At 43.1% G+C, this 144,179-nt stretch overlaps 3 protein-coding genes across 3 annotated transcripts in view; 2 read left to right on the top strand and 1 right to left on the bottom strand.

Annotated features, from left to right (window-relative positions):
• Window positions 1–1,082: 1,082 nt before the first annotated feature.
• On the top strand, window positions 1,083–7,794 carry LITAFD (LITAF domain containing). The gene is made up of 4 exons (XM_054391270.1): window positions 1,083–1,188; window positions 3,321–3,386; window positions 6,787–6,946; window positions 7,686–7,794. The coding sequence occupies exons 1-4, from the start codon at window positions 1,083–1,085 to the stop codon at window positions 7,792–7,794; spliced, it is 441 nt and encodes a 146-aa protein (XP_054247245.1).
• A 6,904-nt stretch (window positions 7,795–14,698) lies between these two features.
• USP7 (ubiquitin specific peptidase 7) lies at window positions 14,699–87,377 on the bottom strand. Its single transcript, XM_054391215.1, has 31 exons — window positions 87,283–87,377; window positions 53,687–53,791; window positions 49,351–49,549; window positions 48,273–48,411; window positions 47,494–47,582; window positions 46,734–46,842; window positions 42,288–42,418; window positions 39,438–39,492; window positions 38,128–38,208; window positions 37,943–38,033; window positions 37,118–37,200; window positions 35,498–35,607; window positions 34,518–34,674; window positions 33,330–33,474; window positions 32,259–32,389; window positions 31,054–31,188; window positions 30,758–30,859; window positions 29,381–29,486; window positions 28,944–29,036; window positions 28,032–28,099; window positions 26,942–27,042; window positions 25,427–25,580; window positions 23,940–24,007; window positions 22,654–22,762; window positions 22,481–22,558; window positions 22,004–22,104; window positions 21,161–21,260; window positions 20,197–20,316; window positions 19,170–19,241; window positions 18,177–18,267; window positions 14,699–15,252 (listed from the first exon to the last, which is right to left on the bottom strand). The coding sequence occupies exons 1-31, from the start codon at window positions 87,359–87,361 to the stop codon at window positions 15,146–15,148; spliced, it is 3,309 nt and encodes a 1,102-aa protein (XP_054247190.1). The 5' UTR covers window positions 87,362–87,377; the 3' UTR covers window positions 14,699–15,145.
• A 50,897-nt stretch (window positions 87,378–138,274) lies between these two features.
• The window catches only part of HAPSTR1 (HUWE1 associated protein modifying stress responses), a 15,934-nt gene continuing 10,029 nt past the window's right edge, over window positions 138,275–144,179 (top strand). The window contains exons 1-3 of the mRNA XM_054390965.1: window positions 138,275–138,494; window positions 139,432–139,512; window positions 143,424–143,699. Coding sequence (XP_054246940.1) covers window positions 138,275–138,494; window positions 139,432–139,512; window positions 143,424–143,699 — 577 coding nt within the window. The remainder of the gene's footprint in view (window positions 138,495–139,431; window positions 139,513–143,423; window positions 143,700–144,179) is intronic.

Genomic DNA, 144,179 nt, shown 5'->3' on the forward strand with positions numbered 1-144,179 from the left:
ATGGCACATTTCTGTCTCTATTTGCCTGTCTAAGTGTCTCTTCACCATGTAACCCTCACTTCTGTGTCACTGGTGAGTAGGTGAGACAGGCACAGCCCTAGGGAAGGTGTCTGCACAGCGACTCTGGACGTTTAGCTGGAGCTATGTGGAGTTACCCAAGCAGGTAGTAAACACACATCAGACTCAGGTAGCAGTTCCTCACAGCAAATGTCTTTGCTCCTTTTTGCCCCCAAATGGCCCTTCCTTGCAGATCTGAAAGGCTACGACTTTCTTCTGCAAAGGACTCCTAGACTTGGTGGGAAACCAATCAGTTAATACTGGTTCAAGGGACAGCTAGGAATAATTACCACCATTCCATTGACAGTAATATAAACACCCATCTCCAGCAGTGTCCTCTTCCTCCCACTCTCTTTATTGTGAGGAACAGTTCCTGGTAACACCTTCAAAATGCATATTTTGTGGCCTGATCTTGTTCAGAGCCTCGGGCAGTGCAGTCATTTCTAATCAAGCTCTTGCCCAACAAAGCCCTGTCACACTGGTGATGAGACAACAGTTTCACAGTACAAGGCTGGTCACAGTAATGATGGTGAGAAGGTTGCACAGATGACCCAACCAAAGACAGGTCTGAATTGCCACAGGTTGCACTGTTGCAGGCTGTGACTTACCCACACGTGAAGGTTTTTCACAGGTACTCCAAAGTCTGCTCTTCCCCTCCTTGGTCATTTTGACAAACCACAGGGAAACAAACAAACAAAAACAAACAGGAGGCTAACTTTTCTGCAAAGGTAACACTTCCATGAACATACACACTTTGGATAGTTTCTTTTCTGGGGGAACATTTTTAGCTTTCCAGACAAAAGGAACATGTAAGGATGGTATTTTCTGCTCTGCTTCCCATCTTCCTCAACACAAAGTGTAACAGGAACTGACTGCACTTCAGTCTCTAAAACCAGCAGAACATGAGAACTGCTAATTTCCCTCTGAGCAAAATCTGTGAGAACTAGGAATTACAGCAGCAGGCACTGACAAGTGGCTCACAGTAGTTTTTATTTTGCACTGCCTTTGGCAGGTGAAGCGTGGAGATGGCCAGTGAGAAGGGATGTGTGGAAATCCCCATGGTTATGTATGAACCACACCATGAAGCCTACAGGCAAGAGCCCTCTGCACCGGAGTACTGTGGCCAAGACGGTAAGCGGGCTTCACTGGAGGCTCCTGGGGACAGCACCCTCTTGGGGGTTGTGTGGCAAGTACAGAGTTGGTTTCCAGAGTGTAACTGAGCCAGCTCATGAGGGGACCAGCTTTACCAGGGCATAATGGATCTAGAAAGAATGTAACCCCCAGAGCTGGGGTAGGCAAGCTGGTAGGGTCTCTGCAGGGAAGCATCACTGAACAGGTTGGCAGTTTAGTTAATAATATTTCACCCAACACATTTTATTGGGAAAGGAACTGCAGCTGTCTCTCTGCAATGACTTCATATTCCTAATGAGAAAATGTTCAGCCAGCAAGCTTTGGACATGGGTGGCCTATGTCTTGCTTAAGCTGATATCTAGTTTTCCAGATGATTTGGCCTTATCCCAAAAGCTCCTGCTGCCCAGAGCTCACCTCCCTAGATGAGTCAGTTCTGTAGTCAGGGTCTGTAAGGACAAACAACCTCTCCCCATTGCTGTCTCATGAAGAAACATCATGACTGAAGTGCTGACAATTCCACTCAACAGCTGCAAGTGGGCACCAGCAGGTGCTGCTCTGCTGAGCTGGCCTCTTAAACTAGGCATTGCTCTGACACCTACACAAGTATCTCACAACACTCCTTTGTCTTCTGCCTGTTCAAGCCCACACTCGTTGAAAGACACACTCAGATATCAGTGATTTTACCTTTGTCACCTTCCTGCTGTTGAGGAAATTTCCGTTCACCAGATAGAACCAGAGCAAAAAACCAGAATGGGAGTCAGAAGCTGACTAATAAGGCTAGATGGGTCAGTCCTGGGCCTCTCAACTTGATCATCTCTCTCGGTGTTTTTGTCTTCAAAGACCTCTCCAGTCTCTTTCTCAACTCAGAAGAGCTTGTAAGAGGTTGGGGAGAAAAAGTCTCACTGGTGAGCTCCTCACCCAAGTGAGAGGCACTCAGCACATGTAAGGTTGGGCTGCAGTGCCTTGTGCTCACACAGGAAGCAGGCCTGCCCTCCACCAAAAGTCATCAATGATAACTCACTTGTACTAAGAACGTCCCTCTGCTAGCAGGGAAGGAACTTCTGCACTTTTAAATCTTTTACAAAATTGCTTTCCCACAAGTAATTCTCCCTCTACAACAAAACCAGCCCCCAAAACAAACACACCACCACCAAACCCACACCTCATTGCCCACCTCTACCACCTCTGTGAACATTGCCAACGTTGTTTCAATTTTGCCGTTGTATTTTGTCTCCCTTTGGGAAATTCCAGTTTTGTACCCCATATGGTATCTCTGTGACCTTATTCCCCTGTTTCCTGACTCACATTGTTTCTGAAAGGCATAACAGCACAGGTTGGACTCCCACAACAGGGCTGCTCTGCCTGGGGGTGAGGACTTCTCTCACCCTGTGCTGTCTTGACCAAACAACACTCCTCTGATAAGAGGCTGTCCTGTTGCAGACCAGTCTGGTGGTTTGATAGCACACCCATGCTAGCTGGCTGCAAAAGTTTATTCAGGAACTTATTTTGAATGCATTCATGAATGTGTTTTTTTTATACATTCATCTGCTTCACACTCAGGTAGGTTGATTGCACTCTCAATTTATGAGATTAATAGTAGAACTAAAAAAGGATGAGGTCTCTTAGTCACCACTTGCCCTTCTCTTTCTGTTTTTTCTAGAACAAAGGGTATGATGAAATTACTTGGCCAGAAGCTGAGGGAAGATAAAATTCAAACTGGAATTAAAAAATGTCTCTAAATATTAATAGTAAAGGTAGCAATCTGAAACTAGTTAGAGATATTGGGACTCCTTCATCAATAGAGTTCTTACATGAAGACCAAGTATCATTGCAATATTATGCCAGAATACTGCAGTTACTGCCTTTGTGTTGGAAAAAATGATTTGGTTTCTTGGCTTACATGTGAGATTTATGTTAGAAAGTGAGACTAGATAGTCACTGTGGGATCTTTTGGCTTAAAAAAAAAAAAATCTATTAATCAGCTCAGCATTTTTCTTTGTCCTATATTTTACAGAGCCGTATTAGGGCTTCCCTGTGAAGCACCTCCCCCTGCCTATCAGACTCCAAACAGGGCTTTCAGGAGCAATAAGCTGTATGTATTTTTACTTTTTGCTCTGTTTCTCTTTGCATAGGGGGTTATGAGTATCCTTCTCCTCCACCTTACTCCTATCGAGAAACCACCACCATCGAGCAACCAGGTAAGTGCCAGGGGACTGTGCTTGTGACAATGTTTGTTGTTCTACATTATAACAAAACTAAATATTTTTAGTTTTAAATTCAGCAAAGAATATAGCATTTGCTGACCCTATCACAGTCTAAGAGGCTGGAAATTTTCCCTAGAAATGCTGGGAGATGAGAGACTCAGACTCATTCGTTCCAGCATTAGCCAATCTGCACAAGCAATCGCTTTTTAAAGTGCTTTCAGAACAAATCATTCTAAGTCCAGTGTATTTCACTGTTCCTGCAATAAGGGCAAGGAGAAGGGCCCTCCAAGCCAGCAATTAAAACACATGTACACAGCCAAGAACAAAACAACCCAAAACTTAATTGCTGAACAAATGACAAAGTGAAAGAATTATCACATCGAACAAATGATAAAGTTGTGTTTTCACAAGGAAGAACACAGTCTTGGCTGGCAGAGGTTGTTCTTCTTGTCCTGTAAGGAGAAGAACAAAAACTCAGCCCCTTGTCAGAGCAGAGTTAAAATGAGAGGACAATTCAATGAGTATAGATTCTGCATTCCTTGTCATGGGCATCAGTGGCTGCCCAGGCACACGTACTCAGACAGTTTGGAGTTTTCAGTGAGTCTTTGAAAAATGAACCCACTGCCCACCCCCAGGCTCACTTAGTGGGGATGTGGCTTATGCTAATTTATCCCCAGTGTGAGGAGATGGTAGCAGCGATTTTCTGTTCCCCAAATCCTTACGTGGTCCCTTTCACATCTTCATTAACAACTCCCAATTAGGAACAGAAAGGCCACCCATCAACTCTTTGGGTATCCTCTTACCGATGTCCTTTCTCCAGAGCTGACACCCGCGTCCTGAGAACTTTTCATGGGGGTTGGTAACCCTCCCTCCCAATTCTGCTATAACTGCAGACTGACATTTGAAGTTTCCCACCAAGATCCTCGCACAGCTACAGCCGATTAACTCTTGGGCAGCCCCCACCCCGTCGAGAGGAATCCGGCCCCAGAGGTGCTGCAGAGAAACCTCCCTCCCTCCGTCCCTGGAGGCGAAGGCTTCTCTCAGGCTCCGTGCCGCTGCTGAGGGTGCGGCCCGCAGGCGGTGCTCGCTTTGCAGGGTACACGATTGCAGAGTCAGAGAGGCCTCTCAGCGCTTTGGGGAGGGCTGCTGTGGAATCAGCACCAGCTGAAGGCAAGCTGCCCTCTTGCCGGCCAATTGGTCTGAACCCCAAGTGGGAATGGCCATCGGCCCCCTTCTTTCCAAGGGGTCCAGCCCTCCAGCCTAAGTCAGAGACCAGGCTGCACTCCCATCCTCCACAGTTTCCTACTACCAAGACCCCAATACCCCTGAGCCTGACCACATGCAAGCTTCACCCTGTCTGCCCTGGTGAGAGGGAACCCCCACACACTCAGTCTCAGCCTCCCAAGGGAGCTGCTGTATTTCTCTTGTAATTTTGCCAATTTCACTACAGGGCATCCCTGTAGCCACGACCTCCATCACGTCCTCATTATTCCCATCACACTGGAACTCAGTTTTAATAAGTGGAGTTATCTCCCTGCTCAGGTTTTCCTTCTTCCATTCCAGCCCAGGGATAATGACCAGCCACTTCCCAAACAGCGAAGCCATGCTCTTTAGCCATAACATTCAGTCCACAATCACCTTCAAGGTCCCTCTGCCACAGCTCAGCCAGTTCTAGCTGCAGCTCTCATTCCCCAACCAAAGCACCTCTCAGCTGGCTCTGCAGGCCATCTGCAACCATCTCGACTAGCAGCTGCTCTATACACTCAGTTTCAAGCTTTGCCTGCAAGTCCTCAATCAGTTCCTGTAACACCCTCTTCTTCTTTCACTCTGCTTGATCTACAACACATTCTAGCTGCCCTCAGCACTGCCCCTAAAACAGATCACTGTCATCACCATTTCTAACAGGAGGGAGCAGTTAAAATCTAACTGAACCTGGGCAATCATGATCAACTGTCAGGGAACTCATGCTCAGATGATTAAAGTCCCTCCCTTTCTCTAGCCCCCAGGGCAGAGCTGAAAACTGCTGATCCCCACTCTGTGGGGTCACAAAAGAAAGTTGCTGATCCCCAGTTTGTGGGATTGCAAACCAAAGCTGCTGAACCCCCTCTGTGGAGGCTGCAAGCCAAAACTGCTGAACCCCAGTCAGTGGGGTCACAAACAAGACAAAAAGGTGCAGGGGACTCTTTCCCTTCTCCTCCAGTATAATTCTTCCCTGAAAAAAAACCTCAGAGGCCTAGTCTCAACAGCCACTTTACTCGAGTGAGGGAATCATGACAATTATCCTGAGCCAGCCCTGGGCAATGGGAGGTTGTGCTAAAATTCAAAAATTCCCTTGGAGTAAATTAAAGAAAACAGACACCAAAGGGATGATGACTTGGGTTTATTAGAGCCAGTAAAACCTCTCAATAATGGACCAGAGCAGTGGCAAAATGGAAAGAAAAGGAGAGGATAAGAGAAAGAGAGAGAAAAAGAGAAGGGTTAAGATGTCCGAGAAAAAGAAAGATTTCACCACTCCTTGGATCTAGTGATGCTTTCACAGGCAGAGGCCAAGTCTTTCAGTGGCAGGTGTACATCCCAGCAGGGTCTTCTGTGGCAGATGCAACACCTGAACCCCAGAAGCTGTGGTCCCTTTTCCAGAGGTTGTGTATACCCTTTTGCTTGGTGTGAGGCTCGGTCTCTCCAGCTCACAAAGGGAGGTGTGTGCTCGAGTGAGGTGTGCACTCCACTGCGACGTCTCCATTTCAGTGGCTCTGTTGCAGTGGTTTTAAAGAGGGAAATTCCTCCTGAGCAGGAATTCTCTCTTCATTGTTAAGCCAGCTCTCAAGGCCATCACCCTGTCTAGTCAGGACAAAGTATGTCACACCTAGTTTGAGACAATAGAGTCATTAGAGGCTATCAGCCCTGCCCTGCCACACATATTGTTTTGAGACAATAGAGGATTGGGCTATCACACCTTTGTATGTTGCAATAACTGCTTTGATTAATTTCTTCTAAATAGGGAAAAATTGATCCAAGTCTATCCTTCAAATCTCTTCTTTAGGGATGACTTGCCTTTTCATGTTAAAAAAGTATCAGAAGATAGAATTCTCAGTGACTGAGTACTGCTGTCAGTAGGTGGTAGAGACTGACTGTGGGGATCATCCCATGGGCAATTAATTCCCCGTGTATGTCCTTATCCACATAAATACTGGCTGCTGGTAGAAGCAACCTGTTGGGATACACAGAACAAGCAGCACAGAGGTTCTTCTGGATATACTTGAAATCAATAATAGCAACATAGAAGCCTCCTGATCAGCCATGTTAAGAACCTACATTCACCAATTAAGACTTTATAACTCGTGAAAGATTTGCTGTGCTTCTAATTTTGCTGCTTCTCATTTCCTCTTGAAATCAGTTTATTTGGTGTCTCAGCCTCCAATCATCGTAGCAGGAATCTTCTCAAGCAAACCAACATCCACAATATGCCCTTCCTGCCGCCAGCACATCACCACAAAGGTCATCTACAGACTGGGCAAACTCTCCTACCTTCTGTGCACTAGCTTGTGTATGGTTGGGTAAGCTTTTATGTACATGCTGAAGATTCTTCCTAGCAGAAGGTTAAAAAAGAGGAATTAAAAACTAGGAGTTCTAGCTAGTGCTTATATAGACAGTTTGCCCTTCTCCACTTAATAAGAAGTCATTCTGCCCATTCTAGATTGTCATCATAGGGACTTTTCACAAGGGCTTATAGCGACGACATGCAGTGGCTTGAAGCTTGAGGGGGGAGATTTAGACTGGAGATTAGGAAGAAATTCTTTCCAGTGAGAGTGTTGAGACACTGGAACAGGTTCCCCAAGGAGGTTGTGAATGCCCCCTTCCTGGAGGTGTTCAAGGCCAGACTGGATGAGGCCTTGAGCATTCTGATCTAGTGGAAGGTGTCCCTGCCCATGGTGGTGGAACTAAGTGATCTTTAAAGTCCCTTCCAACCCAAACCATTCTATCAATCATGGCTACAGAGATCACAGTCTTGCTAAATTTAATCAAGTATGCTACAACTTTTTTTTTAAGACAAGCAAAAATTAGTTCAACATTGTCTACCTCCCTACTCTAATTTGGAATCAGCTGTAGAATCAGAGTAATGCATAAGATTTTACAAGTGATAGTGATTCCTTTTTTGGAAATATACTTTAAATGTTGAGTTGGGAAAGATGTGCATTCATGCAGTGAAAAGGCAGAGAAAAAGCACAGATGTAGTCAGCAGAAACAAAAGTCAGTACCTCATTCCACACACGTCCTTCTCCTCTTTGGCTGTAGGTGCTGTTTTGGATGCTGCTTCGTACCTTTGTTCCTAAGGATCTTCAAGGATGCAGACCACTACTGCCCATACTGTCAATTTCATATTTACAGATACAAAAGACTATAGACAAAGTTTATGCAAGCAGATGATGCCCAGTGTCAGTTTTCTAATGGCATAAGATTCTACACATAAAACCACTGCTAGAAACACATAGGAGTAGGCTTAGGTTCTGCAGCTCCCTTGATGGTGAGTCCATCTGGGGTTTACCATCATGTGGTTGGACTGACTTTAAAAGAAAAAGCCTTGCAGGCTAATTTGCAGTGTCACCTGGATTTATGCTGGTTTTGAATCGCTATCCTGAGCTATGAAGTGACCAGCTAATGAGTATTTCAGCACTACTACTATTCCTCTCAAATCTCCAACCCAGCTGGGACACAGACTCTTCTGGACTTTGCAACTCACCAGTAACCAAGAGGTTTGGACATGCACATGTTAGAGAAGCACTCACCTTCTATGCACTGCAACTGACTGGTCGGGATTTCATTTCTCTCTGCTCTTCTTCACATGGGACCTACCCCTGCAGGGCTGTGGGTGGTGCAGCTCATTATTTATTAATGAAACATTAAGTTATGAGATTGTCTTTACTGAGATAAGAAAATAAACCTGTTATTGTTAACAATACTGGCAGAACACATCCTGTCTACATTGCTTCCATGACCCTTTGCAGCCAGAGGGAAGATGCAGGTCAGACTGGGGCACACCCTTTAATTTAACAAACCAAGTAGAAGGTAGGCATACAAAAATCAGCATGGGCAGCTTGAAAAGTCGCTGAAACCAGAGTGCCCTCATTTTACCTCTGTGCATTCCCACTGCTGTGCATCATCTCCTAAACAAGGACTTACAGGACTTTACAGAGAACTTTCACAGCTCTCACCCAAAGTCACTTCTCTTCTAAAATCAAATCTCTGTAACCACTTGCACAGAGGGTGCCCAGACCTTGCTCGGCGCTGGCAGCAGCTGCAGCTGTTTATCGCTGGCTGGAAAAACAAACAGGAGAAGAAACTTCTGCATTTCAGTGTTTTCACATCCTAAGTATTTTCACGTTAGCACCTGCCCTGTGGGCCTCTGGCACACAGCACTTGGGCTGTGCCCCTGCCAGCACATTTGAGTGCGACTGAGGCAGCTGCTCCTGCTCTGAAGGATCTGTAGATACTGCGTGGCTAAAAGAAGTTGAACATGGACCATTTGACCTCACACTAAGTTTGATCAAACTCAGTGTCAGCTATGTGCTGACAGTGATTCCAGAACGCTGCGTGTGCTCTTGAGACCAGGTTTGCTGGTTCCGTGAATCACGCATCTGCTGCCGCAGGTACACACGAGGTCCTTCCTCACCCACCAGAGACCCGGACAAGCTCCATCGGAGGCCGATGCCGGCGGAGGGCTGCACTGGGCACGGACCCGGGGAGACGCCGTCCAGCTGTGGCCGGCTCCCAGCCCTGACTCGGGCCGAGCACTCCGACGCCTCCGGCTCCTGAGGGGGCGAGGCCGGCGGAGCGCGCCCCCTGGCGGACATCACGTGCGCTCCCTGTCCGTCCGCCCAGCCGCCAAGGGCCCCGCCGCTCTGCGGGGGGCGAGGAACGGCTATGGAAGGCTGTGGGGTTTCAAACGCGGAGCTCCAGGAGGGGCATTCCCCGCTATCAGGTCAGTTTCAATGACTTGGCGCTGGTCTGCTGAGCTAGGAGCACATTTTCCAGTAGCCTGGCTGAACTAGGCCAGAGGTGTGAACAGGCTTCCAGCTTGGTAGACACCGTGATCTGAACAAAACATCCTGCCCTGCCGAGGAACAGCAAAGCCATGAGATAACTGGTGAAGAAAGCTGTTTGCAGAGCAAGCACAGTGTGATTCACCATTTCATCCATCTTCAGCTAGAAACCCCAAACTGATGCTGACCAGCATCCCTTAGCCTGAAATGGGACTAGGTACCAAAACCTCAAGGCCTGAGCATGGCAGGTGGCCAAAGCAAGGACACTTGGAAACAAACTATCCATTAACTGTATTTAAATTACTTTTTTTTTTTTTTCCATACACTTAAAACCTTACAGCCTCCAAAAGGAGGTATTTTTATGATGAAGCTTTTATGATGATACTCCACAGCACTACATGAAGCCCAGAGCCCACATGTCCGAATCTTCTCAACTGCAGGGCGCAACAAAAGCAGTTTTGAGAGCAAGCTGCCTTGGCTTTCACTCAGCACCAAGAGCAGTCACTATCCTCTGGTGACCTAACCTACTCTGACCTAGTGGGAAATACCATCACAAGGATCAAATCCAGAAGCAGCAGACATCAACCCACCAAGTTCTGCACACTTTCACGTTTTAAAAAACGTTCAAGTTTTTTCTCCATTTAAAATCTGGTTGTGGAGCTGCCAGCTCTGCTGCTGAGGAGGAGAACGAGGACAACACCAGCAAGGCTGCAGACAGCACTAAATTGAGTGGCACTGAAGGTAGGAAGGCACTGCAGAAAGACCTGGACAAGTCAAATCAGCAGGCTGAAATCAACAGAATGAGGCTTAAAAAGACCAAGTGTTGGGTCCTGCATGTTGGTCACAACCCCCACAACCAATGCTACAAGCTTGGGGCAGAGTGGCTGGAAAGCAGCCTGGTGGAAAAGAGTTTGTCGGTGCTAGTGGACAGCCAGCTGAACATGAGCCAGCAGCGTGCCCAGGGGGCCATGGCCTGGTTTTGTGCATCCAGCAGGAGTAGTGAAGTGACTCAGCCCCGGTGAGGCCACAGCTTGAGCACTGGGTTCAATTCTGGGAGCCACAGGATAGGAAAGACATTGAGATCACAGAGCATGTCCAGAGAAGAGGAACAATGCTGGTGAGGGTTTGGAGGGTGTCCTATGAGGAGCAGCTGAGGGAGCTGGGGTGGTTTAGTTTGGAGAAGGCAAATGGGAGATCTCTGTGCTCTCTACAACTACCTGAAAGGAGGTTGGAGTGAGGCTGGTGTTGGTCTCCTCTCCCAAGTAACCAGTGATAGGATGAGAGGAACTGGGTTTAAGTTGTGCTAGGAGAGGTTTAGATTGGACATTAAGAAAAACTTCTCCAGTGAGAGTGGTGAGGCATTGGAACAGGCTGCCCAGGGAGTCACCATCGCTGGAGGTGTTCAAGAAGCTGTAGATGTGGTGCTTCAGGACATGGTTTAGTGGTCATGGTAGTTGGGTTATGGGTGGACTTGATGATCTTCAAAGTCTTTTCCAGCTTTAATGGCTCTGATTCAATGAAATAACAGCCATCCAGTCACATTTATGAGGAAAATGCACACACAGAGAACAAAGAAATCATGTATCTGATTCAGATGTGCAAGAAGCATTTAACAGAAATAGAACAGTTTTTACACAGGTATTTAATAAAACAATAAAGGCTCCCAGCTACAGCCTAGTACTTAGCAAATTTAATTTCCTGCCATGCTTCCTCAGCTAACTTCAACATCACCTGGGACAGAAGGAAGTTGAGCACAGATTGGAAGCTAGATTCAGGCACATCACATGAACATTTCCCCCTTTTTCTGACACTAAAGACCAGGCTGGTTTAAAAGCCAACAACCCATGGCACAGCACACTGCTCTCACCCCACACCAACACTTTCCACCTCAACATCCAAATACTCGTTTAGCTCCCCTGAGGAAAAAAAGTAAGAGTTCTAAACCCGGGAACTTGCAGAGAAGTCAGTATCTACCTTCTGGCCAGGTCTCCCTGCACACAAATGTCATTCCTGACACACAATTTGCCTGAATTTGCAGCGTTTCTGTCTTTGATCACAGCAAAACGAGCCTGACTTGAGCCACCCCTCACCTCGGCTTTGGCTCCCACTGTTCTCCAAATGAAGGGACAAGAGGCAGCTGCAGGGTTTCTGCTGTCTATTTTATTTACAAAATGTACAGTTCCTACAGAAAACGATTTCTCACAACGGGTATTTATTAAATGGCAAACCCACGGCATAGCTGAGACCTGGGCACTGACACCTGCAGCCAGCAGAGCCCGCAGGACAGGCTGGTCCAAGCTGCAGTGGGAAGCTGGGGGCCAGCTCCGGAGGGGCAGCAGCTGAGGTAGATCCAGTGGCGGGAGGCACCGCACGCTCTGCCTGTCCTGCAGCATCGGCCCGAGCCCCCCGACGCGGTGTGGCTTCGTCCTGGCGCTGCTCAGCAAGCACAGGGAGGGCTGGGAGGCTGTCACTCTATGTCACTGGTGTGATCTGCCTAGCTTTCACAGAATGCTTTGGACTCCTTTTAGGATAAAAGGCACTAAGTACATCTACAGGAACCATGCTTGGTGTTTCGGTAGGGAGAGCTCAGATGGGCCATTAACACCATGTTGCTCCGATGCTCTGTACCATGAAATTACATCCTTATTGCTTAACACTTTGATTCTCATTAACCTAATTTGATGTGGTCACTCTCTGTTATCCAGATCATTCAAAATCTGAGTAAGGAATGGAAACTGAAGTAATTCTGAAGACTGCATTCTTCTATCTTTTTTTAAATGAACTAGACCAATGCTGCACCTGATAAAACCTTCTGTCTTCCTCTTCTCTTCACAGGTCTGTCTTTCCACATTTGAGTAACAAGTTACTTGCGCTTAAAAAAAAAAATCCTAACAACCCTAAGTTCCTAAAAGCTGCATTCGGAATGCCTTAATGCATCCTCTCTTCAAAACTAGTGTGGGGACAGCACAAATAGTGAAGCACAAGAAAACAAGTCATCTAAAAATCACAAGGCACCCAACATTTCCTTTGTTCTTGGATCTTTTCTCCTGAAGCAGGAAGTATTGTGATTTCTTAAGAAGTTCCCTAAAGGCTGCCAACATCCCATAAATTCATGTGAAAACTTGGTGACATTCAGGTAACAAGCTTAGTTTGATATCACTCTACCATAACATTAAATTCACAAAATAGAATTAGAATAGAATGCTACTGCTAGCCAGAGACTCTTGATTTTACAGAAACGTTTTGACTACAAATCCTGACACTTACTGAAAGCCTGTAGAGACAATCCAAGTACCAGTAAAAACACCACTTCCATGGTGCTGGAATTCTCACCAGTTCAATGCAAATACAAATCAAAGGAAAACTTGATCCACTTAAGGCATTGCCATTTAACCACTTCCTTCTACCTGTAACCTACACACTCAGGTGCCCAAAAAAAGAAATTGAAGGAGTAGCTTCCCTTGACTGGAAATAAAAGACAGTTAAAAGCACTCTACAAGATACAAATTAAAAAGAAATCCAAACATAGCTAACACTTGAGTGATTAATTGATTTTAAAGCTAAAAGAATGGGGACTAGATCTCAACATTTAATTTAAAAATATTTGCAGGAGTTTTCAGGAATCACCAGAATCCATCTCAGGAGAAGGCATAAAGGTCACCACATGTACACAACCCCTACTAAAAGTTTATTGTTAGGTCTGAGAAAGGGAAGCTTCTAAGCACTTTCTGGTTTGGTTATGAACACAGAGAACACAGGACAGTGGGCATCTATTACTCTAGTAGGAGAGCTTACCTTCAGAGACTCCAGATTTCATTTTACACCATTTATAATATTAAACTTGAGAATCTGGACCACAAAATTTCGTACAGGCAGGTAGAGTCAACTCTACCACAAAGAGTCTACTACAAGCTTTACAAACAAACTAGTAAAATAACTTTTTTTTTTTTGCTTTCATCTTATTTGTACATGGCTCCTTCCTGGAAACCCTTTTACTTGTTAAGCTCAAATGTGACTAGTTAGGAGGTAAAAAGGAAAGGAAGGGAAAAAAAAAAAAAGAATCCAAAGCAATAACAAAAAGGAAAACAATCAAAGAAAAAACCAAAACCAACCAAAAAAAAAAAAAAAACAAACAAAAAACAACAAACAACCAAAAACCACCAAACCGAAACAACAAAAAACCCAAACCAAAGAAAAACCTTCAAACTCCCAAACAATTAAATAGAAAGCCTCACAATTTTTCCCCCAAACAACCAAAGTTATACAATTGTCAACACTTAAAGAAAAAAAAACACCACAACTTCAGCAAAACCTCATGACTGAATACATTTCCCCAAGCTCTGTTTCCGAGGAGAGGAGAAAAATCTTCTTCCATTCCATCAACTCACCGAAAAAAAAAAAATTTTATAGAAAATTTTATTCAACATACAACATTTTCCAGCAAAAAAAGGCAATATACAGGAAGAGTTGTTGTACACTGCGGCTACAGAAACAAAATAAAATACTGGAAAAGAATGTCAAATTAAAGTGTGAATTGCTGATTCTATCTTTACTGCACTCAAAACTAGACACGCGGCTGGCATTAGCTCCGAAAGGAAGAAGGAAGCCGTCTGGGGACTGAAATAAAAACTACACACAATGAATATCAACATCAGTGAAATTCACTTGCAGACTCACCCAACAAAATTAACCTCCAAGTGTTAAATTGTACATGTTCAGTCATTAAATATACAATTGGTTTTCTTATTTTTTTTTTTCTTTTTTCTTTTTCCCCTCCTTTTTTTTTTTTTTTTTTATACAAAGTCAACAGCTTACTAAACGCTAGTGAGCATGCCCTCTGTGCTAAAAGGCCTAGTTCTTCTGTTTTCCCCATCTCTTCCCATGGGAACTAATGAGATTGATCAGCTTTTTCGCTTGCTTTTTGCCAACTTTTGAGTGTCGTGCCATTTGCAGGAAGATGGCATTAAGAAATCACAAAGGTGGTTGAGAATTCATTAAAAAGACCCAAATCTCTCTCTTTTTTTTTTTTTTTTTTTTAGGACTCGGGGCATCCACTTGGCAAAACAGGATGCAAAGTAGTGACTAAATTAAAAGGCAAACTAGATTATCAAAAAAAGAGATTCTATGCAGCTGGAGGAGACAAAAATCCCGAATAAGTGCCAACAATGTACACAATGAAGTAGAGATTGCTATTTATTGATGATGTGAGTTTTCTTTTTTCTTTTTTTTTTTTTTTTGCATTTACAAATGCACAAAAATGTCATTTTAAAGTATAACTGAAGGAAATAAATCTGATGTGAGTCTAAACATAAGACTTACTAGCTGCAGTGATGGTGAACACCACACTGGGAAGGGCAGCCAGCCAGCTTATGCCATCTATAAACGTACTACAGACAAATATTCTGCCAATGTCAACTGTTCTACGAAACTCTTCCCTCATTATGCTGACAATTGCCTTGCATTACGTTTACCATAAAATAACTCTCATTGGCATCCAAGCTTTATAAAAACACCTTCATTTTGCTCAAAAAGGGCAGTCAATAGATACAGAGAAGCCAAACTGAACAGCCTCAACAAAATAAAATTAACATCAGCAGCAAATCCTCTTGCTGAAGACTTCAGATATAGTGCACGTGTACCAAAGTTCTACAGTTGTTAAAAAGGTGCACACACACACTGCTTTTGTCCCTTGCCTTGACACTCTGGTTAAGTAAGTCAGTTATGGATTTTAATAGCTTTTTCAAGGTAAGTGTAGCGACTTCTCTTTGGGGCTTTATTGAAATGGTCAAGCCCTAGCCATGGCCTTGGATGAGACATATTGCCTGGAAAAGAAAAAGAGAAAAAACAAGAATCAAGTTTTGAGACTAAATTGGGAAGTTTCCTTTACACAAACTACTCCTCTGTGCCCTGTTCACAGTCTGCTACTGACCACGGGGTATGGAAGAGGACTGCAGAGCAGTTCCACAGTCCACAGGGCAGCTTTCCTGACTGCTGCTTTCCTTCCACTAACACATTTCACAGCTGTTTCTGGATCAGGTAGCTGGGTTTTTCTCCACTTCATTCACTTACAGGAGTTTACAGCAGTGCAGTTGGACTAGATGACCTTTGGAGGTCCCTTCCAACCCAGACCATTCTATGATTCTATGAAAAGCAGCACTGTTGTACTTTATGGCCACAGGCAGGCAGAAGGACCAGCTCTCACCAAAGTACTGAGCCTGTTTGAAACAGAAAGGCATCCATCGTCTAACTATGACAACCTGGAGCATTTGTCATGTTAGAAGTGTTCTCTGCTGTATTGTCACCTGGTTTAAGTGAGAATATTTGTTAGATTATCAGCAAATACAAATAATCAGTTGGTTAAGAAATATGTAACTGACCTCCTTCTGATTTTCTGAGAAAAAAAAAATTAGTCACATATAGATTGTAAAGAAAACACAGGGATTTTTTTTTTTTTTTTTTACTTATTCAACCCAATGTGGTTTTATCAAAACCACTGTCCACATACTACTTGTAGATGGGAGAAATTCTCTTTTAAGATGTCCTCAATGCAAAGCATCAAATGTTCTTTGAAGTGGTAAAAGCAGAAACTAAACAGCCCCTCAGCAAGAGAAGCACACTGCTGCATTCAAAGCCATCAACTGCAACCATTAAAGCTTAAAACACTTGACCTTTTCAGTTGCCTGCATCTGCATTTTTGGAAATAAATTCTTCAGTCAAAATTATTTGTCTTTTTGTTTGACATCATGGTCACTGCCAAACATCAGAAAGAACTGCCAGTCTTGCTGAGATCACTTCAAAGAAAGAGATGAAGTCCTACACCATTAGGGCCAGCACAAGATCTTTGTCAAAGCAGAGTGACACTGCTGACAGCTCTGTCAATCAAATTAGACAACACCAAAGCTTTGGGTCAATCAGTCCAGCAGGTGCTAAAATGGCTGTCTGTAGAAATGTGAGAGCTCCACACCTTGAAATACTACTTAGATAAGAAGGCTTTAGAGCCTTTTCTAGAGCCCATAGGAGAATTCTGCAGGGGAAAGAAGGACAACTTCCCATGAACTTTGAAATGAAAACTCCCTAATCTCACACTCCCTACAACTCCTACAAACAGTTCAAGTTCTCCCTTTTCCAGTTTCTGCCATGTTCTGGACTTCTGAGTGTTTCTCCTTACCTTCCTGCATTGTTTTTCTCTGCTTAGCTCAGAAAGTCCAACTCTGAGGAGTCCAGCCCTCTCCTGCTGTCCAAAACCTCTGGAAACTTCTGTTTACAACTGGACTTTAGTTCCAAACATTCCCTTTCAGACTATTACTTTCCCCCTCCCACCCTGAGAAAGGTGACTTCAGAATAAAATCAGGACTCTGCCTGCTCTGAGTACACAAGAGAGGTTTTTGTCCATGTTCAAGTTCATCATCCAGTGACCCCTCAGGACTAGTGCAGGAAAGAGGTCTCTTGAGCGTCACACACCTTGGCTCATGGATGCCTTGTGCATGCAGATGCAGGCATTCAAAGTTTTGGCAAGTCCCCTCACATTCCCAGCCATGAGCCTGTGGCTGTGCACCACATCTCAACGAGGAGGAGTTTTTGCTAGCTTCCTGCAAAGTACTCAACAGTATAGGTCTAACTCATTGTGGGTTTCCAAACAAATGGACAGTTACAAGATTTCTGTACAACTGTTGCATAAACCCAGAACACAGCCTGAAAATAGAAAAAAATAACAGAGAAAAGTTTGGCCCTAGCACAACCTGCCAACAAAAAAAAAAAAAAAAAAAAAAAAAAAAAAAAAAAAAAAAAAAAAAAAAAATCAGGCTCATAACTGTCAGAAAAACACAACTGCAGAGAGCAAGTTGTCCTTAATCTCATTTCTACCAGACAGAGCAGACCAAAAAAGGAACACTCAGAAAAGCTATGGGAAAGTGCCCCTGATGAATTCAAGGCTTTCAACAGGGTCCTTACTGAAGATTCAAAGGTACCATTCCTAACTGGAGCTCTCAAAAGATGACTGTGGTGGGACTCCTGAAGGATTAACCTGGTTTCTCCTATGTGTAAATTCTTCAGAGAAGAGTACTTTAAATACCAGCCAAGCAAACAAGATGGTATATCATCCACAGACAAATTCAGAGCAGAGCTGCATTTGTAGCTTGGCGAATCACCTCTTAAGAAAAAACCAGAACAAAACTAAGTAGGATCCTATTCACAAATGCAATGCTGCTGTTAGATTCTTCAGCTTCATTGAAGATATCAGGAATGCACAAGGAGTATCTTCAGTGAATATGAAAATGCAAGTACCTCTCTGCAGCACACTTCAGAATCTAAGGAGAATACATCTTAGTATTTTTTATTTTTTTTTTTTTTTTTAGGAATAACACCAGCACATACTGCAACAGCAATGTGAAAAATCTACACAGGAGCAGATGGACAATACCAGACAAGGTGCAACTGATGTGACGCTCATGAAGTGGCTTCTACTGATACCTGACCCATTTTGTCATTCAAATGCAAAATTAACTCACAAGGAAAGGAATTGTTTAATATTTGCATGCCTTTAAAATACATATTCCCAAACTAACACAGCCACTTAACACTGGTAAGTGTGCACACAAGTGGATACAACTACTTGCTTGGTTACTACGTAGAATGCATTTCATGGCCAAACAAAGCCTGCATTTTGAATTGAGGATAATCACATTAAAACAACTGGCAGAGCAACTTCAGCAGATCAAAAGAACAGTCACGTTGTCTAACAACTCACCAGGTTGGGGCTCAAAATCTTTCAAGTTCACTTCATACTCATCTTCATTGAGATACTGGTGTCGGCCCATCATTACAATCGCAAATTTAAACTAAGAAAGAAAGGAAGAAAAACCCCACAACTGATAAGGAACCTCATTCAGATTGAGCCTTCAGGTCTAACTTCATCATCTAATTGGTATCCTTCAGGGGCTAATTAAGGCCAATCCCATGTAAAATCTTCAACAACTTGGACAATGGAATAAAATGACCGTTCAGGAAATTATGGAGTGCTGCGTTCAGGTTCAAGCCCTCCAAGGAAAGGGAACTGGAACAAACTGCAGAATTCCAGCACCAGTCCAGTGAGACAGGATGCTGGAGCCCAGGGCATACAGAAGCTAAGGGAAATGGCTTTGCTTAGGCCAGAGAAAAGGCTAACAGGGGCACCCAGTCTTGCACCCACTGAGGGTGTTAGACAGAAGCAGACTCTTCTCCAAGAGCTGTGTAGCAAAAGGACAAGTGGCAACCATCACAAACTGCAAAATGAAAAATTCTGATTACAGATGAGTGAAAAAAAAAAACAAACAAACAAAAAAGCCTTCACAGTGATACTGGTACTGCTCTAAAATACAGTGTCGAGAAGGAGGGAGAATTCCTACCTTTGGGAATTTTTAAATTGCAATTAGGTAAAATCCTGAGCAACCTTACAGCTTTAAGCCAGTTCTGCCCTAAGCAGGAACCTGAAGTGGGTGGCCTCTAGAAGTCCTGCAGCACCTAAACTTTCCTAGGTTAATGTTTTGCTGAGTATCTCTTGTAATGCAAGACAGAAATATTACTCCTACACATCCCACCCCTACACATCCCACCTAATTATTCTCAAAAAAAAAAGCATTCAAACAACTGTTCTCTTGATCAAAATCTACACTTCACCCAAATCTGCAGTGTTGTAACTTCTTCAAATAAACTCATTTAGAGTCTATAATCGGCAATCAAAACTCTCTCAACTTGCCATTACCTTTTCAAATTCTTTTTCTTGTATGTCCAGCATTGTCTGAATCCGCTTCATAACCTCTCTGAAGTGTTCACCCTAATAATTACAACAAGATTTTTGATGTTAAACAAATCTAGGAGAAAAAGAGGTGCTGTTAATATTTCCTGCTTGAAGCTTCATTGAAATACATTGCCTTAATCTCTCAGCTATTACAAAACTAGACAAGTGTCAACATCATCTGCTTCAATACAGAACATCATCACACAACTTCCTAGAAATTTAGCTACTTCGAGTCTTAATGATTCATCATTATGCAAGCTATCCCCTAAATCAACCAAGCACTACTACTGATATGTGCAGGTCAGGGTAAAGTTAGAAAACTAGCAGAAAAATAGGAATTTGGAACTATTGTACATATCCTTTTTAAGCACAGGACTGTTTAAAGCCTCTGCACCTCACTTAGTAACTTTTTGCATGCTGTGCATGTAAACTGACACAAAATAAACTGACACAAATTAAGCTTTCAAACTCAGCTTTCACTCTTGTATTAACTTCCAGCCATGGAAGAGAAAGCAGATCAAAGTACAGATGTTATGGAATGCAAAGTCATCTTACAAATGTTGAAGTAAGCAAACTGTTTTTTCACAAGTTTGCATCTCTGTAAGAAGCCAAACAACCAGGGCCCAGCTGCTTTTGCCAGTGAGCTGGCATCACAATTCCTGGAGCAGTACTGGAAAGAGGACTCTAGATTTGCTGGGGGAAGGTTCTGCAGAGGGTTGGGGAGGGTGTAGTGCTGCTTTGATAGCATTTCAAGCCCTTGCCTGATGCTGTCTGTCAGCTTTCTAGATACTGCTCAGGGTCACTGAAACACTACCCAAGCAGTGTGTGCAGGAAGAGACAACTGAGATGGGAAATGACTTAACTATAAAAAGGCATAAGGAGGGTAGAATCTTTTAGACAATTTGTGTAAACTAACCAATTTCTTTGAAAGTGCCTTAAGACAACATAATCAATATAATCCCATGGGGAGAAAGAAAGAGGCATACTGTACCTGGTGTATCCTCAGCAAGAATGGAATTCCAAATGTCCCAAAAACCTCTTTGTGGAAATGTGCCACTGTGATTAGCATCTCATTTTCTTTATCTATATCTACCTGGTCCAGAGGAATTTCCTAGATCCAGACAAAATTATGACTGCAATCAGATAAAACTTCTCCAAAACCTCACATGTTAAGTAACTAAAAGCGTAACTGATGTACTGGTACTGATGTGAACCAAGTCTGTTTAAAAACAACTAGAAGAACCACACTGTTTGATGGAGTCTTTTCACAAGAGTCATTCGTCTCTGCCACAAGAGCATTTTAGCTTTCCCTACCTAGTAAATACTCTCCTAGCTTCCCTGAATGGCGTTTTTGACCTGAAAACTTCTATCATCTGTAATAGTAGTCAACAGCAACACCACAGATCTTGTCATTTCCTCATTAGGGTTTAAATTAGAATCTTTCTTTTTTTATATTTCTGATCTTTGAGACAAGATAACATCATTTGAATGATGAAACGTGTAGAAAAATCACATTATTTTCAAAATTTGTCTCAAGAAGCTCAAACTTAACAGAAAAGGAAACACAACCTTCTAGAATTACTTACATATGAAAGCGAGTTCTAAGAATAAACATTGTATGATGAGTCCTCAAAACAACCCTGGAAGTCCTCAAAACAACCCTGGAAGTACTGCTAAAGAGCAAATGCCCTACGGACAAACTCTTGCCAGGTCTTCAGAGATTGTTATGATGAAGATACATAAAAAATTAAAAACTGAAGGCATTAGAGCGAAGCAGACAGAAAGGAAAAAATGTTAGAAGGATTATCTTTAAAAACACCTACAAATCATCACCTAATCCAGCTTGCTGCAGGTACCAGGGAATTTGAAAATCAGAGTCCAGAAAAAGGCAATCACCACCTGAGAGTTCCTTCTCTCAAAGCCAAGGGTTGAAGTTTAAGGAAGTGGTTACTTACCTCTATTCGAAACGTTCGACTTGTTGCAGGTGACAAACACTCTAACAGCTCATCTTCCTGATGGACACCAATTATTTTGTAACTTACAATTTCTAGCAGCCTAAAAAAGAAACAAACAGGAAAAGCATTAATAAAATTAAATACTACTAAAAAAAAAAATAAATTGATGTTTTTTCAAGCCTTGGAAGCATTAATCAGGATGTAAAGAGATGCTACTAGTGTAGTTTGACTGGAGCTCAGGAGGAAGTCCTTCAGTACAAGGGTGGTGGGACTTTGGAAGAGGCTGGCCAGGAAGGTTGTGGGTGTCTCCTCCCTGGGGGTGTTCAAGGCCAGGTTGGATGAGGCCTCGAGAAGCTGAGTCTAGTTGAGAGGCATCCCTGGCCATGGCAGGGAGGTTGGAGTAGATGATCTCTGAGGCCCCTTCCAACCTGAGCCATTCTAGAATTCTATGATTCATAAAACTTTAAATTCAGTTTTTAGTAAAAATTAAGCTGCAAAGTTCCAGAACTTAACCTACTTCTGGCTCATAGCCACAAAAAAAAAAAAAAGGACAGTTTATGCCATTATAAGACAATAGCTTTGAATTTATTTTATTTTTTTTAAACTCTCTTTAAATGACCTCACTTTAAACTCCTGAGAAGTGAACAGCATGGAACACTTGAATTGGAAACAGTTATTAAATTGTAAGTTAGTAAATGCAACTCCAAATGCATCTCAGGGAGATAACTTTATGAAATACAAGTAATAGTTATTTTTTTCCACAACGGTTTAAGTTTTACAGATACTTTTCTGCCTAAAATCCACATGATCATGTAAAAGTCATGAAAAATCTCCCAGCCTTACCTTAATTTCCCTGAACCTTTTTCAGAGAGTTCTACAACTTTTTTACATTCTTCTAACAGGTCCCGCACACACCCATGCTTATCTGGATATACTGTTATTTCCTGGGGGATTTGAAACAGAACAATAATTAGAAAAGCTGAAACTGCAATGATATGAAAGCAGAGAGCACACACTGCATTCTTCAACTCATTAAAAATTCACCTTTAAAAGATAACTATTGCTAAAGTGAATAGCCAGTTTATAGCCAAAACTTTAAAGAACTGATGTATAATTATTTTAAAATTTACTTTTAATGGTTTGGGAGGAATGTTGGGGTGGGGTTTTTTGTTGTTGTTTGCTTGGGTTATTTTACATAAGGTACAACTTTGGTCTAGTTTTGTGTTATTTGGAGCTAACACTGTGTGAGAAGCATCAAACCAGCTACAGCAGCTTTGACAGAGAAATGAGAGCAAGTGTGTAAGAGCCAGCCTCACTCACCTCTTCCCTAAACTGGCTATTTAGCCATATGCATTTAAAACTTCTTCTGTTTTCAAAATCAGTTATTTTCATTTTGAGCTTAAGGAAGAAAAGAAAAAACGCTTTAGGCACGCTTTGTATAAGGCAGATTTATTTTTTTTTAATTCACACAAATGAAACCGAAAGAGTCTTACCTGTTGATAGTAAAGTTTTTTAGGTTGCCTAGGTTTGAAGAACTGCAGAAGATCTCTTAAAGTACCTTCATAATTATGTCTAAGAGGGTTACCAGGGCCATCCCTATAACTACAGAAGAAAAAAGAAAAACACAAATATATCTTTCAAATCTATCACTGCTCAGTAAATCAAAGTACTGGGTACATTTTCATTCTTGGCTTTCAGTTTGCTAGCACAGCCTCATGTATTGATTAAGAGCACATAGGAACAGACATACCAAGCACATGGGAACAGAAATACCATTCACTGTGTCTGTAACTCTCTTGGATGTTTCTGTGCTCACCTTGAATGCTGCAGCATGGCAGACCTACATTCCTCTGAAACTACCAGTACAGAAACACATGCTTCAGACTGTGAAAGGTTAATTTGTGGATCCATGACACAGCAAATTCCAGCCCTATAAACTGTAAAGAGCTACTCAAATTACAAGTTTCACTGCTGCTGAAGGGAGATACCTATGGGTACAGCAAGCTGTATTTACATGAATAGAAAAAGATGCTGGAGTTTGTGTGCTTTATTCCTACAGCACATACACCAATATCAATATGGTACTTTCTGCTCCAGTTTCATAGAGATTCAAATCCAATTTTACACAACTGTGCCCAAGAATACCACTTTAGCCAGAAACATCCCTTTTAGTAGTTCTGAACTTGTTAGGCCATTGTCATCTTCATACACACTATTTTGCAGACTTTTAGGGGAGGAAAGGGGAAAAATAAACAAACGAAAAACCTCCCCAAACAAAAAAAAAAACCCACAAACAAAAAACCCCCAACAAACCAAAACCTAACCAACAGTAAAGTAACTCCTGCATTTAAACCTGTAAAATCAGAATAAATTCTGCTTTTAAGTTCACTTGTTTCTGCTCTCCTCCATTCTGGAAATCTGCATTCACTGAAACAGCACTTGCACAAGCTTAAAAATTTGTTCCATACAGTAAGGCTTTGAACTAATTAATGACTTTAGAAATTTAAACAATGATCCTTTACAAATACATATTTTTTTTTCAATGACAATTACTAAAACTCTTCTAAAATGTGTGAATCTTTGAGGCTCTGGAGCCTGCCACAGTAATACTTAAAACTGTCTAGGCAACTTGCTGTGCATGCCAGAAGGCTGACATCTTACTGGTAAAGAACTAGTGAACAACCTGGGAAAAGCTACAAAGTAACTGCTACCCTATCTACATTTGGGCTAAACAGTTTAAAGAATAGTTCTGACAACACACTAAGGAAATTCATCTTACCCTTGAGACTTGAAAAACTGTAATAGCATCGGATCCGTGTTAAGCCTTTGTGCAACTGTCTTTGCAACCTGCAAAGAAATGGTTTGTAAGTTCTGGATGATGTTTGAGTTACATTAGAGTGGTGCAGTCACTCATCACACATCTAGAACATCATGCCACTGAAATTTTGAAAGGCCCACTGTGTCTACTTCCCCAAGGCAAAAGAAACTCCTATCTTTAGTATCTAAACAGCTGATAGAGAATAAGATATACTAAGAAAAAATAAAACCACGAGTGAGGAAGCTGTTTTATTAACAAATCACTGTCACCAAAAGGCCACAAAATCCACAACGAAAGCTCAATTCTTCTTTTGGGCTGCATTGTCAGCAAGTTTGCTGATGACAAAACTGGGAAGAGTGGCTGACACACCTGAATGCTGTGCTGCCATTCAGCAGGACCTAGACAGGCTGGTGAGTTGGGCAGGAAGAAACTGAATGAAATACAAGGACAAGTGTAGAGCCTTACATCTGGGAAAGAACAACCCCGTGGACCAGTATAGGCTGGGGGCTGACCTGCTGGAGAGCAGCTCTGGGGAAAAGGATTTGGGAGTCCTGGTGGACAAAAGGATGACCATGAGCCAGCAATGTGCCCTTGTGACCAAGAAGGCCAATGGCATCCTGGGATGTATTAGAAGGGCTGTGGTTAGTGGGTTGAGATAGGTTCTCCTTCCCCTCTCCTCTGCCCTGGTAAGGCAGATTCTAGAATATTCTGTGCAGTAACTGAGGCACCCAGAAGAGAAGGGCCTCAAAGAGTCCAGTGCAGAGCCACAAAGATGCTGATGGCAGTGGAACATCTTCCTTCCGAGGAAAGGCTGAGGGAGTTGGGGTTTTTTATCTTGGAGAAGAGGAGATTGATGGATGACCTCATTCATGTTTATAAAGATTTAAAGGGTGAGCGTTGGGAGGACAGAGGCAGGCTCTGCTCAGTGATATCCAGCGATAAGACAAGGGGCAGTGGGTGCAAGCTGAAGCAAAGGAGGTTCCACATAAACATGAGGAAAATCTTTTTCACTGTGAGGGTGACAGAACCCTGGAGCAGGCTGCCCAGAGAGATTGTGGAGTGTTCTCTGGAGACAATCCAAACATGCACAGACACGTTCCTGTGTGACCTACTCTAGGTGATCCTGCTCTGGCAGAGGGGTTGGACTGGATGATCTTTCTAAGTCCCTTCCAGCCCCTAACATTCTGTGATTTCATTGACATGATATGGCATATCAAGAATGAATCCTATTGTTAAATAATTCATTATTAATAAAACTAGGAAGTTTCAGAGTATTTTCTTTTCACAAGCATTAGTTACTTCCTTACATTTTTCATTACCACAGTGCTAAAAGCCCACAAGAACAAAATATACTCTTTTCTAGAAGTGTGTATAACACACTTGTGAACTTGTGCAAAAGTTACTTTCAGAATAAAGAAACAAAAGCAAAGAAAAAGTTGGACACGTGCCTGAAAGTAATTCATCCTATTGGATAAAGTAACAACAAAGCCTGGGTCATTTGGGATGGTTTTATCACAGAAAATGACATCCACACGATGATAGAGGTCTCGGAAGTATTCTTTAGCTGTTGGTAGCTCAGTGTTGTCATTTTCTGGGTCATCCCTACAAGAGCAAACAAATGATAACACCATTACATATCACACTGTTACACAGACAAGCAGTTGGGGCTTTTAAGTACATGGTCTACAGTAAGTCACAACAGTGGAGAGATCAAGAAATCAGGTCTAGAAGCCTTTTTAAAGAGCCACCACTTGTAGGCAGTAGAACTCAACAGTCAGGGGTGACCCACACCCCTGTGTAGTGCAAGGGCCACGGCAGCCCCTGGCTGTGCTCCCTCACTTGACAACCTGGCAATGCGGAGCCCTGTCGCTCCACAGCAGCATTCTGGCAGGAGCCTTCCCTCCCTCCCACCCTGGCATGTTGCTGTGTGTCTGTACCAACGCTGCCACAGCTTTCCATGTACTCCTGTACGAATTGTTCTGCACACAGGCCAGATGTACAACAGCACTCCTTGAACCACAGAAACAAATCAGTGGGCACAGGTGGCGGTTTGCATCACTACTGACTGGTACCCCTAACTTCTCAGTGGAGAAACAGCACCAGGGTACAAGCTGTGCACTTACCCAGGAGTCAGCAGCCAGCCAAAGGTGCATAACACCAACTGGGTCAACAGGGAATGCGAGTTCCAAGGCATGACATGAGAAATACATTCATCTCACATAATCTGGGGTAAGAGTGCTGAAGATAGACTAGCTGGCTTCCACCCACTGTCAGCCCATGGAGAGAAACAGAGCAACACAGTTGGGTGTGACTATCAGGAGTGAGAGCATAGAAATGCTGATTCATAGCCCTGGCAAGCTTATGAAAGATCCCTTTAACGGATACAAGATGCAGGAGTTCTCCTTTTGTCTTGGAGAAAACTCCAGTTGAAGCACCAGTACACCTGAGTCACATATGCTCATGCAAATTGGAAGCAGCTCATCATCACCTAAGACCAGTAAAGAACTTACTGTGAGCATGAGTAAAAGGAGAAAAAGGGAAAGCAGCTTACTTTAGTTGTAGGCTGAAAGGATCTCCAAGCCAAGAGCCCTGTACAGTGGTAATGGTATTGAGCCTGAGATCTGCAGTGCTGGTAGGCTCTTCAGTGTCTAAGTTACAGCAGCTTGGAAGAAAGCTGCAGAACTCAGATGCATTGCTGAGCTATGTCCTTTGGCAATATTAAGATCTGGTTTAGGTTGGTTCTGTAAACTAAGATGAAGTCTTCTTTTCCTTCCATAATGTGGATGTGATAACTAAAATACTAACAATATTTTTAATTTGCCCTTCAGATAAACAAACAAAAACTTCCAAGTGCATGTCTAGTGTTGGAAAAATCATACTTTGCTCTTGTTAAAAATGCTAAAATAAAACGGAAGTGAACCAGGTCATTGAGTTGCATTAAGCTGACCCTTTAAGATACATACTTCTGAAACACAATGATGTCGCCATCCATGAGTTCGTCAAGAGCTTTATCAAGAGATACATCATAGTCTTGAATCCTTTCTGTTAAATTGGGTTTAACTTCCTGCAATAAAGAACAACAATTGTTAATCACAGGATAAACAAAAGGCAAAAATTCAGATCACAATAATGAAGAAATCATCAGTTAACTGAAACAAATGGGCAGACCTACACAAGCATATTAGGTGTAACCTCAGCTAGGGTCCAGATATACCTAACTGCTATTGATAAAGCTGGCTGCTCATTTTTACCTTTGGACTCTCATTCAAGTTATTTTAATTTTCAGAAGTATTTTCTCATTCAGCATTGTCTTGTTAAAACTGAAAACTTCCAAAATTCAGGGATTCTTTCAGAGATTGTGGGAAGCTTGGTGCACACCGACTGTGCTCACTTATTTTAATAGTGCAGAACTTTTGTGCAACAATTCACTTCTTTTAGGAGTGCCTGACTGCCATGGAACAACCAGAGAGATCAGCATGACTGCTAACAAAGATTGCAATGAAAACCCCAATTCCTTGTTCCTACTATAGCAAGAACTTTGTCTTGGCAGAATCTGCATCTTCAGCGCTCAATAAATACAGCAGTTATAAAGATGTACTATTTCTGTATCTGGGCAGAAACATTTTAGCAGAGCAAGGATTTTGTTTGCTGACTTCTCATGTAGGAAAGGAAGAAGATGCAACATTTTCTCAACTCTGCTAAGCTGGGCACTAAAAACAACAGCCAGTAACAGCAGCATTAGCTCCTCTAACACAGCAAGTCAGAGGACATGCACAGATTTAGCACAGCAAAGCTTCTCATGCAGGACTTCACAGAGATCTGGTTGTTAACAAGCCTCGAGCTTCAAGTTGTTGAACTTCAAAACAGTTTTAAAATTAACTACCTGCTGTGATTCTATTCTCTTGCTGCACTGTAGACTTCAAAGCTACAGGTTACAGAGAGCTTAGAATTTATAAATTACCATTATAAGGAGCAACCTTTTTCTGTGGCAAATAAAGCTTCTTTTTCTCTAGTTATAGCATGTAAAAGACAAAAAAGTGTATCAGTCCAAACCTCATAGAGGATAAGGTTAGTTTCTCGTGGAAATCCTGCTCTGTCACACATAACTGGAAGCAAGTCACCTATTAGAGAAGAAAAGGAATGTGAAATGGCACTTCAACAGTTAGTGAGATCTCCTGCAACAAGAAGAGAACCTGCTTTTCTACCCTGGATAATTGTTTGAAAATGCCTAAGAAAGAGAGTCTTCCAGGTTAGAGCTTCCCTTACTGACACGTTCAACCCAGAGACAGACTTTATGGTTGCCTTCTACTTCATCTCAACAAGAGTAAAATGTGCAAGGTCACTGAAGATCAGAGATGAAATAACATTGCTCTTTCCTGAGAAAAAAAATTAGCCAGTTGAAAAAAACCCAAACACACACAAACATAATAAACCCCAAGAAAGACAGCTAAAATACAAAATTAGATTGCATGTAGAAGTCAACAAAATGAGACATTCAAGATAACAGTCAAACTATTTTTACTCAGTGGACAGTTGCTGAATTCTTCAAATGGACCCCCACAAAAAACAACGCTCACACCCAGTTCCATCTAAGCAGCTGCTCTCAGGCTACCAGAGTGAAAAGTTGTAGAAGAGAACTTGAAATCCAAGGATAAAGCCAATCTGGAGAGCCTTACAGAAAGTCCAAAACAGTTGTTTACATTCAGGAACACCTGGGGAATGCAGCAAACCTGTAACAAAAATTTAACTGGCAGCCAATGGTGTAATTAAAGGCAAGTTCCTCAGCCTCACAGAAAGTTTTTTTCTCTGTATTGTGCCAGTAAAACCGTCAGGGGTTGGGAGAAATCAGAACTTCTTTCTGTGGCCTACCTTTGCTTTCAGTGCTAAAACTAATTTTAAAAGTAAAAACAGTAAGGCAATGCCATCTGTCGTCTTCATAATAATGTAAAGGAATGCTAAACTCACGTATTTTACAGGATATAGGTGTGTAGATATGTCCACAATAATTCAAACTCCGACTCTTCGGGTCATACATCTTCAGAAACAACATCACATCATCTACAAATCAAGAAACCAGAGTTAATTTCAGAAAGTTGCTTGGGCTATGTTGAGAGATACTGCCCACTAACAAAGATATGTGTCTTTGATTTATTAATGTGATAAATGCCCTTAGAATATTCTTAAATGGTGAATGGTAAGTCAGCTTTACGTAAAAATTTATTTATTTAGTGATTCTAACAACATGTGAAACATCTTCCACTTGAAGAGAGAATGATGAAAGGAGGGAAAAACTGCACGAGAAAAAAATAATGTCAGCAGTGGTACAATGTCAGCATTGACAATGTTTGCTGAGACACATCCTAAAAACAAGCATTTTTTAATAATTTAGGATATAAGCTTACGATCTTTATCAAACTTGGGTAATGTTGCTCCAGTAGCAGCCATCTCTGGATCTACTGTTTCCAAAAATATTGTCCATGGATTTTCATTGTCACTGAGCTCAATCATCTATGTAAAAAAACACATAAGGAAAAAAAAAGTCTCTGGAGAAAGTAATACAAGCTGATATCTGCATTTTCATCAGATACAGGACCTTTATGACATTCTATTACTGGGAGAGTTTTTTAAGTTGTGTTAATGGCAGGAAGTTGATGTTTATTAAGAAAAACTACAACAGGTCTTAACACCAACACAGTATTTTAATGTGCCCAGTTCTGGTGGACATAAGGAGGACAGAGAGATGTTGGAGTCCAAAGGAGAGCCATAAAGATGATCCAAGGGCTGGAACACCTCTGCTATGAAAATAGGCTGAGGAAGCTGGAGTTGTTCAGCCAGGAGAAGACAAGACTCAGGACAGGGACCTTAGAGCTGCCTTCCAGTAACCTGAAGGGATCCTACAGGAAGGCTGGAGGACTTTTCATACGGGTGCCTAGCAATAAGACAAGAGGGAATGGTTTGAAGCTGAGGAATAATAAGCTTCAGTCCAAACCTAGGAAGAATTCTTCAGTATGAGGATGGTGAGAGTCTGGAATAGTTTGCCCAGGGAGGCTGTGAATGCCTCCTCCCTGTTGGTATTCAAGGCCAGGCTGACAGGCATCCCTTCCCATGGCAGGGAAGTTGAAGTAGATGACCTCTGAGGTCCCTTCCAACCTAAGCCATTCTTTGATTCTAGATTTTATTTTAAATGGACTTGTTTCCTTTTTACTTAGAAACTATCTCTACAGTACCTACAAGCAAGAAAATTACTTCACTTGAGAAGCAGCAAGACAATATAACCAATCAGTGTTTTCTGTGATATATAGATGCAATGTTTTACATTTTAAGCAACAGGTTTCATTAAATACAGGGTTTGCTCAAAAAAGGAGGATGCACACAGACATAGCTTTTGGTTGTGGAGTTCCCTTCTCTGGAGACTTCCAAAACCCATCTGGATGCATTCCTGTGCAGACTACCCTAGGTGATCATGCTTTGGCAGGGGGATTGGAGCTGATGATCTCCTTGAGGTCCCTTCCAGCCTCTGATATACTGTGATACTGTGAAATCTAACATAAAACTCCTGATGATGCTTTTTTCCATGGAAGGTAAATCATGCATCAAACTCCTCCTTCCTCTTCAAATCAGTCCACTAAATCTGAGGTCTTCTCAGTAAGACACTTTACCAGATTTAGGTTAAATTAAAATCCTGATAAATCTGATGTCCCAAACTTTCAGATTTGCCAAGAAAAGTACAAATCATGGGTGATGTACAGAAATAATGTCCCCTGGCAGTGAGTATTTACCGTTTTATTGCCATCTGCTTCATTATCTAGCATTGCAGGTCTTTTTGTTCCATTACTTCTAGCTTGCATTGGCCATAATCTGATTTGATCCTGGGGAAATCCCTAAAACAAATACAAATTGTGTCAGGAGACAACAAAACAAAAGGCTAAGATACTTTTATTAAACTCAAACAGATCTTCGCTTTTCCAAGGTCTAAATTACAGCTGCTGACAATACCTGGAGAAGATAAAGAACAAAAAGTAGCTATAATATAGTAAAATAAATGCACCCAGCTCCCCAGCTCCAGAACACTTACCATGGTTTGAGAGAGATTTTGAACAAATTCCGTAAGTGTGGAGTTTTTTAATACTTTGAAAATGGTGTATTTCACTTTTTCTTCGTCATACATGTCATTGCCTTGGTGACCACAGAACTGATCCTCTGCTACTATCTGAAAAAACACATTTAAAGATTACTCATATATTAGGATCATGTTAACTCAGCTGCACAATGCTGCTTTGCTATGCAACATCACTGCCTGCCTGAATAGTGGCACACTAACACCATTGGTGTTCTCATGAAGAAAATTTGCAAGTACACAGATTATAATGGAATGTTGAAATTGTGATTGATAGTCAAATCAGTGCAATTAAAATACACTAATACTTACAAATCCTGAACCATTAAAGACCAGTCACACTTAGATCTCAATCTTGGAAACATGTTCTAGGCAATCTTGGCACTTCAATAAAGGCTACATAATTATTTTACTGGTATGATGCAAGGAGGTTGGCCTAAAATGTTTCATGTATCTCCCACAGCGCTCATCCTCTCTTTGGTAATGAAGACAAATGGTGCAACTCTGCCAGCCTCTCCACTGAAAGCAGCTCTAGTGTAAATGCAGTATAGAACAAACTAAAGTTCACTGCTATCTCTACTTGGGAACACCAGAAAGGAAATGCAAGGAAACTCAGAGGCAAATGGGTTCTATTTTCTTGTGCCAGATGGGCTCTGGAAGAAGCCATAAACAGGGTTCCTTAAGGCGATTCATAACAATCTAGTCCATCTGGCTTTTCCAAAAAGATAATTGCAAATATAAGCACTCTCTCCTTCTGCTTCCACTTGATGAGCTCAGCTTGGCAGTAGTCCAGGCTTGCAGCCTATGGCTAGATACATTCTAATTTTAGAAAATAATTCCTGAAGGAGATAAAAGTACAGTGGCATGGCAGCCATTTGAAATAACTTGGTCCCCTTCCTTTCACCTGAACTCACCAATTTTACTTACAAGCACAGAACTCTACAGTAAACAGAAGTCCCCATAACATAGAGTACTGTTTGTTTCATTAGGGTTTACTACATATGTAAATATACTTACAAGCACTAAAACCCATAATTTCACTTCAAACACTACTTCCAAACACAAATTTAAAAGACATTAAAATCAAGGTTTGTCTTGGGTGGCTTAACGTTCTGAGTTTTAATGACACGGTTGTTCCAACTTTATCCATTTCAAAAGCTGACCTGCACTTGCATATAGAGGTGAGCTTCTTGCCTCTCCTTCCTCTTCTGGGCTTCTATCCTCTTCTCTTCTTGTAGCCTTTCTACAAGTTGCTGAGGAATATCATGGTCTGTGACAGGCTGCAAAACTTCACCTACAAAGCAGATTTTGTGATGTCATTCCAAGATTTACATCAAACAGGGTTTTCTTCATATGCAGTTGAATTTTCTCTGATTTGAAGTCAAAACTAGGCTTTTTCATGTCTTAATTAGAAACATGGTTTGATATCATCATGTTTTGGCAAAAGAAGCATTTTCTATCCTGAGCCAAAATGTACTGCTTCCATGAAATATGTATCAGCCTTCTGAATTAAATATTCATTCCAGGATTAAAAAAATATTTACCACCACTCAACAGAGCTACATAGAATCACAGAATGTTAGGGGTTGGAAGGGACATCAAAGGATCATCTAGTCCAACCCCACTGCCAAAGCAGGAACACCTAGGAGAGGCTGCACAGGAACACATCCAGGCAGATTTTGAAAGTCTCCAGAGAAGGAGACTCTATCATCTCTTTGGGCAGCCTGTTCCAGGGCTCTATCACCCTCACTATGAAGAAACATCTCCTCATGCTGAGGTGGATCTTCCTGCATTCTAGCTCTTATCTGTTGTTCCTTATCCTATCCCTGGGCACCACTGAAGAGCCTGGCACCTTCATCCAGACACCCCCCATCAGGTATTTCTAGACATTAATAACCTCCCCCACTCAGCCTTCTCAAGACTAAACACGTAGAGCTACATATTTATAATCAATTGCATTCAGTTTCCTTCACTGTAGTTCACTGATTTCTCCATCCCATAAAGCACTTTGCAGACACACAGTCCTGCCTCACTGTGCTAAGGCACACCACCACGAGGTTAAGCACATACCTGAAGAGTGAAAGGCTGGCTGATCCCATGGAACCTATAATCAATTCTAACTATAACTAAGGAAGCCTCTTTGTGTAGGAAGACTGTCAACAATTCAGAAGTAAAACACAGCCCTCAAGCCCTGTAATTCTATCTAACTTGGAACACAGGCAGAGCATACATACTCAGTTTTGACTCCCTGATGTAAACCAACATGTAGGCATTCGTACAGTGCCGTACAGATAAGTCATCGTCGTGACCTCCGTAGTTGTGTTCAATCGCTTCCTCCTTCGTGCATCTCGATACAACATCGTCATCAAACTTACACCACTGGAGGGAAAACGTTACAGCATTTTACACACAAAAACATGGTCTTGAATGATAAATTAAGCCTATTTCTGGCATGCCTTTCAGCTCTTTGAAGTAACTAAAATCGCTCTTCAAGCAGCATGCATCTAAAAAAAGCCCTAGTTCAGAATGATTTGTGCTACCTGCTACTTATGATCAGCATAAGGAAAGCCATAAATACCAAACCTTTACTGAAATAGTTGACTATTTTACACTGAATACCAAATCCCCATAATTATTCAAAGACCTTTTTCTTAAAACCATTATTCAAGTATCTAATATTCCTATATATATTGGACAATTGACCTTATTTATTGCAAACTAAAATAAAAAGCAGGGATGCATATCTGGTAATTGTACATTTCATTTACAGCAACTTGTAAATAGAAACAATAAAGCAAATTAAGAATGATAGACAAATTCCAATACAAATCTGACTTCTTACTCCTGTACACACAAAACCAGTCAACTCAAGGGAAGAGACACCTGACCTACAAATGTCCAATCCAATTAAGTCACCTAAACCTGTCACAGTGGGACATGCAAAGATGCCTCAGTGACTCAGAAGTTCAGTATTTGCCCATATTTTCTTCAGCATGAAGTCAGCCTACAGAAAACACTGGATAAGATCTCAACACATACAACATGGCACAACTGAAAGGATTCCCTCAGTTAGATGCCTTTTGCCAAAAGCCAACAGCAAAGATGAAGCTGCTCTTAAGACAAGGGATTCTTTAATGCCTCTAAGCACAAGCTCCTCCCAAGGAGCAAATGCTAGACGTGAGGGCTGTTGAGTTTTCTTTTTGTAAATACAAAGTAAGTTTCCCAAATGTGTCAGAATAGGCACCAAATGAAAGAGTATCAAGCCAAGAACTACATGGAAAAGTCAAATCCCTGTGTGATGAAGTGAGTGTGCCAGTACGCTCTTCTGCGAGGGAACAAACATTCCCAAGATTTGCCCATGATGAACACTGTGTATAGATAGTGCAAACCACAAATATGTTAAGGTGCTTTTCAATACTCACTTTGCCATCTCCCTTTGGATTCAAGTAAACAACGTAATGACCCCCATGGTTATCTCCACTGTGGACTAGAACTGCATGAAGAATGTAATTCGCAGGATCTTTAGGATCTGTTTTTTGCAAAAATTCATCTAGTGGCAACTGTTCAGGAAACTCAAACCTAGTTTTGAAAAGAATGAAGACAGCTGTAGTATTTGTAGCTAAGAAGCAGCATGCTATTATGCAGGGCATCTCTACTCATTCCTAAAGAAAGTTATAAATGAGATAGTTGTCACAACGCCATTTCTATCCAGGACATACTGCAGACAATGGTTAAGATTTTACAGTGTTTGAATACAGAGCAAGACTAATCTTCATAAGCACCTTTGAAAAAATATGGCCTCAGTAACAAGGGTAAGAGTACTTTAACTATTGAAATAGTGCTGGTTTGGATTCACTGTGGCAAGGGAACAGTTCAAAACCTGCTGTTTTCTAGTACCCAAATACAGCTTTTTCTAGCACTGGACTGAAATGTCTTCAAGCACTGCAGTCTCACCTTGGCAAGACTGAAATCACTGAGATACAGATTTAGGTTACAACCAACAACTTAACTCCTTGAGAAAATATCAGCCTTTACTTGAAATGAGTGGGCAATTGATGAAGAGAAAGCAGAGGACTACTTATTTGTCCTACTTACTCTCATGGTAGCCTGTGGGTATGTACCAACATTCACACATAATGTTCCATAAAGCATTAAAAGATGCTTTCGCTTGTTTCACATTAAAAAAATAAGTAAAAATCTATGAATACCTATTTGAGTACTCAATTTGTCATTCAGAAACTTAACATTCAGTTGGAGCACGTTTGAGGACCTCCACCATAAGTGACTGTACACAGCCTCCTCTTGGAGTTGAAGCAAAAATGGGATTCTGGCAAATTATTTAGGTAAAATATATTAATGGGTCCAAATTGTACAATGACTAAAAGAACCCCAAACAACTTACCTATCATTTATCTTGATGTTTTGGTCAGTCTGAGGATCATACATAAATCTCATGAGCTGTAAGTGTAATACTGGTGGCAATGTCAAGAACTTCACACCCTTCTCTGCCTCCTGGTCAGTTTGAAGGAAATAGAAGGTTTAAATTGCAGGAGTTGTAGCAATTCAAAATACTTATTTGCTGCAGAGACGTTTCCTATGGACTTTTGTTTTATAGGTTTGACAACACAAGGTGCACAAAGAATGATTTGAAACGTGGGTGGAACTTAACTATCTTAGGGCTGCACCAACCTTCCCATGAGCTGCTCCAGTAACATGTTCAAGAACTCAGTTCATTTAAATTTAGGTCGTTCATACAAAGACGTGTGAATGCCTCACTGCACTAAGAGCAAGTTACCTGTATAAATAAAATTGAAAGGGAATATGGAGGCAAACTACTGGTTTTTGATCAATTAAGAAATTGGTGGTCATCATATCCTGCCAGCAAGTTTTTGGCTGCCATGCTGTACCTTCTTAAGAGCAACTAAAGAACATGTGGAACACTGCTGACAAAACCTGATATATAGACACTGCAAAAGTAAGCTTCACAGAATCCTAGAATGGCTTAGGTTGGAAGAGACATTAGACATGGTCTACTCCAACCTCCCTGCCATGGGCAGGGAGGCCTCTTAATTAGACTCAACTGCTCAAGGCCGACCAGGTTCTTACACAGTGGGTGCAACAAAAAGTGCAGCTGAATAGCTCACAAATGTGCACTCAAATGTTTAAAATTCCAAAGGTTCATTTGGCATTCTTGTTTATGATACAGAAATGCTCTCTCTAAAGTTACTTTTAGAGCTATGCCACTTTTTTGTGAGACACATAGGAGAGCAGACCATCTTAAGAAGGACACACAGCTGTTGGAGTGAGTCCACAGGAAGCACACAAAGATGATCCAAGGGCTGAAGCACCTCTGCTATGAGGATAGGCTGAGGGAGTTGGGGTGGTTCAGCCTACAGAAGACCATCGGGGGACCTTAGAGCTGCCTTCCACTATCTGAAGGGATCCTACAGGAAGGCTGGAGGGGGACTTTTCATAAGGGTATCCAGCAATAAGAGAAGGGGGAATGGTTTCAAGATGAGGGAGCATAGACTGGAGCTTCAGAAGAAGATCCTCAGTACAAGGGTGGTAAGGGTCCAGAAGGCTGCTCAAGGAGGTTGTGGATGCCTCCTCCCTGGGAGTGTTCTAGGCCAGATTAGATGAGGCCTTGAGCAGCCAAGCCTAATTGAGACGTGTCCCTGCCCATGGTAGGGAGGTTGGAACACATGATCTCTGAAGTCCCTTCCAACCTAAGCCATTCTATGGTTCTTAGGCCTGAGATCAGTAGAGATGTTAACTACTCGAGTCCCTAAAACACTTACTGGTATAAAACTCACTGCTCCTTAGATTGCTTTAAAATCCAACCTCCATTTTAAGAAACCTAACAGCAATTAAGAGGAGCTTAATTGCTTGCCTAAGGGGGAAAAAAAAAAATCACTACATTCCATTGATACAACCTAGAATGGGGTTTGTATCACTTTTTGACTACCAAAACTTTGTAAAGTCATTTTATGAGGGATACAGAAATGAAATCAAATAAAAATACCTGCAAACCATGTTCTCCTGCATCATATTTGTTATCACCATCCAACTGTTCCACTGCAACGTAGTCAATGAAGGACTCAAAAACTAAATGAAAAGAAGGTTTGTGAATTGTAGAGAAGGTTCACTCTAGCCTGGTTGCTTAACAATGTATTAATCAAATAAATTAGCAAGACATGAGACTATGTTTGAATACTTCTGTCTTCACTCTAAAAAGCCTCTCTATTGTTTAGGAATGTCAAGAAAAGCATCAGATCATAAGGGCATACATAACAACAGCAATAGATTTTAAAACCACACAGGTTCAACTGTCTGCCAAATCTCCTGGTCTCACTTTGCATCTGTTAAGTATCAAGCTAAATGACTTTGCCTGCTGGACTCTTACGTGTCCTTTTTAGAGTGTCATATGCCAAGCACTTGGTAAAGTGATAAAAGACCACTCTGATTAGTTCTTAATGCTATTTGCTTATTACTAAGGTCAGGTCTGAACGAGAATCTATTTCCTCCAAGTTCACCCTCATACGTAAATTATAACCTACTGTTACTACCATGGCATGCTATGCACTTTTATGACACCTGAAAAACTCCTAACATTATGTCATAAGAGTCTTATGAAAAGAGATCAGTGAGAATTAAACAGGAAGGAGCAGGGAAGGAAAATGAGAGGAAAAAAAGTAACATAAGCAAAACCATTTTCTACAGAAGATGTTTTTGAAGGGGTGTCTTACAGCAGGGACACTGCAAAGTGCTGAGCACCAACAAACCCACTTGAAATCAACAGGCCAGCATGCTGAACTGCTTGATTGGTGCATCATAATGTATCACTTACTATTTTTCTTTCCCTTTATACTTAGCTGGATGTCATAATAATCTTCTATTCGTTCAGATCGATAGTCTACATGTTTGCATTGGATATAAGACTGTAAAGGAAAAAAAAAAAAAACAAACCCACAGAATTTCAATGTGTTCAAGAAACAGAGTTAATTTTTTTTTTAAAGTCTATTAAATACATACCACCATCTTCCCTCTGAACAATTTAGGAATAGTGCCTTCTACACATGTGCCTTTCATTTTATTTTCCACGTTATCAAGCAGCTGAAAGAGAAACAAGCTTTTACATTGGCCAAACTTGCAGGGTTGGAATTTATTCATCACACAGATAACTACTTCACTGATTAAACTCCTAAGTCACTTGCATTAAAGTGAAATGTTAGCTTATTCATACTGGCATTTTACTAGTCCTTTAAATATTCCTCTTCCTCCTGAAAACTGCACTGAGGACTACTCCAGCTTCCATTTGAGTCCCAAAAGAACCTGACAAATGTAACAATCTATTTGCATCTTCAAACCTGCATTTCTCCCCATGGATATACAAGGGCCACTAGCATACAGAATGTTAGGAGTTGGAAGTGCCAAAGCAAGATCACCTAGAGCAGGCCTCACAGGAACACATCCAGGAGGGTTTTGAAAGTCTCCAGAGAAGGAGACTCCCACAACCTCTCTGGGCAGCCTGCTCCACTGCTTCATCACCCTCACTGTAACAAAGTGTCCCCTCGTGTTGAGGTGGAACCTCCTGTGCTCCAGCTGGTACACATTGTTCCTTGTCCTATCACTGGGCACCACCAAAACAAGACATGCTGCCGCTCACCCCTCTGATATTTATAGACATTAAGCAGATCCCTTTCCAGCCTTCTCTTCTCAAGACGAAACAGCCCCGGGTCTTTCAGTCTCCGTTCACAGGAGAGATGTTTCAGTCCCTTCATCATTCTCATAGCTCTCCACTGGACTTTCTCCAGCAGATCCCAGTCTCTCTTGAGCTGGGGAGCCCAAAACCGCACGTAGTACTCTAGGTGTGGTCTCACCAGGGCAGAATAGAGGAGAACCCCCCCCCCGCCCCTCCTCCCCAGACCTACTGGACACACTTTTCTTGATGCACCCCAGGATACCATTGGCCCTCTTGGCCACAAGGGCACATTGCTGGCCCATGGATAGCTTGCTGTCTGCTAGGACTCCAAGGTCCTTCTCCATGGAGCTGCTTTCCAGCAGGACAACATTTAGTCTGTACTGGTACCTGGTGTTACTCCTCCCCATTTATTTTCAGCACCTTCCCTATGCTTGACAGATTCTTCACCCACAAAAGATCACAATCAATCCCATTCTTAAAATAAAGATAAATAAACCAAGGTAAAAACTCTGTCTTACAGAGCTAATTTAAACTAATCAGTTCCAGTATCACCGGACTGTTAGTAAATTACATTATATAGACACAGTAACAAGAGACAACACTAAGCATCAGAGCTCAGTAAGAAAAAGCAAAAACATACCACTCGACACAGCTCCTGGACATCATGTTGCATGAAGCTGTCTAAAGTCTCCCACCTTGGTAAGGCAAATGAATACAAAAATTAATGTATTAAGAAGACAACTTCCACCTCAAAACACATTTTTGTGGTTTCTTTGCAGGTCAAGAAGTTAATACATAGCAAGATGTAACAACTCTGAGATTTAGTACTGGGCGATGCACAGGGAGATTTCATTCTGTAGCCTTTACTTGGCAGGAAGAAGGGAAGGTGAACTTGGGGCACATTTTGGCAGCTGTTCAGTGCCCGCCTGCCTTCTTCCTCTCTAAATCTGGAGAGAGGGACCAGGAAGGCAGCTGTAGCCAGCCAAAGAGGCAATGGCCAGAGTGTTGCTAGCAGAAAAATTATTCCAGCCTACAGCCTAGTCTCAGTTAAAAAAAAATTACAAGAAAAGGGCTGGTATGCAATTCAGTGTTGTCAGAATTGTTTCTGCAACATGCTTCTAACAGTCTCTCTTCTGAGGGCCCTTCAGGTGGAGTCAAGTAGCGTTCAGGGATTATTTCATCACATGAAAGGAAGTAAATGGCTTTACAGGGAATATTGGCTCCTTTGTGCTCATCTAAACAGTGAATCCTATTCTCACAGTAACTCCAAGGACGAAAGGCATCAAGCCTCCTGAACTGTCCATGTGCAAACCCACTCATGTGAATGGAGGGCTGAGAGAGCAAGTCTCTAAATGTCTCGCAGCCAGTGTGGCACACTGCCACAAGGGTAGGCAGCACTACTGCATAAAACCTGGTTTAGTTTCAGCATGAAATATTTTCTTCTGTGCACTCTTTAACTTAAACTCAAGAATGCTTTTTAAGTCTATGACAACTCTTATTGCAACAGTCATCTCTGCTAACCATACAAAATAAGCCATGGTTGTTGTAGGCCCTGGCATCAGGTTCAAGCCTGGCCCTTGATGCCACAAGCCTGGAGGTAATCATGTACCAGTGACCAATACCAGCTGTAACTTCCACTCCCACTGTCTTCTCTGACTCACCACCACTGGCACACAGCAGCATTCTGCTCCCCAAAGTGTGCCAAAACTGGTGTGTGGGGGTGCACATTTAAATGAGCCAAATGACTTGCTGGATAATCAAGAATTGGAAACAACCTTCTGAGTCCTCAGGCTATACACACTAGTCAGCTTAAGGGACAAAAATCAAGAAAAATGTTCCATGCTAGTATTAGGTCCTTAAGGGTCCTTAAGACAATGGCATCACTTTCTACTCGAAGCCACTCTCAAACTCACAACACCCAGTAAAAAGTTCTGCTCTACACAACCTAGAGGCAGGTCTCACAAGGTTAGAAATATCTCTGATTTAATGTGGGAAGGAGTCAGGGGAAGACCAAATCTTCAAACAGTCAAAAATTCCTTCCCAAGAATGAAGACAGGCATGAACATGTTTTTAAATCTTGCTCTCAGGTACAAAAAAATCAAACATGTGCAACACCCTCAGGAAAGGTCTCTTCATGCTGTTGAAGATGACACAGTTGGGATCGAAGGTGAAGATGAAGTATTTATGATATCAACATGCCTTGCCAGTGTAACAGGACAGCAGGAGTGCTGATAAACTAAATATATAGTGTGCTAAGAGGAAAAGGGTATAACCAGGTAAAGACACAACACTGAGGACACCCATTTCAACTTAAGCTTCCCTCAAAGGTTGAGAAGGAAAGGTTACAAAGTCTTATGAGAATAGAACGCTACTATAGGCCTTTGCAGATAATGTGGTCTGGACACTAAGGAAGATGAAAAAGATGATACAAACTTTTTCACCTGTTTTTCAATAAAAATATCCTTGTCAATATTACTACAAAAGACCAGTCTACAAATATCGTAACACAAAGCAATGGAAAATACAACCAAATAGAACAGTTGTTGGTAAAATTCTACTCCATGTTTATCCAACAAGCAAAGAGAAAGCTTGTGAAAGTTACACTAATCTTAATCTTCTGTCCTAATCTGTGTATCAAACTAGGAAAAAAAAAAAAAAGAAAAAAGAAAACAAACACCAAACCCAAATCGTCCCTCTCAACACAACTATATTGTACAGTTCGAAGTCTGGGTGCTCTAGATTCTAAATTACACTCTGTAATATCATCTCACAGCAAGTATCACCAGACTGGAAAACATAGCTGGCATTGAACTGAACACTGAGCATAACTGAAAAGAGAAAGCCAGGCTTTCTGTAGAGAAAAAGAGTATGCTAGAATGAGGAAAATGCAAAGAATTATTTTGTATGTGTGCTCTGACACCTTCCTTCAACAAATTCTCCTTCTAAGCTTTAAATCACAAAACAGAATGGAGCCTTAAACATTTCTAAATTGTCCACAGGCAAAAATGTGTGCACCTTTGGGCCATGTTACAACAGCCAGCAGTGCAGACCTGACAATATGGAAATGCAGATCACTGCTATTTCTCTACACTTAACACAGACTTACATTTTAAGAAGAAAGAGCCATTAACAATACATGAACTACAACATCTCAACAATATACATAGTCCTAAATTTTACAGTCAAAAACATCACACAATTTTCAGGTAACAGGTAATTAAACCCCTGCTATTAACAGCCATACTTGACTGGGTACTGCTCCCTTCCCCCAAAAAAACCTGACTTTTGGATCAGCTGTCTTTAGTATTGACTACAAATAAAAACCTATCCAAGTAAACTAGGAAAAGTTAGCAATTAACGTAATGCTATGTTAACACTTTTCTGCACCTCTCTAAAAATAGCCTAATTTCAATAAAACCTTTTCAAATAAAAGCTTTATGAAGCCTGTAATTCCCCAAGAAATATCCCAATAAATATTTCTGAAACTTACCCAAAAGATTTCGTTAACTTTTTAGTTCCAACTGGTTTGTCACTATGTTGCAGCTCATAAAACACTCTTTGCAAGGCTAAAGGAACACTTTTGGATGAATCATCTCCTTCTGTGGGCATCATGTACACAGCCTGAAAAAGCATTTAGTTCAATTAGTATCTAAGGCAAATTTTATTGCTCATATTGTTTAATACATTCTTTCCTCTTCAGTGACTTCCTTCATAACACTCCATTTAATCATCATTGCAAAAGAGGCTGAAAAAATAAGCTCATCATGTAGTGTAAAAACAGTAATTGTCTGGAATGCCTCTTCTTAGAGCACAGTGGTTAGAAAGATGTGAACAACAGATTCCATCCATGCCTCTTTCATCTAAACAGTTCCCTTATTCCATCCTAGCAAAGTAAATGCACTAAAGTATTGAACACCTTCAAACAACTCATTACATCTGGTATGTCTACACAATCATCACAGCAGGACCAGGCTTTTCAAAATAACCTCACTTGTGTGCTGCAGCTTGGCCCTCCGCGAATATTGTCACCTACAGGGAAGAAAAAACCCAAACCACATGAAACTGCAAATGGCAACAAGTGAAGGAAACCAGAAATGGTCCACATGGAGAGAAGCCAGTTAGAGGAAGCTCCAAGATTGCTCAATAGATTCATTCCTACTTAACGTCACCGCCATCCAGCAAATAAAGAGCTTAACAATTCAATTCGCTGACTACACTGATCTGGGAGGGATTGAGAACAAAGAAATTACACAAATAGACCAAACAGGAATTAGGAGAATTCAACAGGCACTGAATGAGATTCACTTGTTTTAAAACTGTACACCAATATATCTAGAGAAAAATCACTGCAAAAAAAAAAAAAAAAGGATTTATGAGGAGATGCTCATTTAGAAAACAAACAGAAAAAGAAAACCCAGACAGGTCTGGAAGGAGATTAGGTAACAAGGCATGAAAAAAAGAAAAATTTCATTTCCCTATATGCAGATCAAAAGTAGAATTTCCAGTACATAGCTCAATTGTTGGGGAAACATTCATTGTTACATGAAAGCTCAGTACAGAGGTGATGGGAACCAGATGAGACAGACATTGGAAGAAAACAAAGCTGATACAAAAAGACCACAAATGAATGACACAATAAAAAGAAAGGAAGGAAGAATGAAAAAGGCAACAAAAGTTGTTAAGAATTCTGGCAGGCTAGTTTCCCACTCCATTTCAGTACAGCAACATGAATACTTAGAAGAATAACATTAATAAGAAACTATCATCAGAATAGCTACAGTATAATGATGAAGTAAAAGAAACTATTTTACTGAAATATTGAACAGTTTGATAAAGAAAGCAAACCCCTTATAGACAAGATAGAAAAACACCTTAGTCACTAATCAAATCAGATCCTTTGCACTTCATTTCTATTTGCTTTCCTCACATAATATCTGGACAATTAATTCCTTTCCTCCTATCTCTGAAGTCGTGACTGTTTATTTACAAATTACTACATGCCAGCTGCCACTGAACAAACCCAACAGTTTTAATTCTGAAATTCTACATGTGTTACTACAAACTAAACAGTCAACACATGGCCTTTCTTTGGTTCTTCATTCTGTGTAGCTAAGTAGTGTCTTCTCAAAGCTTGAGTGTTTCTCCAAGCTAAAACAAATGACTTTTCAAAAAGCATCCTTTACAGACCTTTATTTTTACACTTTACCCTCCAAAACTCTGAAAGCTTCATCTCAAGACCAAGGAATGGGGCGTTTTGATCCTTTGGAAGAAACCAGGATCTCTAATTTAACCCCTGAGAAATTCCCTCAGGAAATGAGCACAAAAGAGTGACAGGGACATGTATAGGCAATGACTTTAAGCAACAGACAGAGATATCAAGAATAGTTTAGATATTTACATGGTAAAAGATTGCTACAGATGACTTCAAGTAATGTGTTCAAGATTAAGACAATTACTTGAAGAAGGGAAGGTAATACTATGTATGAAATTCCAAAGCAAGGTAACATATTGGATAGCTTGAGGAGAGCCAGGGGAGGAAGAACTGTCCTGGGCCAGTATTTATGACTTTGGTAGAGCTATCTAAACATTCTGCAATGTTCTCATGACTTGCTGAGAATTTTTCAAAGAAACGAGCAAAGTGTTTTCAAATGGACTGGCTGGTGGCACAAACATCAGACATAGGAAGACTCCTGGAATATTGTCCAAGATCAAACCTGGCCCCATTTAGGAAGTTTCCTCTACCTCTTGCCTAGGTGGACTATATTTAAGTCACAAAGACACACTCTGAAGAGAAAGTTCCTTGGTTTTACCAGCTACCACTGCAGCCATCTGGTTGCTAATAAAGGGAGGTGTCATTTCAGGTAGCCAAGAACCTCCCATCTGTTGGCTGGAAACAGGGCAAAGAAGAAAGGACCTCTCCATTAGTCCCTGCCCATGCTTCACCAAAGTCTTACACTCCATAGGTATGTGCTTGGCTTTGCTTTATTGCTTTACCAGCTTCTCTGTTAACCAGTCTCTCAGTAACAGCAATAGAAATCATTACCTCTTCAAAGTCAGGAGGATTAAGAGCAACATGGAACTGGTGATAAGCAAACTGTGGACACTACACATTTTATTTTATTTGGCTTTAAGAGGAACAAGTTTTCACAAACTGAACACTGAAATGTCTTTTTCAGACAAGACAACTGCTGATTCTTCCTTATCTCTAATAATGACAAATGGGTATTAAAACTGTCTACAACTACCACTGGAGTCTGTTCTGACTCTAGGAGCTCTGAAAACCTCAAGAATGAGAAAAGAATTGGGCATTCCAGCTGATGTGCAGTAACATTTCCATACAGGAAGCTGTAGTTACCAGATAGTAAATCAAGCCTTCTCATATGGTCACCATGTAGATATTTACACTCCTTAAAAGCTGACATTTATTTGTGGGCTGAGGGAGAAGTGCAGGGGAATGCCTGAAAAGATTAGTTCACTTGAAACAAATCTGTATCACAAAAAGAATTTCTTCTTCACGGAACAAGATTACTTCATGGTACATATTGATTCAGTGACTACAAGACAGTCTTGAAAGGAACTACTCAATTGGATTAGATGTAGCTATTATAAAACCACATTTTTCTCTCAAGAGCAAAGTGAAGTTGTCCAAAAATCACAAAATGCACAAACATTATGAGTGCTGAGCAAAAAGAATAGACATTATAATGAATGATAAAATCATGCCTCTTGCAAAAAAAGGAACAGGTACATCATGTAAAACAAGTCAAGTATTCATTTCTTTTACATGGCATTGGTAAGATCTCAGTTACAGTCTACTGCAATTTGATGTGCTATTTTTTCCAGTGCTTCAGAGTAAGCAACACAGCGCAAAAGAGAAAAAAGAAATCCCAACTGGGACACTTGTAGGCAAGACTGATGTAAATAATGATAAGATGGTGGAAAAAAAATCAAGACAGTGGAAGGTAGGTACATTAAAAAGAGAAATTCTGAAGAAAAAGCTTAATGTAAACGTAACAACTGGTTCGGACAAGGGAAAGCTTAAGTCAGACAGTTCATTTTCATTAATAGAGACACAATAAGCACAGGAATGCACAGAAGGATCAATTAGGATCAGTGGGATGCTCAAAAAAACTGAATGGTGCCAAGTCACGTTTTTTCCTAAGGATATCCCCTTTTCCACATAGCCACCTTCAATGCCAAGTCATCATTTATGTTTTTATCCCATTAAGGCTACTGCACTGTTTTAAACTGATACATTATCTGGTGTATTTACCCATGGCTTTGGACAAGATACTTATTAAACTGGTATTAAAGTAGCTCTTCCTTCCAGCAAAGAAATAACATCTAGAGTAAATAAAAAACCCCACATAGATGAGGCAAACATGAAATGAAGTTGTTTGAACTACTGAAATTAGAATGCTTTCCACCACTACAAGAACATTAACCATAATAACAGAACCTTCAACTGCATAATAGAAATTAGCAGACTGAACAAATTAACTACAGAGGTCATACATGTTTGTCTTCTTACATTGTTTATGGGCTAAGAAGTCACAATTGATTTCTCAGTTTTGAGTGTTTCAAGAGAAGGAAATTACTTCTGTGTCTCATCTGCAAAAGGCAGAGTCAACCTTTCGCCCCCCACAATTTATAGCAATGGTAACTCATAACATAGTCCGAGAAATACCCCTCAAGCTCAGGTCTTCCCTGGGCACTCTGACTGCCTTCAATAAAAACAAAGGCTTATGCTCAAACTCTAAAAAGAAGCTTCCTGTGCTAAGCAATGAATAAGATGTGCATCAACATCTAAGTCACAACTTCTCTAAAAGTATGAAGGAGGCAAAAACAACATAGAGCTCTAATTTGAATAAATTTATACACATAACATATTGGATATTTCAATTAGCAATCACATTTTCTTTCACATACTAATTACCTTTCGTAGCTGATTTGTGAAAAATAAAGTCTGTAACAAACTGTTCATGTAACAAGTTGCTCCCTGGTTCTTCAAGCCAACGTATCCTGTGTGCTTCTTTGAATCCCACCTAGAAACAGTTAGTGGTTAAAACCAAAATGGTTCTGTATTCAATAAAAAGTATCCGCCCTACAGTAGTGCTGCTAGTAGGTATGAACTACTCTTCATGTCACTTAAAGTTCATGTAAACTACACTTCACTACTGCTTGCCAGTAACAACAGCCTCTGCAATTAATTGCTTTGTGATTTTGTTAAGCTTTCTTTTTCAAGATGTTCTATATGGCAGGGGAAAAAAATATATTATGGAACCCAGACATGTCCTGCTAAGGGCAAATCTGTATTTCAGTACAATCACTTTGTTTAGAAGTGACAAAGTACAAGAAAACCTCAGATGAGGCAGTTTTAAATAAACTGTAAACTAAGAGAAGTTAATTAGCAAAGCCAGCTGTAGGACGAGAAATGTGGAGGCTAGATTTGCACAGATGTTATATCACAAAACTGTACAAGTTCCACAACGTTATGCTGGCTAATGTGAATGGCAATTTAACCTAGAAACAAATCTATGTGACTAATGAAAAATATTGCCATCTGAGAATTCATCAGTCAAAGGTGACAGAGACAATGTCTCATGAGAGCTACAAATGTTAGTAACAGAAAATCCTTGAATAACCTCAAGCAACATTAAAGTATGAGAATTTCATCTTAAACCAATGATACTTACGCCACTCCGTGTGGAGCATCTGCTTGAACATAGACTTCAAAAGTAACTTTGTCCTCTTCTATAAAGCCTTTTTCAGGATCAGTAACTTCCTGTAAAACAGGAATGACAAACAAACATGAAAACTGGAGCTTGCAACGTGACTGTAGTGAAGCATCCAGTTAGATATCCCTTTTTAATTTACAAACTGAAGAAGAAAAATTGAAGGACATCAAGAAAGCTGTTTCTCAGCTTAATACAGTTCAATTCTTTTTTTCATATCTCAATCCAGGAAACTTGTTCCTGGCTTTTAAGATTTTGCAATACTATTTCAATTCCCTGTGGATAAAGAGAGCTGGTAATCAAAGACTCTGCTTCTTCTGGACAGTATTCCAGATAAAAAAATAAGGGCTCAACCTTTGAAACCTGTCTCAGTTCAAGATAAGCCTTAGTACTATTATTAGAGCATTCAATATCTGCACATGTACACAAAGAACACATGGAAATGCAAGAAAATCTATACTGCTTCAGAATGACACTGTCACACAGTGAAAGCAAAGAGCAAGCATTCAGATATGCAGCAAATAATAAGGGAATATTTAAATCACAATATAAATAAAAGCAATCTACAATAATTAAGTACAGAAATTTATAAGAAATTGAAAGAAAAAAAATCTACAGCAGTGACAGAAGAAAGTGACAGCTCAGGAAAAGCACTTTTCTATAGGTATCTCAGTATTCAGGAGTGCAAGCTCAAAAGTGCTCCCCTCTAGTAAGAGATTAATACACGTGCAGTAACTTACACTCCAGGCCATGAAGTTGGAGAAGCCCCAGTCATTTTCCTTATGAAAGAACAAGTGACTAATACGACGACTGAATGATTTTTCATCATCCTTGTAGTTTATTATCTTGAGAACTGCTTGTGCATGACAAGACCATGACCTATAAATACAGAAGAAATACTTGAAATTCAAAGCCAAGCTTTTTACAGTTGTTAATATATTTTTTTTTTGTTAAGAGATTTTTGGTACATTACTTTCATATGTAGGATTACTATTCATATAGGATTATTAATTTTTTTCTCCTTATTAGATATTAAGATTTGGTTAATTGTTATTGAGGTCATAAATACCCAGGGCTTTCTGAAGCCAAACTATGAATGTGAAGCTGGAATGAACACTTTATTAGGGAAATGGTGTTAAAATACTATCAAGCTATTGCAGGTAGCAATGGTTTAAGAAGCTAACTGCTCTCTGAAGCGAGCTATTTCTAATCTAATCCAGACGGATAGGCCAACTCAAACTAGTCTTGGTGTCTACACTGTGATAACTCAGGCTTTGGCTAAGGGAAAGAGGTTGGAGTTCTACTCTCCCTCCCTCAAGATAAACTCCCCAACATTCATTTTCTCAGCATCACTTCTTGATGATTGTTTATGTCTCACTTGAGTGATGAACTTGACTTAGGGTGAAGACTACCTCATACACTGCTCTGCCTCAGCTGCTAGCAGCTACCTGCTCACATGCTTTAAAGGACAGGACTTAATAGTCCAGCAGGGATACTGAAGCTCCAGGACCACTTCCATTTAAAATAAACCTAGAACTTTTCTCATGCCAAGACAACAGCCAAAGACTTCCCCTGAGCAATCAAACAGAAATACATCTAAACTCCACCACAAACTTGTAGCTACACAAGCTACATTTAGCTCCTCCCACAGAAAGGATGCTTTGGGATTTACAAAGGTAGGAGAAAAATGGGGACTCGAACCCTTGCAAGAATTCTTTTCTTTTGCAGGAAGCTTTTTTTTGTAGATGTCTGTATTTCTTGCAATAGAGATGAACTAGTATCAAATGAGGACTTGTACAATAATTTAAAGGGTCTTACGTGGAATCAGATTCAGCATTGCACTGCAGGAAGAAGCCTACACTTTTTTGGTGCGGTCTGTCTGGGTAGAGTCGTGGCATAACCATGATCTTCCATGGCAAATTCCGTACGAAGCAGGGAGGGCTGAGAACTGACTCGCTCAACCTGTTGAAGCGTTCGACTGTAAACTGAAATGTTGCTTCTGATCGCCAACTTGTATCTGTAACACACAAAATCAGCTGAAAATCCTGATGTGCTCTTCACTTCAAAATGCCATTTTCAAAAATCATGCAACTGGAGTTGTTCTTTATGCAGAAGCAACCACAAAAAAAACAACCCCAAAACTTGAGAGGCACTGAACTGCTAGGCAACTGAAGCATCAATTTTTTTCGTTGCACTGTAACACCATTCAGAAGAACCAAGCACTGAAACACATTCCTTTTGGATACTATTTTCTTAAATGATATCTTAGAACTAGAATTTGTTATCGCTGAAGTTCCTTCTAACACAGGAGGTACAGCAAGACAGAGACATCCAACACTTTACAACATAAATCACAGCCCACTAACTCTCCTTGTGTAGTGTCTTCACAGCCCAGTTTAAGTCAGCCCCTCGTGTGTATCAAGATGGGCAAAGGATTTTCACAATCTGTTCAACTGCCCTGTGGATACCAAGTCACTGTTCAGATGTTTTCTGCTTGCAACAGATGAACCTCACTGGCTGATTGTTGGGGTTTTATTTTAAAATCTCACACCAGTTTACTGAAGAATAGCTCAAGAGCAGGGAGGGTCCTTCACTCTTTGTGGTATGTAAAAATCAAAGAATTTTAGTGCTCCAAAACAAAGTTAAACAAGACTTTTTTTTTTTTAATAGCTTATTCTGACACACACAATTAAACTAATTTTGCCTTCTTCCCACATCCCCACTTCCTCATATACCACAATCTGTTCTGCTTCTGTTGTACACAGCTATAACAAGGTGCTGGAGACTGCAACAGCTTCAGGAAGGCACACGGCTGGGTTCTCTTTATTGTGACATGCCTCACGTTGCATATGCTGAGGAAAAACCTACAGCTTATCCCAACAATTTTACAGGGCAGGCATGAAGTACAGAGTACACATAAGACATTCCCCTCCTTTTCCATGGTTCCAGCTTAACACCTGTGTAACATGCATAGCACCAGGGACTATGTTGAACCAATTTTTTAAAAACCAGGTTCACATTAAAAAGTGAAACTCCTTTGATAAGAGTGTGCAATGGTATGAAGATTACACATTGCAATACAAAAAATAAGCAAAATTTTGACCCCAACTGCCAGGGAGGTTTGACAGATTTCATTCTCCTCCTTTCTAAGACAGTTTTCTTTCCAAGTAGTTGTTCTGCCGATCCTGATCTTGGTAGCACAGCTGATCTTATTTGTGTATGGACTGACAGCCCTAAGAACTCCCCATTATCTCTTACAAGTAATAGCACTACAGTAGAAACCAGCTTTTCTCTCTCCTCTACAACTGCAGTGACCTTTGTGCTACCCAGTGCTGTTAGAATCCTCACTAACAGAAGTTCACAGAGTTATTTTCTCCTCTTTTTTCCCCTCCTACATGTAAGTGTAGCTAACCAGTAGTCTACCACCTGCCTACAAACTGTTCCCTACCTGTTTTACCTACTCACTTGTCTGTTGACAGAGAGCTGGTCTCCTTTTACCAAGAGCCAGACAAAGCTGCAGCCAGAGCAGCTCTACTCTCTCCAACTTCATTTGGAGGCAGAATCAATAAACTGGTAACTGCATTATGATTTAAAACTCAGCCTTGCACCACACCTAGCTCAAACCAGCTCCAGAACACCTCCCTGTTCACCATCAAAATCAGTACTTCTGGCCTCAGTCTAAGCTTCCAAAGAATGTGCCAACCAAGTTTGCTTTCTGCCTCCTTTGAAGCAGCAGCTTTCAGAGCATTTCAGTACAAGAATGCAGCAGCGCTGCTACGGTGTCAGCTAAATGCACAGCCCACGCAGCATCTGCAGAGGCTTCACAGAAAGTTTGCCTGGATTTCTGATTTCTTTTCAGGAAAGCTGGTGCATGAGAGCTCACCAGAGAAAGATACTCCTCAGTAAGATATTTGAGCAGTCACTAGTAACTACTCCACATAAATGCAGTCTCATAACATAGACCACCCCTAAAATAAAAGTTTCTTTAAAAATACAGAAGACAGCCCCTCAAAATGGCAACCTTCTTTTCCTTCCAGAAAACCTGTATTTTTAGCAAGTGTAATCAATTAAAATGTGAATTATACTTACAAAATGAAGCTTAAATAGCAAGTGTGATGAGTATCCTGAACATAAAACAAAATAAAAGCTTTTTTCCACCATCACAGACATATCCACCAGTTTCCAATAGAGGACTGCAGCTGGCAGCAGCACAAATTCAGCAGTGACTGGCAAGTAAGGCTCCTATAAGTCTCTTAACTACAACCCATCATGCATGATCCTGAGCCCAAAGTAAAATGAATAGACCCAGCTGACAATGCTTGCTGAGGTTTTTCTCACTGATGAGACGAATGTCACATTTAGCACCTTGATATGACAAAGATCCTTCAAACCAGAGATCTGAAAGCAGAATGTGATCCATTTTAAAACTGAAATACGTATTTAAGCTTTTATACCTTTGAGAAAAGCAGATTCCTTTACTCTTAGTAAATGTTGCTACCTTTAAAGTATACTAAGGTTATTAAAATATTCTGAACCTGAATTATTAATGGAGAAATTGGCTGAATATTCTATGAATATTTTAATAATGATCCAAATACGGCATGCAGGACTAGCATATGGCTAAGACTGATGCTTCCAAAAGCCTCCTAGCTGCTGCAATTCTTCACAGAAATAAGACTTTATTAGATAATTGCAAAGCTGTGAGTTTGTTTAGCTAGAGACCTTCTGTCTGAACTTGAACTTCTGAGAGAATTAATTCTGTGCGCTGTTGCAAATACTGATGCACTTGCCACCAAAATCTGATCAGAACCTTGATTTTATTATTTTTCACTTTATTTGCAGAAGCTGCTATTCAGCTCACAAAGCATGGTTCACAAAGTCATTTTCTGTACAAAGCATAGCACATTCCTTCAGCTGGTTCTTTTTAATTGCTAAGACATCATACATAGCAACAACAGCTTTTAGTCACACCAGCAGGGAGAACACAGCCTTATCTGAAAGTCCTGCTGGTGGTCTGCTGCTGTCCCTATTACTTCTTCACAATGCCTGTGGTTAGTTGCCTCGCAAAGGGGACAAGAGCTGCATTTTTTTCTAGTCTCAGTCACTGCTTTTTGTGCTAAGCAGGAAGAACAAAATCACCTCATAAGTTTCTTGAACTTAGACACTCAGCAGAAAGCTGGTTTCTGTGCAGCATCAAACTCTGATCCTACTCCTCACCTTTCACAGGAACCATTAAACTCACAGACTTTCACTGAGGAGGAATCTAAATTCTCTTCATGCACTCTATCAGCTCAGATTGATGCCTCTTGCTACAAACAGCAGCCAATGGAAAATGAAGCATGCTTATCCAAGAGGCCACTGTCTTCCTTCATTTTTCCCCTCTCTTGTCAGTGTCCAAGCGGTCCATTATATATGTACTCTGTGCTGCACACCAGGCTAGCAAGAGAGCAATTGCACTGATGTGTAAATAATGCAACTGCAAGCAGCTAATCTGATTTACAAGACTTGGAAAAGAGGCATCATTCACTTATGTGATGCAAGGCTTCAGGAATGTTTCTGCAATTACAACATTTTGCAATAACACTATTTTTCTGTGTCAATGCAGAGCAGCAAGATGCAGCCAGACACTCCTTATTCAAATATGATAATGAGAAACTATTAGAGTATTGCTTAAGTCACATTTTAACCCTAAAAGATGACCCAAGACAGAGTGGGCTAAAGTTCCTAACCACACTGGAAGTCCACAAAGAAGCTTTGATGAACCACTGACTGACCATACAAAGACTGACAAGAGAGCAGGACATAAGGAATTGCATAACTGACAAAAACACTGTTCAGCAAAGAAACAGCTGCAGTAGGTTTAAAGGGAAGTATCACAAAACATAACAATGGACAGTATCACTTTCAGCAGTTTTTAAATGAGTACCTAGAAAGTAAGTGAAGAAAATCACAAGCCCTCAAATGCCTAATCCTATTGTACAGCTATGGTAAAAGGAAGCCTATACAGAAACTCAGCAGTCATAACCACAGAGGGTTTTGGGTTTTAATGAGATGAAGTTCAGAGGGCACAGAGAAAACAAGGACCATTTTGTCCTCAAACAGCAGAACAATAAGAAAGCCAAACCCCCACTTTTTAAATAAAATATTTACTTACCATCTTCCATGTCTTCTTCAGTGTTGTTATGTCCATCAGCCATTGCTACGTTCCCATTAATGACAGGATTTTGAGTAATTCTTGGAGGATCATCTGTATCTCCAGCTAACACAGAAGGAGAGAGGTAAAAATTAATCCACTATATTAATATTCCTGTCTCAGGTAATGCTTATGAGACACACAAAGGGCATACTTGTGCAAAACGGCATCTACTTAAAATCAGGGTATGATAGTACTGCAAAAATCTCTCAAACAGATGAAAACTTACAAAGCAAAAAGTCTGTATTAATGCAGACTAGAAACACAGATTACTTAGTCATTCTTACAGTTTCCAAATGGCCTTACAGTCACCATCTTATAATCAAGTCTCATTAAATAAAGACAAACTGGTATTAAGTTTTGCTACAGTAATTGTTTAAGAAGTACATAAATACCACCAAAAGAAGAGACACGAAACACCTCCATGAACTAAAACACCAATATTTTAAAGCTTCATTGATTTGACTGAACTAGCTTTTCCCAAGTTATCCAACAACTGAATGCCTCCCTCCATTGCTTGCACATCAAAAGCTGACGGATCATTTCAGCATGATTACAGGGAAGCAAATACATTCTTAAAATAAACTTTTTTTTTTTTTTTTAATAATCAAACTGCAAAAACTATAACCTCTTGCAACCACCCTAAAGATAAGCACATTCTACAACACCACAACTCCCCCAGGGTCATTGATTTCTGGAAACAACACCACTTTCTCACCACAAAACTTCACACAGGTTACTGACTGTGTGGGCAGCCCGGGATGCGGCGACTCTCCTCGGGCAGGGTTCCCGTGGGAACACCCCTGGACCGCTCCCCGCGGCGCCGAGCGGCCCGGCTCGTCAGGACCCTGGACAGAGCCGGCCGCGCGGCATGCCGGGCCACACAGGGCCTCCACCCGCAGCGAAGAGAGCGCGGAACCGAGCGGCCCGGTGTCTGCGGGACACCCAGCGCGGGAGAGAGCGCGGAACCGAGCGGCCCGGTGTCTGCGGGACACCCAGCGCAGGAGAGAGCGCGGAACCGAGCGGCCCGGTGTCTGCGGGACACCCAGCGCGGGAGAGAGCGCGGAACCGAGCGGCCCGGTGTCTGCGGGACACCCAGCGCAGGAGAGAGCGCGGAACCGAGCGGCCCGGTGTCTGCGGGACACCCAGCGCAGGAGAGAGCGCGGAACCGAGCGGCCCGGTGTCTGCGGGACACCCAGCGCAGGAGAGAGCGCGGAACCGAGCGGCCCGGTGTCTGCGGGACACCCAGCGCGGGAGAGAGCGCGGAACCGAGCGGCCCGGTGTCTGCGGGACACCCAGCGCGGGAGAGAGCGCGGAACCGAGCGGCCCGGTGTCTGCGGGACACCCAGGGGAGGAAAGAGCACAGAACCGACCGGCCTGGCTGCTCCGGTCCCGTCTGAAGGCAGCTGCATCTCCCCTGTACAAAAAGGAAAAGCACGGACAAGGTGTAGAGCTGTGCGGGTGGTGGCTGAAGTCTTTTGAAAAGCCTTCTGATCTAAGGCCGGAGCTCCGGCAATGCCGCGCCAATGTGAAGCTGGACAAGCCACCAACCGCGACAGAGTCCTCCCTCTCCTCACAGACCTGCGGTGGTAGGTGCGTGCAACATGCCTCTGCAGCCTCAGTCCGTTACAGCACACACAATCGGGATTCCCATTCCAATGATGTATTCTTTTCAGTAAAGCCACGCAACTAGTAACCTCTGCCCTAAGCATGAAAAGAAACAGAGCAGGCTAGAGACTCGCTTCTGGATTAGAGCTGCTAAAGATCATAAACTTAATGCTCTAGCACAGCTTTCATAAACTTCTCAGGATGCAGCAAACCTCAGAGCGAAATGTACATACTGAGACATACTGTATGCAGCACTTCCATTAAGGCACACACTCATTTCTCATTATTAGTACAAAAGCAAACCCAATATGTTTTCAAATTTGGATTTCATTAGAAAAATGCTGGCAGAAGTCTGGCTCCTGAGCAATACAGCTGCAGAAGCCCCACCAGCAGTCCGCTGCACTGGCAATGTGGGACAACAGCAAGTGGAAATAAACAGAAATTACAACAGAATTAAGGGGAGGACAGGCTTAAACTGCTGCAACTCAAGAATAGGGAAAGGGACAAAAAGAAAAGAAGGAAAGATCTCACTGAGCTGATTTCCAGCAGCATGGTGAGAGTCTAACAAGGAAGCTGTCCTCTGGCTCACTTGTGTCTGGAAGCACACTATGCCTATAGCAATCCAACAATTATATACATTACTTTTATATTAGGATTTTTTCAGGTTTTGTCAAGTTATCATCAAGGCAACTTTGCATCTAGAAAAAAACATAAGCAAACACCCGAGGAATAATCAGTTCTTCGCTAAAATATTTTGGATGAGCTTTTAACAGACGATTTCTGTCTGGGTATTTTATGGGAAAAGGCCTTTCCTTGACTAAGAAAAAGAGCTCTGCATCCCTCAAAACTATGAACAGTTAGAGAAGAGGAAGAAAACACACAAGAGATCACAGCAAAAGCAGTCAATGTAAGACAAATAGAGGCAGCTTCTGAGAGATACTATTTAGTGATAAGAAAAACTGAATCACGATGTGTGCCACCGCTGCCTTTTCTGACATACGTTGACACGCGTTTTGTAACACAGCTGGTAGATATGGAACCCAGATAACACAGCGAATGTTTTTGGCTTCTGTGAATAAAGGAAATTAGAAACTTTTGACAAAACCCAACTACTGCAGCAGACGTTTTGCACAAACAAAACACAGTCCTTGTTCAACATTCACCAGCATATAGTATGAGAACACCTATTTCCAACAACAGCGTTGAAAAACCAGTAATTTACATTTCCCTTTGTTCTCTTTAAGAGCTCATAGGAAAGAATTGTCAAATCATACTAGGATTTAATTAAGAAACATGTTTTCCTTTGCCTCAAGCAGAAGGATGCCAAAGACTTATTCAATTATACAATACAGGATTAAGAAACAGAAAGAAATACCTGTCCACACTGGCCAGGAAAACCTTCCTACCAAACATACTACAACTTAAGCCACAATGTGTCAAAAACCACAATCTGTTCATCAACCAAAAGTTAACATAAGTTACACAAATTAAGAAAGTGTAACAACAAAGCATGGAGTGACCTTATGAATGAGGAATGTTATTAACTCTGGGAATACAGTGTTGCAAAGTATTTTTAAAATGCAGCTTTTGGTACCATAATTTTAGACACAGTTGGACTATTTGATGAAGAGCATCTGGAGATGCTTTCTGCCTCCCTACAATGCAACACACAAAACTTCATAGCTATTATTTCATTACAAAAAGGAATACAAGGAAGAGGTAGTGATGACCATTTCTTCTGAAACATTGATGGTTACATACAAATACAGCTTTCTATCTACCCATACCACAGCACTACAAACAATACATCTAAAAGTGTTAGAGATTAAGATAGTCTCCCAAGAAAAGGCATTTCACATATTAAATATTTTGAACAACCCAAGAGCTTTCATTTATTCACTGAAAAATCATGAATGCCAAAATGAAATTGAGTCAAAAAACGGAGGCATGCAACTGGAAAGAAACTGTCACATGACAATATAGTTTAGAAATTTAGAAAAAAGTGTCAGTCACCCTAGACAAATTATATATATATATATATTATATATGAATGACTGTGCAGATGCACATTTCTCATCGCTCATTAACTGAGTCTGCCACTGAAATGCTGAGATGAAAGTCTGAAAGTAAAATGGTTATAACAATTGATGCTAAGGGTGAAAAAAAGAACAAACAAAAACCCATCTGAAACTAGTTTTGCTATGGGATGCCAGCCTGTACAGGAAGTATCAAACAAACAAACAAAAATTCTTCATTATGGACTATGACTTCAACATTCCCATGCTCAAATACTCACACTGTTAAGTAATCAGAACAAAAATAGCACCAATGATTAAAAAGGACTGTTGCTTCAGATGGATTCAGATGGTTTAATAAGATGAACTCAATGTCACTGAAATAGATATTGCTCTACCATTCTACTGGCACCAGTAATTCAAATTGACAGGGAAGAAATATCAAAGTCTGCTAACTTTTTTTTCCTATTAATGAGGAAGCAGAAAAGATTTTGCGAGGGTTGTGTGACTTTTGGCACAACATAAGTCTTGTTAGAAAGGAGTACTGCAGAATTTCTTCTCTCTCCAGGACGTAGGATACACTGTTCAGCAATAAACATGTGCTTGCAGTCACATGCAGATAGAAGCTATAGACTGACTCCACTACTGCAGCAATTAAGTTACAGAGGAAAACTGCTTCTGCTTTAACAATGACAGTGAGCTACTAATTTCATAGAATCAAGAAGGCTGGAAGAGACTTCAAAGATCATCGAGTCCAACCTGTCACCCTAAACCTCATCACTATCTAAACCATGGCACCAAGTGCCACGTCCAATCCCCTCTTGAACACCTCCAGGGATGGTGACTCCACCACCTCCCTGGGCAGCACATTCCAATGGCCAACCACTCTCTCTGTGAAGAACTTTCTCCTCACCTCCAGCCTAAACCTCCCCTGGCACAGCTTGAGACTGTGTCCTCTTGTTCTGCTGCTGGTTGCCTGGGAGAAGAGACCAACCCCCTCCTGGCTACAACCTCCCTTCAGGTAGTTGTAGACAGCAATGAGGTCTCCCCTGAGCCTCCTCTTCTCCAGGCTCAACACCCCCAGCTCCCTCAGCCTCTCCTCATAGGGCTTGCGCTCAAGGCCTCTCCCCAGCCTCGTTGCCCTTCTCTGGACATGCTCCAGCAATTCAACATCTTTCCTAAACTGAGGGGCCCAGAACTGGACACAGTACTCAAGGTGTGGCCTAACCAGTGCTGTGTACAGGGGTACAATGACCTCCCTGCTCCTGCTGGCCACACTATGCCTGATGCAGGCCAGGATGCCATTGGCTCTCTTGGCCACCTGGGCACACTGCTGGCTCATGTTCAGGTGCCTGTCAACCAGTACCCCCAGGTCCCTTTCCACCTGGCTGCTCTCCAGCCACTCTGACCCCAGCCTGTAGCTCTGCATGGGGTTGTTGTGGCCAAAGTGGAGCACCCGGCACTTGGACTTGTTGAATGCCATCCTGTTGGACTCTGCCCATCTGTCCAGCCTGTCAAGGTCCCTCTGCAGAGCCCTTCTACCTTCTAACAGATCAACATCTGCTCCCAGCTTGGTGTCATCTGCAAATTTACTGATGATGGACTCAATCCCCTCATCCAGATCATCAATAAAGATATTGAACAGGATGGGGCCCAGCACTGATCCCAGGGGGACACCACTAGTGACAGGCTGCCAGCTGGATGTGGCACCATTCACCACCACTCTCTGGGCTCTGCCCTCCAGCCAGTTCCTAACCCAGCACACAGTGCTGCTGTCCAAGCAGCTTGGCAGCTTGGCCAGGAGTTTGCTGTGGGGGACAGTGTCAAAGGCCTTGCTGAAGTCCAGGTAGACTACATCCACAGCCTTTCCTATGTCCACCAGGCTGGTCACCTGATCATAGAAGGAGATCAGGTTGGTGAGGCAGGACCTGCCCTTCCTAAATCCATGTTGGCTGGGCCTGATTCCTTGTCCATCCTTCAGGTGTGCAGTGATTGCCCCCAAGACAATCTGCTCCATGATTTTCCCTGGCACTGAGGTCAGGCTGACAGGCCTGGAGTTCCCAGGTTCTTCTGTCCGTCCCTTCTTGTGGATGGGTGTCACATTGGCCAGTTTCCAGTCTTCAGGGGGCCTCTCCAGTGAGCCAGGACTGGTGGAAAATGATGGACAGAGGCTTGGCCAACTCATCTGCCAGCTCTTTCAGCACCCTAGGATGAATCCCATCAGGTCCCATGGACTTGTGAATATCCAAGTGACTCAACAAGTCTCGAACTAATTCCACATGGATTTCAGGAGTACAACACTGCTCCTTGACCCCATCAACCAGTTCAGGAGGCCAGTTATCCTGAAGTCCTCCTGCCTTACTGTTGAAAATGGAGGCAAAGAAGGTATTTAGAATCTCAGCCTTCTCCTCATCCTTAGTTACAATGTTACCCTCTACATCCAATAAAGAGTGGAGGCTCCTCTTGCCCCTCTTTTTAGCATTAATATATTTATAAAAATGCTTTTTGTTGTCCTTCACGGAAGCGGCCAGTTTAATTTCTAACTGTGCTTTTGCCTCTCTAATTTTTCTTCTACATGATCTAGCAACATCCTTAAACATATCACTAGTTGCCTCCCCCCCTTTCATAGATTTCAGTCATGACTCATTGTGCACCATATATTCAAAACTTGAAAGATTATAGATAAAGTTTGTCACTAGCTTTTGGATCTGGCAACCGCAGAGGAGAAACTGAGGCAGCCTCCCTAGCAGGTTATGAAACACTTCTACTTCCTTTGGAAGTGAAGGAGATCACAATGAAGGAGCAATAGCAATACCAAAACCTTGCTTACAACTGATTGTGCACAACTGCCTCATGATGGAAGTCACTAGTACCAAGGACTTTCACATGTCACAACAGGTAGTTTGCATAGCCCTCACTGCAGAATTCCCATGGCTATCCCAGAAATGACAAGGGAGTTGCACTACCAGTAGGGTAAGCAGGACAAGAACTCAGACAATCAATCATCCATGGCTCTCAGCAGCTTGAAGACTTTGATGATCCAAACTTCATAACCAGGGTTTTGCCTTTAGAGGTGAATGGAAGCTGAAAATACAAGACTTGCTCCTGCAGCTGGGCTAAATTGACACTCTAGAATCCAAGCCTTCACAATTTTTTTAAAAGTCTTAATACTATTTTTGGTGTGGGTTTGTTTGGTTTGCTTGGTTGTTTTTGTTTCTATTGCTTGTTGGTGGGGTTTTGGTTGGCTGGGGTTTTTTTTGTTTGTTTAGTTGGTTGGTTTTTGTGTTTGCTTTTTTTTAATATATAAATAGAACCATATGTACGTACACAAGAAATTGGGGGGTGTGAATTCCACTGAATGAATGAAGCTGCAGTAAACACTGAGAAAAAGGACCTACTGAGCAAAAAACATGGTAGTAAGAGATAAGAAGTCAGGCTATGTAAATCCCAATGAAAAATGAGCCAAGTCAGTCTTGTTGCAGTCAAATTCCATCAACATCAAAGGATATCAGTTGCATGTTGAACATGCAGTCTGTGTCAAAAGTCACTGCACTGCTCAAAAGCAGTGAAACCTGTAATGACCTGAGCTATCTCCTCAGTGTTCACTGCTTAAAACCTCTGCAACTGTAGAACATACTACAATCTCTTTTTAAAAGGTTTTAAACCCAAGTGTTGTTCAATGCATCAGTATTTTAAATACCTCAAACATCTAAAAGTTTACCTCTTTGGTGCATAATTCATTATGCCAGTATCACATGGATAATGCCACATGGCTGGGGCAGGGAAGAGAATTTAGTAAGAATTCCCATTGCTGGAAGTTATAATGAAGAAACATTCCATGATTTCAAGTACTACATTAAGTATCGCCTTTTTTACAATCAAACTGGCCTTTGCTATTGTTGGGCAGCATATCAGGATACAGAAATTGAAAAATTCCTGAAGCCAGCAGTAAACACAGAGCCTTTGGAACTATTTGAAGCAGTTAGCCAACTGTGGTGGTGCAGAGATCACTGATGAGACTCAATTGGAAAACTTAAGGCAAGAATACTACCTCTTGTAAGCAAACAGGAAACTCAGAAAAATGTGAAGAAGAAAAATAAATAGCTGCTTTTAAATGGAAAACACAACATCAGCAAGTAAGTTCACAAGTTTCTGTAGCGAAGACCCTGCCGACCATGCCTACAAGCAGCCTGCAGGTACTGAACCAGTGGGACTGTGTTGCATGTCTCAAGAATAACAGCTCACAAGAAAACCTGTGGGCTCCAGCAGCTTTTTCTCCAAAAGTCTGGAAACAATTTCTTTGAAAGCCAGCCTAACTAGACATTATTCTCAGAAGGCAGGGTTTAAAAAGAAACAAAACCAAAGACCACCACAACAAATCAAACAGACCAAACAAAACAAACAAACCAATCCCAGCCACACACCCCCAAATTAGCCAAACAAACTTCCAGCTCTATGATCTCCATGAAATTAACTTACAATACTCCATCTAAACTAGAAGTGTTCAAAGCAAAATTTTTCCCCTCATTTGCTTTGGAAGAACTCAGCCTTTCAAAAGCAAGAGAAATTATTTGGCCTCTAATCCCTACCTGCATGTAGAATACAAATACCATTCAATGCACAGAGGGACTCAGGAGAAAAGGGACAAAATGAAAAGCATCCTACACAGTTTTATTCTTTCAAGACAGTCCTAAATTGCTATAATGAAAATCTGAAGAGGTATCAACCAATTTCTGCAGCGTGGCTGCCTTTCCAAAGGCATCAAAACATAAAGCAACTCACCTAAAGCACTTCAAAAAGGATAAAAGAGTAGCAGATCTGGAGATTCACTTAGCGAATAGAATGGGAAGAAAGAACAGGGGAATATATAAATCCCAAAGATCCTACAGACTGATGTCAAGGTGTAGATAACTACTGCCATAGATGTTTCCCTAACTTGTAAATATCCTGGAATTTGCCTGTCCAGCCAGAAGTTAATTCTCACATTAGTAAGTGATGGGCAATTTGCTTTTGTTTAATTTATTATTTTTCTTCTTTCATGGTTTATTATTTTTTCATTACTTGTTCTGGCGTCCAAAGGACTATCCAATGATGCAAACCTCTAAACAAGAACACTATGAAGGATAACAACTAAGTCTCGAGGGGAAATGTTTTCTAGAGACCAAACAGAAGATGAGAGACAAGCTTATAGTTTAAGGGAAAAAGGTATTACAAGCAGAGGGAGTAATACGACTTACAACTACGGAGACAAAGTTTAAAAGTCTTCAATGCTTTCAAACTTTGCCTTTGCAAATTTACTAAGAAAGAAAGGAAGTGGAAAGGACGTTTATTTACTATAAAGCAAGTAGCCAGCATTTGATCTTAAAAAAAAATAATTAGAAACAGTATTATATGGAATTTCCTTGCCTCTAATTGTCATATGAAACAAATAACTATTACATTATTGACTGAGAACTGCAAATCCCCTGTAGAAGGAGATGATGCTATGCAAGACAGTAAATGAAGAAGAAAACATTACTGGGATGGGACAACTTCCTGAAAGCAGACTCATCTCTGCCATGCCTACAAAATGTTTAGCAATGACTAGACAGACAGTAGCACTGCAGCCACCACTTATTACACTGATCAATCATTAGATTGCTGTTGCCCTGTATTCCTGTCATTATGTTTGCCTGTCCAAAGAGAACATTTTGACAAAACACAGGATGGCAAGACTGATTTTAAATTGTACCAACGTACCTAATGAATCAAAAGGATCATTTTCTTGGGTTGACTACTCTATTCTTAAATAAAACAAAGTTATTACTTAAATAAAACAAAGTTATTACTCTCAGAAGTTCCTGAAACTAAAACAGCACTCATGAAAGATACCAGTCTGTAAAGTAAATAGTATTTGAAACTTCATCCTACTGAGACAGCCATCTTTATGTGGAAAAAAAAGAGGTACAAGGTAACTGTGGAGAGTGAAACAGCTGAGAAAAAAATAGCGCACACAGAACCTGCTCTATAAACTAGGCAATTTTCTGCAGCAACTCATTTATCTGCTTATCTTCCAAGAGATCAGCAGCCTGATGAGACTTTACAAAACAGAATGTGATGTCTTAAAAAGTGAACAACTTCTTGTATACATGCATCAAGCTTTTGGGGTATTACCAATGCAATTACTCAGTGGACCAAAAGCTGCCGTTTAAGAAGTAACCCAAAAAGCTTTACTAAAACAAAGAGTGACTAAATGACTGCCTGCTTTTAGCAGTTATACTCATTGCTTTATGAATAATTCAGTGTTAAATGAAAGACTGCACAAACTAGAGTTCAGTTTGGACACCAACAACACACCTATAATTATCCAACATATTTACAACTTCCTGCTCTTGCTGAAGGAGTTTGCACAGCCTTCTCATTTTAAGAATATTTTTCATACACTTTTGAAGCCCCAAGTGTTTTACGAACTTGGGGTAGACAGCAGCACCAGCATAAGTTTAACCTCAGTACACTGATGCATTATCAGAAAGATGCCAACCTGTCTCACTAAGTTGACTTTACCCATTCCACACTGCCACAACCTCTTGGCAGTCATCAGGGTAAGAGAAGGCCTGCTGAAAAATCATTCATACTTCCTTTTCTTAGTCTGATGAGGTTTCTTAGTTTATATTACACTTCTAGAAAACTATCAGATCCAGAAGAAAGGAAGGAAAACTGCTTCTGGCTCTCCTGTAATACTCAAACCCCAGTAACTAGAACAGTTGACAAGACAAATTATTTTCTCCTGCGATAAGGAAAGGCTGAAACATCAGAAGTGTCATGACCTATTATGGCAACAACTCACTAGGCTTGCACTACCTTCTCTTTACTGTATCCAGAGCAGTGAACCTACAGAAGCAACTACCCAAACTTGTCACGTCTTGCCTCTGCATTCCAGAGATGGTAGCATGATTAAATCTTTGCTCAAGAGAAGCACTCAATCCCAACCTACTGAACACACCCTAAACAATTTTTCCAGTATCACACCCCTCTTTATGGTTTATTGCTTTACTGAGTAAGGGACTTATCTCTTGCAACAACAAATGCTAAGCTCTTCGGCAATCATCACTAGAAAGGCTGAAAAACTACTTAAAAGAACAATGAACTTCTGGCATGGGGAAGAAAAGGACATACTGTCTAGCTGGAGTCAGGGCAGTCCAAGCAGCACAGAGCATCTGTGTGCATACACTACACTACATTCAGCATACTATAGCACTGTGATGATATTCTTGGTGTTTTTAAAAAGACAATTAAATAGCAATTAAAACAAGTTTGTTTGGATAATAACGAGCACCCCATGGGACTGCCGTTTATGCTCCCACTTAGCACCTCCCTCTTTTCTTGTGAAAGCCTCAAAAGCACACACATTCACCACCTAAACCAGCTCAGTCTTAAACAGACAGCTACAAACGTTTCCAGAACTTCTCCAGCATTTTGGACAAGTACAGCCCACAGCTTCAGAAAGTGTTGGGGTATATCTAGTCAAGTAAATACTACGACTGAATGCTTGCTATATCCTTCAGCAGCAAAAAGGTTTTGCATGTTTAACAGCAATATAAAATATTGCCTTACAGGGGTTAGTATAATCACATACAGCACTTGCCCAAACTAGCTCTGAAAGGAGGATGATTCCATGAGGTTACTTTGTAAGAGTCAAAACATTACTCCCCATTATTTCAGATGCAGAAATTCTGTCTGAGAATGGATTTATGCTTACAGCAAATGCTAGTTTTACTGCTCTCTCCTGTCTTGACATACATGCTGAACTTCACACAAGTAGAAGCATAGAAAGGTAGCATGAATTTTAAACTGTTGAACCCTTGTTGATTTGTGTTAGAGATCAAATGTCAACATTTCCTAGCAAAGAACAAGACTGGATAGTAATATGAATTTTGCACTGCAATTAATTTTACCAACACTAGGAGGGGAAAAAAAAAACCCTAACTTTTAACCTCATATATTAATTTACCTTTAAACAGGGCAGATTGCTCCAAGCGAGAGGAACTGTGGAATGAACACATCAGAGACTCATACTTAGGATCTAACATCTTAAGCATTGCTTCCTGTTATTTTCAGTCATGCGTTCAAAAGTCTCCCTTTAGCAAATCTCCAGTGCTAATGCTAGTTTTGTTTTACCTCTTTTTTCTTCATTTGATGCTGTAAAGAGAAATGGATAGATATGTAAAATAGATTCACAGGAATCTGACTCAAGTGATTACTGGTAGCTAGTAGTCTGGAGACTAGGCTTTTGTGAGAAGAAGGAAAAGCAAACAAATCTGTAAAACCTGGTACACAATTGTGAGAAAGCAAGCAGAGTTAATGGTATTTCCTTCTCATTTGACAAAAACAGGCTTAAATCCATTTGTTGAATAGTAAAGTAGTCTAAATCAAATATGCTCATGAGAAATCACACCTTTTAGGTTAACTATGCAACTACTGAAATTGTTTTAAAGGTACCTGTTATAGCAAAGCAGCATTGAATCACAAACCAAATCACCTACAAACGTGAGCTGGTAGTCCTCTGGCCAATTTGAAAAAAAAAAAAAAAAGAAAGTAAAAAAAGAAAAAAAAAGAGCAATCTTGTCCTTGGGTAAACAGACAGTGGTGATCTATGCTGTGACACACACTGTGTGCCCTGCTCAGTAAGGATGCACAACTGGAAGACCTTGGAATTTCCTAAGCACAGTACTTGATTATTCTGTATTTGAAGCAGTGCTTCTATAAAGAATTGCTATGGGCTCCACTTAGCCCAGAGCACTGAATACTATAACAATCTGCATTATAATGTGGAAGCAGAAAGGATACTGTTTATAAGGGAGAACTGTAAATAAAGCCTACTCTTCATGCTGGTTTGACTTCTTCCTGGAACAAACTACTCAAAGATAAGGACAGAGAAAACAGGCTGGAAATATACACTTCAGAAAAAAAAGGTGACTAAAGGGAAGAAAACAAGATATGCCAAACAAACATTCTGAATAGCATGGAAGGGAAAAAAAACAAGCCCATCAGAGAACAATTATTTTCTACTACTTAATGTAAAGCTCCTTGTATTGTAAATCACCAGAATGTCAGTTTAAAGGAAACAAATACAATCTTTTATCATGCTGCATGTGAAACTTCTGAAAACTATGAAACAGGCCAGGACACCTTCTCAGCTCTCTCTGGCTCAAAGGCAGCTGCACCAGTGCAAAACAGGAGGTCCACAGAGCAGAGTACACAGGTTTGACGCCAGCCAAAGGAAAGCACAGCAGGCTGAAGAGAACATGACTAGGGAAGGACACTGCTGTAGGGCACCCTCCTAGGCCTCTATCTCATGGATCTGAGATTTCCTGATCCGTGGACAGTGTCCCTGCATTTCAAAACGCCCTATGAGCATGCGCCCCTACTTTTCAAACCAGCAGACATGGGTAGTATTTACAACATTCCAGCAAGAAGTGCCACAATTTAACTATCTTATACAAAATAACTCTTCTTGTTTTCAACCTGACCTCAGTTGTTACATTCCACATTCTCTGGGTCTAACATTACTTGTTGCACCTACCCCTGCCACTTGGGCTTTTCAGGCAGAATTCTAGCACATCTTTCCTCCTGTTACCCACAGTAGATCAGTCAGAAACTTCCTAGTCTATTTAGCCATTACTGCTACAAGGGCCATTTCACACCTTTATGATCTTTATTTTCCTCCTTGCAACCTCTTTATTTCTCCGCCACCTTTTTAAGATGGAAGAAGAAAGCAAGGCTGGTAACCAGGCTGCACTCAGTGTTCAAGATGCAGAAGCAGAGTGAATTTATACAAAGCATGTATTATTCCCCATTCACTTCTGAAGGCAAAGCAATGAATGGAATAAGATTCCATCAGGAGTGGTGAAAAAACAGGGAGGCAGCCTCCAGAGGCTCAGACACCCTCAGGCTGAGCACAGCAGGGAAGGGAACTTGCCCTGCCTCCCGTGCCCCAACGTTTAACATAAGCATCTGCTACTGACAGACCTCAAGACACAAGACACCAGGTTAAACAATTTTTGCTCAATCAAGGGTGGTTAATCTTATGCAAATAATGCAACTTTTCCATAAGAAGCTTTTGAACATTCATACTGAAAAACCTGTTGCCAGCCTCATTTTTTTTTTTAATTAAAAAAAATAAATTCAAGACTCACAACACATATTTGCACTCTATAAACTTGGGTAGAGAAACAAACACGAACAAAGCCCACATGCCTATCATGAAGGTGTTTAGTACTTTGTGTTCAAAGTCATGCAACCAAGTCATGCTTCTCTTCCACTTCAAAAAAGTAATCCCAGCTGCCAAGAAGCATCCAGACAGTGTGGGACAGGGAGCAGGATGAGCCCTGGACTCCACACCCAGTCCTACACCCACAGGTGATGGCTTCACCTCCCAGCCCATCTGAGCCACCGCAGCCCTGCATGGCAGATTAGCAGCGGCCGCAGCCGGAACGTGCAGGGCTGAACCAATTAGTGCAGGTCTGCCCGGTGCTGATAAATCCTAACCCCATGTCAGGGTCACTTTTACAAGTCTAGATTAACCGTGGGGAAAACGACAACAACAATTTAAACCATTCAAGGTTTGGAGTTTTTGTTAAGTGCTTTCTGTGAACTGACACACACGCACACGTGCACGTCCTGTACAGAGCAACATTTACTGCTTCCTCCGGGCAACAGAAGGACCACTGCTGGCAACATCATCTATTGAAATTCAATTTTCATTATGTTTATTCATGTACATTTCAAGTATGATGGTAAACTACTATTTTAAGAGATTCCTACTACCCAAAAAAATCTACACTTCGGGTTTATTTTACCATTTGTTTTCACTGCAATTAACAAGTAATTATGCTCTTATCTAAAATTATCAACTGCAGAATTAACAAAATATTTTTCCCCCAATAAGCTGGACAAGAAGGTGCGTTTTTGTTTTCCAAGACACAGATCTCAGAGCTTTCTATTCAATTTTCCAACCTCATCTCTTAGCACTGTTACATGTTCTACGAAAGCTGCACTGAGCCAAAGAAGACAAGCAAAGAATGACTGTACATGGGAAAAGTGCCTAACTGGGAAACAGTGGACTTGGTGAAGTCCCAGCTTTGAACAGACAGGTAAAAGGCTCAGGCCTGGTGGCCCAGGGACCAGAGTGATTTAATTTACTCCATCCTACTCCCATTTGACATGGAAATCCCCTCTCCTATACCAGAAGTGTCCCCATTTTGACCAGAGCCCCCATGAATATTCTGGGTCTGGACACTCCCAACAAATCCCAGCCACTGTACTTCTGGCCAGCCTTAACTTACTGAATCACCTGTCAGGTGGCTACACTGCCTCCTTTTACTTGCTGGCACAAACACCAGCCATCATAAATAACTTTAAAAGCCTTACCAGAGGACTGAACAAAAAAAAAATCTTACTCAGTCTTTACCACACAACCATTAGGTCCCAAACCAGTTTATGCTTTCTTTAGGCATTCACTTTTAAATAGAGTTTAGGCTTTATTTCCCCTTTCTATTCTGACAACAACCCTTCTATGGGAAAATAATTATTTAAGCTCTGAGAAAGAGCTGCTTATTATTCTAAAATATTCTGAAGATCAGCTTCTCTTTACTGCTTTGAAGATGTAAATTATTGTACTAAAAACATCAAAATGTTAGCAGACACCAAAATTAGCACTAAACTGTGTTATTTATTTAATACCATCTACGTGAAGAACAACATTCTTCAAACAAATAACAGATGAAAAACTGCTTTATATAGAAAACATACAGAATCTTGGGTGTTAGCTTCCATTATTTACGAAGGAATTCTTAAAAGAATGCAGATGGGAATTTTATAATCCTCAGTTAAATACTCCACTGACAAGTTCATCACTCTTTTTTTTGTCAGCAATTTCAAGTCAGGTTTTGGTTTTGGGTTTTTTTTTTGGGGGGGGGGGTTAAATGAAAACAAAAGAAAATGTTAAGAACTGACAAAAAAGCTTTTCCTGTTTAACTATTCAGTGTTAAATAGCTAACCAGTTGTTCTGGTGCCAAAAAGGCTGCCACCGACCACGCAGCCTAAGTCTACATCTTAGTTAAAGCAAAAAGTTTTACTTTGTATTCTAGAGAAAACAGTATACATTAAAAAAGCTACAACCACACACACATTTTGAGGCTAGCTTGCTTTTTCAACTCCTAACACAAATGCAAGAAAGTACAATTTCTTGCACCCCGTATTAGGTGAGAACAGCTAAAATCACATCTCAAAAATCAAACTAATGGGGATACTTTTTTTTTTTAATTATTGTTTTTTTAATTATTGGAGCACCTGTAAAGCAGTACTCATTTTGAAAACTATTCTTCATCACACAGAGCTTTTTGCATCATGCACATCATACAGGAGTATTTGCAGCTGCAAACTTCCAAACTACCTGGTTTATGCAAAGCATGCAAACAACTATTTTAGAAACAGAAATTTGAGAGGCACATTCAAGAAATGAGATTTTGCACCTACACAATTTAGATTTCATCTCACAGCATAATCAAGTGGATGAAGGGTGGAGGGATGATGCTTCAGACAGTTTATTTCATCTGCTGGGTTTCACAGAATGGCTTAGGTTGGAAGGAACCTCAGAGATATCTACCTCAACCCTCCCACCACAGGCAGGGACACCTCTCAACCAGACTCAGCTGCTCAAGGCATCCAACCTTGAACTTCCCCAGGCAGGGGGTATCCACAACCTCCCCGGGCAGCCTATTCCAGACTCTCACCACCCTTGTACTGAGGAACTCCTTTCTAAGATCCAGTCTAAATCTATTCTCCCTCAGCTTAAAACCATTCCCCCTTGTCCTGTTCCTCAATACCCTTAGGAAAAGTCCCTCTCCAGCCTTCAGGTAGCAGAAGGCAGCTCCCAGAGTCTTCTCTTTGCTAGGCTCCTGTATTTGGGTTCTCATTAATGCCCTGACTTGCCACCACCCCAAATAACCACCCAAATTAGATTTTTCCTGGAGAGAGAGACAAAAGTTCAAAATTCTTCTGCTTTTTCCTCTGGAAAGCCAGTCAGCTCACATGTGGCAGCAGTTATAACTAGCACATTTTGGAGCAAAAACACATTCTGCACAGGAAGTTATACTTCACTGCTCAGGTTTGCAGTGTATTTACTTTCTTATTTATTACATGTTACCTTTTTTTTTTTGTTTCATGAGCCAATTCTTCAGACACTATTTCGCTAGCTTTCTGGTCAGCTTCTCTTAGTGCATCAAGGCAACAAAACAGACTTGAAATTTTGTTTTAAAACAGCTGACTACTGCACGTCGCCCAGTGAATTACAGCTTTCTTATATCCTCTGCAAAACACCCTAATTCCACAAGTACACTCCCAATCTCAATACTCTATTCTTTCTGGCAGATCTTCCCAACTGCTTCTATTTTTGCTCCCTTGCTAGCACCACTCATCTGAAGCAAATTTTGAGGACTTCCAAAATTAATTACTGCCTTCCTGCTTTGCCTCTGGCTAGAAGCTGGTATAAACATCACCACTGAATTAAGCTGCATCTCAAATTCCTTATTCTGTTGATGATGAATGATTCTTCCTTTGTTTCAGGAAAACCATAAGTCCCTTAAGTTTTCTCTCCACCCTTATTTTTCTCACTAATAATGTAGCACTTGTGGCCTGTGTCATCATCAGCCACTCCAAACTCACACACAGCTGGGACAGAAACCCTTACTATTCACACTTTCTTTGCTCTAGCTAGTCCATTTACATTTCCTGCTCTAACTTTTATCCTACAAATCCTCTCAGTGTTTTGAATATACCCCTGGAGAATGCAAAAGCAGATTTTTTTTTTTTTGGTCAGTCCTCCCCACTACTGGATCCTCATCTCATTTCCTCTTCCTTGACTACTTTTCCATGATTTTAAAGCTGCTAACAATTCTCCTTGGAGGAAACAAGTACAGGACAGTGCATGGCAGTGGATCACAGGGGAGGAGAGAAATAAATCCAAATGTAGAAGTACACCACAAGCTTTGTACTACGCAATTCCTGGCAATCCCTCAGCTCCAGTTCACTTTAAGAACAAAAAAAGAGGAGAGAGAATCAGTTAAGAAACCATCCCTCCCAGAAGCAGGGAGGACACAATTTAAGAGATATTGCTCAAGAAATACAAGTACACAAAAAAAGTATCTGCAACACGTGTGCATTATTTGAAGGTTTCCAATCTAAAAGCTTCTCTTTTTTTTTTTTTTTTTCTGATACCTCAAACTGACAGAACTGAAGCAGAGAGCTTCAATTTAAATGTCATTACAGTCAGGTCTGACCCAAACTTGAAACGAGCTCCAGATGTTACCAGCCAGAGTCAGAATACGGCTACGATTTAAGAATCACTACAGAGATGGTAATCATTTAACTCCAACTGTTATCCATGCAGAAATACTGTTCCCTTTCTGAAAGGGGAAACTTTCTTTCAGAAACACAGGAGGAGACACGTGATGCCCTTACAATGAAGAAAGAACAAGAAGAAATAAAAAGGACAACAAAACCAAAGACAACATAGACTGGGCCTAAAAAAAAAAAAAAAAAATGTTATTTTTCTGCAGATTATCAGGAATGAGAAGCTGCACTCTGGGACACAGCACTCAGACCAGCAAAAGAACCAAACCAGCCTTCTGATACTTGTAGACATCTGTGAAATAACAGAATATTATAAGTGGTGATGTGCTCTGTTTATCAGGGTGGTAACACAACCCTGGCATACTTTTAACAGCTAAGCACCACAAAAGGAAATTTATCTGTGCAGATGTAACAGGAGAGACTTTACCTGTTTAAGCTTGTTCACAGACTCATCAGACACAATACATTGTGTGATTTTTACCTAGCAGATATTTACTCCCCCCATTAGAGCCTTTGACTATAAACGTGTTAAAATTAAGAAATAAACATAGATGTTTTTATTTGCTGTAATTCATATGACCAAATTCAGATATTTTCATGTCTCTGTGGATGTTTTACTATTGATGCCTCTTCAGCACGCTTCTTAAGATTAAAGCAACCCCACAAGACCAAAGAAGTACGAGACAGACAAGGGATAGGTTGAGTAGATGTCTGTCTCACTTAGGCTTGGACAGTTTGGGCAAACAAGAGACATCACTAAACATCCAGACGATTATCTGTGGGATGCTAGAGATGTCTGGAATTTTAATAGAGAATTTCTCTCAAGCTGTAGGATCTCCCCTTCAAGGCAAAGGTCTAGGACTTAACCCATGCACAACCATACAGCAGGAGAGTGGTAGTCCTTTGCTGGGACCAGACTGCATGCTCAGGAGAAATACCACATGCATCACTGTAGGGTGCACAATCCAAGACAAAAAGTGTTCCTCACTGCACAAACCACTGCAAAATGCCACTCTCTTCTTTGAGAAGTAAAAGATTTGCTTCAAACTATTGACACAGAATAAATGACTCCAGAATAAAGAGAAACACCTTTCAGTGTATCTTACAGGCATCTGCTTGTGGCTTTTATATCACTCCTGCCACCATACCCCCCTAACAGATGCAGCCAAATTTGGTTTTAAAGTTTTTTTGAGGGAGAAGTATTTTCATTATTTTCTGCAAATGTTCTTTATTAGCAACCAACTGCACAAATTTCATAAGCAAACAGAAAGGCTATAAACTTAAGAACTTCAATACCAACACTTCTTATTCTCCACCACTTAATACAATCCAGCATTCTTGCAGTCCGAGCACACTTCAAACCTCTGCAACCTTCTATCTGAGGCACAGTGACTTCGAACTCACTGTGAGGAGCTGTACAGCGAACATAAATTTGAACTTTGTGCTCCAAATCCATACACCTCCCATCCGTTTGCACACACAAACTGGAACTCAAGACACTGCCCAAAGCACTCTGGCAAAATTATGGCATCCCTCTGCAGCTGAGGTTAAGAACCTGCATTAAATGACAAACTCCTGTTACGTGACAGCACTGTCTGTGCTGCATTAACTGCACATTACAACCTCATGGCTGTCTACGACTACCTGAAGGGAGGTTGTAGCCAGGAGGGGTTTGGTCTCTTCTCCCAGGCAGCCAGCACCAGAACAAGAGGACACAGTCTCAAGCTGTGCCAGGGGAGGTTTAGGCTGGAGGTGAGGAGAAAGTTCTTCCCAGAGAGAGTGGTTGGCCATTGGAATGTGCTCCCCAGGGAGGTGGTGGTGTCACCATCCCTGGAGGTGTTCAAGAGGGGATTGGACGTGGCACTTGGTGCCATGGTTTAGATAGTCATGAGGTTTAGGGTGACAGGTTGGACTTTGATGATCCTTGGAGTCTTTTCCAACCTTATTGATTCTGTGAGAGTTTTCCCGTTTAGTTTTGTAATGTACAAAAAAAAAATTTTTTTTTGAGAGGAATACTTGACTCTAACCCTTATATTTGATTATGATTGCTTGAAAAACACATCTGAAAGAACTGTTAGAGCTTTGTGGAAAGGAGAAGCTATTTCTTACCACTACCAATGGACTAGCTACAGCAATTTGTACTTTCTCCTAAACCTTACAAGGCAAGTGGTTAAAAAATCTGGGTATCTGGGTAGGCCATAAACCAAATTATACAGGTGTCATCTTAAAATAGCTTTTGCTGCTGATAAATATCACAGGGACAGTCCAAATTTCTCTGCAGATCCAGGAGGTAACTGCATACATTCAACCACAACACGATTTACACTTACTGATCAGAGTGAGTGGATTAACACAAGAGAGAAATATGGTAGGCTGAGGAAAGCTCCCAGAAAAATCACACCCACCTCAATATAATCAAGTACACAGCTATCTTCTGAATGTAAGCTGGACTTCTGCAATGAACATACTACCACTAGAAATTCTGTGCACTCCATGCCTGGCAGGCAGTTAATCATCTTCTCAAAGACATCCAGAAAAAAAGAACAGATACCCCTCCAGCCTCTCTTCTGCTTGGGTCCAAAGAGCATCTAAGAAAAGTCTGCAACCAAGGACAACGCACTCTGTTCTCAGATGCCCACTTCTCCAGGTGCAGTGACCCAGTTTCAAAGATTCTTCTCCTAAGGCACCCCTTCCTCCACTTTGGTGCATGTCACATAGCAAATACAGAGGCATAAAGCAAGTTTCTGCCATCCCCACCACAAATCACCCAAGTGGGAGATTGCTTCCAATAACAGGATGGTGACCTGATTAACTGGCCTGACACACCACGAGGCTATGGGGGTGCATTGCATCCCCACAGGAGAAGCAAGTTACCAAATTAATAATCCCTCTCCAAATTTCTGGGCATGGTATAGAAATTCAAAGAGCAGCACTACCACCAAGAATGGGTTTCCAACACCGAGAGTTTAACTAGCTTTTCACATTATGTAACTGCCCATATTTAAAGTAGAAACGACCCATAAATTACTCCACAATTACACTTACTTAAAAAAGAAAATTATTCTTACTTCAGAAACACAAATGTCTGTTTACAAAGATGTAGGCTGCCAAAATGTCAAATATTTTTACTGTACACCTATCCTTTGATTTCACAAGGCATACATCTGAGGTGGCTATGTGCATTTCAAGGTATATTAAAAATGAGAGCAAAAATTAACATCAGCCCAGTTAACCTCTGCTCCAGCTACACCAACTGGGCTCTGTCTAGCATTAAGCCAGTTTTACATTCTTAAGTCTAACCTGTGACCATGATGCTAACAGTAATAGGTATACTTTAAGTTGGACTTAAAATTACCAAAATTTCACACATCTTCAGTCCTCTAAATTAGGATTCCTAATCCTTCCAGATAGGGAAGCAGGTTAACTCTGAAATTTCTTTTAGCAGACCCACTAAATTCTTGTATGGTTCAACCACATTCCAGAAACCAGCAGCTCCTGTTTAAATTAGGACCATTACACTGGCCAGAGAGCTTGCCTGATAAAACCACTATGGCAAGAACCAACTCCAGGTCTGAATGTGACCAGAAAATTTTTATCAATATACTGAAACTATCAGAAGAAAAGCTAGTTTGGACAGGAGGTTAACCTCACCCCAAATATATTTAGATTATTTCAGGTAACCAAAATTTTAATTGGTACTTAGATCAGAAAATAGTAACCCACTTAGTATAGATAAGAAAGCTGAAGATCCTTCAGGTGCATCTTCAAGCTGGAAAATGCAAGTGAAGACATTCAGAAGCAGACCTCCAATGGGAACAATTTAATCCCAGGTTATCTGCATCCAGTTTTCATAATGACCAAACCATGTGTCTTCACTAAGAGCTTTGTAACTTGGAGCTGATTGATACTCAGCCTTGGAACTTTACTACAGCCCTGTCCCCTAATTCATTTTTTAGGGGAGAAAGGCCCAGGTGTCTAAGGGACTTGGGAAAGTTTAATAAAGTTACAGAAGCTGTTGATGGCATAAGTTTTCCATTCCTTCTGTCTCCTCAGTCAAGCTGACCCACTTGTCTGTGGGGACAAACAGTAAAGCAGATCAGTGAACTGAGATAGGTTAAAAATACACCCAAAATAAGGAAGTTAAGTCAAATTCAGATCTCTTCATTCATCTCATTTGCCATGTGCTCCCACACAGTTTGTCGGTGCAAGCAAGGAGGCAAAACAGAGGTGCAGAGATCAGAAAAAATGCTCTGGAAATCACCTTTCTCTATAGAAGTGTTGGAGTACACTAGAAACAAAGTCTCCTCCTGATTCCCAGCAGCCTGTAAATCATCTGACAGAATGAAGTCTGGTGCCCAGACAAAAATTCAGGAGACTCTCTGCAGCTTGTGCTAAATTTTGGGTTAGACTCCTCTTTCTTGCAGGCACTATTCTCAGCTGGACAACTGCACAGTACAGTCATCTGACACTGTACCAGTTAAGAGATACTCCTAATATGGGAGATGTTTGACAGCTCTGACTGCAGAGAGGTCTAGCACACACACCTGCTAACTGCAAGTGGGCTCCCACTATATCAATTTGAGCAAAAGCTAGATAACAATATAGTATTATGGAAGAAAATGGGCCTTGAGGATGGCTGTATGGAATTCAGTGCTATTAGTATAACTTTACTAGCAAAAGCATGTGTTTACACATTTGGACACACAAAGCATTAGGAAGGCTCCCAGGGCTCACGTTCGTACCTTGACTATGATGTACTGCAAGCAATCAATTTTTTTCTTCTTGGATTTGACTTCAGTTTTGTTTTTCAAAGGTGTTAAGAATCTAAATTTTGATTCATCTTTGTTATTACTTCGCAATATGAACTTGTACAAATGCTTCTGGGACATGCATAACTTGTAAGACAACCAACAGATGAACAACACTGAAGAGAACCACTTGAGACACAGTCTCTAACTGCATTAATGTTAGCGCCTCTCAGTTCATTATATTGAAGGCTGCTGAAAGGTCTTAAAGAATTAGAATGTTTTCTTAATCCAGAAAGAGAGGTCACTGGCCAATAAAGCTGAAGTGTTTTTATCCCAAGTTTAAGAGTCTGAAGACAGATGCTGCAGTTCCACATGAATTTCTTCAGTGTCAATGTCAACCTGCCCAGTCCCCAAGGTTCAATCACACCTCTAACTCCTGCTCTGCTTTAGAGCTAGCTCACTCTTTTTTCAGCTGCAGGGACTGGAGAGCCCACCAAGTTTCACTACATATGTCCAGCAAAGCAGAGGAGACAGAACAAAGTCAAAGCTGAAGCGGGGTGTTTACAAATAGGCAGCTGACACAGGTGAAACAAGATCCACTTCTGTGCAATTTTTTAATTATTTCTCCTCTTAATCTGTGCTGTTATCAAGAGCAGGTTTCCCCAGCAGAGGTCCATTGGTAACCAAAGGATCTGCACACCCTCTGTCCTTTAGAGAGAACCCCCAAAAACCCTTTCCAGTAAGGGTCCTATCCCTCCCACGCCAAACCTCTAACCCTCTCCTACTTTGGAGAACACACTTTAGGGGACAGGTTGAAAGCCAAATCAACAACCAGGCTGAAAAAAAAAAAAAAAAGGACAAATTTCTTAAAATCAACATTGAACTGAAGCAATATATTTGAAGAAACAAAACATTATTATCAAATCCTGTGGTTAAACTTTTAGAATAAAATACTTTAAACAGATTACTAGTAGGCTTCCATTTCTGGCAGACTTTTTGGTTGATTTTAGTACTGCTTATTTTTAGTTTCTCCACTGTAAGGACACTTTGGGGGGGGGGGTGGAGGGACCACAAAACTTCAAAACTTACACTTATGGTTACTACTTTCATGGCATAATGGAAATATTGCAAAGCGTTATGTTAGTTTTTAGGGGAACCTGTTTTTGGCAAGGAGTTGAAGTTCAAGAAGTATCTGAAACAGTAAGACTGGAACAGGAGAGAAAAACCACACAGGAAGAACGAGGAAAGGGAAAAGAAAGCAGAAGAGAATTGTGAAACATCACTACTGTAATTGCTACTAGCAAGGAAGGTTTTGCATGTGGCTTGTGACCCACTGCTTAATTCATATAACACTCATGTTTACCTCTACATTCAAACTTACAATAGTATCAACTCTTCTCCAGAAATTAGGTTCACCCCTAAGTAGTATTAGGCACCTAACATTTAACCAGGTGAAGTCTTCAGAAAAGGTCACTTCCATGATGCTCCCAATGAAGAAGCCTTAGCTCCTAGCTTGATCTAATGAACAATAAGAGGGTTCACGCAGTCTCTGCCTAAGCAGATCCCCTTTTAAAAAACAGTACATCTCACAATGTCATAGGACTTGAAGCCAGAGAACCCATCCAGAGGCATCTCAGTGTTCAGTCAGCTCTACAATCTACAACAGAAGCAAACCAGCCATTTATCTAAATGCAACAGTTAAGGCACACCATGAAGGTAAATTTGTCTAAAAATTGTTACCTAATTGTGGTTACCAGAAACATTCTGGTGACAGGTGACAGAAGTGTTTCACAACTACTGAACAGCAACATCAAAGAATTGGCTGCATCAGGAGAGCTGCCTGGCTTTACCAGCAGGATGGGAGGAATGGAAGTTCTTCCCCCCTCCAAATAAAGTGATCTCACATTCCTGAAGAAGAAAACAAAGATGACTTAGAAACCACACTGCCTCAGTAACAGGGTTACCAACTCCACCCTGACTGTCTAAAACAAAATGCATTTCTAGATGCAGAGGAAGGAAAGCAGAAAACAAAAATAAACTGATCATCCCCCAAACACTTTTTAATCTCTTCATTGTTTTCTGGTAATCAGAGACTACTGTGACCAAAAAATGCAACAGGTTACTGTTCAAAACCTGTGAAGTGATAATTAAGTGCAATTCAGCACACTCCCCTAGTCACAGCAGGGCTGGGCCACCCTAGTAGCACCAGATCAGTGATGGTCCCTGCCAGAGCTGATAGACAGAATGCATTAAAATACAGATCCCAGGCACAGGGCAGCCAACCATTCTCATCTTATGATCTTATGATCGAGACCTGCAAATCAGAATCACAGAATGTCAGGGGTTGGAAAGGACCTCTGGAAATCATCTAATACAACCTTCCTGCCATAGCGGGATCACCTAGGACAGGACTCATAGGAACGCATCCAGGAAGGTTTTGAAAGCCTCCAGGGATGGAGGCTTCACAACCACTCTGGCAACCTATTCCAGGGCTCTGTCACCCTCCCTGTAAAGAAGTGTCTCCTCAGGTTGAGGTAGAACCTGCTGTATTCTAGCTTGTGCCCAGTGTCCCTTGTCCTCTCACTACTAAAAAGAGACTGGCACCTTCATCCTGACACCCACCCCTCGGATATTTATAGACATGGATAAGATCCCCTCTCAACCTTCTCAGGACTAAATAGCCAGAGTTCTCTCAGTCTTTCTTCATAGGAGAGAATGTTCATAGCACAAGCCACAATCCTCCATTGCTGCGACCACAATGTTCAGCACAGTGGGGGGACTCCAGAACACGTGCAAGCTTAAAACGACTACCCAAAAGTTCTCAACCTCTACCAAGAGATAGGGACTAAACTGCACAGTGAGCAGCAAGAGGTGGTGGCACAATCACACTAGTGCCTGTGCAAGGCAGCTTCTTCCTGCTGAGAGCGTCCCCAAGCTGCTGCTGGGTCCTGAGGGACTGTGGGCATGGACACATGGGATGCTAATGAGTGTGGACAAGCCAATGCACAGACTAAACTTGAAATTGTAGTCCACCATTTATCCAGGACTTCATGGCTCAGAAGCAAGTTTTACACCAAAGGTTTCCTATTTGGTCACAGAATAATGTGTTCATCTTATGCTGTGAAGTCTGTATTTTTAAGAAAAAAAGAAACAATTCCCCCTCTCTTCAATAACATCGAGAAACATATCAACTCATTTATTAACTTTTTTACTACAGATGTAAAGCCTGTGCATTTTTAGTTCACAAATTACCCATTTTATGAAACAGATTTACACCATTAATCCCCGATCTATTTAAAAACAATGGATTTGGAATTTAAAACCTCCTCCAAATTTTAAAAGTATGAGGGTAAAAATGCCTGTTATCAAAAGTTCCATCAAAGTTCTGCTGAACACTATCAGTGATGTTAGAAAATGACTCACCAAAACATAGAAGGAAAATATCTGTTGTGGAAACACAGCCATTTTTTTTTTTTTTTTTAAACACAGCTCAACAGAAAGGCATCAGTTGTTATATGAGGAGACCATCACATTTAGAGCCCTAAACCACAATTTTTCTTCAATTTTTACAAGAATTCACATGCACAGCTGGAGATGCTGTATGTTTTAACAACATCCTTCCAGTTGCACCTTGTGAAATCACCAGATGATCAAGCTTAGAGCTATGGTGAATATCCTTAATACTCCTACACATCCTTTCCTATTTACGCTAGGAAAGAGGAAATTATGGAAAATTACCTTAAGAGTTTTCTCAGATTTGTGCATTTCAAGTAAGCTCCACTGGAGTACATTTAATCCTTTATCATATAAACATAAAGCTCCAAGTTCTGTTTTCCAGCCCTTTTATGATGTTTCATGTCAAAGAGGTGTGATTGTATTAAAAACCCTCATCACCTCTCCTAAGCTGAAGAACACTGCAGTACTGCTAAAACAAACAAAAAATCTACTCTGAGCTTTCTTCACACAGGACATTCCAGCTCACTACCAACATCATCTTTCTCTGGCTTGCAATCTGCTTGACTGCAAGTTCAAGAGCTGGTTCAGGATGTCTGAATGACTGCTATCTCCACACAGAGCATGTATGCAAGAACAAGCTGAGGTACTGGTGTCTTCTCTTCCCTGATTTAAATAGGAAGTTCCTGGCACATCATCTGTGAGTGGCATCACTCTGCACCTCACTTTATAGCTGCAGTCAGGGAGAACTCCAGGTTTGCAGATACTGAACGTCCTGTTCTCCCAAGATGTTTGATGCTACAAAGCTTGATGGTTTTGTTTAAATCTTCACTACTAAATGGGTCAGGAATGACTTATTTTGGTAATGCTCAAAACAGCTGCCAAACAGCAATTAGAAACAAACTGAGCTATGCTATACTGATTAGATCATGGAGTTTTAGCTTTATCAAAATTTACCATTTAATTTTAATCTTCGTATTGTTAAGAGATTTAGCTTAACAAATATGCACATGCTGTCACACTGAACAATCCAGCTGTGTTATTCTAGATGCGTATTAAGTCCAATACAAAAGTCTTCTAGTGATTTTTTTTTTTTTAATATTCTGGAAATAATGCCAAATATTCCTGGGCACTATGGTATAAGACCAACACTGTCTTCCCCAAACTGCAAATATTCTGCACAGTCTCAGTAGTTTCAAAATCCATCCACTAATTTACAGAAGCATATTAATTTCTGGCTGACAAAATCTCAGCCTTCTAGGGAAAGTACACGCCAGAATAAAACATTATTTCCAAGCTGACCATTCTTAATTTTGCTGGCAAGTCATTCAAACTCCATCCAGTGTTTCTAAACTTAGAGAGCTTGTTTTAGCACAATCAGTAAGCCAAAATGGAAGGGAAAAAAATTGTTTAGGAGAAATATTAAAATGTGTAAAGTCTAAGCCTGCAACCATACGCACAGATACGTTGTGCAACAGCCACTGATTTGGTGCTGTTTCTCTCTTTTTGCTAGCGTAGCAAAATTAAAACACTAAAACCATGGGAGCAAAATACACATTATCTTAAGTGACCAATAAAAAGAAGGTTCAGAAAACAACACTGCATATTTAATAACATGACAAATATGATAGCCAGTCTCCAGCCCCTGTTCTACTTGCCAAGGCAGTTCATAGTAACTGTTAATCCTCTTGCTGGCAAGGTCAAACCAGCACATAGCAGATTTTATTTATATTAATATACATCTGTATTTGAGGGGGGAAAAGCACATTTGATATGGATTACTAATGCTCTGTATTGCAATTCCCCCAATATTTCGCTCCTTCGCAGTCAACGTTCTACAGCCACATGGTACAAAGTTAAAGCAATGGATCTGAGACACCTCAAAGCACAAACTAAAGCAAACAATGTCCCATTTTAAATGTATTATCATTTAAGCAAAATTGGATGCTTCACGAGCTCTAAACCAGTTCATTTTCACCCTTACCCCAAATATCAAATGATGTCATGCAAGATTTACTGGCTAAACTGGTTTAACAGCTACAGGCTGGATGCAGTTTAGATTTTCTTGTGATAAATTATTCTGCAGCAATGAAACCAATTTGGTAGGTCTCAAACAAGTATCTCTATCTGCTTTTTTAAAATAGGGGCATGTACTACTTTTACACTCACAACTAACCACTTAGTAATAACAGAGAGCTGATTTTATTTCTGAATTGAGTCGATAGAATGGAACAACTGAAGTAAGGAACTCTAATATACCCAGCTTATCCTGAATAGCACGTTATCTACACTTCCCTCTGAATGTCACACGTTTTCCACTATTTCCACTTCTCCTTCACAGAAATTGTACTGTATCAGAGGACCTATTGAACACCCATTGCATCAAGAATGCACAAAGTAACTCTAGACTTAGTTAGCACTCTTCACAAGTCACTGATGCCACTTTCTCAGTTGGCATGAGGAAGCTATCTGAGAACAATGCAAGGCACATCTTTTCCTAAGGCCAAGCATAATGTTCCCAGAGGTACTAAATATCACTACCTGAAATAAGAGGCCATGTCTTCATGTTCTTCACTTTAGGTATAATCTCATAATTAATTTTGTTGTCTGCTCTATCACCGCATTTATCTCCTCTCACTTGAGCATCCTCTATTTCACGGAAAAATGTCAAGGCTGCAGAGGGGAAGGGTCAGAGAGAACATAAAAACAAGCAGAAATCCATAGCTGTACAATGAATTTAGTCCACGTATTCTCCTCTCTAATGGACTCACTTTATCACCACTTGGCTAGAAGCAATAGAGAAGACAATGAAGGAGCTCAGGCAAAGAGAGGATATAGGCCTTCAGGATAAAGACATGGAAGCAGGCAAAAAAAAAAAAAAAGAAACAAACACATGCATGCAAATGATATTAAATTACCAGGAATTGAGAATACTAATGAGTACACAAAATATGAGAGGGAAGTAAGACACACATATATGTATATATGTTTTATATATATAAAAAAAAAGGTTATGTTGTTGAGACCAGTATCACACACACAGTGGTCAGAAATTTAGTAAATTCTGTCAGCAGTGAGGAAAGCAGGAATGAAGAGAGCAGCAAGCAACACAAACTTTCAATTGCATGGAAACTGCAGTTCTGAACTTTTCACATACATACACACAAAGAGATGTCAAAATATTTTTCTTGTTCTTTGTAAGTTAACAACTTGCTTGATTTCATCTGGAAATCAAATATCAACTCTAAACTGTCCTAACTACAGGGGGGAAAAAAAAAAAAAAGACAGCCAGCATTACCTGAGAGGCCGCAGGGGTGACAAGACAAGTGTGCAATCTAAACTGTCAGTCATTGTGTGCTCAGAGACTGTGACACTGTCTTAGTAAGCTTCTGCTGACTACTTTGGAAAACAAACATAATGCGAAACACACCTATGTAACTACAGGAAGAGGCTGAACTTACAAAAAAGCAGATTCAAGCTATAACCAAGGGAAACATACAGTTATTTAGCTGCAAATGGGACTTTCATGAAAGAATTTTATGAAATGTGTAACTGTGGAATTGCACTAAGACAGGTTCTTTGAAGTTCAGACGCAGGAAAAGACCTTGCAGAAGAACATATACACAGTATCGGGGCTGGGATTCAATTACACTTTATAGAGCAACTCACTAGTAACTTAACAGTTGTAATTCTTTGCATGATAAAGCAATTTACTAACAGCACAGAAAAACTATTATGTATTTTTCCACTGTATTTATTTAGCATATGAATAAACTCTTCAGAATTTCTACAGGATAATTTACTCATCAGCACCCTGAACTCTTAATTTGTCTAAAGTTCACAGGCACACTCCCACTCCAATTGTGCCCAAAGGCGGCCAGAATCACATACTTTTATGCAGCACTGCGTGAGAGGTGCACACAAAAATCTACGACTAGAGATAGAATTTGGCCAGATAACTGCCAGCATCCTCTCCACCTCAAGCAACCCTTCTTGTTCCTTCTCACCCTAATGCCATCTTCATACACCACTAAATGGGGCTGCAGAATGAACTGGATAAAAAACCTAAACTACACCTAAAGCCCCACTTTTTGTTTCTAATTTTGATCCCTTCATAGTCACAGGGAGGGGCACTAGCCCAGCCCTGGCTTGGCACACCAACGGAAAATGAGTGGCAGCAGACGTTGTGTTTGTCCAAGCGCACCCTCAGCTAGGGAAGCAGCTGCCTTCAGCCCAGGGGCACAAACTCTTCTGACAGCTCTCACAAATTTAAAGTCTTCCTCTGTCCACATATCACTACTTCCAGCCCTCAGTAAGGATAAAGCTGATGACAAACAACATCCACAGGTTAACAGAAGACCACGCACACAAAGAAGCGATTTGTGACACCACAGCATTCTAGCTAAGCAGGTGAGCCTGCAGCACATCTGGCCCTGCTGAACAGGTACCTGCTCATTATCAAAGCTGGCACTGCCTCTTTCCTTCATGATGCAAAGATTAAGTAATTTTTCTTTCTAAAGGGAATGTCTTCCTCCCTCCATAAGTCTGATAGCCCTGTCTAGTACTACTTTAATTTACACAGTGTCCATAAGGTCATCAAGGAAGAGTAAATTAGTCAGAAGGGAAAGGAAAAGAAGAAAACCAGGGGCATGAGATCAGGCACTCAAAATACTGTGATTTAATCCTGAAGAGTTTAATTCCACACGTTATGATGTCTGAAATGGTTATTTCACTCACCAAAAATTGTTCGTCTAGTATAGCTGTACACATAGCTTCACATAATTCAAAATCAAGATGTGCCATTTTCCACTGTGCATTCTTCACATACCTCCTAAATCTAACATGATCACTCACTGAAGAATGGCATCCGACACTGTTCTCTGCATGTTAAAATTAAGCTAACTACATGTTACCAAGTACTTCCCTCGCTGCTTGAAAGCATGTCTCTCAAGAAAGCACAAACACCTATACATTAAGATGATGAACACTGTTTTACACACTAAATGAACATATACCCATGATGTCAACTTCTATTAAAAGTTAGCAATAACCTGATCTCTGCAATCTTGTAAACTTAAACATATTAAAGAAAAAAAAACTACTACAAGAACATCTACAAAGGCTAAACTTCTGGGTTTGTTTTTTTGTAAATAGACAGTTTTGTAATCTCTGTCAAACTAGCAAGTTGGTAGTATCACCCAGAACCAACTGTGTGTGGCCTAATAGATCTCAGATAGATTTCCAAAACAAAGCTGTACTCCCGGTATTGCTAGGATGATAGATGCAGACTCTTTCCTCACCACTCCAATGGAGGTGGCCACCAGTGTAAGACTTCCACAAGCAAAGTGACTTTTAGAGGTATTTTGAACTCCTGTATCCTCACCGACAGAGGGGATGCAATCCAGACAAGTTCAGGGCACATTTAAAGTGCACAAAAATGTTCAGTGTTTTACAGTATGCCCACCATGGTAGAGCATCAAGCCCATAAAAATCAAAATAAAACAATTAAATACAGTCAATATTCTAATGGATTTGAAAAGGGTATTAAGAAAAAGACTGCTAAAGGCTATCAAACAATCTGCTGGAAAATAAAATCCACACGATGTCAAAATTTATATACATACAACTATGAGGTATATTTTAAACCACCCCCTTTTAGGTATTTCTCACACAGTACAGAAACACCAGTATGGAGATTTTTCTGAAAGAAAAAAAAAAAAAACAACCCACCACAACACCACACAAAAACAAACCCCAAACAGCCCAAACTCATTCGCTCCAATAGTAAACAAATGTTAGCTGTTATTTCATGAAACAGAGACTTCTGTTTAAGAAAGTAAGGCTTTATGTAACGACCCTTCCAATCTTGAAATGTAATTTCACAATCACTGTGACAAACTTCCACTACAAACACCTTTGCTCCTCCCAATTTCAATGGCTATTATTTAGCAGAAAGTTACATTTGCTAAGTCGATTGTGACGTTTCCCAGCAAAATATCTTGTGTTGGTGAATATGCATGTTGATTAAAATGGTCGTAACCAAACCGGCATCTTCACAGCTAAGCATTCTAAACGCTATTTAGGTAGTTGGTGGTTTTGACCTCCAAGTCAAATACCATCGGTACAAGCAGCATACTGTGGCTGCCCTTCCTTAGGGGACAAAATACCGCCGAACATTTGCCCCAAATAATTTTTCATCATTGAATTCTGATGTGAGGTGTTGTTTAAGCGGGGGAGGGTGTGTAAAAATAACAACACTGCGAAAAAAAAAAATAAAGCTAAACGTACCGCTGGAGACCATACCGGACGGGAGCAGAGAGCAAGGCTGAAAATGTAGTGCCTCCTTTATGAAAGCAGCGCAACTGCATGACGGTGCAGGATCCGGGCCGAGGGCTGTGCAGGCGCTACACATGGCCAACGCTGCCCGCCGACCCCGCGCTAGGCCCGGCCGACAGCGGGTTCTGTAAATAACCCTCAGAGGAGGGTTAATTAAAAATGGCGAGCAACGTGGCTGCCTGCATACAATGAGCGGCCGGGTCGAGCCGCCGCGCCGCCCCGCACAGCCACGGGCAGGGCAAGGCTGAAGCCCAGCGCCCACCCCGGCAGTGGGAGTAAGGGACGCTACCGTCAGGTCGGGCCAGGCCCCGCTACCCATCGATGGTTCACCGTCCGGCCGCCCCGGGGACCGGCTAGCTCTGGGGACAGCCGAGTCCCCTTCCCTCACGCAAAGCAACACACCCCCATCCCGAAATCACAACTACTTTCGGATGAACCCACAGCCCCCGCCTCCCGTCCGGACGCCCCGGCTCGGGGCGCGGTTGCGCGCCCCCGGCCATACCCCCAACCAGTTCCTCGCCCGGCGGCAGGCTCCCCGTCCTCGCCAGGCCGAAGGTCCGGGGCTCACGGCCGCACGCCTGGCCCCGGGGGACCGGGTCTCCTTTTGTAGCAGCGCTTTTCCCCGCACCCTCCCCCTCCCGCAATGCAAATTCCTGCAGAGCCCCCCCAGGCCGCCTCCCCCGGCCGCGCACCGTTCCTTACTGCCGCAACTTTCCCCGGCGTTTCCCCGCTCCCACCGAAGCACGGCTAGGCAGAGCTCCCCGCGCCCCGGGAGGGGGGACCTCAGCTGCCAGGACTGGTCGCAGGCGGGCATGGGACGACAAGCTGCGGCCGTCCCTGCTCGCACGGCAGAAGAGGCCCAAGCGCATGTTTACCGAGGAGGAAGAACGGCAGCCCCCCGAGAGGAACGCAGCACCCAGAGAACCGCGGGAACCAGCAGCAAACGCGAAGGGTGAAACTCTCCTCAGAGTTAAGGGCGCGGGGGCCTGCAGAGCCCTGGCCTTACCTTCCATCTCCATGTCCTCGGGCTCGCTCAGCTGCTGTTCCCCGGGCTTCTGGTGTTGCTGCTGCTGATGGTGGTTCATGTCGGGCTGGGGCTGGGGCTCGGGCTCGGAAGCGGCGGCCTGGGCCTTTCCCGCTGGGGGCTGCAGGCCTGTGTCGGGAGGGGAAGGGGCGGAGGATCGGCGGGGCCTTGGCAGCGGCCGGGACTGGGCACCCGCCTCGGGGGGCTGCGGCTGGGCTCCGGCGGGCAGGGAGCGGGCAGCCGGCGGAGGCAGCGAGACGCGCACGTATTTGCTCGCTATTCGCCCAATCTCGGCGGCGGCACCCGGTCGGGGGAAAGGGGTGGGGAGGAGAGACCGGCCGGGGGTGGCGGCTTCCCCGGGGGCCGAAGGGGAGGGGACCGGGAGGAGGGGAAGGGGGGGACGGGAGACCAGGAGTCAGGGCCCGGCGGCGGTGCCCGGCGCTTCCCCCTCCCCCGGCGAGGTGTACCCGGAGCTGCAAAGTCGGGGAGGCGCCGCGGGGCCCCTCCTCTGCCCTCCCGCCCCCCCCAGCGCCCCAGCACAGCCGCTGGCCGACGCCCGGCTCGCTGCTCTCGGTCCGCGGCCGCCCCCGTTGCCTGTGCCCCGGCGCGCTGCTGCCGCTCCGCCGCCGCCAGCGCTCTCTGTCTCAAAATGGCGGCTGCGGTAAACGCCGTGAAATGTCACATCCGCATGAGGGGCAGCCCAGCGAGCCGGGGAGGGGGAGGCAGCGCCGCGGCCGCCCCGGGAACAGCAGCCGCCGCCGCCGCCACAGGAGGCTGGAGGGGCGGGGCCACAGGAGCCGGGCCCGGGCTCCGGCGCCGCCGCGGCCTCCCCGCAGGCCGCCGCCACCTGCGCCTGGCCTGGGCAAGGCGACCGCTGCCGAGGGTCCCGGCGTGGTCGCTGCTGCTCGCTGGCTGAGGCACCGGGTGCTTCCCGACCGTCGCGGCGGCGACCCCTTTCTCCCACCGGCTCGGCGCGGATGCTCCGGCTCCACCTGGCAGAGCCCGGGACCGCGCCCTACGCTCCTCTTGCGTCCCTGGGCCTGCCCGCGCCTCCACAGGGAGCACCACATCTCCCCGCCGCTGCAGCGGGGCCTGCCGAGGGGCTGCGGGTTGATCCCAGACACTTCAGGCCCCATGGAGATTCAGGGAACCCGCTGGGCCCCATCCTGGCCCCGGGGGCTTCCGCAGCCACTACGGGCACGTTCGATTCCCTGCGCTCAGGCCCGCGTGTGTGCGGGGCTCACGCCAGGCGTGGGGCTTGGCAGGCCCTTCGCAGCACTGTGCTACGGCCTTGGAGCAAGGGCACGGACGGGCTGGGGGCACCTCGCTCTGGCAGTGTCAGAGGTGGTCCCTGCTCGGAGTTTGCCCTGTCGCCTCAGGAGATGCAGTTCTGGCCCCTGTTCCGGCCTGCTGCACTTGTAAGGCATAGGCTGGCAGGTGAAGGATGTATATGTATGGGATGTAGAAAGAGGAAGGAGAAATCTGCAAACAAGACTGTTCCCCATCTGGATGCCACAGTTTTTCATGACTCTTGTGTGGAGGACATAGTTCCTCCCAGGGAGGAGACCTATCTGTTTTCCTGTGATAGAAAGAGAAGGCAGGGGTGTGGATGAATGTGTAACACCTGGCTGGTCCAGTCTAGGGATAGAGCATGAAGCAAACAGCTTCACTTAATGATGAAAGAGTAGTTGGAAAGTTGCAGAAAGATTACTGCATTAAACTGTCCAGTGTTCACAGCCCTGGGAATTGGGCAGCAAGATTGTCCCTGAAGGGAAGAGCTCAGGACATGCAAAACTGGGCCTCCTGAAGGGGCTGAAAATGTATCCAAGCAGACAATGTTGGTCTCACGGCAAGTGGATAAGTGAAGTAAAAGTTCATTTATTTTTCTAGTTTATAAAATGAGCAAATCGGAACCAATCTGCGGGACAAGTCCAGTCTATCTGGGCTACAGCTGGCCTGTTGCCAGCAGGACAGGAGTCTGCAGGGGTGGGGAGGAGAGGAAAAAAAATCCAAGTCCAAAGCTCTACCTTCAGTAAAACTCCAGGGTTAGTTAGAGGAAAAATATGGGAAGTAAAGGATCTTAGTGTAAAGATGGGGGGGAGGGTAAAATGGTTCATTTGATGGTTTGCCTTCCAAAAAGTGCATTCTGGTTTTCCCTGTTGTTCCTCAATTTTCAAAAGCTTTTTAGAGAAAAATTATTTATAAACCTGGAAATGGTTTGTTAATACTGACTTAGGCAAAAACACGACAGATCTACTAAACTAAACAGATCTACTAAATACTGACTTAGGCAAAAACATGACAGATCTACTAAACTTGGGTTTACAGTGTCTCAGCTAAAGGGAGGGATGAGGACAGAGGTTGAGACAGAGATTGATGCACATCTTTAGTTTCTTAATGTCCTAAACTTTGAAATCCTCACTGCCAGTCTTTTCCTATAATTACCTCCCAGAGCAATTGCTCTTTCCTAATGACTTCCATTCCATCCTCCTCAATCATACACAGATTTAAATTCATCACTCCATCCTCCCTCCACAAGGGATCCCCAATACAGGATGAACCAGTATGTCATAACAAGAAGGTGGCTACAGGTTATTAGCTGATTCTTCAAGCATGGACACTGGGTTTGTGGGCAAAGAACAACCAAGGAAAACAATTTCATGACTGCAAAGAGTGAGTCCCTAAAGTTAACCCCTAAGATGATGTTGTGATGGGCTTTTAAAACATTCTTTTAGATACAAAAATTTTCTGAGCTTTGGTTTATTTTAATGTAGCTAGTTTTCCAAACTTGTTGCATTCCTCCTGCTGTGTTAGAAGATCAGGAGTTGTATAAAATGCATCTGTACAAATCTTTTGCTGTGGAAAGGGCATGGAAGAAGAAGGCAGGAATTTTCTTGTTGCTAAAAATGCAGGAACTCTATCGTCAGCTTGTGAAGAGAGCCATCAAGCACTGGCTTGGATAGTCCTAATTTAAGTGAACTCTTGTCTTTTCAGAATCCAGCTACAGTATGGACTGAAGTACCTTAAAGAATGTGGAAATGTGTCATTTATTGTGAGAAAATAGCTGTGAGTTAAAATCTTTTGAGGATTGAGATACTTGTATTTAAGAAGGAGTAAATTTTAAGTATGTGTTTATTATAATGCATTTCTGAAATAATGAAATAGTACTGTTTTTACACCACCAGCCAGTGTCTGTAGCACTGTGATTTGTTTCTAGACAGGAAGTGGAAATCTTGTTAATTGCCAAGCCAAAGGTAAAGTCCAGATCTCAATGTATGCCTACAGTTTATCCGAGCTACATGAATAACACTTCGTCTGAATATTTCTGGCCTGTTGCCACTCCCTTCTGAAACTTTCTGCTGTTCACCTTTCTCCAGTACAGGCACAAAAGCTCTGTCCTTAGAAGGAAAGGACAGCCACCTTTAGTATAACCACCTGGCCAAACCACTGCTGCTGGCATTTCACCCAGCCTTACTCCAGCACTGATAACCAATCAGGTATTTATCCAGCTATTCTATAAACGCCTTCTGTTTTCTTAGTAAATCTGTTTCTGCACAACACTCCCCGTCCTCGACAACCACATCCCTCTGCAAGTGATTCCTGTCTCCTGTAGGTCTGACAGCAAATTCCTTGTGCAGCAGAGCTGGGCAAATCCCTAGCAAAGGATGATGAAAGATCACAAGCAGGAACATGATGAATACAGTCTATGTATCCATTCCTATCACTTTTATTCTTAGCCTTCCTTTTCCACTCCTGTCATTCCCTACACCCACTTATTGAATCTTGGCTAACTTTAGGCCTCTACCCTGTCAATGAATCCAGTCCCTCTTGGCCCTTGTGCCCACACAAAGCACTGGGGAATCTGGTGAAACTGAACCTGAGCAAAGGACTTCATACTCCGGGTCAGAGTCATAGATCAGTAGGCAAAGGAGATCCCTTACTGCATGCTCTCAGGGTCACAGGGCCACCAGACTGGCCACAGCCTTCCAGCATTCTCTCCATATTAGTCATTGTAATGAGATGAAGTTAAAGAGGTGCTGTCATCTTTAAAATGCCATTGAAGAAATGGGCTTCGTTTTGTGAGGCTGACCTGTTCCCAAGTCTCCATGAAATGTAAAAATAAATCCAGCTCAGGATGTTTATTTTTAAAACACTGACAAGCCAATGTTTGTCTGCCTGTGTGCCTTTAGGAACCAGACAAGCCCTGTGTCTCCACTCTGCTTCTGCCCTTCAGTGACAGATCCTGGTAGAGCTCAGGAGGTTCACCCTGCCCAGCTGCTGCCCTGCACTGGGATATCCCCCATCTTCAGCAGGGCCTGATGACCACTGTAGGAGGGAACCACAGAAAACTGGACTGAAGGAAAGGAGGAGGGTGTGGAGCCCAAACTCTGCCCTGTGGCAGAATCAGCTGGACCAGGACTGTTTCTGCCACTGCGTATTTCCTCCCTGCTCCTCAGTTGCTTCAGGAAATCACACTTCCCACTTGGCTTCATTTGCTGCCCTGCCTTCAGCCTCAGAGGTGTCCTGTCCTGGCCAGTCTCTACACTTACGGTGCTCCGTGATGCGTGTAGGTAGCTGTGCCTGTAATTAAGCAAATGTATAGCCAGTTAATGACAGAAGGGCAATGACACTGGCACACACCTTTAATAGAGTTGCACTAAACCAGCAGAACTGGGGGTGCTGCCTGTGAAGCTTACTCGACTGTGTTTCTGGATGAATATATACATTAATGTGGACATGCCTCTCTGCCAGCACTCTTCTTACCCAAGATGTCGAGTTTGCACTCGTGGGATCATACCCACAATTGTATCAGGCTGCTGTCCCCACCGTAGTAGCCTCTTCTGGTCACTTACAGTTTTTCTCCTTCATCCCATATCCATGATTGGAGATACTACAGCAATAAAAGCAGCTAAAATATTGTTACCAGAAGCTCCCTGTTCTCCTGTTCATGATCTTTCTGATGCTTTGCCCCACTGCTGGTGCTGCCTGGATTGCATTGCACCTAAAGAATGAACAGTGGATCCCAGAAGACCTTATTTATGGAGCCAAATAATCAAATCCATTGTCCTGGGCACTCTAGATTAATGAAGTCACAAATCAGAGACTTTGCAGTTGAACCAGGTGATCAGTGGCTCTTGTGACCACCTTCAGGCTTGAGCGTGGGGAAGAAAGTAATCGATCTTCATGCAGCTCATAAGACAGGAAAGCAACAGGCAAACCAGAAAATGTTGAAGACACTAAATAGAGGGAAACCCTAGACAATTTGTTTGGCTGCAATGTATATGGTTCAATGATCCCCAGAGGTCCCTTACATCCTCTACCATACTGTGATTCTGTGGTAACAACCTGTTGCACCAGTAGTGAAATGGATGGAATTTCACATCCTGTAAATATATTTTCCCCATTTTCTAACCCTCAGCATCCTGTAATAACCCCAGACTTGGATGGCTTTTCTTTACACAGTGACAAATAGCTCCAAACCCAATCTTTTAGTGAGCAGGGGCTAGACCAAATGGCCTCTGAAAGTCCCTCCCAACTGAAATAATTCTGTAGTTCTTTAATGAGCCAGCAATTTCCATGAAGTTTTCACATATTTATCTGTTCAGTCTTCTACTCATTTACTGTGTTTTTATTGAGAGTGATATCAAGGCAGACAGTGCAATAACCTAAGCTTTGTTTCCTCAGGAAACTAGGGTAAAAGATGTCATTACAAAATTTTGGGGGATGTTTTCCATTCAGAGATCTTTGGTTTGACGATTTCTCTTTAACATTATATTTTAAGGAGATATATAAATAATTTTTCATTAATAAAAAAGTTGGCAAATCCATTACAACTGAATGCATCCCATAGCTCAAAGCTTTACATTATTTAAAGGGTATTTTTGAGCAGTTTTCCAAACCCACATCTTTCACACGACTTTCACAGAGAGTCAAGACATCGAATTTCATAGCTATATATAAAAGAAAAAAAAATAACTTTAATTTTCACAATAAAACCAAGCCTGTTTGCTAAAAAGGTGTATGTTTGTATCTAAAATGCTAGATGGTGGCTTACTCTCCAATTAGCATCTTTGAAAAGCCCCATGGTTCCTTTTTTTTCTCATCAAATTTTGTGGGACACAATAAACTGAAGTCAAGTGTCACAATGATATACATCCAAAGTAAAAAGGGAATGGAAGGTACTTTATTGGTCCATCATTTTCTGTGCAACTGAAATTAATCAGCTAAGAGTAGCTGTAAAAGTGATGTCTCTGTGTAGAAGGCAGAAAGTAAGGCTAAGAAGGATCTATGCAATCAAGTGTACTTGCAACAGCCCCTTTAAAACTCAGTGTATTATTAGTAGAAGATAGGGATTGCTAGCAATAAAAGTGGTGCCTTTGCTAGGGGGGTGATTTCAGATGACTATTTACAAACAGGCAGCAGCAAATGAATCCTAGAATGGCTTAGGTTGGACGAGACCTTAGAGATCATCTACTCCAAGCTCCCTTCCATGGGCAGGGAAGCCTCTCAACTAGACTGAACTGCTCAAGGCCTCATCCAACCTGGCCTTGAACACTCCCAGGGAGGAGGCATCCACAACCTCCCTGGGCAACCTGTTCCAGAGTCTCAGTACCCTCGTACTGAAGAGCTCCTTCCTAAACTCCAGTCTAAACCTACTCTCCCTCAGCTTCAAACCATTCCCCCTTGTCTTATTGCTAGACACCCTTATGAAAAGTCCCTCTCCAGCCTTCCTGAAAGTTCCTTTCAGGTGCTGGAAGGGATGAAGTGAGTTGTGCACCTCAGGTCATACAGCAGCAGTATTACTCACAGTCAGTGCCAGAATGTGAGCTGTGTATGTACTGAAGAAGTGAGGTGTGTGATCTTCTGTAGAAAAAAATGGTTTGTGTGTTCTGGCCATTCCTCTATCACACATCCAAGGAAAGATGGAATGAAAATCAAGTGAATTCTTCAGGCACCTGTAACACTATATTTGGCCATTTGTCTATCCAGCTGTGGAGGATACCGAAGAATTTCTGTGCCTATTGCCCAGAGATTCCTTGAAGACAAGAAGAGCAGTGACTTTCCAGTTAACTCCAGTCCAGCCAGGCTGAGACTGAGGAGGTGGACTTTGTCACAGACCTTCTCTGTGATACCTCCTCAGCAAAGCATCAGATGGCTGATCCAGAATACCACAATACATGTTTAAGTTGGATCTTGCTAACTAGAGGAGTTAGTTGTCTATCCACAAAGGTAGTTTTCTGCTTGACTGATCACAGGAAAGGGTCACAGGCACTGTCTCTTCTAAATAAAACATTTCCTGATGTTGACTAGGTCTGCCAGGACGTAGTGCTTCTAAGAAAACAAACTATTATGTTCAAGGAAAAATAAACATAGAATAAACACAAAAAGTCTGAGTATGTCAAAATTTGAGCCATTTCTGTTCCTTCAGATCACCTCCCTTTTCTTGGCCACACATCAAAACCCCACCTGGATGCCAAGTTTAGCTGGGGAGTACCCATGAAGCTGATGGCAGCTGGGCATCAACCTGAGACTTGCAGTGCCATCTACCCATTGCAATTGCCCTATCTCCTCCCTCTACCTTCCTCCTCAGAAGAAAAACCTGTCTCCACAAATCCTTTCCTTCTTTCAAGAGTCCATACTAATGATTACCTCCTCTCTGCCACTGATTTTCTTCACCCTGGCCTTCACTTTATCCTGGTAGTTTAAGAAACTGTGAAACCAGGACTAGGGCAGCAGCAGTGTAGGTGATGCTGTGGCTGCATCACATCATTATCTATCATATTAGAACACTTCGTTGTATATTAAGGACTAGATTTGATTTCTTTGCAGTGTGTTATTTCCAGTCTGGCAGAGTTCAGTACAAACTGATCCTGCAATTTGATCAGCCCAGGTGAACCCAGGGAAGTCTGCATGGATGGATCAGATTCCAGTATTGGAGATTACTCTTGTAAACTGTTTAACATGCAAACCTCACAAGGCCTGAGGTCACAAAATGACTGGATAAAATGAGGCAACTGAGATCTGCAGTTGGTGTTTTTTACTTCAAATGAAAGTTACAGCACTGGCTGAATTAATCTATTTGGTTGAAGTGGCAGAGGAAAGACCCTAGAGAGGGAATAAATTAAAATAAATGAAACTAGTAACAGTATGAAACTTTAAAAGCTAAAGATAAGCTTGGGAAGATCCACATTTGGCTTTGAAGTGAGTATAACTAGGTCCTAGAATACATGACTCTGTCACTTTCAAATGAGAGCCCTGATCTTGCAGGGAGCTCTGTGCAGGCAGAACCAAGGACCAGTGCAGTGCCCTTCAATGACTTGAGTTTTGATTTCAGGTTAGAAATTTCCAGTAAAATGAACAGGGCTGTTTTGTTTCTTTGTTTGTTTGTTTTCATTGTTGTTGGTTTGGTAGGTTTTTTGTTTGGTTTTCCTTTTTTTTTTTTTTTCTGTGTGAAAGGAGTATCAGAAATATGAAGCTTCATTGTTCCTACAAGAAACTGCTTTTGTGAAAGCCCTTTAGCTTTTAGATAAAGATGTGACTGCTGAGTTTTTCCAGAGTAAGTTGTCTCCTAACTATTATTAGGAATTTCAGTTCAGGAGGAGGAAGAAGTCCTTTGATTAGAAACCTCTGCCCTCTGATTGTTCAGATGTCAACTCTATTGTCATTGTCATCCTCCTGTTTTTCCCATGCTGTCTACCAGCTAGCAGAGCTGGAGAGGTCAAAGTGCAAGCAAGCCAAAAACCCAGGATGGAATAAAAGAGTTATCTGCAGCCCTTTGTGATAAGAGCCATAAGAAACAAATCAGATACTTTGGGGTTTTTTGGTCTGTTTGTTTTGGTTTCCCCACACCCCCACAACCCCCCCCCCCCCCCATTCAAGATACTTTTCAGAGGCATATGTGAACAGAAGAATGATTGTTACAGATATTTGAGCAGAGACTGAGAATTAATTGCTAGAAAATTGTTCCTGTGTCAGGGTCTGAGGAGGAGTTACTCAGCACAGCAATGTCAGAATTATGCAGAATGTTGCAGAGAAGAGGAAGATACCAATTAGAGTAATAGAAAGAGCAGGGCTGGGAGCACAGAGATAAACATCTGGAAGGCTTCCTGGGGCAATCGCATTTGAAGACTTAAAAATAGGAAGCCTGAATTTGACTGGGATCCTGAAATGGGACTGAAATTGGTGGAGTTGTTTGCGGGTGGAATCACATAATTGCACTTCTTCTTCTTATCAGTGGTCGTTTACATTCAGAGGAGTTTAGGAAGCTGGACTTTCAAAGTACGTAGAAGGAGAACTGGCAATAGAGTGTGGGAGGCAAGATGAGAGCATGAATTAACATTTCCAAAGTGGTGAAGTCAAAGCCAAACGTGGGATCTGACTACTTTTATTTGTTCTCAATATTTAGCAATGAATATTAATTATATTTAATAGAATCTATTTTGTTATTTGAATGTTAAACATTCAGTTGGTGCTAACATCACAGCTTAAAGCAGGCTGTCATTATTGCAGTGTGCCTTGCTCTCTAGGAAACCCATCCTATGTGAGAGGCCTTTCACTTGGGATATGTTTTGGCTGAGCTTAGGTTTTAGCAAGAAGTTTTGAGAAAACTGAGGGGAAAGAAGATCTTTTGGGTGGTTTTAGGTGTATTTGAAATACTTCTGAGGCAGGGTGCTGGTGGTAGTAGTAGGGCATGAGGAAGAAAGAGAATAATCAGTTTACTTTTCCAGATCTGCTATGGAGGCAAAACGCTTGAACTAATAATTTTTAAACTTAATTTCATGTGAAAATTCACTTCTTGGGCTGGGATCCTTAGGATATGATAAACTTCAATCAATTTTTGGTTTGATCTTTGATAGCTGCACTTTCTGCATTGAGCAAAAACCCAGGACTCCTATGATCATCATTCACCCTTTCCATCAAGCATATGTATATTTAATATCTCTTCCTGATGGTACCTGGCAAAGGAAGTCCTTGCAGAATCACAGGTGCTTTGCCAATGTTGAAGGCTGTTGCCTGGAGTGATATGATGCATGGAAGAACCTGCTTTGATACTGGATTTCCCTGGCTTCTCTGGAGACTTATTTCTGTGTTTTGGCAGACTGCTGTTGTTGGTACTCGTTATACTTCTTGAGGTGCATTGATGCTTTCAAAAAATATGTCTTTAAAGCTTAACACACAGTATCTTCTACAAAAGCTTTAATTTGGTGCTTAATGGGATGGTTTATTCGTATTTCTGCCCATAGGCCAAGTAAACTACCACCATCAAACTGGAGGATTCTGCTAAGGGTTAGCTCATGGACTCATCTGAACATTTCAGTCACATCAAGGGAGACGGATTCCTTTTTATTAATAGGATTTCAAACTTCTGAGTACTTTCAAGGAAATCAACCCCAGAGGTCCTCCCAAAAACAAGCTGAAGGGGCAAAAGCCGTCTTTCAACACAGACCAAGACCCAAGAGGTTGGAATATTTAAAGGTCTTGTCAGGAGCTTTCTAACGAAGGCAAATCTTTCACCTCTAGCTCAGATCAGAATAAACAGAAGATTTTGAGTGATGTTGAGTAGGGTTGCAAATCTAGGAAGACCTACAGCTGCAAGTGAAGAACTGACACTTTTATTTGATGATTCTTTGGTGATTTAGTCTGTCAGAAGCCAAAGTTAAAGCACTGACCTTCCCCAATACACATGGGGAGCAGAACATCCAAGTAGTTGGGCTCCTTGATGTAAAAGTGCAACAAGTTTTACCTAAACTGAATTACTCCAAGGTGGACTCTTAAGCCTTTGTTACAGGTTGATATGACAATGGGTATTTTTAAACCTCCTACATAAAGCTCTGTTCTAGGATCTTTATGGGGTCTGCCATTGCTGACTTTCCTGGAACCACTCATTGTCTGGTTTCTTAAATATTTTATTGGTGATGACAAGTGAGTTTCATGCATCAGTCATTTATCTTCTCTTACATTTTACATGGGAAAATGCTGCAGAGAACTCATCTGAGAATCACTGCAACAAGCAGACTTCAGCTGCTTTGCCGTTCCCATCCTGCATCTTTTAATGAAGCCCTGTTCTAAATTTTTGATAGAAACAAGTAGGAAAGTGCTGCTTGAGCAAACTAATTCCCATGGAAAGCCTATTTAACTTATTGTCTCCCTCGGTATCAACACAACTGGCGACTCTGTTGTCTCGTGGCTAAACGACTGCAGCACATTTTGGTTTTATGGCCTGAAGTTTTAAATTATGTCATATACTGCATTTGATCTGAACAAAGCAGCCTCCACTCTTTGTCTCAGGGATATTTCCATCAAAGACAATTTCAAGCTAGCTCTGTGAACTTTCTCCAAGCATTTGTAAAACCACCATGGGGTTTAGACCTGGTCTACAGCAAGAAATTCTATTTCGGTCGTCATGTGCTGTGCAAATCACAGAATCACAGAATGTTAGGGGTTGAAAGGGACCTCGAAAGGTCATCTAGTCCAACCCCCCTTGCCAGAGCAGGATCACCATTTTTTTTTTTTCCAATAAAGCTGTTCAGCCCAGATGAGACTTCACCTGTTGCAAGATAACATTATTTAACCCTGAGTTTCTTTTGCTGTAGGCTCGTGTGCATCTTTCAGGGTGATCAATGTCATACTGGAGGTTGCTCTGAGCTGCCTTACTTTTTGTTTTAAATATGACTTAGCTCCTGTATCCATCCCTTTCTGCTACCAATTACATCCTTAAATGGCTTTTCTCATTGTTGTAGCTTCTTTTTTGTCACCTCCTGATACTCCAGGGATAAGAAGTGAGACAGACCTCTGGAGAGGGCCAGCTGCTCAACTAGAACTGACTTCCCTGAAGAGCCTGTTCACCTCTACCCTATTGTTGGAGGGTCTCTGATAAAATATTGATTTTGTAACTTCTTCATTGTTCTGTCAGTTTTCCTTCCAATTCCCATCTCTTTTATTTGTTTCTTTTCCCTTCTTGGCTGGTTTATTTTTCTGGTAAAACATTAACTTCCGCTCCAACTGGGAGCTGATGGAGCAGCTGAGCCAGTTGTGGAGCCCACCAGTTTGTGCTTTGCACTAGTACTCAGTCACCACTGTATAGGCTGAGACCTCCCAGGGTTACAAAGAGGGTTTTAAAGGCTTGCATTTACCTGAGTCTGAGAAGACAAGATGTAGGACTGAGAATCTTCACTGAAGCTCTTCTAACATAAATTATAGGTCAGTAATTCCCTTTTTTTTTTTTCTTTTTAGGCAGCTGATATTTCTCAATCAATACCGTTTGGAGTGTTGCTAGGATAGTATAAGATCTCATTTAATTCACAGCATTAAGACTTAGCCAAAACTAGAGAATGAACAAACAGCGAAGCAAACCCATGCATGTCTTACTGCAGAAATGGATTATTTACACAGGTACCAAGAAGAAAGAGCCATTATTTGTTCTGGGAATTTGATCAAAGGTAAGAGAGAGAAATTTTTCGAAACTTTAGGCTATGTGAAAAATTACTTCAGAGTGCTACTTAGTAAATCCTGGACTTCCCTTCCAAGGAAAACAGTGAAAACAGTGGAAGCCTGTCCCTTTGGGGGTTAAAAACTGTAGGAAGCAATCCTGCATCAGCAGATAGGGTGAACCAAAATACTGGTTACCCAGACAGTTAGAACTTCAGGAAGGCAATTACTACCTTTGCCAGCACAGCTACAGCTGGAGGAGGATGAGTGTGACACACTGGGAGTCACACACACCTTTTCCATGGGGATATTCCTATGCCTAACTTTACATATACACATTTGCAGATCTGTAAATCTAATGCAGTTGATCTCGTCCTCTCTATATCCTATGACTTGAAAGCTGAAAACTATATATAGTAGAAAGAGTGCTGCTTAAACATGAGAGTAACCTGATGTTTAAATACATATATTTTTAAGGATACTTCCAACTTGTTCCTGGTTGTATTTCCATATAATAGCTAGGCACTGGTTTCAAGGAAGTAGGAAACTTTTTCCAGTCCAATGTCCTCATTTCCTATCATGCTGAACAATAGTTTATAGCAGTGTCACACTGTCCCAGAAATACTACTTTGCAAATGTCAGTATGTTTACAGATGTCACCACCCTTAGTCACCTTTCCCATCCTCTTACTGGGTGTCACTGCCCTCAAAAGCGAGGACAGGTTTTTGTGAATCAGCACTGGGACAGCTGTGGTTCTGTATTAAGGCCAACAGAGGCTGGATTTGTTTTCCTTCACTATAATGGGCTGACAGTGGCAATGTAGGACCTGATTCCCCAGAACATCAGATGTCTCTGCCTTGGAGAGGAGTAAGGATGAAGGCAATGTAACCTCAGACTGATGATTTTAATCTGCTGTCCCGAGTGTGCTGCAGGTTGGTTAAGCATCACACAGCGGCAGCAACGGAGAGGTTCTGGGCTAAGTGACAGGTTCTAGAGGCCAGTTAGACCATTGGTCTGATTTTGCTGGCTGTGCAGAGCTTGGCCATACTGATAAGCTATTTTTAAGTCCTACAAGGCAAAAGCTTGAGGACTGGCCATCTAGAAATTCATGGGAAATTCAGTCCTTTCCTGCCCCTGTTAAGGAGATAGAATAGTGAAGTAGGAATACACACAGCAGCAGGACAGCAGAGAGCCATGTGGAGGAGTCATGGCTGAAAGGATCCTAGCTGACTTTTAAAGGGTTTAAAAAATGGTCACTGATTTTGGGAGTTGATAGCTGGGTTAAGGGAGCTACAGATGAGCACAGTGGTACCCACTGCCTGAAAGGGAGGGAATTTCCAAGGGCAGGTGGAAGTCCTGATGGGGAGGGGTGAAACAGCACAGGTGGGGGCTTCTGAGAGCAGGGAAGCCAAGGCAAGCACCCAGCTCCTGTGCCAGGGAGGGTGGGCCTCAGTCAGCTGATGTGTACATCATTTTGCACTACAACAGGCCATATCTGCTCATGGTTTTCTGCCTGATGGTCAGCAGGGAAACTGCTGTCTCTTAGGGAGATGTGCAAACCCATGCTCCCTGTGCAATGCCTACACTCCCATGCTCACCTTCTTTCTCTGTCAATACAACTCAGGTTGTTTACTTCTCCTTCCCCATTATTTTGGGAAAAATAACTGCTTTGAGCAACAAACAAAGAAACAAACAAACCAAAAAGGCCTATTTATAATCATCATAGAGGACTTTTCCAAGCTGAATTCTTCAGAGCACTTTGAAAATTCCCACCAGAAACCATTGTGTGAGGAAACTGGAGAGAGCAAAGGCTGGTTCAGGAGTAATTTCTGGTGATATGAGGCTTTGTGGAAGACAAATAGCAATATCCTGTGTGAAGGAGAACGGCCTATTGGTCCTCATGTTGTTCTTCCTGTTCTTCTGGCTCCATCAGCTCTCTGCCAGCTCCTGCCCAGAGGAGCTTCCTCATTCCTTCTCCATAATTTTTGAATCCACTTCTTTCCATTTCCAAAAGACAGACCAGGAAGCAGATCAATGAATGGAATAAATCTTGTGTTTCCTAATGCCTAGCAAATTCTCCCAGAGCCTGTCTGACAGTCCCCAGGATGGAGGATCACCCTGGGAACACCAGCCTGCACCCGAGTGGAGCAGGAGATGGCCAGCCCCACACGCAGCAAGGCTGGCACAGTACATCCTCTCTTTTCTTGAGACTAAGGGGATGAAGTCTTTCTGCAAATCTTTATGTAGAAAATGTTCTTTTTGTTTGCTTGCTTAGATTGATGGGGTGTGATTCTTCCTGCTGTATTTATGGAGAGATTATTTGGCCACACGATTAACTAGCACAACAACCAATTACACACATATTGTAGTAATTGGGAGTTTGTGTACAGAAAAAAATTACCATCAAAATTACATGAAACAGGCTCAGCTCAGTGAAACAGAGGAAGACAGAGGGAGGCCAGCTATTAGAGCAGGAAGAGTGTAGTCCATGTACTTCCCACAAAGATCTGTCATCTTGCTTTGCATTAGCGAGCACAGAGATTCTTTTTCAAATAACATATTTGGTGCCATTAAAAAAAAAAAAAAAAGGCAGTTTATTAGATGCTCAGATATGGCACTGATTGTATCTAACCATGACACAAATACTCCTTGTGGCCTGTATTTTTTGCTTAATGCTTTTACTATGCAAAAGGCACTCAAATAGGGATGCTACAAACTGAAGGCATTTGTGTGGTGTTTCTCTCTGCTACCTGGGACAGTTTCTTAACCCTTACAGTGAAAAAAAGAAATTGCTGTTGCAGATGTCCTGTAGGAACTGCTCCCAAGATACAAAAAGGCTTCAAATAGCAATGACTTCCCTGTCAGAGAATTTAAGTCTTTCCTTGAAGGGATGGATAGCCTCAATGGTTGAATCCAGGATGCAGAAAAATAGGTTAAGTGAAAGAAGCATAAAAGGATAGAAGTAACCTGTAGGAAATCTCAGTTTGTCCCAGAGGAATTTTGTCACAGAAAGGCAAAATGATTCTGTAGTATATTTTGGATTAAAAATTCACAAATTCAGACTCCCTACTCCCACTCCCAAATAATTTGCTGTAAGGTTTATCACTATTTTAGCACATTGATAATAAGCTGGAAGAAAAGTCAGCTAATTCAAGACCAAAAGAGACTGAGGAGCAAGGTAAGGCAAATGAAGAGTTCTGTGATTTGTACCCCACTGTAACAGAAATCACAATTTTAATTCTTCTTGATGGATTTTAAATCATTCTTGTACACCAACCAGGACAGTACACCTGTGTAGCTACACTATTACCGTCGGCAAGGCTAAGAGAGAGAAGGAAAGGCAGTTGTTGTAGTCACCAAAAGTATAAATACACAGTTAAGGTTAAAAGAAGGTAGCAAAAATGCATAAAGGGAACCCCCAAAATTACTTGAGCATATCCTCTGAATATCCTGGCCTGTCACAGGGGGTGCAGCCCAGAGGTCAGCTCCCCAGAAAGGGACACACATCAGCTCCTTTGCCACCAGCAGCTCATCCTGCAGGGCGAACCCAGGACAGCAGCAGGTGATGGCAGGCAGCTGCAGGATAGTCTGGTAACAAAACAACAAAGCTAGCACAGGTGACACGCTGCAGGCTGTGCAAGCTGAATCCTCAGCTGCTCTAACACTCTGACACAGTGCAGGCAGGTCATGTGTGTCAGCCCAGGCTGCTGGAGGATTCAGGGCAGTTACACCCAGCAGAGTGCATGCCTTGCAAATCTCAGGTGACACCACGTTCTTGGAGAAGCACAATAAAGGGGAAAAGGGCATACCATAAGCCATGGTCATGTCAAGCCACCAGCCTCAAATGACTTTCCACACATGACTTGTGACAGCCACAAGCCAGGCTTGCAGCTCCCACCCATGCTGCACACTCAGAAGAGATCCAGGCACCTGCACTGCAAACCAAGTCCTGGGCACTGGTTTTACACACTCACAAAAGATCTGCCCACTGAGAGCTTTAAAAAGGTGAGTTGTGCCAGGGCTGGTGGAGACCTAGCTGTTGGAAATATTTTGGTGATCTGAGGGCTGCCCATGTGTGCAGTGCTTGAGATGAACCAGGGCTGCCTGCCTTCTCCTGCCAACCATGCATGCTCTGCACGGACGGAGAAGGGCTGTAGGAAGTCCATTAGGAAAAAGATTGCCATTTAGCTTATAAAAGCAACAATGATCCCCAAGTTAGACACGTGGTGTTGCTTGTGATTGCCTGGGACCAAGCCCAGGCATGCCAACTTGCTTTTAATGGTGAGGACATGCCCTCTGTGTTGGTCCCTAGCATGTCTGTGCCCTCAAATTTCATTTTTCACAAAAGCACCAAGTACAGTAGTTCCCAAACAGATAAATCCTGAGTGCTCCACGTGTCACTCTCTTAGTGTGCTGCACAGGGGAGAACCCCACCATGCCTTTCCAAGTACAACAGCTGCAAGAAGAGCACAACCATGGTATCAGACATCAGAGAATCTGTGCAGGGGAATGTGTAGAAACCAAGCCTCATTGTTTCTGCTGTACACAGAGCTCTGTTTATAAGCAACATTTCTTCCTTTTGTAAGGTTCTTAGCCCTAATTGACTGTATTTTAACAAGATTCTTGTCCATCTGCCCTTATTTCTCAATGGGTTGCCAGCTGAGAGAGCAAAGGAAGTGGCTTTCTCCATCCCCTTCCCTCTTTATCCCCTGGGGATCTCTCCCTCCCCAAACTGCAGGCAGATTGAGATGTCTGGCATCCAGAGAAGTGGGAAAACAAACAACTCTCTCACAGTCCCAATTCCACTTTTTGCCTTCTCTTTCAGACCAGCTTGGCTGAGCGTGCTGGCTGCAAGGACACAGGCACTGAGCGGCTGCACTGCTGGGCTCAGATGTGCGAGGCTGTCACTTCAGCCTGCCACACTGAATTTTGTCCCTGTGCTGGTGGGGAGACATCATTTTCTGCTCACTCTGGCCCGTGTGAAGGGAAAACTGTCTGCCTTAACTTTATTGCATTTAACGTCTTTTTTCTTAACCACTCTACAGGCTGCAACATAGTAAATGAACCATCCAGAAACAAAGGCTGCCGACTTTTTTTTTTTACCTTTTTTTTTTTTTTTTCCAGCTTTCAATGGTTCGGCTCAGGCAAGCAATCAAAGGGCAAGGCAGAGGCATGCCTTTTCATTGCCTGCTATAAACAATCAAACTCAGACTTTGCACTATGTAGAAAGTTGCCTTATAAACAAGCAGGGTTGCTATCATATTACCATCCTGAGGCTGCCTTAGACAAACTGCCTTCTGAGCTCTGGTGAGGCTCAAAACCACACGTGCTGTGTAGGCAGAGCAGATTGCTGGAGCAGAATTTCCAATAACATTCAGGTGCCTACCTGTGGGGAATTTCTGGTTCAGGGTAGGTGCATACAGTTTCTTGAGTGTTAAGCAAATGAAGATAGACTGCTTTTTGTCTGTGAAGGGCTTGTATCTCAATTCTGTACGTGATGCATATTCAGGAGCAGTAACTTCGGTTTGGTAAATTGCTGGAAGGACAAAAAAATGCCTTGCAATGTTAAGGTAGCATGCAAGGAGCTTCATCAGAGCTTTTGATTTATTCTCTAGAAAGACTGTGTACAATCAGTGAAATCCAAAGAGTCATCAGGAGTATGTTCAGAGGTCATGATCAGGACTACTTTAAATGAACCTGCCTGGCTCATACTTAACTATAGAAAGACTCTATCAAAGCATATCACAAAAAGAGCAGTATTTCTTCCACTCAGCAATTCAGAAATCATGCAAGCCCTTGACTGTAGACTTCTGTTGTGCTCCCGTGATATAAACCCCTCCTCCTCCCCCTCACCCCACCCGACACAGATTTTTGAGGCAAATACTCACTCCCTATTTATGTGGAGAGCCAGACACACATATGGCTGCAAATACATTAACTCGTGCCTGTTCAAACGGCAGCGCAGTGAGGATGAAGACACAAGAATCCAACATAGCAGGGGAGGTTTACCTGCTTAGGAAAACACTGCAAGCAATTAGGAAACAGCTGCCCCAATGCAAACTCCAGAAGGTGCAGCTGAGTGCCACAGTTCAAGCCCTGCATTACTAGCAAAGTAGTACAAATGTGCTAACCTTGCTCAGTCAGAAGTCCCTGCTGTCCTGGATTCCCGTGCAATTGAAAGCAGAGTCATCTGCAACAATGGGAGCTTTATTTATCCTGCACAATTGCTGCCAAAGCAGTCCTGGGACTTCCATGAGACTGCTATGAATATGTTTGGAGCGGGGTGAATCTGGCAGAGCGCTGGAAACTGCTGCATCACCAGTCTCAGGGCTGCCGGCTGGCTGCACTGACTGGCAAGTTTTGCGCAGGGTTGCTAAGGAAATTGTAAAGCTTTTAGGAGACTGAAATGGCACCGTTCAACCTGCCCACCCTGTTAAAGACTCATGATTGCTCTACCCTCTAGAGGCAGTGGAGAGGATATAATTGCTGCTCTTAGGGCAGCTGATGGAGCTTGAGAGTAGGGACAGCGCTCTGTGCCCAGCCCTGCATCCTGCACACACTCACAGCTCCCGCTCTGAGAGTGGGAATTTCCAGGAGTGATGAATAAAAAGAGGAGTCAAGAGTGAAATGGGAATCACTTTGCATCATATTTCAGATGATTTCCTGGATACTGTTAAGAGATTGTCCATTCTTTTCTTTAATCAAGGTAGAAGTAGGTGTGTACCCAAGGAACAAGAATGTAAGTCTTGCCTGTGCCTGGGACATTCAGCACTTTCAGATGTGCTGGATGGGGCTTGTCAGCTGCAGCAGGGGAGAAATCTGTGGCCTTCTGAGTGTCCTACTGAACTGGTCATAATCCTGTTATCCTCCCTAATACGACCTACTTCCCAGGACCGAGTCATCCTGCTTTCACAGGAGATGATAATGAAACTAAATCTGCTTTCCTGCATGTAGGACTCCTGAAAGAAGAGTCATTGTTGACAAGCCTGGAGTTGATACCAGAGAGTGAGCAGGGCTGGTGAGTTCCCACTGGAGATCAGGCTTGGCAGATTAGAAGACTTTCTACCGGACACTATTACCAAGTTCACAGGCTTTGGGAACACTGAGAACTTGGGGGCATCAGACTGATAAAGTATCTGGAAAGCTCACTGATTGCATCTCAGAAGATGAAGCCATTACAGCAGAAGGACTTAAGCACTCAACATCCTATGAGACCTTACCAAGCATGTGAACATACTTCACTGCCTCACAACCAGGAAAAGCTCTGGCTTGTTCTTGCAGGGAGAATTTTCAAATCTTCACTGAAAATGAAATAACAGTAAGAATTTTAAGGAGAATACAGATTCCTGCTTTGTGAATGTGCCTTTTTCTTTATGCAGTCTCCCTGGCTCCTCGCTACATGGACCCTCCAGACATGAGGGCTGAGTCCAAGTTCAGACTAGATCAGGGTTGCTTTTGGTAAACAGAAAGAACCAGGGGGCAGCAAAACTGTATGAAAGGTATTCTCTGAGGTGATGCTGACCTTATTTCCTAGTGGCCTGAAAACAGACAGACAAGAAGCAACTGTAAGATAAGTGAAAGTGGGAACCTTTTTGATGGCCAACTTCCAGGCATCTGTGGTTCTACGCTTGGGTAAATGTAAATGATGCCATGTGGAAAAGCTAATCAATTGTACAGGATGAATTTGGTTAATTAAAGATTCTGGGGGCATATTTCTTTAACATCTGACCGTTCACCTGAGAGGAATACATTCAGAAACTCTGGTACATCAAAGCAAATATGGATGCTAGGTACATGCCAAACCTGAGAACGAGAGTCTCCAGTGCTTTACCTTGTTCCTTCAGGAAAAGGCTTTTATTCTGCTTCCATCATTAAATTTGTACTCTTTTTTTTTTTTTTTTTAAAGATGCATATCAAAGTGAAGGGATGGTGGTGAGTGCTTCCCAGCAGGAGTCATTCTTAGCTACTATTAAGACTGGCTTGCAAAGGCCAGACAGACCATCCAGGATGAGCATATATTGAGGGTTTCTCATGTCAGATGTTGTAGATTTTAACATGTCTTTGAAGACATAAGCTTGTCTTAATGATTGACTGCAGTAAGTTTCCCTAGATAAGATCTCCCACATGGTCTCCACCATTGAAGGTGAGGCAAACTTTGTGACGTTGTGCTGAGGCAAAAGGAACTTGTCAAAGATGCAGAGTTTGAGCCTGGTGTAAAGCCCAGAGTATCACAGTGGCAAGCCCCTAATGTGCTAAATGTCACAGACTTCTAAGCAATGCACATAGATGTGGCCAAGGTTTCAGTGCAACCTTCAGTTGTTATTTCTGTCTTGAGATACATTGCAGGAAGGACATCATCATAACTTGCAAGACCACCAATGTGAGGTATGCAGTGCATGTGAGACCACATAAAAGATGGATTCTCCCTGGTTATCAGATACCTTAGAGAATCTGTGTCATCTTGATACAAAGAGTGATAAAAGGATGTCAGTGGAAAGCAAAGCAGTGGCTCATAAAATATTTGGCAGTTCCCAAAGTGTTCATTTCCCCCTGTCATTGTCACCTCCAGTTTGCTCAGTGTTGTTGCTTTTCATTTTGGTTTTAAACTGCCATTAACTCTGGTGTATTGTCAAACTGGGAGGCCCTTCAAAACCAACTTGTCTCTGACCTCAACTCCTAAATCTCAAAGCATAAAACATATAGTTGGAGGTGACCCTGCTCACTGCAGGGGTGTTGGACAAGACGACCTTGGAGGGTCCCTTCCAACAATCTGTGAATCTGTCAGGAGGAAGAACAAAATGTACTGCCCTGCTTTGCAATGAAACTGTAAGGATCTGCAGTGCTCTAGTGGAAGAGTAAGAGGCGAAGCTCAGCACTGGAGGAGAGCTGAAGGGCTTGCAGGAGGTCATGGAAAGGTTCTACAGCAAGGAGACCAACTTTCATCTCCTTTCCATTGTTTTAACCACATCAGCCTTTTAAATGTGTGATGCAGCCTCTGTCCTGAGAAGCTTACAGTTTATGTTACAGGCAGCTGCGACAACATTCAGCTGTCAAGGTGGTTGGTTGACAGTGATAACATGGCTCAGTGTTGGAAGGCTCTCGGTGGAGAAATGGATACATGGAGTACAGTGGTAGGAATGATAAAAGATCGTCAATGTTGAAGTACACAAAAAGGTATTAAAAAATCTGTGACTATGAAAATGTGATGAAATAAAGTAATCGTCATCAAGCAAAGTACCAGAAGGACCTATCCGAAACCTCTCTTCAGTTCTCCCAAATTCAGAAGTATTAGATGAGTGATTTTATTTCTCTGTCAGAGCTCATTACATAAGGACATGGCATGCTCTGCATCCTCTCTGACTCTAGGTTGTTCTCTGTGTGAAAGTATCCTCTTCTTTGATTGACATTAGACCTCCCTAAATAAAGTTACAGTCATTTCACTGGATATTATCTCCAGATAAAACAGGATTAGGAACAAAAGATCTGTTGAAGTACTCCAGACAAGAGCAGCGCACAGTTTCAATGCTATATTTCAGCTCCTTCTGCTCTCTGTGGTGACACTGTGGTGATGGAGAGGGTCCAGAGGAGGGCCACGAAAATGATCAGGGGATAGAACACCTCTGCTACAAGGACAGGCTGGGGGAGTTGGGGTTGTTCAGCCTAGAGAAGAGAAGGCTCCAGGGAGACCTGATAGCAGCCTTCCAGTACCTGAAGGGGCTATAGGAAGGATGGGGAGAGACAGTTCACAAGGGCCTGCGGTGACAGGACAAGGGGCAATGGCTCCAAACTACAGAAGGGCAGAATTAGATTGGATATCAGGGAGAAGATTTTATTATGAGGGTGGTGAAACAGGTTGCCCAGGGCGGTGGTTGAGGCTCCTTCCCTGGAGATATTCAAGGTGAGGCTTGAGGAGGCCCTGGGCAGCCTGATCTAGTTGGGGATGTCCCTGCTGACTGTGGGGAGGTCAGACTGGATGACCTTTGGAGGTCCCTTCCAGCCCGGACCATTCTATGATTCTGTGATTGATCTGGTGGAATAACCCAAAGTACAAGATGAAAATAGTCTTTCAAGCACAATTTGCTACCAAGCAGTTTACAAGAAAGCTTGAAAGAAACATTGACGGTGACACGGATCTAAGTTGGAAGGCTGTCATCAAGTTCAAGCTGTTTGGTTTTGCCCAAAGTATTCTTTAAAATAAAAAACTGCACCAGGAATCCCCAGATCATTAACAATGCACCAAAATTTATGAAAGAGTGTAACTGAGGCTCTGCCAGGCAGGGGGGTTTGTGTCAGTGTGCATCGTCTCCACTCAGCAGCCAGACGTGGATCTGATCCTCCAGTGCCAACCCTGGTGCTGACTCTCCCGTCCTACTCTGAGTAACATGGCACTGCACAAAGCCTCAAATGATGCTGCCAGGGAGCCAGTGTGAGATAAGCTTGATGACTCACTCCCTGGGTCTGCTAAACAAGGACATAAATATTATACAGCTTGTCTTGATTCTAAAAGAAAAAAAAAATAAAAGAAGAGTTTTTTGGGTTTCTGAACACAATAGGTGGCAGAGGCACAAGCAAACTGTACTGCATTCCTGTAAACTGGCAGTTTCTCTTTTTTTTTAATAGGAGATACTTTTCATTCCTTTCAGCATGACAGGGGAGAGCCATTTTCCTGTCTGCCTCCCATTCTGTCTCCCACAAAAAAATGTTTCATTGGAGCTTTTCTGATGGTGCCAAACCCTGATATATAGCATTATCAAAACGGGAACTGGCCACAAAGCACCTCACTCCTGGGAGGTGGCACAAGTTAAAATCAGACTGAGGAAATCCCCATGGATTTTCTGGAGAGCCTCAGCCTCCCAACCTCTTTTATGTATAAAACAAAGAACGTTTTTATTTGTGGAACATATCAACTTGCTTAAAACAATACAAGCAAATGGAAACAGAGCCCTGCCTCCTTTTTTTAGTAAGTTTGCAAACCAGCATGGTCTAAGCATTCATCCAAGAAAATTCAGAGGAATCTGACATTCATTCCCTTGGCAGCAGGAGGGAGGACTGAATTATATGGGAAAGCCAGGTTTTGGCAGCAGAGAAGTTCCTTTCCTAGGTGGTATCAGGCATATAGATTCACATTCTCAGCTGTTTAAATAAAGGTTTGTACTACAAAATGAAGCACCTTTCTTTCTCAGGTTGACTCCAATAGGGAAAATGAAAGGAGAAAACATTAAGGAGGAACCAAGATATTAAAAAATATAGGTAATATTTTTATCACTGACCTATGGCTGATTTGGACAAATAAACTCCTGTCATCCAACATCCTGGTATTCTGAAGGTGCCATATGCCAGTAAAGGCCACTGGCATCGGACATTGGAGTTGATTGTAACTGGGAGGCACAGCTTGCCTCTCAAGAAACCCTGAACACCCATAAAGCAGTGCCCTCAGCTGCCCTTGCCTGCCAGGTGAGCACTCTCTGATCAGATGTGTGGCTCTGTTCCTCATTTACATCAAAACCCACTAACTGCATGCAGTCTGTCAGGAAAGGTCCAGGTAGAAGTAGTGGCAATAACAGCTCGGTGAAGTCTCTGCAGCAGCCTGTGGGCAGTAAGAGTAAACCATGGAGCTGGTATGCTGACACCACCACATGGTTAGGGTGAGAATGGCCTGGTGAAGCTGTCTGAACAGCACTGCTGTTAATGGCAGACGCGTATCTAAACTTGTGCAACATCAAAGTCTCACTTGCAGTCTCCTCTCTGAAAGCTCATTGGTGGATGACCCAGTGCGTGGCAATCTTTGGGCCAGGGATCTTCATCCTTATTCAGTCTTACTCAGTGAAAAAAACAGGCTGATTTCCATCTGGTGACTTAAGGAGTAGTTACTGTACTCAGACTGCCTCAGGCAGAGTATTTTATCTATTTATATCCTCATGAAGGAGAAATAAATACAGGTAGATGACATGAGAAAGTGCCCTGAACCAAGCAGGCAGCTTTGGTAATAGCAGTTTTATCACATCTACTCCAGGAGTGGCTTTAATATCGGAGAAAATGCTAGAACCCAAGTGAGAAGAAATGAAAACAATTTGTATCTTTATGGATGAAGTGTAAACCTTGACACCAGGGCAATTCTATCCTGAAAAAAAGGAAACTCATACCCCTAACTGGTTTCTATCACACCCAATAGTTACAAACTGATGGTGAGTAAATTTTACCTCTTGAGAGAATCAAGCATGCCCCAGCTGCACTACATTGCTTATTTTCCTGTCTGTGTGTGTTCTCTGTGTAATGAAGGATAATTATGTCAGTACATAATTAGAGATAAAAAAGTGGGTGAGTGAGATTCAGTGATGAGATCAGTACAGCAATGCCTCCAAAGGGATAGACATCAACTTTCCCCGTGGTTTGAGGCCAGGCCAGGGACTAGGGTCAGGAAACTACCTCTCTAACTAGACTGTTTCAAGAACCTGAGGAGAATATTTAAGCTTTCTTTGTCCCATTTCCCACATGGTACAAATTGAAGATGATCATTCAGATGAATATCACCTCTTTGCAGAGGCCTATGAAAAACTGAGGCAATAGTTGAAGCATTTGAAGGTTTTTGCCAAAATGCACTGTAGCAAAGTTTACAGAGCAGCCCAAAGGCTGGAAGGCTTACAAGAGTGTAAAGTGGTTATTTGTGAACTAGCTTAGCATTACTTAATGGACAGAGGCAGCCAGGAGTCATGTCTACTATCTTTGTATGTTAAAAGTTCACAGAATCATCATGAATAGTAAGTAAAATAATAAAAAGAGAGAAACTATAAAGAAGCCGTACAGGAGCTCCACCAGCCATCCCAGTGCTTGCTGTTTCTCTGTGTCAGCTTCAACAGGACAATTTTGGAGATGCATGTCTCAGAAGCTGGCAATGCCTGCCAAGCTGAAAGCAGTGCAACCTGGAGTCTCAGTAGCTGTAGGAAAGGGAACTCATTTTCCACTTCTCAATCCATCACTCTGAATTCCCTTCTTAGCACATGGTCAGCCATGGATTTATAGTGGCAAGTGTTAGACCAGAAGCCATAGTTAGTAGTCTGATTGAGAACAAGCTGAAAACTTTGAGCTGTATTATTAAAAAAATACCAAACCAACCAACCAAAGAGTTTGCTGCTTGCTGTTTCTGACATTGATTTTATTCTTATTTGAAGAATATTCAAAGAGATAGGACTCAACCGGTCTGCTCAGGGCAGGACTTGGGAGACTTGATACCTGCTCAATAGAGGAGTCTAGCTGAAAATGGCCTCAGCAGCTGCTTCAAGAGCAGGTTTCTGTCAATAAGACAGTCCAGGGCCAACCCATGCAAACTCTGTTCTACTCCCTCCTTGGGTCAGTTGCAGAAGAGATCCTCTTTTCCTGAGATACAGAGCCAAAATCTTTCCCTCTCAGCAGCTGAGAGATGAGGAAGAGGAGGGAATGGGCAATGGTGAAGGCATCAACTATAGTCTTGTAGACAGAGATGCTGGCACAACAACTGGAATGAGTCTTAGCTGTGCTGTAAATTGTAGAGCTGAACCTGAGGTCTTTAGAGTCACAGTGGAAGAAGAGATTAAGGTGGAAAGAGAGATATGTGAAGAAAAGGGGTTTTCAGAAAAGAGTAAGATGGGGGAAAGAGAGAGTGAAGAAGGATAAATGAGCCAGGAAGGGTCAGACAGTGGGATCCGTGTTGGAAGAGGCTGTCCTAGATATCAAGGACAGTGGAAACCTGTTCACACCGAAGAGGTAGCGGGGCCTCAGCAGTGATACCTGAGCATGGCTGGGATGCTCCTTCCATGACTAAAGTGAACATCAAACATCTAATCTGGGCAGCCCCTGCAAAAATGAGTCTATATCTGAACCCCCAGTACTGTTTGGAATGTGTCCCTGAGTACCCTGTGAGGATCATTACTCTTAGAGCCCAGATAAAGGGCCATGTTTAAAGTGAAAGTGGTCTCACGGTTAGTGACATCAAGAGGAGGGAACTGAGGAAGAAGTTTGCCATGCCATGATGTGAGCAGAATTGTTCTGACTTGCAAGGGAGCGTGCAGAGCCACGCAGCCGAACACAGAGCAAAGGGGACATTGTTAAGAACTATCCCTTTGCGAGACATTCCTTTCCGTTTACTTCTCCACAACGCTTTTAACGGCCATTCATATAATGCTGGAGCAAGAATGGGAATTGTCTTGGCCCAGACTTCCTGTTGTCAAAGGGGAAAACGACCGCGACTCCTCCCGCGCGGTGCTGCCGCGGGCCCCGGGAGCCCGGAGCTGCGGAGCGGAGCCCTAGCGCCGCGGCGCTGGCCCGGCCCCACCAGCGGCTCTCCCGCGGCCGCGGGCACCGCGCCCGCTCCTCCGCCTCGGATCGGGTGTTCAGTTCGGCTGCTTGGAGGGATGGAGAGAGGAAGAGGAGGGTGCTGCCCTGGGTGGGAGTCCGAAGAGCATTGTTTTCTTGCTCCGAGCATTGTGTTGCCATCACAGATAATTATGAGCTTACATCTCAATACATCTTTGAAAATCACACAAAAGCGCTGAAGCCAGAGACTCCTTGGTGACAACGCAGGAGATGCCTATTTTTCTTCCTGACTATGTGTTTCATCTTATGGGGATTCTAGGGTATTGCTGTGGAAATGCCAGATATTAAAACCTCATTATACTTCTGTTTGCAAAACAGATCTTAATTGCTCGCCATCCTCAACAATTACCTGGCAGGCAAATTCTGGAGAAATTAACAGCCAAAAAAGATGAAAAATCTTCTCTTTTGCTTTGTTGAAGCAGCAAAATCCGCATGCAAATTCACTGAGTCAGCCAACACACCCTGCTAACACAGCCCTATTCCCAAGGAGGTACTTTTCCAATTTTCTGGTGAAGCTACTTGTGTCTCCTAAACCTTGTTTTAACTATAGTTATAGGATAAAGTTAAGTTTCTTTTTTCTGCAGCCTGTTCCAGGCTATAGAGCTTTGATAGAAGGTGTGGGGATGCACTCATTCCAGTCTTACCTTCAGTCTGCTTTCCTGTGTAAATCCCGTGCAAAGTGAGAGGTGCAAAGTCCTCCTGGTCCTGCGTGGTCAGCACTCAAGACTCAGTGCAAACCCATCTTGACATTAAGGATTTACACGGCAACACTGTCAATTTCTGATATCTTCTCATCCAACGGAGAAAAATAAAATCTCGCATCTCAGTTTCACGGGGATCCTGGTTTTGGCATTTCTGTCCTTGTGTGAGAATTCCTTGGGGTATCTATTATGAGCTGGGGTCTCCATTACATGAAACACAGGTGTCTTAATTGTCAGTCAGGTCTGTGCTTAAAGCAAAGCCCTCTTAGGAGCTTCAGGAAGTGTTGCTTTTATGGCAGTTATTTGACTAAGCAATGAATATTACTGGAACATTTACTCGCCTGGGAGAAGATTAATTTCTTTTGCTGTTTCTGAAGAACTGACTTCTAAAAACCTGGAACTAAATGATCTACATGCTGCTGCTCCCAGCCAGTGCTTGGGCATCAGATAATTCCTGAAATCAACAGGAGAATCTCCCTTCAGGTCACCTCATCCTGCATCTCTGAAAGGGCCATGTGCAAGCTGGTACACAGCCTAAGCACACTTGCTTAAAGATGCTCCGAATGAGCCCCTAGGTGCAGAACTAGCCAGCTGGGTCCGTGTATCTGTCCGCTCACAGCTCACTCCTCCAAAGACTCCCCAGAGGCTGCTGCCTCCCCCAGCAGCATCTCCTTTCTGGAGGGTGCAGCATTGCTCACTGGGGAGCCCCTTCCACTTTCACCAGGCGTTCACAGCAGGGGGCAGTTCTCAGATGGGCTGCTGGCTTCCCCACAGCCACCCAACGGGAGGGGACACTGTGCTCACGTTGCCTTAAGCCCCATCCAGGCAGCAGCCTTCTGCAAGAACTTAAATGCAGAAGTGGAAATACCTGAAAACTCAAAGTACAGACCACCCTGTAGGGCCAGGAGATACAGCAGTGCAAGTGAATTACTTGTGTCTTTTTTTTTTTTTTTGGCATTTGACATTTGTGTCGTATTTTAAAACTAATGAAGGGTGATGTAATGATGGCACAGTGATGTAATGACGGGACAGTGATGTAATTCTGCTATGTAAACTCACTTCTTGCCTTGCCAACAAAACAGCTTGGTATGGCATCGACTTCAGTAAACTAGAAGATTTATAGGAGATCACTGCTCTCCTTCAGCAGATGGAATTTTCTGCAAATGCCACAAAAGAAATGTACATTGTGAATTGCTTAATTCCATGTTTCATTACTTATTGAATGAAAGTTTGGTACCTGAATAGGAAGCTGAGTGAAGGTTTGAGCGTTCCAGCACAGAGTCAACATCTCTGTGATTGTTAAAGCCCCTCAAAAGGAAACCCTGTCAGAGCCCCATCAGGGCCAGGTTAGATGGGGCTCTGGGGCTGGATACAGGTATTGTCTGGGTTATCTGAGGCCCCCAGGCTCTGCTTAAGGTGGGGAATTAATGATAATCTGACCTAATGGCCTCGATTTCTAAAGCATTCAGCCTTATTGTGCATATCTTTTCAGCGTCTTTCTTCCTCCCTTCAATACACATGCTGCCTTTTCCATTTGTTCCCTTGGCTAATCAAACAGTCCCCGGGTGGCCCAGGAATCCAGGTTGCTCTAGGACCACTGGGAGTCCTAGTGGATGGAAGGCTGACCATGAGCCAGCAATGTGCTCTTGTGGCCAATAAGGCCAATGCAAGTCTGGGCTGTATTAGAAGGCTTGTGGTTAGTAGGGCGAGAGAGGTTCTCCTCACCCTCTATTTTGCCCTGGTGAGGCTGCACCTCGAATATTGTGTCCAGTTCTGGGCCCCTCAGTTCAAGGACCTCAGGGAACTGCTTGAAAGAGTCCAGCACAGAGCCACAAAAATGATTAAGGGAGTGGAACATCTTCCTTACGAGGAGAGACTGAGGGAGCTGGGGCTCTTTAGCTTGGAGAAGATGAGACTGAGGTGTGACCTCATTCATGTTTATAAAGGTGTAAAGGGTGAGTGCTAAGAGGATGGAGCCAGGCTCTTCTTGGTGATGCCCAATGACAGGACAAGGGGCAATGGGTGAAAGCTGAGGCATAGGAAGTTCCATGTAAACACGAGGAAATCTTTTTTCACTGTGAGGGCGGCAGAGCACTGGAACAGGCTGCCCAGGGAGGGTGTGGAGTCTCTCTCTCTGGAGCTATTCAAGACACACCTGGATGCATTCCACTGTGATCTGGTACACATGATCCTGCTCTGGCAGGGGAGTTGGACTGATGATCTTTCAAGGGCCCTTCCAGCCCCTAACACTCTGTGATTAAGAAGGAGGCTTGGCTGAGTCACTGTAACGACCAGAAGAGGGGCCTGGCTCAGCCCTGCCACCACATTTCCAGTACAGCTTTCAGTCCGTGAAATAGAACTGACAGCATTTGATCTTACAGGAGTCTGTGAAGCAGCTTTAGCAAGAAAACCTGATGCTGTGTTACCTGAACCAAATAAATGTTTTCAGATGAAATACAAAATCTTAACGTGTGACCAGACTTGTAATTTGTTTGAAGCAAAAGCTGTTGGGAGTCAGTGGGTTTGGTGCAGTTGAAACAGATGTAATTGAAAAAAACTGTTTGTAAGAGAAAGAGTTTACATTCCTTCTAACAGGGAAGTAGAGGGGGAGTTACATGAAAGACCAGCATTAAGGTCTGTGAAAATTATTTATTCCCAGGAATCATAACTCATCCACTGGTTACCCCAGGAACATCTACTCTAGAAACCTTTGCAATGGCATTGGTCATCCAGAATGATAGTTTGGTTCTCTTATTTTGTTAGAAAAATAAAGTTGTAAAGATAGACAATGAAAAAAATAAAATCAAACCTAATTTTAGGATGTAAGGTGCTCCTCTTGGATTTTGAATGTTAGACTCCACAGGGGCCAAGGTTCTGAGCCATGGATTATACAGCACCTAAAAACAAGCACTGGAGAGAAATCTCCCTGGTGAGGAAGTGCCCATTGTTGAGAACTTCCCCACTTCTTCTGGGCTGCTGGGAGGGTGAGGCACTGGTTTTCATCTAAACGTTACAATAAGTCTGGTATCTTTAACCTGCTCTCAATTAATGCTGGGCAGCAGCAGCAGCAGCAGCAGCAGCAGGGTGTGACGATGGATGGTCTCTGCACTCCCCTGCTCTCACAAAGCACCCCGCATGTGGGATATGGCCACCCTGACTCAATTTGGTCCCCCAGGACAGTCTGCTGTTCTCTTATCCTTCACTGGACATGTCTGGCAGAGGATCAGTTCCCTCCAAAGCACTTCAGTGCTAGAGCTGAGCTGCCAAACACCGGATAGAGCCTTTCCCCAGCCCCATGGCTCCCATGGCCATGCTCCCTGGATCCTCCCAGATGAATCCCTGTCCAAAAGGTTTTATCTCTGCTCAAGGCTTTTCCCAAATGAGACCAGTGATGCAGGAAGGGAGACCTCCTCAGAGCTGCTGAATTCATCTTCAATCTGCACAACCTACTTTGATGTTACACAGAGCCAAGCTTTGTAAGGGCCATCTCTGCTCCCACTTCTGCAGAGAGGAAAGTTTTGTTGTTTTGGCCACAGGCGATGGCACCGATACAAACATTTAGTGTGCACAATGACAACTACTCTGTATCTTGGCACATTCGTACTTCAAGAGTCACCAAGAGGGATTTAACACATCTGAGCGCTCAGCGGGAAATGGGAAAGACAGAAGATTATGTTTAAGCCTTTGCAGTCTTGCCTTAACAGGAATTGCAGGCAATTAAGAGAGCCAGCCCGCAAGGAGCCCCGTACCAGGTATTGTATGCAACTCCTCTTTGCTACATAAGGATTCGACCCAAAAATATGTCACTTTCTGTAAAAGGAGCGACTGTTGCCAGTCGGAGCAGAAGGCTGCGGGATGCAGCACACGGACCACAATCTCAGGAACAAAGTAAACCACGGCCCATCTTCGTGGAACCTAAAAATAGTGCATGTTGGGATCCGCAGAGCTAAACCGGTAAACAAAAGGTTGAAGTCCGGAGGGGAGCTCTTGTAAAGAAAAGGTGACTTTTGTGTGCCTGTGATGGGGAAGGCAGCCGGAGGCAGGGCCCCGAGCCGGGATGGGTGGGAGATGTCTGCTAACAGCCTGCATTCCTGGCTTCTGTCAGCTCCTCCTTATCTTTCGATCTTAATGGTAGCAACAACCAACCATTTGTACCTGAAGGAGGCTGGCTGGGTAGAAAAGCCTTCCAGGTGTAGGAGCTCCCGCAGAGCTGCCAATTCTTAATTACTGTCTGAGGCATTTCACACTATTTTATGTGCTTGGGATTTTTTTTCCCCTAAAGCTCCACATGCTGGAATCTCGTCAATATGGGAGAATTTCAGCACATACTTCACACCATTTTTCCGCCCCCCCGCCCCCCAAGCCCACACCTTGCTCTTTCAGGGAGAAGCGCTTTGGGAAAATGCGATTTTAGAGGCAGTAGTACCTGGACAAAAGCACCACTTGTCATGGGCTGAGCTGGGAACTGCTCCCAGGATGAGCAGCACCGAGGAGCCACTTCCTCACAAACACTCCCTGGGCAGCTGAGGAATGCAGTGGATGTACAGACGGCAGCACAATGCTTGGAGAGCAGGAAAGGGACAGGCAGAACCCTCCTGAGAAAAAAAATGTGGCACCCATACGGGTGGCAGTGGGAGGCCTCCTCGTTTCGTTCATGTTTATATTGGGGATGATGGGAAGAGCTGTCATTTTCATTTTCCTTTCAGCAACACGGCAACACCCAGAGAAAGGTATTTGGAAAAACTTCCGTATTTTGGTGCTGTCTCAGAGTAATGACACTGCCAGCACATCTGTCAGTGTAAGGATCCAAAGGAGCCAGAGTGTCCCACGAACACAGTGTTAGGAATGAAGAGAGGAAGCTGCAGTTTGAAACGAGTTGCAGAACAAATGTGGGCCAGAACCTATGCTAGAGATGCGTTCACGACTGCCAGCGCCAGGGAGTGGCTGGACACTGCTCTTCTGCAGTATCTGTGGTGCCACGAAGGAACATTTCTCTTCTCCTGCACAGGACACAAACACTTCTGAGGCTAATCAGGCACTGACAACCCATCCCATTCCCTGTCCTACAAAAAAAGCCCGTGGCCTTTCCTGGGTACCAGCTAAGGAGCAGGGATTGGATGACCCTGCAGGTGACCTGGAGCAACAGGGCAGAAACTGAGCCACAGTCCAGGATTTCTCTCTGTGGTATTTCTTAATTCACTCCTTACATAACTCATGTTATTTTTAACTCCCAAAGGCTTTTATTTCTTGGAAACAAACACTCTTAAACAGATCCCCAACATCAGGGTTATGTTAGCATTTAAAAATCTTTAAGAATAAATCGAGATTTCCCACTTAGAGCAGCAGGGAGAATTTAAATTGATAGTTTCTTCTAGAGGAGAATGTTCCCTACGATATTTTGCCCATGTGTACAGTGTTGCTAGTGCTCAAGTCACATTTATGCTTAATTATTCATTTTCTGACTTTGAACTGCCTGGGGTGATGGTGTAACAACCCACACAGTGCTAGGCAGAGTTTATTTTGGAGGAAAACTTATTTATTGGAATTTCTAAATACATTTGGGGTCCATTTAAAAACACATAAATAATAAAAAACAACCTGAAAGGTCAGCATATGGAAGCCCATAGTGCAGCATGACCACACCTCTGCTTCCCTGGAGGGGTATCAAACTAAAGGACTGACAAAATCTGTTGCAGCCTGAAGGTACAAGAACTCACTTCAACATCCGGAGAGGAACACTTCTCAGATGCAGCGTCTGACTACAGGGGTACGCTCTGCTAATGCTCCTTGTCACCTGGGGGAGTCTGAGATACCCAGGCTGGGCGCCTGGGCTGGACACTGAGCTGGCCGCAGCAGTGGGCAGCAGCGGGCAGCAGTGGGCAGCTCGAGATGACAGCAAGGGACATCAGAAGGCAGCAGGGGACAGGGGAGGGTAGCAGCGGGCAGCAATAAGCAGTAGTAGAGGACAGGAGAGGGCAGCAGTGGGCAGGAGCAAGCAGCAGTATGGGACAGGAGAGGACAGCAGTAGGCAGTAGGGGACACGGGAGGGCAGCAGAGGGCAGCGGGGGACAGCAGCGAGCGGGAGCAGGCAGCAGCGGGAAGCAAAGGACAGGAGCAAGGGACAGAGAAGAGCAGCAGCGGGTAGCAGCAGGCAGCAGGGGACAGCAGAGGACGGAGGAAGGCAGTAGCGGGCAGGAGCAGGCAGCAGGGGACAGCAGGGGACAGCATGTTACAGCCGAAGTCCAGATCTCAGAGGCTTTCCCCGGTACGTCACCCCCTGCCCGCCGCCAACTGGCAGCCCTGGGGCAGCCCCGGGTGGTTTCTCCCGACCGAGCAGTTTTGGAAACTGTTGGAGACCATTTCTGTGACAGCAGAACAGGGGATGTTTTAAAAATCAGCGGCCTGGGGCTGGGTCCGTGGATAACGAGACCGAGGTGTCTTCAGGGATTGCACATCCCTAGGATGGATGTAGCGAATCTCAGAAGGGAATTTCCCAACAAAATTGCAAGTGACATAAACGGAGATGAGTTGAGGAACCAAACTGCCTAAATTCACATTCATTAAATACTCTCTGAACACTCCTGGCTCAGCTGTTACAGGCAGGTGGGGACAGGGGACAGAAGCTGCTGCTGTAAGAGCTGAGGGAATTTACAGTGCATTGTGTGTTCCCAGTTCCCTGCAATTCAGCTTCACAGCACAAACCACAAACCACACACGACCAGCACAACTTTCTTCCCATCGGTTGGAATTTGCATCGTTTCCTTCCTTCAGTTTCCTCTAAGTAGCTCACGTGCTGCAGGCCCAGAGACTGCTCAGCTCTCCCATATTTTTGTCCATCCAGAAAACTGCCTCTGAAGACAGAAATGTGATCAGCAATTTTTAAGCTAGTGGAATAATTCTGTATTGTGTACTCCACCAGTATGCTCAGGAGTGTGGCCTGAGCCAGCAACACATCACAGCTCTCCTGCTGCTAATGGGATCAGGCATGGCCGGGTGGTGCAAATACATAGCACCGTGTAGCCACCTCTCTTCTTGGTAAACATAAGTGAGTGTAACATCAGCAGTTTACATGGGCCTCAGTCTGCCTTGGCTTCACAACAACCACCCTTAGAGCAGAAGGTGTCTGTAGCTTGAGATCTTCGATCAAAGCCAGTGGTACCAGGTGGGCCATAAGACACATCTTCCAGGAGCCTGGCTTCCCACCAGCATCCAAGTGTGCCAGGTGTGCTTCTCAAACATGGACCGCAGGTTTCTGTCTGCACGGGGCTGGCCTGCAGAGAGCTGAGCAGCAGAGTCCTGATCAATACAGGGCTGCAGGTGAACGGCAGCAGAGCGAGCCTCTACCCATCCTCCTGCCCCAGGGCTGTCACCAGAGCACACACTGATTTTTATATAGGTCAGGTAATCTTTGAACATCGTGTCTCACATCAAACCTCTCTGTGCAAGAGATTTTATTTATAGCTCTAGACACAGATACAGATGCAGAGACACAGACCAGTTTTCATGGGGAGTGATTGTTCCTCCTTAGACCCTTGGACCCAATTTCCTCTGGGATGTGTCATCTTAAAGCATTGCCAGACTGTATCAGAAAGAAGGTGACAAGCACTACGTAACTAAATTATAAAATGAATCAAGTCATTTGATATTTGAGAGAAAAAACCCCCCACACTTCTCCCAGAGCTCATCATTTATTAAAACCTGAAATCAAGAGCTGAATATTTATAGTTTACTTTTGTTCCTCTTTCTGGAGCTCTCTAGACAGACATTTTGTTCAGCTGGCCTAAAAAAAATTAGATCTGCATTCAGAAAGAAGAAATCCTAAATGTTTTCCTCAATTTGTTTCCTCTTGGAACATATGAGGAGTTTTGCCTAAGTGCATGATTCTCCCCAGTTATCTGGCTTTCTGGCTTTTAACATATATGCCATGCAACATGGAGTCCATGTGACTGGGGCTGCTCAGTGCATCCCATCCCTGGAGCTGTCACATCTCACTCTGAGGCTTCTTGGTCACAAATGCACATGCACAAACCACACAGGACCTCTTGTCCTGCAGAGCCCACCCACACCTGGAAATGCCTTGTGGCACAGAAAGCAGTTTTCAACTGTGTCACTTCAGGGCACGTGTTTGAACCCAGCACAAGCAGGGAACCACTGCTCTTGCGTCTGGAAAGCCACGGCTTGGGGCAGCCCAAGGCCTTGTGTAGGTGGGAGACTTTTAATGTTTACCAAATTCTCCTCTGGGTCTCAGCTCCATCAGCTGCAAAGCCTGTCAAATCCACCCAAATGTCAGAATGAGTGGTGGGAAGTTTGCCCTTCCTTGGGATCTGTTGCTGAGCCCACTACATGGGTTGCAAACTGCCCCAGGCACACATTTACTCACACAAAAAGTCAAAGACTTTATTTTTGACAAGATGTTGTCTAAAACACTGCTCAAACTGTCATGCTGGAGTCATGGTTGTTTCGAACTGCAGTGGCACAAACAGTAATTATTTTTAGATGATCACCTGAACTGGCATCTGCCTAAGAACCTGGCTTATTTGTTTAAAGATCTCTTTCAGGAGTTTTTTTCCCAAATTAAATAGAATAATTCAACATCCATTACAGAAACAGGTCAGTTGCATTCATAAGCACAGCTGGGCTTGCTATTGAAGGCTGCTTATTCAAATTAAGCTCATGAGCAGGCCCTTGAAGGAAGCAAAGTGAAGTATAGGTAAGCTAGCCAGAGCAACTCAAACTTCTTCTCTTTGTGCTAGTGATCAAAAGAGAGAGCAATCCACTTTGTAGAGCAGATTAACTTGTATAGCCATACAAACTGCAAATCATACTGCAGGGGTTTGAAATGCTTGTCCTCTCCCCACAGCCATTCAGCACACACCCAGAACCCAGAAACACCTTTGCAGGATGCCACCAGCAGGAGCAGCCAGGTCTGTTCTGCAGGGCCTCCAGCTCTGTGCTGTCCTTGTCAGGCTCAGGCCCACCTTCAAGCCTGATGTGGACACAGGTGTGAAATGACCACTGCTGTCATCCAACAGAAACAGACACCACACACCCGGATCCCATGGCCATTTCAAGAGGAAAGCAGCCACATAAAGACATGGAGGACTTCTCAGGGAGTTTTGATAAAACTGGTGTGCTAAAGGGAGGAAAGACTAAATCAGTAAGAATTCATCTCAGCGTGGGCTGGTCCTTGGAGCAGGTCCTGCAGCCTTTCTTTAGTAGTGAATACTTTCGTGTTTGTAGTTCTGATGCACACTGATGCACACAGTAACATTTGATAACAGAAGCACTCTGCTTAAAGGCACCAGAGGAGGAGAAAAACTGGTGGCAAAAGTGATAGCAGAGCATTTCCTCTCTGCATTGCTGCAGAATTCTAGTGAGAAAAAAAAAAAAGTTTTATTTACATAGGCAGAAGAACAAAGCCCTGGTTGGAGCTGTGTCTGGTGTACTTCAGGGGTCAGGAAGACAGAGAAGGTATCAGCCCTGAAGTCAGAGGTGGCAGAAGGAAAGACAAGTGATAGGGGATGCTGCTCTTGAGGGACATCAGTTGACTTTGTCATACACTGTCACTCATGCTAGTTTGGAAGGGCTCAGTACTGCATGACAGAGACATCAGTGGATCTGACCCTCCAGCTGGGCACGTGAGTACAGAGGACCAACAACATACACACAAGGATTACACTCCTCTGGGACAAAGATACCTCAAGGTCTCAATTTTGATGGAAACACACTTGAAGCGTGGTATTTTCTCCCTGCTCCTGAGCTGAAAGTTACTGACTGACAGATTTTTCTCTGCTTAAATAACAATTTCAAGTCAGAAGACCCCGCTCTGAAAATCTGCTTAGCACACCGGAGCTAGCTTCTGCTGCCGAGTTTGACATGAGGAAGCCGAAACTGCCCAGAGACGCAGAGGATCCACACTTACACTGCGGTGTGACAGGATTTTCCTCCCAGCACTAAGAAATGGTTTCCCCATGGGCTATTCATCAGGAGCAAGCAAGTGGCCTGCCACAGGCTTCCTGCAGCACGTGCAATTAGACACCACGGCGGTGCGTGGCCATTACACAGCCTCCTGCCTTCGAGTGCCCCAAGCCATTTTGCAGGCACTCATTAAATCACTTGCACAACATCCTTGCTGATAAAGTACACAATGCTAATCATGTCTCAGCATCACAGGCTGAGGCACAGAAACGTTCAGGGACTCACTCAGGGTCATGCCTTGAAGATCAGTAGGAATCGCTGGCATCTTCTCTCTCACCACCTACTGCCAGTTCCTGTATGGAGCTTCCTCTGGTTGGATTTGAAATACAGATGACTGATGCCATCTTTCTATTCCTGTTGGAAGGGATCCATGTGTCAAATCTGAGTGAGAAAATACCACACTTTGATACAAATGTATGCCATAAAAGGAGACCCTGCTAGTAGAGCTGGCAAATTCATAGCCCTGAAGCATCTTCAAGAGCTCTTCCCTGAGTATTTATATCATTTTCACTTTACCACCTCTCAAGTGGAACATAACATTCCCTTAATAGCACACAGCAATACACACAGCATAGAAAGTGAGGAACCATATCCAAGGACGGAGCTGGGAATGAGAAGGGATTTAAACCCAGAAAGAGGGTAGTGCTTCAACAAAAGGCTTGACCCAAAATTCAAATTAATTTTTCCCTTCTTACCTGAAATACTATTATGAAAATCTGCTCAATTTTCTGCTTATCACAGAACAGAGAATTTCAGCCACAGTTTTATATGGGGGAGCATCAAGTGTTCCAACAGGGAGAGCTCTTGTGCTTACACCTTGCTACAACAGTATCCTCCTGGATCACCCAAGTGTCACTCATTCCTGGGCCAGACAGAAGGATAAAAGGCACTTGCAGTCTAGTTTGCTGAAAACAATCTCATAGTATATAATTTCCCAACATCTTTGGCTTTATTTCTAAAGGGACAGAGCAGCAGTGTTAGCTAGCAGACAGTTATTATTGCTACCTTGGGCTCAAAAAGTCTGTAAGCTACTGCTTTGTGGGTGTGCACCAGGGAAGAACTGGATGGGATGGCTGTCATCTCCTTTGCCCTACTCATTCAGGATTTGTAGTTAGGGAATTCCTATGTCAGAAGCATCCAGAGGACTGTAATGCTGGTAACAGACCCATTTGTTTTGTCAATCCTTTTATTTTGGTTCTCTTGCACTCACACTGAGACTCTTCACTGTTTCCATCTCCTTTAAATGCTCAGATGCACTTTTTCCCACATACAGACATTAATGCCCACACAGCCACAGCAGGCTCCAGCCAGGGGACAGTAGCCCCACAGCAGCATTGCAGGAATGGACCAAGTAGATCACAGGATGCTAGGGGTTGGAAGGGACCTCCGAAGATCATTGAGTCCAACCCCACTGCCAGAGCAGGACCATAGAAGCTGCACAGGTAGCACATGAATGCATCCAGAGAAGGAGACTCCACAACCTCCCTGGGAGTTCCAGTGCTCTGTGACCCTCACAGTGAAGAACTTGCTCCTCACATTGAGGTGGAATCTCCTGTGCTGTAGTTTGCATCCATTTCCCCTTGTCCTATCACAGGGTGCAACTGAGCAGAGCCTGTCCCCTCCCTCCTGACACCCAGGCCTCACATATTTATAAACATTTATCAATATCTTCTCAGTCTTCTCTTCTCCAGACTAAAAAGCCCCAGGTCTCTCAGCCTTCCCCATAAAGCAGTGCTTCAGTCCTTCAGTCATCCTGGTAACCCTCCACTGGACTCTCTTGAGTAGATCTCTGTCCCCCTCGAACTGGGGAGCCCAAAACTGGATGCAACATTCCAGGTGTGGCCTCACCAGTGCAGAACAGAAGGGGAGGAGATGCCTCTGGTCTGCTCCAGCACCAGGTTTAACCTCTGTCCCCTCTGTGGATGCCACAGAGATTCAACACTCTGCCTTTTTACGGTGTATACTGGTAAAGCCTGGATGTGTTCCTGGATGATTTACTCTAGGTGAATCTCCTTTAGCAGAGGGATGATCTTCAGAGGTCCCTTCCAACCACCACCATTCTGTGATTCTGTGATATGAACACTCAGAGGATGGAGGGGACTGGGCAAGGTGAGAGACAACATCTCAGGCTGCCTCAGCATTTTCTGGAGGGAACACCTAAAGTGAGTCAGCTGCTCTTTGTGGCTGTGAGGCTTGCCTCAAAATCTAGTGAAGAAATACATCATGAGGTTAAAGCTGGTTCAAATGCAGTGTAACACAAATCTTCAGTGGCCACACATCAAGGAGTCATATACTGCAAGCCATCTGACTCACCCTGTGTAAAACAAAGACCCTGAGTCTTAAAGAACAAAGGTCATAATGAGGGGCAACCATTGTGATATCTAGACTTGAGCCTTCTGTGCAAGACACTAGAAAGGAAGACTAACTGGCACTCTGTCATCCATTTCCATTTCCTTCTTTCATTTCACTGGGCTTTCTCAGTATTTTTGATATACTATCTTTCTGACTTTTCTGATGAGAAACCTCTTTCACAGAGAAGCTTTAAGGGTGGAGAGGAACCACGTGCAGACAGAGCCCTCTCCCCTTTCACCTGCTACTTGTTACAGCCATGCCTGCCGTCCAAAGGTCTGATGAAGATAACTGCTCACCATGCTTTTGGCTCCAGGAGCACAGCCACAGAAGGAGGCATCACTACTCCAACCTCCCCTCCCACACACATGACTTGTGTAAAGATGGAGTTTCTGTTCTATTTTTCAGTTTGGTGTCCTCCTGTGAATGCCACTGGGGGTAGAAACTCAGGAAAACAAGTTCTAAATGTTTGGATGTTCAGATCCTGCTAACCACAAATGGAGTTTCTTATTGAAGGAAGTTCTGAATAGCACTTTCATTTCATTTTCACTTCTGTGCAGAGAAGAGAACTCCAGGAGTTCAGTGCTAATTCTATTAAGTTATTAATAGAGGGCAACAAAGATGAACCAAAGGCTGGAACACCTCTGCTATGAGGATAGGCTGAGAGAGCTGGGGTTGTCCAGCCAAGAGAAGACAAGACTCATGTAGGACCTTCCAATATCTGAAGGGATCCTACAGGAAGGCTGGAGAGGGACTTTTTGTAAGGATGTCTGGCAAAAGGACAAGGGGGACGGTTTGAAGCTGAGGGAGAGTAGGTATAGACTGAATCTTAGGAAGAAGTTCTTCAGTATGAGGGTGGTGACATTCTGAAGTAGGTTGCCCAAACTGGTTATGGATGTCTCCTCCTTGGGGGTGTTCAAGGCCGGGTTGGATGAGGCCTTCAGCAGCCAAGTCTAGTTGAGAGGCATCCCTGCCCATGGCAGGGAGGTTGGAGTAGATGATCTCTGAGGTTCCTTCCAACCTGAGCCATTCTAGGGTTCTGTGATTCTTGGAAAAAGGAGTACTGATTGACTGGCCTCCTGCAACTTAACTAAACAGACATAATAGAAAGCCAAGGGATACTGAAACTGTCAGGAACTGTGCTGTATGAAGCCTTCAAAATGAAGAGCAGCAGTACCTCTCTTCCCTTCCCAACTCTAACTCAATGTGATGCTTCTAGGCTGTTCACAGAAACATATTGCTATTTAGAACACATTCACTATCTTTCCCCCCCAAGTGTTTCAGTGTCTGTATACTGAAACATATCTTCTCATCCACCATCCTCATTCTCACCATGCCTAGAGGTGCCAGCTGTGGCATATCAGGAGCCAAGACACTAAGCCTGTTCCAGACATGAAAATGCAGACATTTCTTAGCCTCTATATATTTTCACAGGCTTGTACCACTGATTCATAGGTAAGGACCTGGCACACTGGTCTTTAGATGACAGAAATAAATACAAATGCACTTTTTTTTTTCTTTTTTAAGATGATAATCCTCCCCACACTGAAGAAAACATGATGAAGAAATAATGATGTGCATTGTGGACTGGAAGAATTCAATTTGGAAAAAAATTCAGATGACAGCAGCAAAGCCTGACTTTAGAACAAGGAGAGGAAGAACTCATGAGAAGCAGGGAAATGTATCAAACAGCTGATCACATTGCTGCCTCTCTACAGCAGTTACAGGGGTATGGGGTAAAGGAAACCCCCACTTTTAAAAGTAGCTTACAAAATATCTAACAAGACCAAACTGGTGCCCCTGAAAACATGTCACAGGTCCCTCCTGGGGAGGTGTTGCTCATCATAAACACCAAACTACCAAACATGTCCTTCTAGCAGTGATCAAGCACGTTCTCTTCAAACCTCTGATGGAGCTAAGGCAACAATAAAAACCAACCCAATCCTCCAAGCTATGATAAAGCCAGAAATTCCCAGCATAAGCAGCCCCTTCAGTTCTTGTGGGTTCTCAAATGTCCAGCAACTACCCACAGAGCAGCAGCCTTATTTTCTGTTATGCACAAGAGTATTTTAATAAAGATAAGTAACTGCCTGGATGGCAAAGGCAATATTCCACAGGGCTGGCAGAACACATGCTGACACAGCCTACCAAAGCAGTGCACCTAGCAGGGCACAGGGAGTTCAAAACAACATTTGAACTGAGTTTTTAGCATGTCTTACTTGTTTTACAGGCTCTATTGGAATTATCTGTCAAGATATTTTCTCCTTAGGGAAGGCCAATGCCTAAAAATACTTCCTTCCCTTATCTTCTTCCCTCCTGTTTCCTCCCCAAAAGACAATTTAATATGTCACCTACAGAAAAGAAGAATGACTTAACCCACAATATTTAGCTGTTGTTGCTTGATAACTTCATATTGATTCTATTACCAGAATAAGTCTCACCATCTCCACATCACATGAGGCCAATGAGCCAGCTCAGGGAACTGATTTGACTGAAACATAGCATTTTTTCAACACAAAACAAGACAAAACCCAAGTGTTTTCAGTCTGCTCTGCTTTGGTATGTGGTACACAATTGTGAATGCTGACGTGAAAGAAATGGAGGGAAAAATCTGGCTGAGGGGGAACTTTTGGTGAGTACCCATACTTTGCCTAAACATTATTTCAGTTGACACTGCCCTCATCTCCCAGCAAATGAAATGAGGGTGAACTGGAGGGGCAGAATTAGCCAGAGTTGACCCAAAGTGCCTCAGGCTGCAAGGCCATAACCACAACTTCAGATAAAAGGCAAAGAAAATACAGAGGAACAAAAACAAAAGAGTTTTGTAAAGAAGGGAAATGTATCCCATTTCCATGTTTATTGGATTTAAAGGTCTGTTTCTGTTCTGCTCCCAGGAGTAAAATACAGGAAGAGTTGTTGACAACAACTGACTAAAGCAATGGAGGGGAGAAAAATATGCTTTGGAGTAAGTGCTCCATCATCCTCATAAATCTGCACTGGAAGAGACTCTAACCATTGTATTTGTAGGGCTGTTACAACAGAGCACAGCAGGACACACTCTCACCATAGCAACCCTAGAAAACTGCCCCATGTACGTTTCCACTCTCTGCAATGCCAATCTTTCCCCGTCCTTGCTTCTCAAAGGAAATTGATATATTCAGCTCTTGAAGTAGCACTTGAAGCCCAAGTCCCAGCTCCAGTGCCACTTAAAGTCTCCTGTACTCCACTGAACAGCAGCAATGGGAAACATCTCAGTAGCATCTCTCTTACACTGCAGAGAGTTATTGAAAAATGGGGTCAAACGTGGGACAGAGTCTTTCCAATTCCTTCAATACACACCAACCTTCTGGGGCCCAGCACTTGCTCTGTCTGGCACATATTGGAGAGATTTAGTGAGCCAAGATGAAGTTCTGGGTGTGTTCTTCACAACACTACCCTCCTCGACTGAACAACTAGCCCACACCTTGAAGACAGGAGCTCAGTTCACAGCCTGAGCCCTGACAAAGATCATTTTAGACCAAGCCACTGGGCTGCACTGTGGAGATGATGGTGGGGCTCACCACAGCTCTGCTACCCTGCTGCCTTAGCTGTGGCTTCTGGCACATGACAGGCAGCTAGAGGTGATGAAGCACTACTAACCCAGAAGCTGCCTGTTAAACCTCACATTCTTCAGTATTTTCATCATGGGACATTTTAAATATCTTATTAATGCTTCATGACATGCTCTTATGCAATCTTCCTCATGAAAGAAGGTATTTCATTAAGGTCTTATGGAGTCAGTAGGACATCACTCTTACTTTCCTTGAACAAGCCATCCAGGAATTCCAGAAGAGAAGCTGCCTATGTTCTTCACTGAGACCAAATGACTCTGTTACCATCCCCAGTTTGCTACATGCTCAGGACAAATTGTTGAGAAGATTGTAAAGAACTGACACTCTGGGGATCCCTGAAGGGCAGGTATTAATTCCATTCTTCTGGTACAGAAGTGTATTATCTCCTTTGTACAGGTGGAGAAGTAAGCAGAGAAGCCAGAGAACTCATTTTGGGGAGTGCTGTGCATCCTACTCCCACACACACACACTAACTGAAGTCTTCCCTGGCCAGGCTCCCATGAGATTACTGGTATTCAGACAGCTATTGCATCTTCCAATAACTGAGCTACAGAACTGCAAATATATTTAGAACTTGAAATGCTTTAAACTCGAACAGTCAGTCCTTACAACATGGGAGTAGGTGGTTTGGTTTCTTTTCTTTTTCTACTCAACTGATTAGAAGAGCATGGGGAGAGATGTACTTTTGGAAATTAATAATTTAGTCAGGAACTGAAAGGGCATTGGTCCTGAAGCTGGAATCTGAGATCTGATGTCTGTCCTCTGTTCATATTACTGCTTACCTCTAAGCAAAGCTGTGCACAATATGACCACTTGCTCCTTTAAAGAGAAAGTTCAAATTCAGTTGTCCTTGAGCAAGGAAAAGCTTCAGTAGCTTCAGTGGGGGTTCTCCTGAGCCTCAGAGGTTTGATGAGGGAGCTTGCTTTCCATGGCTTATTCAGCCACCTAATCCTACTAAAAATGCTTCCTACAGAGCTCTGTAGGAACAACTGAATCAGGCTCTCCTGCACTCCTGTTCATGTGCATCTAGTCCAGTTGTGAGTACTGTAAGTGAGGCTGAGATAGACTTAGTTGCAGGACTCATGTGCTACTAGATAAAAGAAGGACTTTCATTCTCATTTGCAACAACATCAGGTACAAAAAGATTATGGAGTCTATGCTATTCAAAGCTAACTCCAGCAGAATAAAGTGAGTGTTCTTATAACTGTACCCAGCAAGGCTATGTAGAAAACTGATGCTCTCCGTATGACCCTGTTTCTTGATTTTCAGTTCTGTGACATTATCAGCTGTGTGGAAGTAAGCTGGCAACTCAAAAAGAAGCTATTGGAATAGGACTTTCTGCCCTGGAAACATAGATTCATAGAATCGTTACGGTTGCAGAAGCTCTTTAAGATCATTGAGTCCAACTGTAACCCAACTACCATGACCACTAAACCCTGTCATGAAGCACCACATCCACAGCTTCTTGAATACCTCCAGGGATGGTGACTCCACCACCTCCCTGGGCAGCCTGTTCCAATGCCTCACCATTTTCTCAGTGAAGAAGCTTTTCCTAATGTCCAATCTAAACCTTCCCTGGCACAACTTAAACCTCTCGTCCTGTCACTGGTTACCTGGGAGAGGAGACCAACACCATCCTCACTCCAATCTCCTGTCAGGTAGTTGTAGAGAGCACAAAGACCTCCCCTTTGCCTTCTCTTCTCCAGACTAAACAACCCCAGCTCCCTCAGCTGCTCCTTGTATGCCACGCTCTTCAAACCCCTCATCAGCCTCTTTGCTGTTCTCTGGACACACTCCAGGACCTCAAGGTTGTATTATTAGAAGGAATAGTCATCTGCTCATCCCATTGTATGTCATGAAAAATATGATACACCCTTTTTTCTTCCTTTGTGTTTTAATTGCTAGTCCTTTACAGCAAGCCTCATTTCATTCACTTGTATACAGCCCACAGCAATCAGATTCTGTTCATGAATATTAGTTAATGTAAAAACTCTTTATTTTCTGAGATTTGAATCTGGAGAACAAAAAGAAGAAGGAAAAAAAGCAATCTAGAGAAGTATTATAGAGAAGCAGAGTTCTGCTTTCAGAGGAGTACTTAATGTAGGAAGAAAGATTAGGCTGTTCTGAGGTACTGAGCAGGAGCACAGCTGCATATTCACCATATGATTTATCTTGTTGGGCAAGAAATACCATTGATTTCAGTGGAACCAAACAGACAGTAGAGTACTACCCAGTAAAACTGAAAACTCTGTACTACTCTTTTTGGCAGAATTGGAATTCACATGTAAATTGTCTGTATCTTGGTGTGGTCATGTAGTCCTTCTTGAAAAGGGGGAGTCTTGCTCTATATCTGGATTGTTTAATGATTTTGATATCAGAGTCTTGGCATGAGGTCTTAAGAACCTTATTCCTAGAGTCAGATTTGCCTTTCTTCTTATTATGAGCATGGCTTTTGAGTAAAAAATCTCTGGATCTCTATTTTGGGCAAAAAACCAAATTGACCAAGCTTTAATCATATAGTTTCAAGTTACTTTTATGTGACAGCATTTTGATCATGGTCTTAAAAGTGCAGCTACTAAAGTGCTCCCAGGAAGGATGTAGTGCAGGAAGGATGTAGACACTGTTGCAATATTCATTTTTGTATTTAAGGTTATCAGCTTTTTAAAATTCAAGCCACCAGTCAGCCAGCCTTTTTGCAGTGCTTATCTAGGTTTGGGGTTTGGAACACACCATTACTTAGGAGCACATATTGCAAAAGAAAACCTTTTATCCTATTTCCTTTGTTTTCTGCTTCCAAAGACTGCAATATGAGGCTTTTGCTACCATAACAAACCTTCATACATTGATGCCATTGACGTCTGTCAGTCACTTTCTGTTTCAGACTGTTCAAGGGTTTCCTGGGTGCTCTACCCAGGTTTTTCAGCGGGGAATAGCACTAACAGGCCTACACCTAAAAGCCCAAGGAATTGCATCACTAATATTAAACTGTCTGGATTATGGGATACGCGACAGGCTGCTGTGGTTCTCTCTAAACCAGACTTCTCTTAGACACCTCCTGCTTGCTAGTTCAGCTATGCTACTGCAGACCTACTAGGGATGAAAACTTTTGCCTGAGAAACATTACAATTGCCACCTGAGTAATTTCCTTCACAGAATCACAGAACCTTAGCAGTTGGAAGGGACCCTGAAAGATCATCCAGTCCAACCCCCTGCCAGAGCAGGATCATCTAGAGCAGGTCAAACAGGAATGCATGCAGGCAGGTTTTGAATGTCTTCAGAGAAGCAGACTGCACAATCTCTCCGGGCAGCCTGCTCAAGGGCTCTGTTATCATCACAGTGAAAAAGCTTTCCTTATGTTCATGTGGAACCTCCTCTGCTCCAGCTTGCACCCACCACCCCTTGTTCTATCATTGGACATCACTGAGAAGAGCCTGGCTCCATCCTCCTGACTCTCACCCTTCACATTTCTATAAGCATAAATGAGGTCACCCCTCAGTCTCCTCCAAGCTAAGGAGCCCCAGCTCCCTCAGCCTTTCCTCACAAGGGAGATGTTCCACTCCCTTCAGCATCTTTGTGGCTCTGTACTAGACTTTTTCAAGCAGTTCCCTGTCCTTCTTGAGCTGAGGGGCACTGATGACCATTTTTTTTGGAGGACAGCAACCTACAGTCTGATCCCAAAGGACAAAATGGTGAAGAGAAAAGAAGATACTGTCACTCAGACCTGTTTTTTTCCCCTTGGTGAAATGAATACATGCTCCTTTCAGTTTCTCTGATATCTTAAACTATCTTGAAAGTTCTCTTGTACAAATATCAACCCACTTGGCTGCAGCACTGTAAAAACATTCCCATGTCTATACTCAGCCATCTATACATTCAGCTATTTAATAATATTGGTGTTCACTTTGAGGGTTATCAGTAAACCCTTCTCTTCCCCCAATTTCATATTTTCACATTTAAAAATTGTTTCCCTGTATTTATCATTAAATTCAGCTCTCAGTTAAGAGTTTGCATAAGAGAATAAAACAAATCTTCAGAGCTTTCTCCAATTAGCATACCCTCATCATGCTCTAGTAATTACCTCCCCTGAGTGTTCAGTTGGGATGCCACACTGCTGTCATCACTACAGCATTCCCATGGGGGGAATTAAGAGGCAAAACACCAAGATTACTCAGATGCCACATTCACCATGTGTACACCACTGAGCTCCCAGGCCAACGCATCGCTTGCCACCAACCAAAATCAGCTCAGCTGTGTTTGTTCCAGGCCACTGATGGCAGGTCAACAAGGATTAGCATGAAACTTGTACTTTATTTACAGAGAGGAAAAATTTTTCAGTGAATCAGTACTGCTCAGAAGATACAGGCACTAAGCTTCTTAGGAGGCATCAGGGAGAAGAGTGTTTGGGTGTGTTAAGGGGCTTTTGTGCACGGTGCTTTTGTTCTTCTCTCCTTTGCTGCCTCCCCCGTCATTTAACCAAGAAAAGACAATCAATATTGTCTTGATTATCCATTTATTGCTATTTCCCTACCTGCAGGACTCCTTTAGTACATCACTGTTCTAGTCCCAGAAAATGCTTGGCTCCTTTTCCAGGTTCCTAACACCCTCTTTATTTTCAACTGACATTTTCCAGGTCCCTAACACCCTCTTTATTCTCAACTGGCATAAAGGAGTCTGTAGACCAAATTAAAGTTCTTCAATCCATTCAATCCATGTCAAAAAACGATGCAAGTTTTCTAATTCTAAAATTCAGTATCCCAGTTCTCAACTATGCTAAGCCTCTGCACACTGTTATTCCAGAAATCGCCCATGGCCACTTCAGAAAACTGTACAAACAATTGATACAACTCCAAAGTTACCAACCCCACTTGGAGTAATGGGTGTGGAAAGAAAAAGAGCCCTCTTAAAATCTCAGCAGTTTCTGTCAGCTGTAGGCACTTCTGAGAACTGTGTGCAGCAGGAAATTTGGGTGCTGAGCTTTTACCCAGGATTACCTGGTGATGCATTACAGCTCCCTGCCTCATGGACACAGAATGGGCACCAGTCACTGCCAGATTTCAGGACTGAAGGCTTGATAAATCATGACTAACAAGACATTGTATTGCAGTAACTAGCTGTTTATTTCACAGCTGCCAACATTATGCAACTCTTTAGAAATATTCATAAAAGCAGATGTGTGGCACACAAAATCCAGGATAGCCATGTCCCCTCCTACATCAGGCTCCATGCAGGAACTTCTGAGCTCAGACCTTACTTGAGAGCATCTGCAAAGCCCACTGAAGTTGACAGGAGCATTTCTGCTCACTTTTTGATGATGGAGATGGATTTAAGTGCCCTATGTATTAGAGAAGTACTTGAACACTATCCCATCACATATTCCCATGTACTTGAACACTATCCCGTCACACATTCCCATTTGATGCTTGTCAATATTTAAACAGCTGAAGAGTGTAAGGAACAAACATTTCCACACTGTAGGTAGTTTATAAGAAATCCTGTTCAGTACATAAGTTGCCTCATCTGTCCTTTATTTTCCTTAAAACACAGGCGAAAAGTCAATGTTCCACTACAATATATCCTTACTGCCCTACTGATCAATATATGATTTACAAAACCAATTTTCATTTGTCAACATTTCACATTTTAAAAAAATTTTTTTTTCCTTTCCTTTCTTTGTCTTTTTGTGCATTTGTAAAAGCCCAATAGCTTATGCCTAGGACTATTCCTAAACCTGCTGAAGTTCATAACCATAAACAGGGGTTGGACAGTGCTTTACTTAGGAAGGGAGTATCCATGCCTCTGTGTATGTGCATTAGTATCATGGCAAAGATCTTAAAAATCCAGCACCACAACTTCAGTTCAAGAACACATGCAAAAGGGTGCAGAAACTTTCATCCTTTCTACTCTCATGGAGTCCCACAGCTTAATCCACAAGCAGGAGGTCCCTAGCAGTTCATCCCAGTGGCCTAGAAAATAGTAGCCTGCAGCTTTAGTTTTCAGCTATCCTTAGAAATAAAACAAACCACCTTGACAATTCTAATTTTCTCCTCGTACTATCCCTTTTCTCATATGATTTAGGCTTGAAATCCTGTATGTTTTAGGAAGCTGTGCGAAGATCCAAGATCAAAATGAGAAGAAGCCTGGAGTGTCAGAGGAGGAAACACTTCAAAGCTTCTGTTTCAAACATCCAGTGAGTTAGAGCGGGATAGGGACACCAGTTAATGTGCAATACCAATTTCATAACATGGAAGAGCTGATCTGAAACCCAGCTGTGCAAATGCAGCAGTGGCATTGCACTCAGGAGAGTGCAAAACCAGCTGCCGGTATGTCCAACCAGTGGACTAGACAGAAAGCAAGAAATGAGTGTTTTATAGAGGATGAAGAGGGAAATTTGAGGTGCTTGCCTGTTACATCAGTATTTATGCAATTCATGGCTTGGCTCACATGCTGGAATTTGCTTTGATTGAAAGAACTTGTGTGGCTGGTGCAGTTTAGAAGATGATTTTCACAGCAGCGTTTTGGAGAGATCATGAGGTAAAGAAGTGCTTTAAGCGAATGCAAAGAGGCTGCACTTTCTTTTGGCTTGTTGGATTTTTGCCTGGGACAGTGCAAACACACAAGAAATGGTAAATAAACAAAGTGTAAAAGCGGTACAAAAAGAATGGCAAGGGTGTGAATACCCAGCGCAAGCGTGCCGGTCGACACCGTGTTCTCCCAGACGCGGAGCCGGGCTTGGCCGTACGATAGGGCTCGGGACCAGCCCGCCGGCCTTGCGCGGCAGCCATTTTCCCCCGAGCCTGGCCCCGGCCTTGGCCGCAGAGACACCTCTTGGGCGAGGATCTGCGCCGCAGGCAAGTAGCGCGGCGGGTGCCTGTCACCTCACCGGCTTTGGCTTCGCCAGCAGCGGCCGGGGGAAGCCCGAGGCGGGGCAACGCCTTATTCTACCTGGGAAAGCCCCAAGATGGCAGAACCGCCCTGCACTGCCCCCGTGGGCACCTCGGCCGCAGCGGGACTTCAACCGCTGGGGCGGCCGCCCACCCACGCCAGCTCCCACCCATGCCCGGCGGGGGACAAGGGGTGGCAGCAGGCGGAACCGCCTCAGGGCCCGGCGCATCACGCCAGGAGGAGGAGCTGGGAAGCCCTGAGAAAGCCACTGCGCCTGCTCCCCGCGGCCGAGACTGTCTGCGCACGGGTGTGTGACAGCATAACCAATCTTGCGACCGGGCCCGCCCCCGTTGCCGTGCCGCTGAGGGGCGTGCGGGCGGACCAGTGAGGGCCCTAGGTGCCGTTCAAACCCGCGGTGCCGGGGCGGTAGCGGCCAGTCGGACGCAGGGGGCGGGTGCTGGGTGGCAGCACGTTCCCAGGCGTCTCCGACGGGCTTTTACTGTGCTCGGGGCGGCGCCGGCGCTCAGTGTGTTTGGAGCCGACGGACGGGCCGGGCCCGGGAGTATGGGGGTGAGGTAGGGCCGGCCCAGCTGCGGAGGGGAGGTGATCGCGGCTGTCCGGCGAGGCCGGGCCTCCGCGGCGGCGGCGAGGAAGGACGCGGAGCCGGCCGGAATGATGGAGGACAAGAAGGAAGAGGGTGAGGCGGAGATCCAGGAGCACGGGCCTGAGCACTGGTTCAGCAAGTGGGAACGGCAGTGCCTAGCTGAGGCCGAGCAGGAGGAGGCGCTGGCCCCGGAGCTGCAGGACGAGGCGGCGGCGCAGCCCGAGCACAAGCAACAGAAGCTCTGGCACCTCTTCCAAAACTCGGCCACCGCTGTGGCGCAGCTCTACAAGGGTGAGCGCCGCAGGAGGGCCGCGGGCGGCGGGGCCTGGGGAGGCGGAGGCTCTTGCTAGGCAGCTGGAGGGAGATGAAGCTTGGTGGGCGGTGGGAGCTTTAGCGCCGTGGGTTTGGGGCTGCAGCAGGGCCGAGAGATCCGGGTGTGGGGTGGAGAGCGGGGCGCGGAGGCATCGGGGTTGGGGTGGGAGTGGGACCGCGGCGTCACAAAGGGGATGTGGCGGCGAGAGCGGCCTGGGCAGGGGGAGGAGCGGGCTTCCGGCCTGGGGGCTCCGCGCCCGTCCATAGAGGCAGACGGGAAAACAAAATGGCGTGAGGGGGAACCGCGGCCGCTGCTCCGATATCACCCTTCGTGGCCTCCAGCGGAGAGGCCTGGGCCAGTTAGGCATCTGGGTTGGCTCTTGTGTCGGCCGGGCCTTGCTGTCCGCCGCCCCAGATGGGCAGCTGGCGGAAGCGTCGGCCCGAGAGAGCGACCGGCCGGGCTTAGCCGCTACCCGGTAGGCAGGGCACTCCTGCCGAGAGCTGCCTCGGCAGGGGATCGCGCTGGTAGGGTGCCGGGCGGCGGGGGCAAGGCCTACGAATGCTCGTGGAGCGGTGGGCTCCGGGGGCGGGGAGGGTGGGGGCAGACCGGGAAGCCCGGCCCTGCCGGCGGCTGCTCTTGACGCCCAGCCCAGGGAAGAAGCTCCGACAAAATGGCGAAGTGAGGGGCCGGCCCCATTGTGCAGCGGGGACTGCGGGCGGGGGCCAGGCCGGGCGCTTCCCTTGCGGGCTTGGGGCGCCGCTGCCGTGCCCGCTGCCCGGGACAGGGCCGTCCCTGGCCGGCCCTGCTCGGCCCTGATCCCGACTTAAGAAGGTGGAACAAAATGGCGAAACCTAACATGGCCGTTCGGAGTTGGTGACTCCAAAATAAACAGCGTGTGTCCTTCCCTCCCTGCAGACCGGGTGTGCCAGCAGCCGGGGCTCTCCCTCTGGGTCCCCTTCCAGAACGCCGCCACTGCGGTCACCAACCTCTACAAAGGTAAGGGGGCTGCCCCTACCCCCTGTTCCCGCTGCCCCGGCAGCCCTCCCTGCCGAGCCGGGCCTCACTCTGCCTCCTTCCCCGGCTTACTCATAAGCAGGGCCTATTAATGTCTCTTATTCACCCTGATAAAATCTAACCCGAGACTGCTTCCTGAATCTTGTGAGTTTTCCCAGGGCCAATTTAGCTGACGATAGCTGAATCTTTTCTGTTGCCTCATGTCAGTGACTTATAACTTAAAAGCTGCTTTACTTTGGGACCCTTGAAAAGAAATGAATTGAAGGGGAGAATGTGATAGTTTACAAAACACTTCTTAGACGTCCTGGGTTTTGTATATTTCATAGTGTTGGGACATCAGTATAACACATGTACAGTGAAACGTAGATTAGGTGTAGTGTTTGTAAAATCCTGCATCGATGTTACGTGACAAAGTTTTATCATCTTCTGACAGTGAGGCTTCTTAAGTAACCCTCCCAGTTTATTTTATGCACTAGAACGTCATTAAACTGTGTCCAGAGTGGTTCTAAGAAAGCAGTGGTAGCAAGAACTTCGGTAAGAGTGCACTTTGCATGTGGCTGTGCCTTTGCTCTGTTCTCCTGTGTCTGTCAGGATTTGTTTCTGAATTCAGCTGTTCCTTTGGTTGCAATAGGAATCCTTGTCTGCAAAGGAGTCATTCAGTGGTTTCTCAGTTGCTGCAAAGGTACTACAAAAACGATGCCTGTGTTGGCACAGTGTGATTCCTATTGTTACTGTCTTCCATTCCAAAGAAGGAAGAAAATTTAAAGTTTCAAATTGTTGTTTTTCTGACTTGTAGTTTTATTTCCCTTCTCTCTACCCAGTTGTGGGGTGTACAGCATTATCTATAGCTATTACCTGCATGTTCTTTCATTTGTTTAGTTTTCCCATTTTGGGTTTGCTTTAAGCAGTTGAACTACTATTAGTAGCATGTTTGTGATGGCTGATCACATTTCTGACATGTGGACAAAGCAAGGAGGAAATGTACATGTGACCCTCACTGCCAGAGACTTCTCTTGGCAGAAAGTGCCTTTGAATGTTTGTGTCATGGCCCATAAAGGGGCAGCACATCACATAACAGGGTAGGTGTTGGCCTGAGGGAATGGGTCACTGGAACGTGGTCTGGGACACTAGTCACTTGAACATGGTGCTAGAGTAACAGCAGGTAATGTTAATAAACTGTCTGGAGTAATTGTAGGCTTTTTATACCTGGTATTGTCTCCTTACAGCAGCTTTATTGCAAAGACTTGGGCTGTTTATTTTCAGTTAAATAATTTGTTTACTTGTGCTGTAGGTGAGATGAGCTCTATTTTTCTGCAATATTGTGATTACAGAAAAATATGTATGTGGTGATCAGGGAAATGAGAGTAGAAGGTCTGCTTAGTCAGATGTGATAGTTCAAAAAGCAGCACCTGAAAAACCTTTCCTTCAAAAACAGATCTTTGCTGCAGTACCTCAGTTATTCAGGACTACCATCTTCGAGTTTTAACTTCCTCTATTGAGAACACAGATAGAAACAGCTAGAGGTTGGAATCTCTTAGTGGAAATTTGCCTTCCCTAGTGACGAACATGGCCTTTTCAAATCCTCCTGTTTCTCGCATGCTCAGTTAGGTTTGTGTTTTGAAGGACTCTGTCAAAATGCGAAGTGCTTGGTAAACTGAACACCACAAACTGTCTGTTGCCATCAGCTCATTTTTGATCTGATAACTGGATTTTTGAAGCATCAAAATCTTCCTTATGCTCTTGTGTTAAAAAGAACAGCATAATGTCTTGAATGTCAGTTTTTTTTTTTTTCTGAAAATAGAAGCTTAATAGCATACTGTGCTGAAGGTCTTGGATCACAGTTTTCTGATTGATGCTGGTGATAGAGGCTGCATTTGAAGACATTTGATCTTATGCATTACATTAAAGAAGTGAAGGGCTGGCTAGTAACGGTATTTAGAACTTAAGGCCACTGTAGAAAGTCTTAGACATATATTAGAATAGGACTTAGGAGCCTACAATGTAGCTTATTTTTATTTGAAAACCTCAATGTTTGCTGATGTTACTTTTGACTTACTAATTGCAGAACATATGCAGCTTGACTACTTATTTTTTGCCAGTGTAACTTTGTAGACAAAGTTAAAGCTTTTTACCACAAAAAATCAAATCTTTTCCAGGGTAGTGATGCTTGACATTTGTCCAGGCTCCATCAATAGTTGGTGTTTGACCTCATTACTAGTTCCTAGTTCTTTGTAAAGCATTCTGATATACAAGGAAAGCAGGATACTGATGATGCTGAGCGCCTCACCTCTCAGGGCTCTCTCATGGTATTTCAAGAAGTAGTTAAAGGGATATTGTTAGTTTTCAAATTGTCTCTAAAGTGTTTGGGTAGCTTTTACTGTGAGTGCATTGGAGTCTAAGCTACTGTGGAGTATGAAATGGCTGGAGGAATAATGTGTCCTGTTGCCATTGCTTCACAGGAATTAGCATTTCAAGTCTTCTGGCCTTTAGATTACAAAGCAGCATAGGAAAACATTTTAAGAGTGCATAAAAGAAAGATGTTAAGTGTGCCTTATGTACACCTGATATTCTGAAAGCTGTAAGATTTAACTGTGGTCAGTTTTTGAGATGTTTTTCTGATAGGTTGGTTGAAGTGCTGCTCTTTGATAGTGCAGATGTTAATACTGTCTTCTGTGGTGCTGCCTTCGAATACAAGGATAACTTTTAATAGTGATTATTTCTGGGATTTTGAGCGTGAGAAAACTAGAATAGATGTGGATGTCCCTATTTACCTTTAAACCATTTTCTTGGACAGCTGTTCTTAAATCTCTTAATACTGTTCTGGGAAAATGGCTCAACTTTGGACTTCATTAGTAAAGCAAGAATCTAGAAAACTGTTTTAATCATCTTTGCCAGAATTAATAAAAATCTGTGGAAATAGAGTAGATGAAATTGATGTATTGTAATGGTGCAAGACCATTGCAGCAGTAATAAAACTGAAATAGCTTTTGGCGAAGCTCTGAAACTATGACAAACAAGCTGAGTGCAATTGTGTAGAGAATAGAATGTAAGCCACCTGTTACTGTTGACTGAAACTTACTCAAACTAGTAGCCAGAAATGTACTTGCCCAAGTTTGAAAGCGCTGTAAAAAGGTATTTGAGAGTATTTCTTAGAGGATGCAGTAATACCTGATGTGCACAGGTGACCAGGTAAATCAGTGGAGAATGCAACTGCATTTTGTAGTAGGGTTAATTACAAATGCTTAAAGCTTTTGTATATCAGATTTGCAATGGGATCATAAATGGGGAAGGAAACTTTCTCAGACTTTGTGTTATATTACCTAGTTGAAAGGCACTGGGGATACTTGTGTTCTGTCTCGTTTCAAAACTAAGACCTTCTGTGAATTGCCTCTGCAACTGAAATTCAGATGAAACTAGAAGGCCTCTAAAGAAATCTGAGTTTTCTGAAAGTTCTTTGCTTAGTAGAATCAAGAGAAGCAGTTACGCTTTTTGGTGGGGTTTCCTGGTTGTGCTGATGCACTTCAACATGATCTCTAAGAGTGCATTGTCTGATTCAGGCACCTTCCTCAGACTGACATGCTTAAAAGTGGGGTTTTTTTCAGTATTAATACATTATTTTTTTAAAACAGTGCTTAGTGCTGACCTGATGGATAGTAACTGCTGTTCAGGTGGTGCTTGAGTTGCTGTTGCCTTTCTGACTTGTAAAAGAGGTAGAACGTTTTAGCTGATACGTATGTTTACTAGGACTCATCTTCAGTGCTAGCTAATTTGTTATGGCCAGCTGTTACAGTAATCTGTAGAAGATGGACTTTCCCATGGTTGACAGAAGTCTTGGTGATGTGCTGTACTATGTGTCGCTGTAACACTAAAAATTCTTTCCTGTCTTCTTGCAGAAAGTGTGGATGCCCATCAGCGAAGCTTTGATGTAGGAATTCAGATTGGCTATCAACGTCGGAATAAGGATGTGTTAGCTTGGGTTAAAAAACGCAGAAGAACTATTCGTAGAGAAGACTTGATCAGCTTCCTATGTGGAAAAGTTCCTCCTCCAAGAAATTCTAGAGCTCCCCCAAGATTGACTGTAGTATCCCCTAACCGAGCTACTTCAACAGAAACTAGCTCGTCTGTAGAGACTGATTTGCAACCCTTCCGTGAAGCCATAGCTCTGCATGGTAACAGTAACTTTTTCAATACTACTTGGTTAAAATTGGGTGGGGGTTCTTAAAGCATGTCTTGCTTTTGGCCATTGTTCATGATTATAATGTTATGTACCTGATATTGCAGATGAAGGTATCACCTTCATTCTCTAAGGGAGTTTTTGCATGCCCAAAGCATGTTAGCTAATAAAGTTGCACAGTCAAATACTTTGAGTTAGGAAAAGGTGTTGTATAAAAGTGAAGTTTGGATCTGTAATATTCTACAGCTGTGAACTCAACTCTTCATAGTGTTTTTAAGTGTGAAGAGACTTGGCATTCATACCAATGCTAAAGCAAACTAAGTTCTTGAGAAATGATAATATGCTAGTGACTAGTTAAACATTAAGATTTGGCTAGTAGCACATTTTTGTTGGATTGGGTAGGTGATTTCCTGTCTGAAGCTTCTGTCTCCTAGGATACTGTAGTACTCCTGTTATGCACTGGATAACGTGGTTT

This window comes from Indicator indicator, chromosome 22 (assembly GCF_027791375.1).
Source record: "Indicator indicator isolate 239-I01 chromosome 22, UM_Iind_1.1, whole genome shotgun sequence".
NCBI lineage: Eukaryota > Metazoa > Chordata > Aves > Piciformes > Indicatoridae > Indicator > Indicator indicator.

What these genes read in the sequence shown, in the direction of transcription:
- LITAFD (XM_054391270.1), top strand. Translation starts at nt 1,083, where the DNA reads ATGGCCAGTGAGAAGGGATGTGTGGAAATCCCCATGGTTATGTATGAA. An exon ending in GGAGTACTGTGGCCAAGACG is followed by an intron (nt 1,189 to 3,320) that starts GTAAGCGGGCTT and finishes CTCTTTGCATAG; the next exon opens with GGGGTTATGAGTATCCTTCT. An exon ending in CACCACCATCGAGCAACCAG is followed by an intron (nt 3,387 to 6,786) that starts GTAAGTGCCAGG and finishes TCTTGAAATCAG; the next exon opens with TTTATTTGGTGTCTCAGCCT.
- USP7 (XM_054391215.1), bottom strand. Translation starts at nt 87,361, where the DNA reads ATGAACCACCATCAGCAGCAGCAACACCAGAAGCCCGGGGAACAGCAG. An exon ending in CCAACTTCATGGCCTGGAGT is followed by an intron (nt 47,583 to 48,272) that starts GTAAGTTACTGC and finishes CCTGTTTTACAG; the next exon opens with GAAGTTACTGATCCTGAAAA. An exon ending in CATCAGGGAGTCAAAACTGA is followed by an intron (nt 32,390 to 33,329) that starts GTATGTATGCTC and finishes TCTGCTTTGTAG; the next exon opens with GTGAAGTTTTGCAGCCTGTC.